This window comes from Trichosurus vulpecula, chromosome 9 (genome assembly GCF_011100635.1).
Source record: "Trichosurus vulpecula isolate mTriVul1 chromosome 9, mTriVul1.pri, whole genome shotgun sequence".
NCBI lineage: Eukaryota > Metazoa > Chordata > Mammalia > Diprotodontia > Phalangeridae > Trichosurus > Trichosurus vulpecula.
The window spans coordinates 59,819,331-59,955,973 of NC_050581.1; the positions used below are offsets into that span (position 1 = coordinate 59,819,331).

Genomic DNA, 136,643 nt, shown 5'->3' on the forward strand with positions numbered 1-136,643 from the left:
ATGCGGAAGCTATTCCAATAGTCCAATCAAAAGGTAAGGAAGGAGGTGTGGAGGTGGAAGGTATGGAAGTAGAAGGAAAACAAAGGTTTGAATATCATCAATCTAAGAGAGGAGGGAGAGAAAATGAAAAAGGACTTGCTGACTGATGAGACATGAGAACCCTGGTACATGGCAAAGTAGACAGACATGCCATTACTAGAAATAAAGAATTCAGGAAGAAGAGCTGGTTTGTTGAATTTGCAATGCTGGCAAATTATTCAGGTAGTGATATCCAAAAGGCAGCTAAAAATGCGGGGCTAGAGCTCAAGATAAAATATAAGGTAGAATGTTGGCTTCAGAGTCAGAAAGACCTGTGTTCAGGTACTCCCTTTAATCCATTCTGGCTCTGTGATCCTGGGCAAGGTTAACTCTTTAAGACTAGAGATTCCAAAACAGTTGCTGAGCTGTACTAGTAAAGGGAATTTCCTAGCTAGGAGTCCCCTGTACCAATGAAATCACAGAACCAAACTAAGGGGGGGCTAAAAGCATGGAACTAGAGATAGAGATTTGATAGTCATCTGGAAAGAGATGATAGTGGAAGCTACTGAAGAGGATTAGACTGCCAAGAAAAGCATATGGAAATAAAAAGAGGGCGAGGGACAAAACCTTGGGAAATGCCTACATTTAGTAGATGGGAAAAGGAAAAGAGACAGATGAGGAGTAATAGTAGGCATAGCCAAACAACTAAAGCAGGGTCAAAAGCAAGGAGTTTCAAGTAAGGGGTGGTTGACAGAGTTAAACACTACAAAGAGATTATAGAGGATGAAGGGTGAGAAAAGGTCCCTCAATCTGGAAATTGGATAATCACTTTCAAGAAAGCATTTTTTAGATGAGAAATGGAGTGGAAACAAGATTGGAAGGGGTTAAAAAAGTGACTGAGTAGTAAGAAAAAAATAAAGGCACTACATGTTAGGAAACTTTATCACCCTTAAAGAGAGGTACATACCAGAGAGGTAGGAAAAATTCATCCCATAGACATTCACAGAATTTTGGAGCTGGAAAGAATCTTAAAGACATTTCATTTTAGTTCAATCCATTAATTTTACAGATAAGAAACTGTCAGCCAAGTGAGGAGAAATGACTTGCCTGCAGTTAGGAAGTTCATACAAGTACAATTCAGGTTTTCTAGCTCCTAGGTCAGTGATCTTTGCAGTATAAAAACACTACCTCACAAAAGGAAAGAAAGTGAGAAAGGCTAAGAACCTGAAGGTTATGGGGAGATGTGATTCAATGGTTTATAAAACTACACATAAAGTTGTTCCAAATAGGGAAGGATGAAGAATGGATGTCATATAGCAGAAGTGGGGATGATTAACTAAAGTAGGTTATGGAAATAGAAAAGCCCAGTATAAAAGAACACTAAATTTTTAACATGACTGTGAACAACTAGGATGAAGAAGAGTTTAAAAGAGTTAAAAGGGAGAGATGAGCCAGAAACAGTTGTGGGCTAGAGAATCACAAAGGAGGAGGAGTGGTGCTTGTTGGCAAGGAAAAGAGTAGAACTGAGGAAAGAAAGAATTTATAGTAGAGGAAGTCAGTGTGAAGTTTTCCTCTAAAGGTGCCCAACAGAGCAGAACAGGAATGAAGGCAATGGATAAAGGGAATGAGACACAGTTACTAATATAGGCTAAGGCTGACCAAAACAGCAAGATACAAAAACAACAGGCCCAGAATAAAATAGAGTACTGGAACTAAATGTAAACTGGTCAGAATGTTCTTGTTTTTAGCCAAAGGCTATTCTAAGATTTAGTGAGCAAAAAGCAATAATTACAACCTGAGCTTTTAAATACATTAACACCAAAATGGAACAAAATCTAAGTGGAAAATAAGCATTTTAGAGTCATCAGAGGAATTAACCATCATGGTACTAATTTTCTAATATAGATTTTGCTGATTTTTTTTGAAGCAGAGATCTAATAGGCACATGTGTCAGTATCAAAAGAGAATAATGTTATTCAAGATTATTCAAGCTATACAAAATTTAAAAAAAATTGAAGGAAAGGGTCTAGACCCATGGACCCGTGATTTCAACAGTACAGGTAGCTCTCAGCAAAGAAATTTCCTTCCTCAGCAATTATTGTTCTACAACTTCTAGTCTTATAAGTTGTCAAGGACACTGAGAGGGGGGATGACTTGCTCAAATCACACAGTAGGAAGGACTTGAACTCAAGGCATCCTAACTCCAAGGCTGGTCTTCTATCTGCTATATAACTCTTAAGAGAGGCAATTTCTCATTTTATTTTCCCCCCATTTTCTTCTTTAAAACTCTAGATATTTTGTTCCCCAAATAAATGTTTATGGTTATTCTGTCTGGTTCAGCAAAGTAATCAATTCCCTTAGTAGTTTAATTAGGATGGCAATAATTCACAAAATAATTTAGGTAGTATTGTCATTTTTATTATAGTTGGCACAGCCCAAACAAGAACAATGAATCACTCCAACTATTTAAGTCTTACTTTATGTAAATCTGGAGTGTGTACTGGTATGTTAAGTCCTACATATATTGATGTATTTCATATTTTTGAATAAAATTTCTATTTTTACCTACTGATCTTTATCAGTAATGTATAGAAAAGTTAATTGCTCTTGTAAGTTTATTCTTTATCTTGATACTTAACCTCTTGTTTTAAATGAATTTTTAATTGAATTTTGAGGGTTTTTTAAAAATAAAATAGTTTATCTGGGAAAAAAAAAAGGAAAAAAGGTCTCAAAATTGCCAAGAAGTCACCATCATCATCGCAAAATACATGGAAGCCCTGGACTTTTTCCAAAAGCTTTATAAGAAATTAAAAATGGAATTATATTAAAATTAGTGGCAATATTCTGAATTGTTTGCAAGAAACTTCTGCCATGTTTCCATATGGAGTAGGGGGGGAAAAAAAACTCCTGGCTCAGGAAAATCTACAGATACAAGTTAAGTTAAAAGTAATGATGTTAAGTAGAAGGAAACTATAGGTATCCCTCCCAGTCCCAAATCCTCTGATAATTATGATAACAGCAAAAGAAATCATAAGAATCACAAAATAAGGGAAGCACACCAAAGAATAAGAAAATAAAAAGTGCTAAGTTCCTGTTCAGATAATTTAAAATGAGATACCAAGAACACAGAAAAGAGCTAAATCAGTGAGAGAAAATAAGACTAAATCAAAGACAAAAATTAAAAAAAAAAAAAAGTCCACACTGCTTTCCAATTAGTCCCCATGTTTGTTGGTCAAATTAGCTGGAAAGCATTTTTTTTGTTTTCATTTAATTCTTATAACAGAGTACATTTCACTTTTAATATTTAACAAAGTAATTTTTATAATTTGCTAAACGTACAATATATGGGCAATTAGGTGGCACAATGGATAGAATACCAGGCCTGGAGTCAGGAAAATTCATCTTCCTGAGTTTAAATCTGGCCTCAGATACTTACTAGCTATGTGACCCTGGGCAAGTCATTTCACCCTATTTGCCTCAGTTAAGTGAGACAACAAAATGGCAAACCACCCCATTATTTCTGCCAAGAAAACCCCAAATGTGCCCCAGAGTCAGACAAGTATACAATATGCAAACTGAGTTAAATCAAAGTTACCGAATTAACAGATACACTGGAATATAGATATATGCCTAAACAACTCACTCGAAAAGGATAATTCAGCAACATCTACTGAACGTCTACTATGTGTCAAACACTAGGGATACAAAAACAAAAATGAAAAGTCACTGAAAACAATGGTTGACAAGCATGGGGAACGTATCTCTAAACAGTAACTATGTATCATCATGATACTCATGATACTCATTTGCTCGAAGACCTATAGTGGCTATTCACTGTAAAAGAGATCATGTCAATCAAAACTTCTCATCTTACTAATGAAAGCTTTCCCTAACTTGACCCTATCTCTGTCAAGCCAAACTTGTTGTTTAGTCATTTCAGGGCGTCTGACTCTTCATGACCTCATTTAGGGTTTTTTTGGCAAAGGCACTAGAGCAGTTCGCCATTTCCTTCTCCAGCTCATTTTACAGATGAGGAAACTGAGACAAACAGGGTTAAGTGACTTATCCAAGGTCATATAACTAGTAAGTATCTGAGACCAAATGTGAACTTAGGTCTTCCTGACCCCAGGTCTCTATCTACTGTGCTACCTAGCTGCCCCTGATCCAAGCTTAACACTTACTATTCCTCAATACATAATCCCTTCCAAAGGAGTCAGTCACCACAATCGCCCCTGTATACACATGCTACCATACACATTGATAAGAGTGGCTCCTTCCACCTGAAACATCCAACCCCAATGGTATCTAAATACAATCAATCCTTCAAGGCCCAACTCAGTTCCCACCTCACCTATAATGTCATAACCATATACTTCAGCCCACTTTTATCCGTAAGAGTCTTTGAAATCATGAAACTTTTTTTTTATCATATCCACTATCTCATATGGATACAGGCAATCCCAAGTTGACAAATGGGTTATAAGTGCATCAAAAAGAAGAATTCCATTTGAAATAACTGTGGACAATATAAAATACCTTGGAGTCTATCTGCGCAGACAAACCCAGGAACTATACGAACACAATTACAAAATACTTTTTACACAAATAAAATCAGATCTAAACAACTGGGAAAATATCAATTGCTCGTTGGTAGGCTGAGCCAATATAATAAAAATGATAATTCTACTTAATTTACTTATTCAGTGCCATACCAATCAAACCACCAAAAAGTTATTTAAAGAACTACAAAAAATAATAAAATTCATCTGGAAGAACAAGAATATCAAGGAAATCAATGAAAAAAAAATGTGAAGGGTGGCTTAGCTGTACCAGATTTCAAACTATATCATAACATGGTAATCATCAAAATAATCTGGTGGTGGCTAAGAAACAGAGTGGTGGATCAAAGGAAAAGATAAGGTACATAAGACGCAGTAGCAAGTGACCATAGTAATCTAGTATTTGATGAAGCCATAAACCCAAGTTTGGGGACAAGAACTTACTATCTGACAAAAACAGCTGGGAAAACTGGAAAACAGTATGACAGAATCTAGGTATAGACCAATATCTTACATCATGTACCAAGATAAAGTCAAAATGGGTACATGTTTTATACATAAAGGGTGACACCATAAGCCAGGGGTGGGGAACCTTCAGCCCCAAAGCCACATGTGGCCCTTTAAGTCCTCAAGCTCGGCCCTTTACATCCAAACTTCACAGAACAAATCCTCTTAATAAAAGGATTTGTTCTGTAAAACTTGGACTCAGTCAAAAAGCCATACCCAAGGACCTAGGAAAGGCACATGTGGTCTTGAGGCTGCAGGTTTCCCCACCCCTGCCATAAGCAAATTAGGATAGCACAGACTAGTTAACCTGTCAGATCTATGAAAAACAGAAGCATTTATAACCAAACACGAGAAAGAGAGCATTACGGGATCTAAAATGGATAATTTTAATTACATTAAATTTAAAAAGGTTTGCACAAACAAAACTAATGAAACCAAGATTAGAAGGAAAGCAGAAAGGTGGGGAAAAAAATCTTTACAAGTATCTCTCATAAAGGACTCACTTCTCAAATGTCATTTCTCAAATTTCTGTGTCAAATTTGTAAGAACACAAGTCATTCCCCAAATGATAAATGGTCAAAGAATATAAAGAGGCAGTTTTCAGACAAAGAAATCAAAGTTAGCTATAATCATATAAAAAAATGCTCTAAACCACTATTAGAGAAATGCACATTAAAACAACTCCAAGGTAACACCTCACACCCATCAGAAAATATGACAGAAAAGGAAAATGATAAACGTTGAAGGGGATGTCAAGAAATCGTGACACAAATGCACTGTGTTATGAACTGATCCAACTATTCTGGAGAACAATTTAGAATTATGCCCAAAAGACTATAAAACTGTGCATACACTTTTGGTCCAGCAGTACCACTACTAGGTCTATATCCCAAAGAGATTATTAAAAAGGGGAAAGGACCTATTTGTACAAAAATATTTATAGTGCCTCTTTATGGTGGCAAAGTATTGGAAATTGAGGGAATGTCCATCAGCCGGGGAATGGCTGAACAAGCCGTGGTATATGATTGTGCTGTGCTATAAAAATTGACAAGCAGAATTTCTGAAAAACCTGGAAGGACTTACATGAACTGATGCAAAGCGAAGTGAGCAGATCCAGAACATTATATACAGTAACAGCAATACTGATGATCAACAGTGACTGACCTAGCTATTCTCAGCAATACAATGATCCAAGACAATTCCAAAGGACTCATGATGAAAAATGCTATCCACCTCCAGAGAAGGAACTGATGGAGTCTGAATGCAGAGTAAAGCACACTATTTCTCATTTTATCTCTTTCAGGAGGTATTGTTTTTGTTTTTTGGTCTATTTTTTTCTCTCACAACATGACTAATGTGGAAATGTTTTGTATTACTGCACATGAATAGCCTATACCAAATTGCTTACCATCTCAGGAAGGGGGGAGGCAAGGGAGGGAGAAAGAGGCTTTGGAACTCCAAACTCTCAAAAAATGTTTAAAAATATTTTTTTACATGTAACTGGGGGGAAATAAAATATTATTCAAAAAAATAGGTGTTTAGAAATGTTATTTTTCATAGTGGTTGTGTTCCCAACACTAGCCCACAAATTTAACCCATTAAGTACAACATTGTGCTTACAATATTGCAAAACCAAATCACCACACGCGACAACCTTTCTATGATGAAGAATGTTGAAATCTTCAGCTTGAGACACTAAAAACACAAAGATCTATTGCCAAAAAAACAAAAAAGGCCCCTAGAACGCACTGCACAGCTTTTCCACCTATTCCCAAGCAAGCATACCACCTTTCTGAGATGTTTTAACAGGTTTTTGCTTTGGCGTCTGCAAAAAGGAAAACTGGGGAGAGATCTTTGCATTCAACAAAAGACTAAATGCAGAATGTTATAATCAGAGCTTACCACTCACGATCCTACACTAAACCTTGGGTGAAATGAAACACAAGATGAAAGGGGGGAGGGGGGATGCTCAAGTAAAGGCAACTAAGAAGGCTGGGCATTACCCCATCTCCTTGGCCAGCCATTCCCAAGTGGTCATTCACAGGAGGCAAAGCACATTAACAGACTAGGTGCACAGAGGGCAGGGGCTATTATCTTGTGGTAGGTATTTAATAAATGCTAGTTGACTATCAACCCAGTGAGATCATAAGCTCCTTGAGATCATGAGCAGTGATGGAAAGGGGTGGGGAAAAGAGGCAGGCAACAGAGTTTTTAAAAATTAAAAGGGCACGGGCTTTTATAAACTAGGGCAACGGGTTCTACCCTTGGGCCATTCACACTAGCTCAGCCGCGTGCCTCAGCTTACTCACCTCTAAAATGGAGTAATAGCAACCTGCTCACCCCACCCCGCCCAGCCAAAGCGTAGATGTCAAGAGATTTCAAACACAGCTCGGCAGACTGGCAGGAACTGCGCAAAAACAAAGCGGCTAGTCTTGCACTCCCTTTGGGGTCCCCTCGGTGTCCGTGACCCTGAGCATAAAGAATGCATTTGAAAAACGCCTAATTAATTTCTAATTATCTGGGGCATGGAAATGAATTTTAATTGCACTGGGGGTGGGGGGCTGGGAGCTCGCCTGGGAATCTCCCCGCGGGCTCCCTCGACAGCCCCTTCTCTACCTGGCCTCCCTCTGCTGGGCTCCCCGCCTACCCGGCAGACCGGCCGTGCAGCAGGCCGGGGGTCCGGGGGTGACTCACCCGGAGGGCCAGCCTGCAGGCCGGGGGGCCGGAATGTGCTCACTTCCTCAGCAGCCCCGCACCTGCCCTGGATTCCTGGAGCACCGCCCGGCCCGGCCCGGCCTCCGGCGGATGTTTTCCTTGTCCCCGCGGGGCCGGCGCGCGCCAACCGCCAGCTCACCTCCACCCCCCAGGACCGAGGACAAGCACCGCGTGCGCCAACCGCCAGCTCACACCCCCACCCCTCCCTCCCGCACCGCGGATACAAGCGCTCGCCAACACCCCCACCTCCCCTGCCGAGCCCGGGCCCTCAGCGCTCGCCCACAGTCCCTACCGCCCCCCGCAACCCTCTTCGGGTACAAGGCGAAGTATTCCTGGCCACCGTTCCGCCACCTTCCCCCTAATTGTATACCCCAAAGACGCCACACTGCCCTTCCCCCGCTAGGCACACGCACAGCCAGCCCCAAACTCTACCTCCCTATCCCAAGCCACAACCTGGAACACAACACACGCGCGGTCTGTTAGAAGACCCCCATCACCACCACCCCAATTAGGGTGGACCGCCTAATGTCTCTTAGAATGCTGATGCCCAGCCCTGGGGCAATAACTACCCCACAATCCCTGCTCCTACCCCCCACATACCAACAAAACGGTCGATCCCACACCACCTGAAGCCAAGGTCCAACAGCTAACGCCCGATTTAATGGGCCAGCAAGAACCCAGACCTCCAGGTTCCTCCTAGACAAATCAGTTCCACTCCTCCAAGACTCTCCCCACTTCCCCAGACTGCAAACCACCAGCTCGGGGGGTGGGCGACTAGCCAGTCTCCAAGCTCCACAGACCTCCAGACTACTAGTTCAGTTAGTGACCAATGGGGTTGCTGATGCCCAAAGGCTAGATTCACTCACTGTCTTGGAGGCAAACTGCCCCAAGCAGACCTTTGCAGGTTGGTACCCAGCATCCTGACACAATTCAGGGGGTGAATTTCTTTTTACTTTCTTCCTTACTAATCCAGGGAAGGGTAAGGACCCAGATGCAGGGTACCTTCTTTCCTGGAGATCACTTGGAATGTGGGAAGAGGGCAGGCTGATGTGGGGCAGGGGGAGGGAGAGGGAAAGGCTTTCAAATCAGAGGTTTGGTACAAGGGTTCTTTAAAATTCATTCTCAAACCCATGCTCAGTAACTAGGGACAAGAGCTTAGGTCCAGGAGAGCTAGAGGATTTGTTGGAGGGGAAAGGGCAAATGGAGATTTATGAAATTTTAACCATGTTTGGGGAGATTAGAGATGAGTGAAATGCCCTCCAATTTTGGCAGCGGCATTTGAAAAGAATGGACACCACTTGGGGGTGAGGGAACAAGAATTTAGGAGTCAATAAGACACTTGACCCAGGACTGTTGAGAACAGGAAAACAGGGAATCAAAGAGTTCAAATCAAAGTTTAGTGACAAGGATTAAGAAGAGTGGTCCTCCCTCAGTCTTGCAGTTCGGGGCTGCTTACATGGAGTAGGGATTTAGACTACACCAACCTTTCCTTTAAGAGTCAAGGGGGAAACAGGGACCAGAGCCAACCAGCTCCAGAATATAAATTTAATGGTGGTAGCACAGAATCATGTCAATGCTGGGACCTTACAGAACCATCTGCCCTCCTTCCACAATCTTAGGAACTGAGGTCCACAGGGGCCTATGTTCACACAGCTAGCAACAAGGCTGAGAGTCAAAGTCAGATCTTCTGCCTCCAAATTCAGTCCTCTTGACCTTACACAATAGTGCCTCCACTACTTTAAGGAATCCTATGATGGCACATGGACGAAGAAAGGGATGACACAGTAGGGATACAAGATAGAGGGAAGGAGTATTATGAAACCCCTTCTGTTCTAAAGGTAAGAACTGTGGACCTCCAGCATAAGCAGTGCCCATTACATATGGTCCAACCAACATACAAGACTCTAGCAACAGTCTTTTTGGTGACTACCTATCCTCTTGTACCTTCTATAAGGCACATGCAAAACAGCGTAACGAACATCTCCAGGCTTTGCTTCCCTTTTTCCTAAGACCTTCCATTTCTACCCCAGCCTAGGAGGTATGAAGAGGGCTTGTTCTTTCCATGCTCAACCAAATACATTTGTCCATACTAGCTTAGTACAACTCCCACTAACGCTTGGAAGGAAGGCTTGCTTATGGATGGAGAGTGACATCTTTGGAATATCTGGATGAGAGAAATTCGCCTCTAGGATGTTACAGATATTCCCTACCTCAGAGGGAAAACCTCAAACTCATCTCAGGACAAAAGAGAGCCTTTGCCTGTGTGTGAAGATTCCACCTGTGAAGGGAAAGTCTATCTCTAACAGACTTGGGGAGGACTTCATAAAGGGGGGAAGAGAAGTGAGAGCGATACGTAAAAAAGATGAAAGCGCTACCTAAAGGTGGTAGCCCCATCTCTGGAGCAATCTCAATTATGGGGGGACCTCTCTGCCCTCCAGGTGGCAAAAGCAATGTTAGTTCCCTTTCCTGGAGCCTCTGGCCGTCGCGCCCCACTGCAGCTCCTTGGTTTGGCTTTGACACAGAACTAACCGTCCCCAGGAAATGCCTCCCTCCGGTCCAGGCAGGAATCCCAATATCCTACACCCTCCCACTTTGGAGGAAGGAGGGAAAAGAAAAGAGGAAAAAATGCTCCCTCCCCTCTAGGTCAGGGAAAAGATCTGGGGACCACCTAGCAGTCCACCACCCCTCCCACTTCTCTTTACTGGGGAAGTGCCCAGTCCAGTGCCCCTTCCATGTCCACCAACCCCCACCCCTCCCAAGCTGTGCTGGGACATGAATCAGCTCTCACAGCTTGTTAAAGCTGGACCTCTTGTTTTCATGCCCTCACCCCAGGAAACACCAAGTTACAGCTTTTCCAGCTCTCCTCAGCAGGGGGCCAGGGTCCTCACTTTATAAACATCCCCATGCCTGCAAGAGCAGAGGGCATAGAATGGTGCGAGACAAGAGCCCAGGGGAGACAGACTAAGAGGGGAGACAGAGGAGACAAGACAGAGGTTGTGAGTGAAAGTAAAGCAGAGTCTGTGAAAGTTAGCCCTGCAGGAATGGCACTGAGGCAGTGGGCTGGGAGGACCAGGGGGACCCCAAGAAGCTGGGGAACCATCTGTTTGGTGATTTCACTCCTCTTGCAACTGCCAGGAGCTCACAGCAAATGCTACTTCCAAGCTCAAGGTAAAGATGATGGAAGAGGGGAGAGCAGGGAAACAAGAAACTGGGGGCCTGAGGGGAGATGATCTGAGCCCGATCCTTAGCACAAGTATACTTCTTATTTATAGAAGGATGCTCCTTTCTCCCTTCTTTCCCACCCCTCTCCTGCCCCCCCCCCAATTAAAAATTACAGAATAGCATAATTCTCCCACCCCAAACCAAAGCTCTTCTCATAAAGCATGCCAACCTGCTAACTTTCCTCGTTCCTCCTCAGCTCCCTGTCACTATGAGGGGAAATATTTTACCCTGGGTGAATCCTGGCTCCGAAGCGACTGTTTCCACTGCACCTGCCTACACCCTGTTGGTGTAGGCTGCTGTGATACGTAAGTAATGTTGGGTTGCTATGATGTGCCTGACTGGGAATGGGAAAGGAGGGGTTGGGAGAAGGGAAATGACTAGGGATGACATAGAATTAATGAGATGTGACCAAAGGGATCAAGGTGTGGAGAAAAGGAAGATTATGTTGTATTGGGACGGAAAGAGGAGGTAAGTATAGAATAGGAGAATGTTCAGGGTAAAGTCAAGTCATATTCTTGCTTTAAACCAAGGGCTTCTGGAATAGAATGGCTTGACTGGAGGCAGGGCTGGTAGGAAGAGGAGCACCTGAGTGTGTAATTTCCTTACCTATGATGTTCATCTAGGTCCCAGCATCCCATCGACTTCCCAGCGGGGTGTGAGGTACGACGGGAGGAAGGGACCTGCCACATCTCCCTGGTGCAAAAATCTGACCCTCACCTGCCCTGCAGGGGAGGCCCTCCTGACCTTGAATGGGGCTCAGCCAATACCCCTGACTCTGGGGCCCCAGGACCACGTCCCAGTTAGGTTCTACTGACCATCCACTTTGCTGCCTGCCTGCCCACTGCGGCTGCTGCCACCTCCAGGGAAACCACTAGCAGCTGTGAATTTATTCTAAATAAATAAGTTAATGGACAGCCAAATGCCTGGCATGCAGTCCCTTCTCAGACTCGCGCAGCCCCAGAAAGGAAGGAGAGGGCCACATAGGAGTCTGTCTTTCATGCTGTGTCCAAGCACAACAGTGGCACAGTGGGTTACTGGAGTCAGATCAGATAGTGACACTGCTGGCACTGGGGCCTGGAGCAGCGTAGGAGACCAGAGTGGGGCTCGTGGGCAGCACCTTGATGGGGAGGTCCCAGCTGAAGGTGTCCACAGGTACTTGTTCAGGTCCTGTCCAGACCACAGGCTCAGGCTGCTCCATGGGAGGGAGCAGTGCCAAGCCAGGTTCCCGAGATGTCACAAACTCAAAATGTAGCCGCCACTTCAAGGACACTGGAAAAGAAAAGAAAGGGTGAAGGGTCAGAATGGGGGGGAGAAAGCAGCAAGATAAGAGGGAAGATAAAAAAGGGGAGAGTAGTGAATGTGATAAGAAATATGGGGAATAGTTATCAGGATTGGGAACCAGAGTTGGGGGTTGAGGGTCATGGACACGTCTATAAATGTTTAGACTAGAGATCCTCAGACCAGATCAAGCAGTAGGTGGCAAGCAGCTAACAATCTAAAGCTGGGGGGGGGGGGGGGCAGTATCAGGTAGCTTGGAGTTAAGTGTGTTGGGAAGCAGAAGTTAACATTATCACAGAGGAAGGAAGTCTGGGGATTTGCTGGGGTTTGGGAGGTGGTTCTAAAGGGTGGGGAAGAGGGGAGTTAATGTATTTGGAATGAAGGTCAGTCCTGCCCACCCATGCACAAAGTGTAGTCCCAGTGGTTGGGCGCAGCACCGGGGGAAGACTAATAACAGTAGAGCCTCACCAATGGCCGTGCAGAACCCTGGGGTAGAGCTTAGTGGAATGGGAAGAGAGAAGCTAGTTCTGGTTGTGTGTAGACAGGATTCCTGGTGTCGGGCATGAGTCACATGGGACACAGATGGAGCCCCACTTGCTCCCCGGCGCCGCTGGTACTCAGGCTGGACAGTCTCTTCTGTCTGTAGACTCACTGAGAACTGATGACAGGGAAAGGCATTCACAAGTGGAAATTAGTGGCCACTGCATGGATAGGATATTCCAACTTATAGCCCTCTTTACCCAAACACAGTCTTTATATCACCCCACTGAAGGCCATCCCCACTACCACCTTGGATATGCCAGCTCACCACCCCCAAAAAGGCTTCCTCCAGAGATCTCTTCCCAGCCTCCCTTCCATATAAAATAGGTCAACTCCAAATTGCAACCCCATCCCCCATTCCCCCCATGGTATTCTCTCCCCCTCACCTGCAAACAGGCCACAGTCCCCTCCCCCAGGTTCAGGGTCCCTATTACGTCCTCCCCAAGTCTGTACACGGACTTGAAGATTGCAAAGGTCCCAACTTTCCCGCGACCATCGCTGATATTGTATAGATCTGGGGGTAGGGGGAATGGAGATCTGTGAGCCAGGACTCCCATGCCAGCAAAGGTCCCTTCCTAAGGATCCAGTAGGGATTGGATTAGAATGGCAACAGACTAGGAGGAAGAGGGCTCAAATAGGATGGGTGGTATAGGATGAGGGCCGGGAGGAGTTCCTAGGCCCTAGGATGACTTAAGGGCAGCCCTCCTCGCAAACTGGTCTGAGTATACATGTGGGGGTGAATCTGAGAGTTTTTTTTCTGAGGAAGGTATCCTTAAACAAGTTGAAGCAAAAGGCAGCCCTCCTCACAAACTGGTCTATGAGTATTCACATGGAGGTACCTCTGAAGGGAGGCTTTTGTGGGGAGAAATATCCTTACACAAACTTCGACGGGATGTAGCAGCCATGAGGAACTCTCCTGCCAACTCTGCTAGTCGTGAGTCCTTTCTACCTACTTCTTCTTCTTCCAGGAATGGGCTGGAGGGAGCCACAGCCTCATCCTGGGGGAACAGGGCATCTTGGAAGCCTGGGGAGAGAATTTGGGATAAAGTATGTAAGGGAATGGGCCAGGGAATGGGGTATACTGGAAGAGTTAACAAAGGCTGTAGGTTGAGAAGTACCAGGGGATTGGAAACAGAGTAGGGAAATGTGGGTCTCCAGAACAGAGGGATAATCAGAGGAATAGAAGAAATAGTGAAACTAGAAAGAACAGAGTAGTGAGCAGGTAGTATCTGGAAACATATAAAGTTCCAACATGGGAAGAGATCATAGAAATATGAGACTCAACCTATTCCTCAGGGCCCCAATCCTTACCATCCTATAGCAACTTCAGTGGAAATGGGAAGCTCCCCCAAAGTCCTTCTTCTGTACCCCAAGGACTAATGTCTCCTCTATCATTCCCCTTCTTTCCAATGGCCCTGCCACTTACCAGTCAACACGAGCACCCTTAGTGGGACCCTAAGCAAAGTGATGGGGCAATTGACCCGCTGGCAGCCAATGGTCAGCTTGTACACATACTTGACAGATTGACCCCGAAAAGACGGCGGCCCTTCCACAGGAAGCACTTCACTGTAGGAATCTAGGTGGGGGAAAAGTCAGGAGTAAGAAAATGTATGCCTAATCCTGTCAGGCTAGGGGGAGGCACATAGAGGGTATTTAAAAAAAGAAAACCACCCTACTCACAGGATTTGGACTCTCCAGGGTCTAACCTCAAGTCACAGAACAGAATCTTTGGAGGAGTAGATAGGATGCATTGACCCCGCTCACCTGGAGAGAGGAGACGAGTAAAACTGGATGAGACTGAAAGACACAAAGTCAGGGACAGAGGAAGCTATGAAAGTAGTGGGGAGGGGATACCAAGTAGTGATGACAGAATCTGTATTTAGGATGCCATGCAATTCCCAGGTGATCCTTTCCTCAGGCTATGAGAGGGGCACACAATCCAATAATCTTATTCTCATCCTGTCTGATGAGGATCATCAGTGACCCCTCCCATATTACAGTCACAGTCATATACACAACTATGACAGGACATGTTATCTCACCTCCATATGACTCTGACACCACCCTAGATGAGAAGGGCAAAGAGACTGACACTTCCTGCTACTCTCCCCAACCCTGTGACAGGGATAGCACCTCAACACCGCCACCGGCATCACCCAACCCCTATATAGCAATACCAACTTCCTCAGATAATAAGGATCTAGTCAAGGCAGATTCCATGCCCTGAGAAAGAAAAGATAAGTGTCCCTAACCTCGGTGCGGCAAGAACACAGTCTGGCTCTCAGGCTGGACATCTGGTTGGTTGGAGTCTGGGGGGGGCAGTGCCACACGGCTCTCACTGGCATGGAACTGGCAATGTATTTGGGCACTGGCCCAGGCCAACGCTTCACTGTTGGTGAAGGGACAAGTGTTACAGAAGGCGGGTCCTTGACCCCACAAAATTTGTGATGCCCATTCCCCTCCCCTCCCCCTACTCTGGTCAAGAAACCTTGAGCTCCTGAGCTCTGTCTCAAAGTCAGATAAACAACTGTTCCTGACAAACGCAGATCGAAAAGAACTTCCAGAAGGCAAATGTTCAATAGTCTTAGAAGGCAAGGTCACAGGAGAGGGTATCCTGTGTCAGGCATACCACCCCTACAAGGATTTGAGTGTAACAATCAAAAGGTCAGCCCATCAATCGACAAACATTTGCTAAGTCTCTATATACCAGGAATGGTGCAAGGTGCTGGTGCTCAGGGGTCAAAGACAAAAATGAAGGTGCCCCTGCCCTCAAGGGCTTATACTCCATCGAGTGAGAAACAACACGTACATATATAAGTATTTGTGAGATTTATACAAAATAAACACATTCACAAAATTGGAGACTGAGGGAAAGAACAGTTATAGAAACCGACCACCCCGAGGGCAGACAGGGGCTCCCTCCCTCAGTCACACCACAGAACCCTGCTCTGCTCCTTGCCATTTCACAGCGAGTACCTGGATGCAGAGGTGGCCGTGGGAGACAGCGGGTTTGTGACAGTCACCACGCACTCCAGCGCTTCCCCGGCCAGAAACACGGGGCCCCGACTCAGCTCCGCTACCAGCTCAATCATGGTAGCACCGGGAGCAGCTCTACCTAGGAACAGCGGAGATCAAACGTCAGCGCTGAACTTGTGGGGCAAAGGCTGGGTGAGGGGGCGTGTGGGGGGAGGGGTGGAATAAGTTAACAAGCATTCAAGCGCCTACTCCGTGCCCAGAGCTGGGGCTACAAAGAAAGGCAACCACCGGCCCCGCTCTCTCACGCGAACAGCTCCGCAGACAATGCACGTGCGGGGCGGCCCGGCGGCAGGACTCGGGTCTGGAAAGGAGGTGAGGAGGCCGCCGGCCCAGTGGGGTAGGGAGGTGGGAGACCAGCAGCGGGGGTACCCGGGGAACGTGGCGCCAATGCTCCGAGGTTGAGGCACCCGATCGCCCCCGGGAGAGATGCGAGGAAAGCGGAGGACGAGCCGGTACCTCCCGGCCCCGCCCCTCCCGTCCCACTCCAGGTCTCCCTCAGCAGCAGCTTCCTCGGATTTACTGCTACTGGCCCAGGGCCCCGCCCCGAGGTCCCGCGGTGCCCCCTCCGAACCCCGAGCTACCTGGGCCGGCCAGAGCCTCCACTTCCTCGTCCCTTCGGCTCGGCGTGGCGTAGCGTGACGTAACGTGACGCGGCGTACGTGGCGGCGCCGGCCCGGGAGGCGGGACTTCCCTTCTGATACCGTGGAAGAGCCGCTTCCGGCCTAAGAGCCGGTGGGGGACGGGATCCGGGATCTGGGATCCGGGACTGCTGGTCCCCCGGGACCGGAAGCAGGGCCGCTTCGGGGCTGGGACCTGGCGCCTCCGTCCGGTCCGCCCGCGGGGCGGGGGCGGGGCCCTTGAGGCCGATAAAGGGCTCCTCCCCTCTTTCCTGCCGCTGTCCTGTATCATCTCTGGATCCATGACCAGGAGGTCTACGTCCAGCCGTTCCCACCCAGGACTCAACGAAGTGCATCAGTGCCTGTCCTCTGTGGCCCTGGCTCGGTTCATCTCTGCCCAGATCCACCTCCCAGAAGGACTGGAGGAGCCCGAGGGCAGCGCAGCAGGAGACGCGGTCCCGGTCCCCGCCGAGCCCAGGAACTTGACACGACGGTGCCCGGGTCAGAACTTTGCTAACGTCGGACCAGGAGCTCGAGACCGCAGGACCAAGAACCATGGAGGGGGACTTGGGGATCGGGACCCCCGAGGCTAGAGGAATCGAGGGCCACCTAGGGGCCCTCGGGACAGAAGAGTGTGGCTCCCCAAACACGGGGAGCCCCAGCTACGGCAGCACGGAGGACGTTCCAGACTGCGGGAACCCAGAGGACACGGGGGAGAGGAACGATCCAGACAATGGAATCCCAGAAGACCCCGGGCAGCTGATGGCCGCCTATGAGGGCACAGCCGTGGGCCACCAGGTACCTCGGTTTGGCTGGCGCATCTGCTTGGCTCATGAATTTCTTGAGAAGAGGAAACCCTTCCATGCCAACAACGTCTCCTTCAGCAACGTGGTGAAGCACCTGGGCATGGGCGTCCGGTAAGTGTTCCCTTGGTTCCGACTCCACAAAGCTCACGGTCCAGACGTATTTCTCCTTCCATTTGCCCTGTTGTTGGAGCTGGGGCGCAATGGAAGAAATGGGGTCTTGCAGCGAGTGCGTGTCATACCTTGATCACTTAACCTCTAGGAAACTCAGGGCTCTGCATTGCTCAGAACTAAGGCTACTCAACCCTGCTGTCCTGGCACCTTGTTCCGTATGCTTTCACTCTAGATGGCTGGTCACCCAGGGCAAGGGGAGGAAAAGTAGGGACCAACTTTATGACTGTTGCGAAGCAGCATCCAAGGTACCACGAGTTAGATTCCCACTAGACTGTAAACATCTCCCGAATTTCCTCCTGTCCCATTATCCAAGCCTCCCTTAAATGCTCACCCTGACACCTTCTGGATTTGGGGAGAATAGTCAGGCTGGGAGGCAGTCTGCATTGGCTCCAAGAATCATAGATTTAAAGCTGAAAGGAACTTTAGAAGTATTTGTCCACCTGCTTCGGTGGATATTGTGTGGTTTAATAGTTGTATTTAATAATCAGTAATAATCATAGTTTTGAGATGCCCACAGAAGAAAAAAGGCAGATGGTAACACAGAGTACCAGAGACATTAACGTAGCTTTCCATTTATCCTAGAACCTGTCCAAGGTTCATTTTGGGTCCCTGGTTCTCTCCCTTCTATCTCCCCCTCCCCCGCCCCCAGATTGAAAGTCAAAAGATAATGCTGCTTTACATACAAGCTTGAGCAAAGTGAGAGGACATGAACCTCAAAATAAGGAACAAACAGGTGGATGCAGGATAGGCAGAGGAACATGACCCTGGAAACACAATTGTAGAAAAGGATAGGAAAAGAAACACAGAGCTGATTATATCTAAAGTTTGGAAAAGATAGAGTGATATAAAGAAATTACAGTCAAAGGTTACTACCACCCTGAAGACCATAAAGCAGGGATTAGGGCTCAAGGCCACTTGTGGCAGTCTAGGTCCTTAGGTGTGGCCCTTTGACTGAGTCCAAACTTCACAGAACAAATCCCCTTAATAAAAGGATTTGTTCTGTAAAGCTTGGAGTCCATCAAAAGGCCGAACCCATGGACCCAGAGCGCCACATGTGGCCTTGAGGCCACAGGTTCCTCATTCCTGCCCTAAAGTCTGCATGGGTTCAGGTCCTCTGCCACTCCCCCATAAGTTACTGAGCAAGGTCAAGTCACCACCTTGTGTAGAGAGAAAAAGTGACAGAGTTCCCTTTGGTTAGCCACAGGTATGTGTTAGAGAAGGCTACTCCATACTTTTTGTGGGCACCAGACTGCTCTGGTTTTTACCCTGAATGGTTTGAGCCTGAGAGTCCATCTTGGAGGTCTTGGGGAAGTGTAGGAGGAGATCATATGTGCATGGCTAAGTCTTCCCTTGAATTCAGAGGAGCCTGAGCACAGGCTGAGTCATCCTGGATCCAGGCTGGGGCCTCAGTTTCCCCATGCCAGGGTGGGGTGGGAGCTGTGACACAGGGAACTGGAATGAGTTTGGGAGTTGGGGTACCTCAGTAAGGAAAATGTAGGGTGGGGCAAAGAGGGAAGCCCAAAGGATGACACTATTATGATGTGATTGGAATTACAAAGAAAGCCAAACAAGCCAGAGAATGACTAGACTACTCTTAAAATGAAGGGAAAGAGAAGAGCCCAAGAAAGGGGGTTATCAGGGAGGAAGGGGTGTGGGGAAGGAGAAGAGTATCTTGTTTGAGAAACAGCAAGGAGGCCAATGTCACAGGACCAAAGAGTATTTGGGTAAGGGAGTAGTGCTGAGTTCTAAGAAGACTGCAGAGGCAGGGAGGGCTAGGTTATAAAAGGCTTTGCAGGCTAAACAGGATTTTATTTAATCCTGGTCAGACCTGTACTTTAGATAAATCCAAGCAGAGGATGAATTAGAGTGGGAAGACACTTGTGGCAGGCAGACAACCAGGAGACTATTACATTAGTCTACGTGTGGAGATGAGGGGCCTGCACCAGAATGGTGGAGATACCAGAGGAGAGGAGGAGGTGAATTACAGAAATGTTGCAAAGGTGAAACCAATAGGCCTTGGCCACAGATTGGATAAAGGGGCAGAGAGAGAGGTATAGGAGATGTCTACGGAACATCCAGTTCAAGATGTCTAAAAAATAGTTGGAAGTGTGAGGCTGGAGCTCAACAGAGAAGTTAGGACTGAATGAATAGATTTATGAGTCATCAGCATAGAGATGATCATTCAATCCGTGGGACATGATATTGTATAAAAGAAGAAGAGAAGAGGGTACAGGACAGAGCCCAACAGGGATACTGACAGGTTAGTGGTTGTGGCCTGGATGAAGATCCAGCAAAAGAGACTGAGAAAGAGTCAGATAGGTAGGAGAAGAAATAGTACAAAGTTAGGCAGTCAAAGTAGAGAGAAGAGGGTCGTGGGCAATGTGAAAGGTTGCAGAGGGGTCGAGAAGGATGAGGACTGAGAAAAGGCCATTGGATTTGGCAGTTAGGAAATCACTAATAATTTTGGAGAGGACAATTTCAGTTGAATGATGAGATCAGAAGCCAGACCATAAAGAGTTAAGAAGAGAATAAGAGGAAAAGAAGTGGAGGCATTTATTGTAGATGGCCTTCTCAAGGAGTTGAGCCACAAACATTAGAAGAAATATAGGATGATAGGTAGTAGCAGAGATGAGTGTTTCTAGAAAGCGTTTTTTGACAATGAAAGGGAAACATGAGCACATTTGTAGGGAAGCAGTCAGTAGATGGGGAGAGATTAAAGATGAGTGAGAGAGTGGGGACAAAAGAGGGGGCACTCTGCTGGAGGAGACAAGATGGAATGGGATCATTTGTGCAAGTTGAGGACTTTGCCTTGGAAAGAAGGGTCACCTCTTCATGTGAAATGGGTGAAGGAGGAGATAGTGTCACCTGAGTAATATGAGATGAGGAGAAGAGGAGAAAAGGGAATTCTCAGCAAATGGACTTAATTTTTTCATTAAAATATGAGACAAGGTTCTCAGCTGAAAGAGTAGGGGGGAGGCAGAGCCATGGCAGGTTTGAGGAGGGATGAAAAGGTTTGGAAGAGCTGCTATTACTTAACGTCAGAGAGGCACCAGCTGAGTTTGTGTAATATATATTTGCCATCAGCACTGCCCCAGCTGGGTAGAAATTTGTTTCTTATCTTTCCCTTAAGTCATACTCTCCTGCCTTATCTTTCAACCCACCTTCCCCCAAGTCCTTGCCAAACTCTATCCACAAATTTCTTATGCCTTCTCTCTTTTCTTCTTAATTCTGTTTTCCTCTTTCTCACCTTCCCGTGGAGTGTACTGTTTATCCCACTTCTTTCACCCCATGTCTGCCCCTGCATCTCTCTTCTGTTTCTCAGCCCATCATTCATTAATTTATTCCACCTAATTTTTTTAAGTACTCACTTGTGCCATGCCCTGTGGAAGATCTTTTAAGGAATACCAAAGTGGTCTAGGACTACTCTGCCCTCTCAAGAATTTAAATATAGTTGGCATAAGAGGATGAAATCTATATCATTATTGTTCAGATGTTTCAGTACAGTAGTCAATTACCAAAATTAATGTTATAAAAAAACTTCAAAAGGCAACAGCAGTAGTGATAGGCTAGAATGGGGAAGCCTTAATGAACTAGATGAGATTTGAGCTAATCCGTCAATCAACAAACATTTATTGTGTACTTAATACTTGCAAGGTGTTTTTCTTCACTTTTGGGAAATAACAAAGATTTAATGCATAGTTCCTGGCCCAAATAGCTTACTGTCTTATTTGAGAGACCAGATATCCATTACTCTCCCTTCACTACTAAACTTACTGAAAAAGTTGTTTACGCCAGCTGCCTCCACTTTTTCACTACCCAGGGCCTCTCAACCCCTTGCAACCAGGCTTCCACCACCATCACTTTACTGAAATTGCTCTCCCACGTCATTAAGGATTCCCTAATCACCAAATTCAGTTTCAGTTTTTTCAGTCTTCATTTTTCTTGACCTCTATAGTTTTTGACATTGACCCCCTTTTCCTGCTGGATATTCCCGCATCTCCCATATTTGGAGAGATGACACACTCTTGGTTCTCATCACCACTAATTCTTTGTCCTTGTTACTGGCTCTTCACGTACTTCCCAGTCTTTTGGTGCTTTCCAAAGAATTTGACTGTGGTTCCCTTTCAGTGAGTGAACATTTTTCAAGCCTACTATGTGCCAGGGGAATGCAAATAAAGACTAGAAGGTAGTCTCTGTTCTCAAGGAGCTCCCTGCCTGATTCTCTCTACACTTCCCACCTTAGCAATCTCATTCATTGGCAGAGCTTCACTCACTACCTTTATACAGACCGCTCCCATATTTGTACCTCCGTTCCTGAACTTCCTTTTGAGCTCCAGACTTGCATCTTCATCTGCCCACAAGACATCTTCATCTGGATGTATCAGGAGCCTCTCAGAAGTCAATTGGCATATTGAAAAAAGACTTAGATTTGGAGTCAGAGGACCTGATGTCAAACTCCAGTTCTGCTACTGGCTCGCTGTGTTTTGTTGAACATTTGGTTAAACCCTCAGAGCTTCATTTTCTTTCCCTGTGCAATAAGGGAGTTGTGTTAGATATTCTTTAAGGTCTTTTCTGTCCAAATCTTACAAAACTTACATTCAGAAATCAGGCTCATTATCTTCTTTGAACGTCTTCTTCCTTCTTCACTAGTTCCATACATGGTATCACTGTTCACCAACTATCTCCTGTTCATAACCTTGAGGATATCTTTGACTCTTCCCTCTCCCTCGTGTCCTATCAGTCCCAGTGATTCCACTTCCTGAACATCTCTCAAATCCGCCTTTTCCCCTCTGTCTCTATAGTTATCGCTCTAGTACAGGTCCTCATAAGATCCTGGACTACTGAAGTAGCTTCCTAACAGGTCTTCTCACTGACATTCCCTGCTCCCTCCAATCCATTCTTCACAGCATTGTACTAATATCCTTTCATATGTGTCGGTTTTGTCGTGTTGTTCTTGCTAATCCTCTAAAGCTCAGCCCAAGTACCAGTCTTTCAGGAAGTCTTTTCTCATCTGAAAAACAATGATCTTTCCCTCAGACGTCACAAAACATTTCATTTTATAATTCCTATCAGAGAAAAAAAAAGTTTTTTCACATTGCACTTATATCTGTGTACTAGACTTTATTTTTGGTTTATTTCTTGGAAAGACTGTATTTCTAAAGTTTTCACTCCTGGTGTTTTCTTCACACTGTAGGCATTAACTTGCTATTTGTTCTGTTGTATGAACACAAAATAAAAAGTATACTTAATTTGTCAGCCTTGAAGTACCAGATTTGAATTAAGTGGAGAAGAATGGTAAAACTATTTCAGAAAAAGCCAACATCACGAGCAAAAATATGGGTATGGACACAAACATTATGTAGATGTGACAAGAATCCAAGGCTGGCTGGAGTGACGGTTTATGTAGCAATAATTGTCATTGATAGAGTGTTTTACAGCGCACAGATGGATGGTACAGCCATCATTATCCATATTTTATAGATAAGGAAATGAAAACTCAGGAGATTTACTTAGGGTTCCACAGATAGCAAGTGCCAAAGTCCAGACTCTAACCCAGGTCTTTTGAATCTAAAACCCGCGTTGTTGATTTTGAAGCACTGGTGGGTCATATAGTTATTATTTCCATAATTACCTTGCCTGGTAAACCAGGTTTCCTCTTGACTTCTTTATTTCTATAAATGGCACCTTCATGTGTCCTCCCAATCCCTCAGGCTGCCTCAAATAAGGAAGTAACAAGAGATAAACCTAGGAGGATGGAATGGCACCAGATTGTGGAGAACCTTGAGTACCAAGCTGAGGAGTTTGGGTTCTGGCCTACTGTAGGTGCTGGGCAGCCATTAAAGGTGTTTTTGTTCAAGAAGTAAGATGAAGAAACTGCGGTTTTAAGATTAATACTGCAAGAGTGTACAGGTTAGAGTAAGAAGGAGAGATTAGCGGTAGTGAAGTGAAGTGGAAAGAGTGCTAGATTTGAAATAAGAGGACCTGAATTCAAATCTTGGCTCCGCCACTTATTGCGTGACTTCAGGCAAATCACTCTGTCTGGACCGCATTTTCTCCATCTGTAAAATGAAAAGGTCAGACTGGGTAACTTCTGAGTTCTTTTGCTCATAAATGATGAGAAACTGGTGGCAGTGAAAAGAAAGGGATGACACGAAGGACATTTCATGGGGAAAATGTGACAAGATCACTAAGGAATAGAGAAGAGTCTCCCCTCCCCTCAAAGATGTCCCTAGAGTTAACTTGGTTGACTGAAAGAGTGCATTTGTTGTTGATAGAAATAAGGAAGGTTGGCAAATTGACTTAGAAGGGAAGAAGATGAGTTTGGCTTGGGCCATCTTAAGTTTGAGGTGCTATCAGGACATATAGAAGGCATTTGGAAATAGGGAACTTGAAGTGGAGCTGCTACTACCTCTCTTACCTGTCAGTGTCATTTCTGCCCTTAGGTATATTAAATGGTGGTACCAGAAGACACAGGTGGAGAAGAAGATTCCATTCATAGACATGATCAATTCCGTTCCCCTGAGACAAATCTATGGTGAGCACTCCTCAGGGGAGAAAAGGCAAAGACCTCATTCATTTCACTTTCAAAGAAAAAGTCCAACCTCCTCGGGTGGGAAATTGGAAAGGAGAAAAGAGGTCACTTCCCCATCTTTTTTTTTTAATTTTATCATTTTTATTTAATATTTTAGTTTTCAACAATGATTTCCACAAGATTTTGAGATATAAATTTTCTCCCCATTTCTACCCTCCCCCCATCCCAAGATGGTATATATTCTGATTGCCTTGTTCCCCAGTAAGCCTTCCTTCTGTCACCCCACTCCCCCCTCCATCCCCTTTCCCCTTATTTTCTTGTAAGGCAAGATAGATTTCTGTGCCCCATTCCCTATATATCTTGTTCCCAGCTGCATGCAAAAACAACTTTTTTTTTTTGAGCATCTGCTTTTAAAAATTTGAGTTCCAAATTCTCTCCCTTCTTCCCTTCCTACCCACCCTCCCTCACTTCCCCATCTTTTAAAAACAAACAAACAAAATACTCCTTCCTTATAGTCCAGTGAACAAGATGTAACTTTATGTTCTCTCATCTATAACTTGTCACCTCACTACCACTATTTTCCCTTCTCCCCACCCTCCCCTTCCGCCCTTCAAGCATTGGTCTCTGACCCCTGGCTCTGTCTCTAGGTTGTCCACTGGGTGGTATTGGAGGTGGTACCATCACCCGTGGCTGGAGGGGCCAGTTCTGTCGATGGCAGCTCAACCCTGGGATATACCACCACCGAACAGTAATGGCTGACCAGGTAAGGAGAGTGGGGAGGATGAAGGATGTCAAAGAAAATAATTTAATTCATTAAGTGCCTGCTTATGCTTCCTTGTGAACCCCAGACTAGAAAGAGCAAACAAGGACATGTGACTTAGTCCCTGAAGAGGAATAGCCCAAGTAGGAGAGGATCGGCATCCTTATCTGTCCTTGTCTTTACCCTGGTATTTTGGTTGCAGTCTCTGTTAGCAGAAGGAGTTTGAAATCACAAATCCTTGAACTATTAAATGCAAGAATATACTTAGAAGCCTAGAAAAGGGGCCCTAGGGTTAAGACAGTGAGTATTTTAGCTCTAAAAAAGGCATTTCCCAAGGCCTATCAAGCTATCGTTGTTCTGCTGTCCTGGACACCTCAATCCTGGGACCATTCATTTTCCTAACCCGAACAAACCCTTTTCTCTTTAGTTCTGTAAAAACAAAGTTAGAATGTTTAAGAACTCTAACTGGGAAACTCAAGGAAAATAAAAATAAATGATGAAAGCATAGACACAAACGAGCTCATAGAGTGCAGATTTCTGATTCCACGTTTAACATCTAGTTCAAGATTGGCTTGGCTGGCACAGATTTTACAGGATAAACCACGCTCCTTTTTCTTATGTCAGCTCTTTGGAGTAGGTGCCAGAGAATGGGTGACTCCAGCTTTTAGCCTGAGGTAGATTGACATCGTCACCACTGCCAAATCTAGTGTGATTTTAAGCCTCCCCAGAACCTGCTTTCTGTATTATTTTCAGGTATGAACCCCCACCTTATCTCCTTTTCCCTGGAATTGTCCTGCTGTCCTGGACCCTGGATAACCAAACTACCTCTTTATTTGGCCCCCAAAATTTCCCACTTGAATTTCAGGCCATTCTCCACTAATCTTGCTGCCTTTGTTCTTTTTGCTAATCACTGGTTTCCAGCCCTCATATAAAATGGACCAGATGATCTCCAGTTCAAAACTTTATGATCCTAACATCTTCAGGGTGGAGAACCTGTGGCCTCAAGGACACATGTGGCTCTCTAGGTCCTCAAGTACAGCCCTTTGACCAAATCCAAACTTGACAGAACAAATCCCCTTAATAAAAGGATTTGTTCTGTAAGACTTGGATTCAGTCAAAAGGCCGTACCCAAGGACCTAGAAGGCCACATGTGGCCTCAAGGCCGCAGGTTCCCCATCCCTGATTCACCTCTAACCTGTTTTTCTCTGTCCTGTTTGGTTTGCCTGAAGCATATTTAACCAGTTCTCTAGGTTGATTCTACCCTGTAATGAAGTTCAAATTCTTAACCTATTGGTCTAAATGCTACACCCACTAGCACTATGTCACTATGTCGCCTCAGTGACAGGGACTGTCTTTTCTTTGGCATCTCTGTACATCACATGAAACTTCTATCTTTTCCCTTTTCAGTACTTAACTTCCCTGTTGACTTTTTCATGTTTCTGGTCTGAGGGATGCCTTAAGTTCTTAGCTCATTCATAGAGCAAAGAAGACTGTTAGGTCCTAAACCAATAAATAAGGGTGTCAGGTTTTCATTTCTGTCTTCCAGAGGTTTTCTTTAATGACATCAATCAGGTTCCCCCAGGCTAGTGACTTTGCAGATCCCAGTCACAATAGTGTCGCAACATTAAATTACCTAACACATATAATAATGATGATAGATATAACTTCTACCAAAGAAGGTTAATTTCTTCATAGCCTTTGCCTTCAAAGAGCTTATGGTCTTTTGAGAGAGACAGGACTTAAATACACATGAAAAGTCTTCAAGTTTTTGAGGTAGCCAGGTAGCATAGCAGTGGGCCTGGTGTCAGGAAGACCTAAGTTCAAATCTAGCATCAGACACTAGCTTCACAATTCTGGGCATGTCACTTAACCTTTGTCTATCTCAGTTTCCTCACTTGTAAAAATGGGGGTAATAATACCATCTACTTCCCAGGTTGGTTGTGACAATCAAATGAGATATTTGTAAAATACTCAGCACAGTGCATGGCAATTAGAAGGTGCTATGCTTGTTCTCTTCCCTCTTCCTTTTGAGACTATGGTTTAAGTGCCAAAAATAAGTGGTAGTCATAGTGTGCCTTATAATGAAACAGTGGGCAGAAAGACCAACATGAGCGTGAGGAACAAGGAGAAGGCCTTGTAGAGAACATGAGGATACAGAGAATTGTCTCCAGGTATACGATGTTCTCTATAGAGATTATCTCACTCAGTCCTCACAACAAACCCGAGAGGTAGTTAATGTAGTAGTAGTTTCCCTGTTTTACAGATACGGAAGCAGAGATATGAGTTAAGAGACTAGCTCATGGTAGCACAGAACCCAAACTCAAACCAAGGTTCTCTGAATCTCTGGTTAAATAACATTCCAGCAATGGGATAGGGGAAGAAGAGTGGGAATAAAGTCAAACAGACTTTGAAGCTAAATGAAAGTTGCAGGGGACCTATGGGGCAGAAGATCTGTTCCCTATTCTGGGAAGTATTTGTCCCATCCACCATGTCTATATGAATTCGGAGGATGTGGTAAGGGAAGAAAAGCATTTCCTCATCTCAGGTCTCCCACCTGGTTTTCAACATCCCTCCAGAAAAGGCAACAATATTCTGTCCTGCCTCCTACTCAAAGCTGAGAAACACCATTCCATTGAGCACCAGGTTCCTCTCTTCCAGGAAAGAGGAGAAAGGCCATTTGATCAGTTTTCCAGCCATGTCTTCTATTTTGGGGGAAGGGGAATAGCATCATTCTTTCAGCTTCAAGACCTATCCCCTGCCCTGAATTGCCTGAAACCCTATGAACAATGAAAAGTACCTAAACTCTCTCAGTGATTAACTCCCTCCTGGTCATACCCTCTCCATCCTAGTGATTCTGACCCTCAAGTAATAATCATTCAGACCTCTTCCCTGGTTACCCACTGCCAATCCCTCATTCCCATTTTCACCAGATCCCCCTCCATGTCCCACCCCAAAACTATCTACCTCTTCCACTATGCCCTCTGGAATGCCTGCTCCATAGGCAACAGACTTGCTTTCATCTTACATCTTTTCCTGCTCCTTCCATCTTTTGTTCTTTGCTCCGCTCCCTCCTGATGATACAGCCTCCCTGGCCCTATTTCCAGCACTGGCTGCACTTTCACTCATTACCCCCAGTTCACTGGTCAAGGTGGGAGAATTGGAATACTCCTGGTTCCCCATTGTCACTTCCAGGTTCTTCCTCTGTCACTGTCATGCAGTAACTTCTTCTCATCCTTTAAGGTTCACTTAATCCATATCTACCACCCTGGAAGTTGTGGCTCAACTCCTTGAGAAGGCCATCTACCACAGAAGCCTCTACTTCCTTACCTCTCACACCCTTCAGTCTGGCTTCTGAGACTTCATTAAGCTGATACTGTTTTCTCCAAAGTTACTAACCATCTTTTAATTGCCAGATCTAATGGCCTTTTTTCAATCCTTGTCCTTCTTGACCTCTCTATATCCTTCAACACTGCCAATCACACTCTTCTATCTAGGTTTTTGGGACACTTGTCTCTCCTGGTTTCCTGACTAGCTATCTGACTTCTCTTTCTCAATCTCCTTTGCTGGGTCTTCATCCAGATCATCCCCACTAACTACAGTTGTCCCCCAAGGGTCTGTCCTTTTCTCTTCTCCCTCTATATTATTTCATGCAAGTCATGTCATCATTTCACTGATGTCATGGTCTTCTTTGAGAACGAAGGACAAACACAACAACAACAACCTAGAGATCTCATCATCTCCCATGGATTTGATCATCATCTCTATGTTTATGATCCTCATATCTACTCATCCAGCCCTGCCCTCTACTAACACACAGTTCCTCTTCTCCAGCTGCCTATTGGACATCTGGAGCTGGATGTCCTGTAGATATCTTAACTCAACATGTCCAAATCCAAACTCCCTGTGTTGTTGACAAGCGTGGGCATTCCCTGGAGAGTATGATCCAAGTGGAACTTGGCCTATAACATTGTGCCATATCATACTTGACAATTGTTAACATGTAGACTTGTTTTGCATGATCCCAGAGGGTGAAATTATAAGGAGAAAAGAAACTGCAGAGAGTGATTTCAGCTCAATCCAAGGAAAACCTTCCAAACAATTAGAACTGATTGAAAAGTAAAGTGGGCTTCCTCTGGAGACAGCAGTGGGTTTGCTACCTCTGAAGAGAGCATTGATTTTTGGAATCGAAAGGCCTGGGTTTAAAACCTAGATGTGAACTTGGGCAGGACACATCACCTTTGAGCTTCAGCTTTCTCTAAAATGAGGTGGTGGTTGGACCAGATGATTTCTAAGGTCCTTTCCAGCTCCTTAAATCTATGCTCTTAGGTCTTCCAACTGAAACTAGATGACCACTTCTCATAAAATCATAGAATCTCAGATTTGGAAAGGACCTCAGAGGACATTTAAGCCAACCCATAGCCAGGAAAAGGAGATGATTCTTATTTAAGTATGGATTGGATTAAATCCCTTCCAATTCTGAAATTGAGTTATTCTGAAAATGAATGGGACTCAAATAAGTGGAAGGTAGAACACTCTAGCTTAGGGCAAAAGCATGGCATTAAGAAAGAGCATACCTAGTATGCTTGGGGGACAATGAGACCATCCTGGCTGCAGTAGGTGGTTTATGTAGAGAAATAGCTGGAGATAAGACTGTAAAGGTAGCATAGGACTGGGTTGTGAAGGCCAAGACTAAGGAGTACTGACTTGATCCAGCAGACACTGGGAAGCCATTGAAGGCTTTCGAGTAAGTAGGATGACAAAAGGAGGGCTTTACAAAGAGTCATCAGGAGGCTGTTTGACGAAGTCCAAGACAGCAATCATGGTAGTTTTGTCCCACTGTGGTAGCATTAGGAATAAGAAGGAAAAAAAATATGTAAAGGAGACTTGAAGAGACGTACCAGACAAACCTGTGATTCAGAGTCAGAGAATTTGGGTGTAAAACACAGCCTAATACTTCATAGCTATTGACCTTAAGCAATCACTTGAGATCCCTGAGCTTCTATTTCCTCATGTTTAATGTAATTTAGATTTAAGAGATATTGAATTTGAAGTGTTGACAGGCTAACCAAACTCCATCTTCCTTTTTTAGTTCACCGTATGCTTGCGGCGGAAAGGACAGACTGTGTACCAGCAAGTACTATCCCTAGAGCGTCCCAATGTCCTGCGAAGCTGGAATTGGGGTCTCTGTGGATTCTTTGCTTTTTATCATGCACTCTACCCCCGAGCCTGGACTGTCTACCAGCTGCCCGGGCAGCAAGTCACACTGACCTGTCGCCAGATCACACCCATCCTCCCCCATGACTACCAGGTAAGACTAATCCCTGATCTCAGATTGATAATAATCAGGTAACACACACTTCCATAGATATTCTTTTTGTTGGTCTTGCTCCCTAGGCTTGAATCACCCCTTATTCCTCTAAGACAATATCTTTGATGAAGGGAAAAGGTTTAGAAGATAGAAGGGTCTGTGTTGGGATAGACAACCTGACTCTACTTTCTCATTGCCTTCTCCCTTCTCCCACCCAGGACAGCAGCCTCCCTGTGGGGGTATTCGTGTGGGATGTGGAGAACACTGGTGATGAGGATTTGGAAGTATCCATCATGTTCTCAATGAGGAATGGCCTGGGAGGTGGACATGATGGCCCAGGAGGGCTATGGAACGAGCCCTTCTGCTTAGAACGTGATGGGGAAACTGTTCAGGGATTGCTGCTACACCATCCAAACCCCCCAAACCCATACACAATGGCCTTGGCTGCCCGACTCAGAGTGAGTATCAAGTAGACAAAGTGTGGGCTTTGAACGAATGGGTGAATGACAAATATTTATTAAGCACTTGTTACATATGTGCCAAGCATTATACTAAGTGTTGAAGAGTCAAAAATAAAACAGGATAGTTCCTGCCTTCAAAGGAATTTACATTCTAGTAAAGTAGAGATAGCACATATAAGGGAGTAGTGGCCAGAGAAATTACAGGGATGATGAGTGGGGCTATAGAGGAATCTATCAATGTGATCCTTCCAAAAGCAATGGTAGTATTGATTTGATTCCTCTTCCCAGAGCAAGAGATAGAAAACTGTCAAGGAGGTGGGCAAGGTGAATGGTTGGATGAGATGTGAAACATAGTCCAGGGTTTGGGCCTGGCCAGATAGAGGGGACCATGTGCATTTGTGCTGGCTAACTCACCAGTTGGAATAGCACAACCTCAGGGCAGTGTCCTCACCATGGTGTTCACTATAACCCCTGTATTCTCATTCTTCCAGCTTGCTGGGAGTGGGTAGCAGGAAGCTATAGTGTGGCCTGCAAGGGGCAGTTTAGACTTGGTGTTAGCCACCTTTACTTATGGTGCCATCCTGACAGGCAAACACCACAGTGACTCATATCACAGCCTTTGACCCTGATGGCACTGGACAGCAGGTGTGGCAGGACTTGCTCCTGGATGGACAGTTGGACTCCCCATCTGGTGAGGTGGGGAGAAGGGGGAGTGAGAGGGGTGAGGGGTTCTAACTGGAATGGTTAAACTTGTCCCCAGCTTTGATAGTCTGATAAGTGAAGAATCTAATAGTGATTGCCTCCCACCCTGGTAAGAAGGTTACAATGAAGGGTAACTAGATATATTCATGGAGGTTGGGAGGGTCTAGTGGGGGGGGGGGGCCAGGAACCTACTTTATTTCCATGTCCATCTCCTAGAGTGCCCCAAACTCTCCATTAAGAGGTTCCTAGATAGTCCTGGGCTGAGTAGGAAGATCAGGTCCCCAAGGCTAGGGGCTTTCCTTTGTTGACTATTCCTATGTCATCCCTAGGCCCCAGCCCCCCAACCCAAAAGGGACAGGGCATAGGTGGAGCTGTGTGTGCAGGGGCCCATTTGCCCCACAGAGGCAGATGCCAGCTGGAATTTGCATTAGCCTGGGACATGCCCAAGGTTCTGTTTGGAGCTAGGGGCCAAGCCCACTACAGGTAAAGGAAGGAAGTGGGTGCGTGGGTGCAGAAAGAGTGGGGGGAGGGTAGTGTGTCGGGGTGTGGTGGTAAGACTCAGAGCTTTGGGGGAGACGCAGGGAGGCTGGACAAAGTATGGAGAAGTTGTTTCATGTGGCTCAAAGATTCTTTGTCATCATCTTCTATCCTTTTTGCAGGAGATACACTAGGTTCTTTGGCCAAGAAGGAAATGCAGCTCCAGCCCTCTGTCATTATGCACTCACCCAGTACAGATCCTGGGAGGAGAGAATTGCAGCATGGCAAAACCCTGTGCTGGAGGACAGGTATGGGGAGATGGCTTCCAAGTCATGGCCAGTCTTTCCAGCCCTAGACCCTTTCCCCATTTTACTGGGTCAGCCTGCAGGGTCCTCTGGATGGTATGGTCATGCCCTCCTCTGCTCACAGACAGAACAGCTCTTGGTCTTCTTGTCCCTCAGCCTATGGGATCCCCCAGACTATCCACTTTCCAGGATGTTCACTCCAGGGCATAGACAGAGAAGGTTCAAAATGAAATTCACTATAGTCATAACCACAGGAAAGTTGTTTTTGGGTTCCCACAAATCGTGGGTTGGGCCCTGCCTTGTCTTCATTTACTCTGGCTTACAGATGATAAGGCCTTCTTTCTCCACTCGTGTGGCTGTTTTTCCATCCTGCTCCCTGGAGTGCTTGAGGTCTAGTTTATGGAAATGCTACTTTAGAGCCCTCACTGCTGCCCTGGATTCTCTTCTCTGTTGCTTCTCCATACCCTCTAGAGCATGGGGTCTTAACCTGTGGTCCATGGACTTATTTTTGCAATATTTTAATTATTGTATATTTTTATAATTGGTTTCTTTTGTAATCATATGTATTTTATTTTATTTTATGTATATCTATATATAGAGATATTATTATTCCAAGAAGGGGTCTGTAGGCTTCACCAGACTACCAAAGTTGCCTGAAATACTGAAAAGGTTAAGAAGCCTTGTCCTAGATCTTAGCTGCCTATTGTCCTGTCCTGGGCCCTGTTTTCTTCTCCTTCTCTTCCAATTCCAAGGCTGTATGGCTGTATAGTTACATCACGGCGGGAAGGAGGGGATGGGCTGGGGTGCTGGGAGCAGGGTGGTGCACAGGTTCTCCCTGATTGCCTGGCCTCTAGAGAATGAAAGTACTTTGGAAATCTGAGATGCAAATATCCTGACAACAGGAAATCTCTTCTTTCTGTCATCTGGGCTACCAACTAACTGGTTTAACTATACATCGGGTCTTAATGTCCATATATTCTTCGGTCCTTGCTGGTCAACTGTATCATGTTATTTCACTAATTATTAAGGCTAGTCTTCAGCGAAACTTGGCTACCACGGTGTTGGTTCTGTGCCAATCTCTAGGGGCTCATCTCTTTCCTCAGACAGCTCCACCCATTTCCCATAGGTATGACTAGAATACCCATTTCTCTAGTCTTTAAGGCTAAACTTTTCACTGTTCTAGACATATTTACACTTTCAGAAAAAAAAATTTTAATATGTTCAGTGGAAATTATATAAATAATTCTCCCCTGCCTCTGCTCCCTAGGTCCCTGCCTGCCTGGTACAAGTCTGCACTTTTCAATGAATTATACTTCCTGGCTGATGGGGGTACTGTGTGGCTGGAAGTTACAGAAGAAACAACCACAGAGGAGTCCGGTGGGATGCTGAACCAGCTTCAGCCTACCCTGCAGGAATATGGACGCTTTGCCTACCTTGAGGGTATGGGAGAGCACATGGGGGGACATGGACGAAACATGGGAATCTTAACATAAGGGGGCAGTGTTTGGTGGGAGCTAAGGGTTCAGAGCAGTACTAGGAGTATTTGGAGATGTGGTCACCCAGGGACATTCAGAGACTCTTCCTCCCAGGACAGGAGTACCACATGTACAACACATATGATGTCCACTTCTATGCCTCCTTTGCTCTCATCATGTTGTGGCCCAAACTCGAGCTCAGCCTCCAATATGACATGGGTAAGAGTTCCCCAACCATGACTCCCCCTTAAAAAAAATATTGACACACCTCAGCCCCTACTCCCTTATACCCCACCAGAGGGTCCTGTCCTACAGCTCAGATGTCTACAGTCTCCCTTTACAAATCTCTAAGGTCCGTCACAACCACTAAAGTCCATTTTCCCTTAGCTGTAGCTACTCTGAGTGAAGACTTGACACGGCGGAAGTATCTGATGAGTGGCGTGGTGGCTCCTGTGAAGAAGAAAAATGTGATTCCCCATGATGTGGGGGAACCAGGTATTTGGATTCCCAGCCCTAATATGGAAATCCCTCCCCATTTCTTTTTACTTTCACTTGACTTTATAAGCTCCTTATAAACTCCGTGGGTTTAATTATGAATCCCACATCTGGTTGTCCAGCCTTCATCTCTCTCCTGAGCTCCAGGCCCACACCATCAATTACCTATTGGGCACATCAAACTGATTTCACATAGACAGCTCAAAATCAGCACCTGCAAACAAGAATTCAGCCCTTTCAGTTAAAATCCACCCTACTTCCAGATGTCCTCATTTCTGTCAAGGGCATCATCATTCTTCAGGTCTTCCAAGGTGCTCGATTTTGGTGTTGTCCTCAATTCATCACTCTCCCTCACCCCAGATCTCACCATTGCTACCTCCACATGTCTCTTATTCATCCCCTTCCTAATACTTACACAATTATCATCTTATTTCAGGCCCTTCTTGCTTTTCACTTGGACTCTTGAAGTAGTCTTCAGGTTGATTGCCCTGCCTAAAGTCTTTCCCCACTCCAGTCCATCCTCCTTTCAGCTACCAAAGTGATTTTCCTTAAACACAGGTCACATCTGACCTCATCATTCCCCTCTTCAGTAAACCCCATTGGCTCTCTTTTTCCTCCAGGATCAAATATAAACTCCTGTTTGACTTTTAAAACCCTTCAAAACTGGCCCAAATCTATCTTCCTAGCCTCATTATGTCACCATCTACCTTCTAGCCAAACTGACCTTCTTATGGTTCCTCCCACACAACATCATCTCTCCCAACTCCAAGCATTGCCAACTCCCTGCCAGGAATGAAAATGCACTCCTCACTTCTGCTTCATTTCTTCCTTCAAGATTTAGCTCAGACACCACCTTCTGCATGAAGTCTTTCCAGATTCCCACACCCCGCCCCCCAACAACTGCTCATGTCTTCCCTCCCTAAATAACCTTATAATTCTCTAAATCTTTACATATGCACCTGTCTCTTAGAGTAGAATAAAAGCCCTTAAGAGCAGACTCCTATGCTTTTGTCTTTGAATCTCCAGTGCCATGTACATAGTAGGCATTTCATAAATGCTCGTTGGTTGATTCATTGCACATATCTCATGTCCTAACACCAGATGATGAGCCATGGCTTCGTATCAACGCTTACCTAATTCATGACACAGCTGATTGGAAGGATCTGAACCTGAAGTTTGTGCTGCAGATTTATCGGGACTTTTACCTAACAGGCGATGAGAGCTTCCTGAGGGACATGTGGCCTGTGTGCCAGGTAAGGTCCCATATGCCATATCAGGGTTGGGCATGGCTCATGTACTAGGAGAAGTACAGGCATGGAATGCAGTTCCATGCACCTTGGCATTGGGGCGAAGGAGAAAATGTGGGGCCTGTTGTGAACTCAGATCTTTATGTGCTGATACCCTGGAATACTCCACTACAGGCTGTAATGGAATCTGAGATGAAGTTTGACAAGGACCAAGATGGCCTAATTGAGAACGGGGGCTATGCAGACCAGACTTACGATGGCTGGATCACCACAGGACCCAGGTATACCTAGAAATGAAGAATTGCCCCGGTGTGGGTGGGGTACCATTCTGCCCTCCAACCCTACCTTCCTGGTCAAGAATAGTAGAGAGGGGTGTTATTCTGATCTCTGACCCCATGTCCTGAGTCTATATGATGATGGGATGGAGATGGTATCATCCTGACCCTATGTTCCTGGCCAGTGCCTACTGTGGGGGCCTTTGGCTGGCAGCTGTGGCTATGATGGTCCAAATGGCTGCCACGTGTGGAACTCAAGATGTCCAAGAGAAGTTCTCATCCATCCTGAACCGAGGTCGGGAGGCTTACGAGAGGCTTCTTTGGAATGGTGAGGCAGGCTTCAGGGGAGGGGCAGCATATGCTGGGGGAGATGGGCTCTGGAATGGATGTGGGTATATATTAGGTTAAGGGGGTAAGAAAAGTGAAATCAGAAGCTTTACCATGCCTTCTTTCTCTACCCAAATAGGCCGCTACTATAACTATGATAGCAGCTCCCAGCCACAATCCCGCATTATCATGTCTGATCAGTGTGCCGGTCAGTGGTTCCTGAGAGCATGTGGACTAGGAAAGGGGGATACTGAGGTAAGAGGGGAAGATGTGAAAGCAATCTGGGATGTGGGTCAGGGTGCTGGTTGGAGGAAGTGACCCCACCTCTTTCTGGGCAGGTGTTCCCTACCCCCCATGTGGTTCGAGCTCTCCAGACAATCTTTGAAGTAAACGTCCAGGGCTTTGCAGGCGGAGCCATGGGGGCCGTGAATGGCATGCAGCCAGACGGTGTCCCTGACAGATCCAGTGTTCAGTCTGACGAGGTCTGGGTAGGTGTGGTCTACGGGCTGGCTGCTACCATGATCCAAGAGGTAATCAGTTTCCTTCTTTTCTTCCATCTTCCAGGCATCTTCGAGAAAGCAGGGGCTTCATTCCCTCCCTTAATTCTTTCTTTGTACTTTATTTTTCCCAATAGGGCCTGATCCAAGAGGGTTTCCTTACAGCTGAAGGCTGCTACCGTACAGTGTGGGAACGATTGGGGATGGCATTCCAGACACCTGAGGCATATTGCCAGCATCAAGTGTTCCGATCCCTTGCCTATATGAGACCACTCAGCATCTGGGCCATGCAGCTGGCATTACAGCAGCATGGCAGAGCCTCTGGGCAGGGCATGGGACTGACTGGACAGACAGGTGGAGAGAGTATGGGAGTAACTGCTGGACAGAAATTTGCACCAGCTGCGGGACTTCTTACCAAGTCAAAAGCCAGAGCAGACCTGGGACAGAAGGGACTCTAGATACTATTTAGAGGAGGAGGAAGCTGGAGACACTGTTGTGCACCTTCCCCTTCCCATCTGCAACCCTGAGCCATCAGGACAATCACCTACTACCCACTTCCCCCAGCAGAGCCATGGGGGTGGGAGACACAAGCACCACAATCACTTATTTATTTTCCCTCTTTCCACTTTATTTGCTGCATGGAATGCTAACAAAAGTTGAGCTATTCCCCTCCCCACCCCTGTGCCCTGAGCCAGACCCCCTCACCCAAGACTGGGTGGGGGAGTGGACATAGCTACACAAATAATAAAAGACCCAAGAAACCAGTAAGAGTGCAATATGAATTCACAGGTCTGGGAGGGCCAGCCTCAGATACATCATCTTTATTCCTATCTACAACCTGGGGCTTCCAAGGTATAAGGAGATAGTATGTATATTTACCAAACCATTTAACTTTTGTATATTGTGTTTCACTGATACTCTGGGCATTTTCTACCCCCAACTCAGTCTGTCCAACATCTTAACTCCTGCCCCTGCATCACATCTCATTGGAGTGACGTCCTTGAAGAATAATAGCAGGTGTAGTAGGGGCCCAGCCTTGCTTCTCTGTGGCCTCTGAAGACAGAATAGTAGAATGTGTTGGGTCTGCTGGCTTCAGAATCTGTTCATCACTTGTTCCAGCAAGAGGATCAAAGGAGGAATTATCTGGGGCCAGAGAGGTTACATCGGCTGATAGATTTAAGGTGACTTCCGATTTCTCCTCTGTCGGCGAAGCAGGAGACTCCAGAAGAGAGTTGTTATTGCTGGGAAGGGTCCGGATCTGACGGGACAGTGCTATGGAAAGACAACCACAAAGAGTAATGAGTGCAAGGGGCAGCCGATGAACCTTAATCCAAACCAACAGGACCATATAGCCAGGGCTCCCCACCTCCCCTGCTTCCCCCAGTGACTTTTCCTTGGCCCCACTTACTGAGACCTGCTGGCTGGCGGCCCCGTATCTCAGAGGGATACATGGCAGGAAAGAGGAGGAGGCAGAAGGAGAAGAGCAGTACCTAGGGATTTGGGGAAGATTTGGCGATAAGTATCCTTAGTGTTGTCCCCTCTCTCCCACCCACTCTTAGGGCTGCAGTCAAGGTCGGGGGAAGCAGGGTCAGAGTGCCTTATTCCTTACCACAATGCAGGTGCTATTGCTGGTGGGTTTGGTTGTCATCTCAGCTACCAAAGCCTGGAACTTCTTTAGCTGATCCAAAAGGGACCTGAAAGAACAGAGAAGATGAGATTTACTCACACCCGCAAGAAAAATGAAATTGGGGTGAGGGATGTGAGGATCACATTGAAGCAGTGGTCCAAGAAGGCACCAACTGTTCTGTGGTTACTTACACATTCTGCTTCTCCAAGAGCTGGACTTTCTTCTGTAACTCCAGGTTCTGGGCTGTGCAAGCCAAGACCCTGGAACAACCACGGAATAGCATGTCCCCAGTCATCTTCCCCCTTTTAACATGACATCCCCTCTGCATCCACCCTCTTCCTGCAGCAATCTCCTTTCCCCAGCCCCTGACATACCTACTTTCTAGCCCTCCCACATACACTTTCTTCTTCCTTCTACTTTCTTGAGCTGACTGTTTGTTCCGAATCTTCCTCCGAACATGTTTCAAGGCTCGCTCCTCTGCCTGGGTTGGGAGAATGGACAAAGGAGGAGGGAAGCCATCAGTAATAGAATTTTGGACTGGAAAAGTAATTTAGATATGACCTAGTTCAACTCAACCAGTGTAGGAATCCCTTCTAAATGTCCCTAATAGAGTCATCTAAGCCTCTGCTCTAGCACTTTGTCTAGTGTTTAAAAAAAAAAAACTACCTCAAGACTCAACTGTCATTGAACCAAGAATCTAACAAAATGAAAAATTCTGCCTCCCTTCAGTTTCTACCCATTGATCTCACTTGTGGCTTTGGGACTACATGGGATAAGAAGAATTGTTCTATGTGAAATATCTTAAAATAATCAAATCTCACTCCAGACTAAACCCCTTTAAATGTTCTCATATGACATGGTTTCCCTGTCACTCACCATATTGATTTTGTATTCATTCATGTCTTTAAAATACAGTGTCCAGAACTGAACATAATATTCCATCGAGCCTATGGAGGGTTTACATCAGGGTGGGGCCACATGTCGCCTTCTGGGTCCTCAGGTACAGCCTTCTGAAGGAGTCGAAGTTTTACAGAACAAATCCTTTTATTAAGGGGATTTGTTTTGTGAAGTTTGGATTCAGTCAAAGGGCTGCACTTGAGGACATAGGGGGCTTCATGTGGCCTCAAGGCCGCAAGTTCCTCTCCCCTGATTTACATCATGTAAAGCCCCTACCTGAAGCACAGATTTTCTCTGCCACACTCCTAATAAACAAGTCATCCAACCTTTGTCTGAAGACTTCCAGTGACTCTCAAGGTAGCTCATTCCACTTTTGGACAATATACCATTAGAAAGTTCTTAACTTGTATCAAAATCTGATAAAGGTCATCTATTGGTTTAATTCTACTGCCTGGGACCAAAGATAAAAAGAATCCTTCCAGTCATGACTGTCCGAATGTGTGAAGATGAGCTGTTACCCATCTGTATACACACCAGCTTCTCAATGTCCTTCCTAAACTATGGTTCTTAGATCTGAAGATAATGTCTTCCAGATGTGCCCTGACCAGGGCAAGAGGACATTGGGACTAATAACACAACTTTGGACCACTAGCTCTTTTTTTTCTGACATGCCACACTTTTGACTTACATTGAGCTTGCTAAAACACCCAGGTCCTTGTCACATAAATTACCATTTTATGTCTCTCCCATCCTAGACTCATGAAGTTGATTTTTTTAACCTAAGACTTCACTTATTTCTATCAAATTTCATCATCTTAAACTAGGCCTATTGTTCCAGCCTGCTGAAACTAGGTTATTGATCTAGAGACTGGACCCCTGCTAATAATATTAGCTATCCCTCCCTTCATCAACTGAAAATTTTGTCAAGATGTCATCTGTGCCTCCACAATATTGAACAAAACAGGGCCAAGGACCAGCACTCCACTAGAGATTTCCCTCCATGTTGAGTTCATTCCAAATTCACCTATCTGTATTATCATGTCTGGTCCTATCTCCCTACCTTATCTAAAAAACTACTATGTACAATGCTGAAATCTAGATCTAATGTGTCCAAATCGTTACCCTAGTCTACCCATCAAAGGAAATGAGTCTAGTCTGGCATGATATTCTTAATGAACCCATAATGACTCATACTAACCATGGGACTTTTCCATCTGACTAGCAGCTGACACCTTCCCTATGTGTTGTCTTCTCTATTCAAAAGGTGAATTCCTTGAGAGCAGGAGCTGTCTTCTATTTGTATCTCCAGCACTTCTTTAATCATTCATTCATTCATACATACTGATCATCACTTTCAGATTCAGTTTAACAGCAAATACTACAGTAGGCCTACTCACCAACAAGCATTTATAAAGTATTTACTCTGCTCTAGGCACTGTGCTCCCTTTTGGGGGATACTATACTTCCATTAACACTGCCCAGAATTTCTTAGCTTTTTTTTAGAAACCACATCCCAGTGCTGCTTCATATTGAGTTTGCAATCAGCCAAAACCACCAAATCTTTTTCACACCAATTGTTAAGTAACATCACCCCCTTCCCTATATTTGTGCAACTGTTCTCTTGAACTTACTTGCAGTTACCAACTCTAAGTTTAACCACATTAGCTTGGGCACGTTGTTTCTATTTGCTGAGGTATTTTAAAATGTGATTCCGATAACCAGAATATTAGCTATCCCTCCCAGGTTTGTTGCCCATAAATTTGAGAAGGATGCCTTTTATGCCCACCATCAAATGGTATCAAGCATGATACCATGCCCCCTTGGCCATGACGGAGTCTCACCTTAGTAAGGGGGAGCGTCTCAGGAAGGGTCAACCCTTCTTTCTGTAGCAGCCTTTTCTCTTCATCTGTCAATATCAACTGAGGAAACTGGTGCTAGAGAAAACAGGAAAAGGATATGTAAGGAGGAACAGACCTAGAAGTATGTAAAGTGGGAGGAAGACATCTGTGGCTTGAGAAAAGAAAGTGCGGTTGATAAAGTATCCTGCAGTTATCTGAGATGATCATCTCCCTCTGATCATTAACGTTTGCCCCTCCTCCAGATACCTTAAGTGTCATGTCTTCCATCTGCAAGGAGACCCTTGATTCTTGAGTCACATCTGCGAGACCCCCATCATCTGCAGGAGGAAGATAATCTGAATCGAGAACTCTTGGGTCTTTTCCACATCCCTCCCTCAGAATCCTCTCACTGCCTTCCCAGTCACTACCTACCCTCCTTCATAACTCCCCTTTCCCAGCTTACCCCTGTGTCTCCTGGCCCTAAACTTACCCAGGTCAATGTAGACATCATCTTGGGAGGAAGCCTGTACATCCCAGCTCAGGGAGTAGGTGTGATCAGTGTGAGTGAAGCTGCAGCCAGAAGGACTTGGGAGGGATGGTGAGGTGGGGGGTCCCAGCAGAGACCTCAGGAATTCTTCCGCTTCCCACTCATTCAGCACCTACACCAGCCACTTAGTTCAGAACCACTTCTTGTTCCTCTTCTCCCAGCTACCAGTCCCAACTCTTCTTCAGACTCCTCTCAATTCATAGCACCACCCCCAACCCAACCACCAAGACTGAGCCTGGCCCAGCCCCTACTCACCTCAGGAGGCAGCGTCCCATCATCCTGCGGGACCTCCTGCCCTTCCCCAAGTATTCCCCACAGATCTCCCCCTTCCTCCTTCAGGAAATCTAGCAGGTCTTCGTCCCCCGGGTCCAGGGCAGCCTCCATGGTGGACATCTAGAAGAAGGGGGAGGGATCACCATCCCCTTCCTGGTCCTCATTCCCCCTTCCCAAAGGTGAGGAGGTGAGAGGGAGAAGAGGGGCAGCTGTCTGTGTCAGTCAACAAACATTCACAATAAGCACGTAGTATACGCAGGCCACTGTGCCAAGCACGGGGAATACAGAGAAGAGCAAAAGCTAGTCCCTGCCGTGGAGGAGCTCGATCTATTCCCTCTCGCCCCCCATCACAGAACCCCAGGGGGAGGCCTTAGGAGCACAAGACCAGGGCCAGCCCAACCCCAGCCTCCCGGCCCCCCAAAGCCGAGAGCACAGGCACGCCCTCCATACTACCCCGGAAGGCTGTAATTGTCACTTCTCCGCCTTCGCGGCCCCCACACCAACTTCTGCCAGGTTTCCAAGCCCACCCCTCGTCTGCCACCTTCCACCTCTACGCGGCTGGCCAAATTTGGGGTTCCACCCTCACCCTGGCAGTCTCTCTCCAGTCTGCGAAGCCTCTCCCAAACCCGACCCAGATCCAACCTTCCAACACCGCAAGAATGACGTCATCCGGAGCGCCGCGGCATGCTGGGAAATGTAGTTCCACACCTCCGTCCGGATGTAGCGCGGCACCCAGACTGCTTGTCAGTATCGCCAAGCCCTGTAACCCTTGCTAGGCTTTCCGTTGCTTAAGTCGATCGGTGTCCCCTCTGTGCACACGCAATGCATTTTCTTTTGTTCGTTGAGGTTTTACTGATGCCTTTCATTTCCTGATAGCCTCCCTCCCCGACTGAACACGGGAAAAAAAAACAAAACCCCAACGTAGAAACCTGACTGCGTGTGCAACGTTCCACACCCGTAGTCCCACACCTCTCTACCAATAGAAAGTGTTCCGTAGTCTGTTCTCTTGAAGCCAAAACTGGTCGTTACGCTTAATCGGAATTCACCTGCTTTTCGGTGTTGTTTTCGTTTGTTATTTACGTATGGGGTAGCGACAACTTACTCATTTTACTATCACCACCCAAGCATGGTCTTTGCAGAATGCTAAGTGCCTGTCTCTGTCTCTCCATCACACACACAAACACACGCCATCCGTGACTTCTTGATGCTGTCCCTCCGTCCGTACGCGTCTCCAACTTTCAGGAGTCCACTCGAATGGAGGGAGCGACCAGCTGGACCAAGCATCATAGAACAACATCTCCTCTGCTACCCGCAGGGGCCCCGGCCTCGGGAGGAGGGCGGAAGGGAGAACTCCTGAGTCTGGCGGAGACACACGACTCACACATGACACATGCGATGCAGACACAGCTGATCTATATAAACGCAGCCGCCCCGGGAGGGCAGGCGGGAGGAGCGCGGGAAGAGAAGTCTCGGGGAAACAGGTGGGTCCGCTTTTGTCTCCTGGACCCAGCGGGTCCTGCGGGGTGGGGAAGGGGACAGAGGCGGAGCACCCTCCCGAGGCCGGGAGGTTAGTCCAAAATACCGGAGACGGGCTACACCGACCACCGAGCAGCGGGCTTGGTGAATTTTCTCTCCCTCGGGCGGGGCTCCTGGCCCCACCCCCACGCTACACTAGCCTGGCTTAAAAGGGAGAGGATGCCGAGTGCGCCGCAGGTCCGCTAGGCTGCGCGCAGTAACGGAGCCGCGGGCCCACGCCCCGCGCATGCGCCTCAGCGCTACCCTCCCGCTGCTGGGGAAGTAGCCCCGATCCCCAGGCGGCTCCCAGGCATAGAGAGCGGGGGCCAGAGCAGCTTCCTGCAGCAGCCAGGGCCGTAGAGGGGCGGGCCCAGGGCGCCGCCCACGGGTGGGGGGGGGAGACGCGCTCCGGGGACGGAAGTGGCGGAGCGTTCGTCAGTCGGCGGGAGGGCGAGGCCGGACCCCGGACCCGGGAACCCGGAGAGCGAACGAGTGAGTGACCTGGAGGGCGGGCCGGCGAGCGGGAGGTCCCCGGGCGGCCCAGGTAGGGCTGAGGCGGCGCAGAGCGCGGGGCGGGACCAGGAAGGACGGGACGGCGGCGGGAAGGGGCAGGGCCGGACGGGGGGGAGGGGAGGGGACTGGATCCGGGGGAGGGGGCCAGGCCCGCGGCGGGAGGGGGGTGCGGGGGCGAAAGGGGGGGAATAAGAGGGGAAAGGCAAGGGGTAAGCAGCGGGCACAGCCTCGGGCCGGGGGCTGGAGCCGGCTGCAGCGAGGGGAGTCGGGGTGGGCGCAGACGCTGGCTCCCTCCTTGGCCTGAGAGGTCAGTGTCCGGGTGTGTCCATCCTGCTTGCCCAGCTGCTTGGTGGGTGGAGCTGTGGTACCCAGGATGCTGGGGGGCGACGGGGAGGGGGGCCCTGGTTAGGGGTTAAGAACGCAAGGATGAGTGGGACTAGGCTGTGGGGCAGCGGGGCACGGCCGACTGAGACGAGGCTGTAAAGTTAGGGGACAGCAATGGGTGGGACGAGACTGGGATTAAGGGGACAGGAGTAGGTGAGGCTAGGCTATGGAGTTAGGTAAGGATGAGTGGGGCTAGGCGAGGAGCTTAGGCAGGCTGAGATGATGGATGGAATTAGGCTTTGTAGGCAGGATGGGGTTAAGTGGGCAGGCATGGTGGGACTTGGATATGGGGTCAGATTAGCAGGAGCGTGGAGTCTGGATGGGGTGCCGTTAGGTGGACAGGGATGGGAGGGGCCAGGCTGGTGTGGGTGTGGCGTTTGCTGGGTAAATTCGGAGATTTTAGGATCAGGTGTGCCACAGGTTTTGGGGAAAGTTAGAGTTAATTAGGGTTGGAATTTGAAGCCGGATTATTTTTATGAGAACCAAATAGATGTCAGCACCTACCTCCCAAAATAAAATGAGATATTTGTAAAGTGCTGTATACGTGCTAGCGATGATTGGTCACCAAGTTTAAGCACTTCTTATTTGCTGGACACTGTGAAAAGCACTAACGACACAAAGAAAGGCAAAAAACACGGCCCCTTCCATAAAGGAGCTCCATATATAATTCGGGAGACAGCATGCAGACATCTGTGTACATGCAAAATAATGCAGAAGTAGATGGAAGATACTGTCACAGTAATGGCACTTAGCATTAAGAGGGAAAGGCTTCTTCTTGCAGGTGAGATTTTAGCTGAGGCTTGAAGGATATCAGGGAAGCCTGGATAAAGTTTAGGATTATGACAAATAGGCAAGCTTTCCACTTGGGATTTTTGTTTTTTAGATCACTGTTAAAATACAGAGGGCAAGTTATGCATTGATATTAGGGATAACATCAGGGTTCACAGGTTGAATAAAGAGGCAGCATTAGCTTGTGGGTCAGTGTTGGGGACTGCAGGATCATAGATTTAGAATTGGAAAGAGCCAGTCAGGAATCAAATTAAGAGTCAAGGGTAGCATTTGAGGTTGGGGTCAGCATTAGAAATGGGTTTATCTTCCAAGAATCAGATTAGGCTTCAGGGGTTAGGAATAGCATTGGGTTTTATTAGAGGTCAATCAGTCAACGAGCATTTATTAAGTGCTTACTATGTGCCAGGCATTGTGCTAAGCAACCGAAAATACAAAGAAATGCAAAAAGAAAATCTAGTTCCTGCCTTCAAGGAGCTCACATTCTAAGGAGAAGCTACGTGTAAATAAGTACATAAAGAAGGTATATAGAGTCAGTGGCAGGACATCTGAGAGAAGAGAGCCCTAGCAGCCAGGGGAATCTGGAAAGGCCTGCTCTAGAAAGTGGGATTTGAGCTGAGTTTTAAAGAAAACAAAGGAAACCTAAGAGTTGGAGGTAAGCAGACAGAGCATTACAGCCTTGGGGAACAGCCAGTGAAAGGGCAAGGAAATAGGGGACAGGGGGTCCTCTTAAAGGAGAGTTCACACGGAAGAGTAAAGTCTAAAGGCTGAAAAGGTAAAAACTTGAAATGCCAAATAGAGGAGTTTATATTTGGTCAGGCATCCAAAGATCAGGATCATCGTTAGGATGCAAGGATGGGGTAGAGGTTAAGGATCATTGTTAGTAGTCAGTGATTGGTTCAGGAATCATTGGTAGGCCATTAGGAATGATATCTACTAAATAATGATTTTCCACTTAGTGTCAGTGTTTGAAGTCATTAATATTCAGGAAATGAGAGCTAAAGGTCAGTGATTTTTTTCAGAGTTAGCATTAGGGTTCAGGAATTGGGTTGAATATTTTGATTAGTCATAGGTTAGCATTAGATTTAAATGGTTAGGAATCAGAAAGAGGGTTAGCTGTTTGGACTAGGGTAGAATTAAGTGTCAAAGGTCAATTTTAGGATTAAGGGCCAGGGTAGAAGTGAGTCAGTAATCAAATCAAGATCAGTACTGAAGGTCTGGGATTAAATTCTGAACTCAGGCTTAGCATTTGCATAAGGTTGGGATCAAGGTCAGTTGGAAGGCTCATGGGTTAATGGGGCTCAAGATTTGTGGACTACAACAGTGCCTCGATCATGAGCTGAACTTAATTCCCCTAATTTAGACCATTCCTCCTCATTTCCTTTGTAGTTATCAGAACATCCCAATCCCCTTTGAGTGGAGATCTATTGCTCCGGACTGTCACTTCTAGTTTCTAGTTTAGTGTCCGCACTACCAGGGTTTCAGATTCTGGCAAAAGGTCATTCCATACCCAAAGACTCTCTGATGGTTTCAGTGCTTTGCAGGTAGTATGAGGGATAGAATGGGAAGTATTTAGTGGCGTGGAAAGGGCAAGGACTCATTGCCTTCTTCTTCAGAAAAATATTACCAGTTTGTCTATGGGGTGGAAGTAGGTTGGTCAGCCCTGAGGTAATAAAAAGTGAGGTAGGTTTGAGGAGAATGGCTTTGTGCCCAGAAAGCTCAACCCCATTTTCCCTCATTCCTTAGTCACTTAGTTCCCATCCCCCTCCCTTGGGGCTGACTAGGCAAGAGGGTGGGAGATTATGACTTCCTGCTTTTCACATCCTCCTTGACTATCACACCCCCCCCCCCCACTTATGTATGTGTGTCTATTTTTTTTTGTTTATTTTTTTTTAAAACAAAAATTCCCACCAACTTAACTTCCCCTTGGGTCCCTTACCATCTGCTTAGTCCCTCAACCCTGAACATGCTCTGAACTCCCCTACTCTTTCAATTTGGCATCTCCCCAGTTCTTTGCTTCTTCCAGTTCCCTGGTCCAGTCACAAATCTTCCTCCTCCCTCCCCAACAAGAAAAGGGGAAATGAGGCCTGAGGAGGAAGCTGGTCTCTGCTGATCACATCCCCAGCCTGGCCACTGACCACACCCAGGTCTTACCCTGAGCTTGGCCCAGCCACTGACCCCACCCTGATCTCACTCCTAGCTTGGCCAAGGAGTTGACTTATACCCTGATATCATTTCTATCCTTGGCAAGCAACCTACTGACTGTACTCTGATGCGACTCCAAGGCCAATCCAGCCACTTACTACATTATACTCTCCAGTATCACCCCAACCTCTGGCCTCAGATTATACCCAGCTTGGCTTTTTTCTAACTCCTTAAGAAATCGAGCTGGGTAGTCCAAAGTCTCTTGGGTCCTCAACTTTGTGAGGAGAAGAGGGGGGAGGGGAAAGCTAAGTATTTATATGTAGGAGGAGGTTGGTGTGTTTACAGGGAGAAGCTTTAGCCTCTCACTCAAGTTCTGTTTGTCCAACTGTCTGTCGGGTGTATCTATCCAGCTGCCCCCAGTCTGAGTTCAAAGCTGAACTCATCTTTCCTACCAGGTCAGCATCTCCCCCCTCAACTTTGCTGAATTTTCTAAAGGGTAGCACTATTTTTGTAGTCACTTGGACTCAAAAACTTAGGGTTATCATTGACCCTTCCCTTGCCTCTCCCCCATCAAATCATCTTGATCCTACCTCCTTACAGTATTTCTCATTAGTCCTTTCCTTCCCATTCCAACTACCATTACCCTAGGTCAGAGTAATCTCCCACCTGGTTTCCCTTCCTCCAACATCTCCTTCTCTGCAATCCATCCTGTATACCATCTTCAGAGCAGTCTTCTAAGTCATCGAATTAATTAGATCATTCCACTACTTAAAAACCCTTATTGGTTCCCTGTTACCTGTAATGTAAAGTCCATATTCATTGTTGCATTCAAGTCCATCGCTAATCTAGCCCTGGATTTTTCCTTACAATTTCCCTATGTATATCTTTAAACCATCCTCATATGTGGTCACTTCTCTCTATACATTTCCTTATTATCATTAACCTCCCACTATTCTTTTATGGGTACTTTCAATTCCAGCCTTTGCTCCTGTCAGTCTCTACCTTATATGTACCCTTATTGAAAGGAATAAACAAGATGTACATTATAGATTTGCAGTTTCGTGTTCATGTTATACTTTGTTATAGAAATGCTTGCTTTATTCTATAAATTAAAAATAAAATTTAAAAAAGAAATTCCAACCACTTTAAATGTTATCTTCTCCATAACACTTTCTCTGGCTGCCCCCAACCAGATATGATCTCTCTCTCTCCTCTGAACCTTCCCAGAACTTACTTTATATTACTCTCGTATCAATTGTAGTATCCTATCTGGTGTTAGAATTATTTATGTACTTATCTCATCCCCCCCCCACTAGAGTTGAAGCTCCTTGAGGTCAAGGACCCTACTTTGTTCACCTTTGTATATCTTTGTAGGTAGATGATAGATAGATAGATAGATACTATGTGTGTGTATATATATATATATGTATATAAACTGTGTATATATATATATATGCATATATACTGTGTATACATGTGTATATATTGTATATATATACATATGTATATATACTATGTATATATATGTATATATACTGCATATCTTGCCCAGCCACTGAAGCAGTATATACAAAGTATATATACAAAGTATAGCCCAATACCTTATACATAGTAGATACTTGCCTGAATGGGGGTAGGAGCAGTGTGTAGAAGGTGGGGGTGGGGGGGAGGGAGTGCTATATGGAAAAATATATTGGTAAAGGGCTGTATATTCGGTGAAAATTAGGTATATGGGAAAGGGGCTCTATATAGGAGAGAAGGGTATTGTACACACACGGGAAAAGGTCAGGGCATGTATAAAGGGAGTGGAAGAAGTGTGGAAGAGAGCTAGATTGATTTGGCCTAGTCCTCCTCTGTTGCCCAGTCCAGTCCTAAATGAGCCTCCCACAGCCTGAGGCCGGATGTGTCAGCATCTAACCCACAGGGCTCCCCCTCCTCCCCGTGGTTAAGACTCAGAGGCCAAATTTGGTAACAGACACTAAGCATAACTCCCCCAGTCCTGTCTACACTTTCTGACTTAGTCTTCATCTATCTCTGCCTTTCTCTGTCTCCCATGTCTCTGACTTTCACATATACATATGATCTCCTCTCTCTTTCCCTCAGTCTCTCTTTCTGTTTTTATCTCCCTCTCTCTTACCCTCTTTTTCTCCCTGTCTCCCTGTCTTTAACTGCTCTGCCTGTACATTGTGTACCCCACTTCCCCCCACCTCCCCTCAAGCACACACACATTCCATTCCTTGCTGGGTTGTGACACCTCCCCTTCCCCCCCCCCCATTGCCCAACTCCTCTGGAATGTGACTCTGGAATGTCTTGAGGGAGGGGGGTTCCCTAGAGGGGGGAGGGGAGAGAACGGGGTGGTGCTAGATGGGGAAGGATGATGGGAAGTAGCTTTCTAGGCATAATAATCTCTAAGAGACCCTCCTCAGGGGTTGCATTCCCCTTCCCTCTTCCCATCATAGGATCATAATGAAGAGTTGAAAGAGACTTCAGAGGCTGTTCAGTCCAACCTCATTTTGCACATGAGGAAACATAGGCTGCCCAAAGAGGTTAAGTGACATGTTCAAGGTCACACGGATAATAATTGTCAGAAGTGGGATTGGAACTCAAGCCCTCTGACTCTAGTCATTGCCTCCTTTTATCATATTCAGTAGGGAGAGAGGGGAGCATGACTCAGTTCTCTTATCAGGGTCTCACCAGAGGTTTCAGTGGTTTCCTGCCCAAATGATGGGGAGTCTGTGTGTCCGGAGGAAATTGGGGCGTGAGGGTTCACATTTTCAGGCCAGGATGAGGAGTTCTTCCCAGTCCTGCTCTGAATTTTGCCAGCTGCCTGCTTCTCTGAATTGCTCCGGTGTGGTCAGTATCCCTACCATCAGGTTGGTCTAAATGCAGGGAATGGTACCCAGTGACGAAGGTAGGAGGAGAAAAGGAACTGTAGACAAGATGAAGGGATCTCAGTGAGAAGGTAGGGAGGGCACAGGTCAGGGCTACAGATCTCTCCTCAGGGACCTCTGGCCTCTTTATGCCCCAGAAACCACTGGTCAGTCTGGCTCCTACAATAGCCCAAAGCTCAGGTCTTCCCCATCACTTGTTGTCCCTCTAGAATTCTCCCCTTTCCCCCATGATTATATGTCCCAAAATTGCCCTACTACCCATCCTCTCAGACCGTCTCCTCCAGATCATTGCCAGCACTCCATCCCTTCCCAGCTCCCTACCCCCAAATCTTCCTACTGCCATCCTCCAGTTTCTTGCCCAGCCACCTACCTGCAAACTGGTTTACTTTGGGGAGGGGTCACAGCAGTAGGAAATTGGTATTTTTACTTCAGCCTGTGGTCCTACACTGCCTTTAGCTGTGAGATAACCAATCGCTGCACAGAATTTGGTGATGTCACTGGCTGCCAGGAAGATTCTTTCATACGAAAAAGAGCCCTGTGCTACTTGCCATTTGCAGCCCCTGACCTACTTGGGCCAAATGGCTGAAAAAGGAAAAAAGGTCAAGGAAGAGGGGATACAGAGGAAAGGAATGAAAAAAAATCAGTCCTCATGGAAATTTTGGAGGAACCAAGTTAGGTAGAAGAGGATCAGATTATAACAGCAGGTAGCTTCAAAGTGAACTATAGGAAAGGACTTAAACATCAGAAAAACCAAACATCATATTTGGCTCCCCAAGAGTCTATAGAGCTGCTCATCCTGAGATCTTTGAGACAAGAAAATCATTAGAAGATTGGATTAGGAATTTGGGAGGGATAGAAGTGCTGACAGTGTGCTGAGGAGGGAAACGTGAGGGTACCAGAGGCAGGTGACAGGTAGGATCAGGGCATGTCGTCATCCGTCTTGGGTGACTTAACATAAATCTTAACATAAATCTCTGAAGCCAACAGACTGAACTAGACAGCTTCTTAACTTTCTTACTGCTCCATAGCTCCAAGGAAGGGAGGAAAGAAGGAGAAATACTAAAGGAGGAAAGAGAAACAAAAGGCAGGGTATGGAGAACAAAAGCTAAAGAGAGAAAGAAATGGGAGGGGGGAAAATAGAAAAAAAATAGCTGAAAAGCCTCTAGATGTTGGGGCTAACCCCTCAAAACACTGAGCAACAGACACCAGGCTACCTTCTCTTTCTGAGGTGTTTTAGAGCTAGAGACAGCTCATTTTAAGGTATTCTTCTTTAGAGTTTGGGTTATTTGCAGGTTTTTGTCTTAGAGAAAACAGCCTCCCTGCCTTGCCCTATCACCATCTCTCTACCTCCCAACTCTTATGTTCTGAGAGAACTGCCCCAGTCCCTCGCCCATTGAGCTGACCTCCCATTACCACCCAGCAGGTGTAGCCAGAAAGAAGAGAAGCCGCCAACATGGTTGCACTGTCACTGAAAATCAGCATTGGGAATGTCGTGAAGACAATGCAGTTTGAGCCATCTACGATGGTGTATGATGCTTGCAGAATCATCAGAGAGCGAATTCCAGAAGCCCTGGCTGGGCCTCGTGAGTCTCTAGGCACCGAATGGGGGAAAGCAGGGACATTGGGCTAAATTCTGGGACAACTTTACACAGCTCCCCTCCTAATAATACCTGACTAGTCCCTTTCCAGTTGGCTCCCCTGTAGGATCCCTTAAGCAGGAAGAGATTGGACCCTCCTTCCCCTGACTATACTATTGCTCTATCCGTGATACTGCATTGTGATGTCTACTGAGGGCAGGGAACAAACCACAGCCTACCACCATAAGGGTCTGTAGTGTACCATGGAACCTTCTGGGCTGTAGGAGCAACTTGGGCATAGGGATGAAGGGTGGGGAATTCTAGGTAAGTCTGGCTTGGATTGACAAATGCTCTCTTCCAGCCAATGACTTTGGGCTGTTTCTGTCGGATGATGACCCCAAAAAGGGTATCTGGCTAGAGGCTGGAAAGGCCCTGGATTACTACATGCTTCGAAATGGAGTGAGTATTTCTGACCTCCAAGCCCTTTTCTTTGAAACCCTACAAACCCTGTCTTCATTTCCCCTTCTGACCACTGCAAACCTGACCAGAGCCAGGCTTTGACTATTTTCTTATGTGGTGAGCACAACTGTCTTTGAACTCTGTCTTGATCTGTGATCACTTATTGCCTCTTTGGTTCCCTTTGTACAAACTGATTCTCACATTTTGTATACTGAAACAACCAAAAAGTTGTCTCCTCCTTGCCCCCCAACACCCCATCCACCAGCCTCTCTGGTCCCACCTAGGATACTATGGAGTATAGAAAGAAGCAACGACCCCTGAAGATCAGAATGCTGGATGGAGCTGTGAAAACCATCATGGTGGATGATTCTAAGACGGTCACCGACATGCTCATGACTATCTGTGCCCGCATCGGTAAGAGGGGACAGAAGTTAAGTTAGTGCAGCCAGCCACCTGCCACCCCTGCAGCCACCCCTCACCCCTCTGAATACACCCCTGCCCAGGTATCACCAACCATGAGGAATACTCCCTGGTTCGGGAGCTCCTGGAAGAGAAAAAAGAGGAGGTGACAGGAACACTGCGGAAGGATAAGACACTGTTGCGGGATGAGAAGAAAATGGAGAAGCTGAAGCAGAAGCTACATACAGATGATGAGTGTGAGCAGTAAGGGAGGGGTACCTGGAGGGGTCGGGGAAGGAAAGGTGAGGGAGGGGCTCCTGGTGCAGTGGGGGAGGGGCAGCTGGAGAAGTAGGGAAAGGCGGCTGGAGCAATAAAGGGTTAAAGCAGCTTAGAGGTAGGTAGGAGAGGGACAGCTGGATTAATAGGGGAGGGTCTACACTCAGGGGCCACCCTGTCAGTGAAGGCTGCAATGGTTATCATAGGTCTCACTACTGAAAAGGGGGTATCTTTTTGCTCCAGTGAACTGGCTGGACCATGGGCGGACACTGAGGGAACAAGGTGTGGAAGAGCATGAAACATTGCTCCTTCGAAGAAAGTTTTTCTACTCAGACCAAAATGTGGACTCCAGGGACCCTGTACAGCTGAATCTCCTCTATGTTCAGGTTTGAAAATGGGGGCACAGCTGGTAGGAAAGGGGGATGCAAAGACAGCAATGGGGCAGGAAAGCATGTCAGTGCCCTCTAGGCTAGTAGTTCTGGTCCCAACAGATTCTTCTTGAATCCCAATTTGAACGTCCTATTGTATTCTTCAGGCACGAGATGACATCTTGAATGGCTCCCACCCTGTCTCCTTTGACAAAGCCTGTGAGTTTGCTGGCTTCCAGTGCCAAATTCAGTTTGGACCTCACAATGAGCAAAAGCATAAGCCTGGCTTCCTTGAGTAAGTGACCTGTACTCCCTGTTCTGATGTTAGGTCCCCCCTCCCCACCGTGAATGATTCTCAATCATAGTTTGGCCTCCCTTTTAGACTCTTTCTTCTCCCCCTTGGGCTCAAGGATGGGCCTTCTTGCTCTCTTCTTAGCTGCTTCCAAATACAGTTTCTTTGGGGGATCCCTAAAGAAGAGAACTAGAACCTCCCAGCCTTTGCCTTCCCTCTGGCCTTTCAAGGTAATATGACTATGATAACTATAAAGAATCAATCAGCAGCATTGATAAGGGCCTCTTCTATGCCAGGCACTCAGGCACTGGGGTGGGCACCAGGGATAAAAAGACAAGTACTCCCTGCCCTCAGCACACTCACATTCAAGCAAGAGAGACAATATGCACATGCATTGGCATGCGCAAAACGGATACAAGGTCATGGGGTGTGAGAGAGGCAGCACAAGGGAAGATCTCATGCAGAAGGTGGCTTGTGAGCCGAATCTTGAAGGAAGCCAAGGAAACCAAGAGGCAGAGGGAAGGAGGGAATGAATTCTAGACATAACAGCCCAAGGACAATGTTAGGGAGGTAGTCGATGCTATGTATGAGGTTCAGTATGAAGACAGCTAAGCCAGAGAAGATAAGGAGAGGACTAATATATAATAATAAGTCTGGAAAGGTAGACTGAGGCTAGGTTGTGAATACATTTTAAATACAAGACAGAGAAGTTGTTATATTTGATCCCGTAGGTATTAGGGAACCACTAGAGTTTACAGTAGTTATAGGGTGACATGGTCAGACTTGTGCTTTAGGAAAATCACTTTGGCTGTAGGGAAGACAGATTAGAATGCAGAAAGATTTGACAAAAAAATGTACAATTAGGATGCTGTTGCAATAGTCTAAGCAGCAGGTGATGAGAGTGAAGAGAAGGGGATTATGGGAGAGATGTTACAAAGATGGAAATGACAATATTTGGTAGCTAATTAAATATGTGCGGTAAGGGGAAAGTGAAGCATCGAGGTTGCAACCCTAGGGACTGGAAGGATAATGATACCTTCGATAGAAAAGGTAAGTTCAGAAGGGAAGGGAGTTTGGGGAAAAATATGAGTTCTCTTTTGAAAATGTTGGGTTTAAAGTATGTATAGGACATATAGTTTGAAATGTCTGATAGGCATTTAACGATGTCCTGGTGCTCAAGACTAGAGGCACAGATCTGAGAGTCATCTGTCTAGAGAGAGTTCACCACATGGGAGCTGATAAGAGAACCAAAGAAACTGTAGGACAGGGGCTTGGAAGACAACCACAGCTAGGGATCATAACGTGGATAGTGATCCAGTAAAGGAAACTGAGGCATGGTCTGACATGTCAGAGGAGAGCCAAGAGAGGACAGTGCCATGAAAACCTGGAGACTAGTGTTTGGGACAAGAGGAGTAGGCAGTGTCGGGTACTGCAGAGAGGTCAAAGAGGATGAGAACTGAGAAAAGGCCATCGTGTTTGGCAATTAGGAGATCATTGGCAACTTTAGAGAGAAGAATTTCAGGTGATAAATGAGGTCAGAAGGCAGATTGCAGAGGATTTAGAGGATATTGTGAGGATTTTTTAAGAAGGGTGAAGACCTAAGTATGCTTCTAGGCAGCTTGGCGGGAACAGGTAGTTAGGGAGAAATTGAAGATTAGAGAACAGGGATGGTTGTGGACTCAACCTACTGAAAAAGACAGGATCAAGAGAACAGCAGTTATTTCATCAGAGACTGGAATGTAGGAAGAAATATTATATTAAGGACTTGCAAGATGAGAAAGGTGCTCATGGTGAATGGCCTTAGACTTTTTGGCAAAGTAGGAAGCAAGGGTGGGGGCTTGAAGAGAGAAGAGACATTTTGGAACAGCCACTGTGATGAGGAGGAGCAGAGAATCAATTAGGAAAAAAGGAAAGGGTCATCTTGCTACTGTGAGGGCCCAGTTGAAAACAGATGAGGAAAAAAATAACAAGCCCAGAGAAAGTTAAGAAATGTCTTGGTCTCATAATACAGGTTATTCATAACACAAGTGTTTTAATGTATAATAATTGACGGATTTCTTATTTAATCATTGTGGTTGTTCCCTCTACCTGTGCAGATTATAACCTTTTTCACACCTAAGTAGATAGTGTTAATGAATTGCTGTGGCTAAAAAAAATTCATCCCTGGGTGGCCAACACTTTGGCAATGAGGCTTTCTGTAACCTAGCTAGGCTTGTCCTTAGAGCATAAATACACACACAGCTCTCAGCAGGGCTTCTGCTTCCCAGGACCCACCAAAGTTTTCATTCTGCTGACATAGATTTCCAGAAATTTCTGTCATCTCCACTTCATTATGAGACCTCAGAGTGGACTGTAGTGAGGGGTTTACCTGAATATGAATGGAGCTAGACCTGTTCTCTCTCAGTTCCACTGTACTCTGTCCTCTGCTATACTCATGACTCCTATCCAGCCATCCTATGCTTCTTTTATTCTTGGGTCCCCTTCCTAAGGAAGGTGCCATCTTGGGTTCCCTTTCCTCTCCCTCCCTCACACTGGACCCTGAAGTTGGGGAGGTGGTAACAGATGCCCATAATTGCTATCAGTAACAGTAGACCATTTTGGGGGGACAGGGGGCATTGCACAAAGGTTCAAAGCCTTCCATTCAGAAACCAAAGTGATTTTTGTAAAGCATAAGTCCAGCCTTGTCACCGCACTGCACCCCCACTTAATAAATTCCATTGGGCTCTCTATTGCCCTCAGGATCAAATACAAAATCCTGTTTTGTTCTTCATCACCTAGCCCCTTCCTGCCTTTCAGCCTTCTTACACTTTACTCCCCAACACATATGCTTTAATCCAGTGATACTGGCCTCCTGGCTATTCTACAAACAAGGCTCCATCTCTCAGCTCCAGGCGTTCTCTCTGGCTATCCCTTTTGCCTGAAATGGCCCCCCCTCCTTTTTTCTGCTTACTTCCTTTAAGTCTCAACTAAAATCCCATCTTCTACAGGAAGCCTTTCCCGACTCCTCTTAGTGCCTTTCCTCTTCTGATTATTTTCTGTTTTTCCTAAATATTACTTCTTTGTACATATTGGTTTGCTTGTTGAATTCCCCATTAGATTGTAACCTCCCTGAGGGGCCAGGACTGCCTTTTGCCTTTTTTTCTAATCCCAACGCTTGATACAGTGCCTGGCACATAGTAGGTGCTTTATAAATGTTTATTGACTGACTCTTATTTAGCTATATTTCAAAAGAACCCCAAGCTCAGTCTGTCTTGTTTGTTCAAAAAGAAAGGCTCTCTTAAAGTGTGTTCCTCACACGCACAGATAGATCCCAGTCCAAAGGCTTATTCCCCCATCCCTGCCCCTCTTTCTGACCGACCTACCCCCACCTTTTCTATTGTAGCCTGAAAGATTTCTTGCCCAAGGAATATGTGAAGCAGAAAGGAGAGCGCAAGATATTCCAGGTAAGGGGGGAGGACTCTGAGCAGGGGCCTAGTCTGCCCCCCACCCTCCACTGAACTCACCTCTGGGCCCCATTGCTTTAGGAGGCAGCAGACCTAAACTTCTACTTCCAACTCCACCATGGGATCTTAGGTACTTAACTTGTCTGTGTCTCAATTTCCCATCTATAAAATGAGGTTAATAATACTTGCCCTCCATGAGGTTGCTGAAAGATCAAAAGAGATAATGTAAGTGAAAGCATTTTGAAGAGTGTAAAGCACTGTGCCAATGGAAGGTTGTGGTATAATTAATACCTCATGACACGACCCATTCAGGCCTTCTTTCTGTCCCCTCAGGTTTACTGTTTTCCTCTTACCTGTTACCCCTACATAACCCTTTCACCCACTCCCTAACCACACCCCCACACACATATTCTGTCCATCACCACATAACACACCCAGGCTCCCTGACCATTCCCTTCTGGACCATCAACCTGTATGTCTCCATTACACCTCTCTCACTCCCTGGCTTCATACCATTGTCTTCACTCCCTCTAATCCTCATCCTGGCTCTCCGTGGTCCATCAATCCCTTCCCACGTCCCTAAAACATCCTTCCCTCCTATTTCATTCCTCCCCGTGAACCTTCCAACTCTCCCCTATGCCATCACCCCTCATTTCCCCATGCCCCTAGGCCCACAAGAATTGCGGGCAGATGAGCGAGATTGAAGCGAAGGTGCGTTACGTGAAGCTCGCCCGCTCCCTCAAGACGTATGGTGTTTCCTTCTTCCTGGTCAAGGTCAGTTCTGAACACCCATTTCCATTGCCTGACCACCTTCCCTCTCTTGCTCACCCTCCTCATCCTCGGGAAGCTCCCAGTCATTCACTTGCCTCTCTGCTCCCCATAGAGCCTCTCCCTTGTACTCCGCCCAGCCTTTGTTCTCTGCCCATCCTCTGAATTCCCTTACGGCTCTGCATCTCACCTCTTGCTTGCCTTTCTGACTCTTGACAGGAGAAGATGAAGGGTAAGAATAAGCTGGTTCCTCGGCTCCTGGGCATCACAAAAGAATGCGTGATGCGAGTGGATGAGAAAACCAAGGAAGTGATCCAGGAGTGGAATCTTACAAACATCAAGCGCTGGGCTGCCTCTCCAAAGAGCTTCACTCTGGTGAGGGGCCGTTCAAGAGTAGAGGAAATCTATGGGGACCCACAAAAGAAAGCCCCAGGGTGACTGGGAATGGAGGGAGTACCAACAAGAAGGTAGCCAAATTGGGTCTGTCCCTATCTCAGGTGGATTACTGTTCTAAAGCACAACCCCAGAAAGGAGAGAAGAGATTTAGGGGTCAGGGGTTGGTTGAGTTCAGCCTTTGCCACTTCAGCAAGAGGCAGGACAGTTAGACTAAAAGGCAGCATTCCCCACACGAGAATGGTGTGCACATCCTATCTAGATTTAAGGATTGGAAGCGCCCCCCACCCTGTCTTCTCCTACTTTATGTACACCTAGGGCCTCTCCTGAACACCCACATTCTGCCCCCAGGACTTTGGAGATTACCAGGATGGCTACTACTCAGTGCAGACGACAGAAGGAGAGCAGATTGCTCAACTCATTGCTGGTTATATTGACATTATCCTTAAAAAGGTGAGGACCTCCCACCCTTACTTCCACAAACCTGAATCTTCCACCTTCTTCTAGGAGGCAAGAAGCCCAAGATCTTGGGGAACCAGACTAGTTGGGGCTAGAAAAGATGATCTCTGCTTCCCTTCCCCTCCCCCTTCTTTAATTGACCTCTCTTGCCTGGGGCTGCTTTCTCCCTGCAGAAGAAGAGCAAGGATCACTTTGGTCTAGAAGGCGATGAAGAATCTACCATGCTGGAGGACTCAGTGTCTCCCAAGAAGTATGCAATGGGGAGAGGTTTGGCACAGAAACCTTTTAGGGGAGAGCTGTAGGAAGGTTGGTCCCTAGGATCATAGTCATAGTGCTGGAGTCAGAAAGTGGATCACTTGGAAGTGATTTAAGCCAACAGTTTCCTGACCTATGATGCCCTCTACAGCACAGGTACAGGCTGTAGTGAGAAGACTTGTTGGTTGAGGTTAGGGGTGGGAGGGAAATTGTGTATTTTACCTGAGATTATCTCCAACTTGTCTCCCTAAGTTTAAGCCTTTCAGTGATAGTATAACCAAGCGCGAGGGACAGAGGTGAGGCAAACGCTCTGAGAACCCTGTATCACTCAGGGCCCTAGCTCCGGTGATCAGCTGTATAATAGTAGTATAACTTGGAAGGATGAGGAATTTTTTCTGAGTCTCTTAGGTCATACCTCCTGCCTAGATACATTGGCATGTGAGGTGTCAGTCAAAAATTGATTATCTCTTCCTTCACCGACTTTTCAGGTCCACAGTCCTACAGCAGCAGTATAACCGGGTAGGAAGGGTAGAGCATGGCTCCGTGGCCCTGCCCGCTATCATGCGCTCTGGAGCTTCTGGCCCTGAGAACTTCCAGGTGGGCAGCATGCCACCTGCTCAGCAGCAGATCACCAGCGGCCAAATGCACCGTGGCCACATGCCCCCCTTGGTAAGAGCTCCACGTCTCCAGACCTCTGTCCCATATCCCTGTTCTGTGCTCCTTACAACCTTTCTCCCCACCTCTGCCTCACCTCCTTTGCTTTTCTTCCATATCTCTTTCTTCCATCCTTTCTTAGACCTCAGCCCAACAGGCTCTCACTGGTACCATCAACTCCAGCATGCAGGCTGTGCAGGCTGCCCAAGCCACCCTGGACGACTTTGAGACTCTGCCCCCACTTGGCCAGGATGCTGTAAGTGTGGGGAAGGGCCTGGGGACAGAAGGATGGGCATATTCAAATTCCCAGAAGTAGAGCTGCAGGCCAGAGGTGTTTCTTTTCTCTCATTCTCTCGCTCAGGCATCCAAGGCCTGGCGTAAGAACAAGATGGATGAGTCAAAACATGAGATCCATTCTCAAGTGGATGCCATCACAGCCGGCACTGCCTCCGTAGTGAATCTGACTGCAGGTGCGATGAGTGAAGATTTTTAGTCCTGCTTGAATGTATGATAGAGAGGAGCTGGGGATGAAGAAGGACAAATTCTACTGTGTTTGCAGCTTCAGCCCCTCCCTGTGAGTTCGCTGACTGCTCTGTCCTTACATATTCTCCCTTCTGCCCCAGGAGATCCTGCAGAGACTGACTACACAGCTGTGGGCTGTGCAGTGACTACAATCTCCTCCAACTTGACTGAGATGTCCCGTGGCGTGAAGATGCTCGCCGCTCTGCTGGAAGATGAGGGGGGAAGTGGGCGGCCCCTGCTACAGGCAGCCAAAGGCCTGGCAGGGGCTGTGTCAGAACTGCTGCGAAGTGCCCAGCCAGCCAGTGCTGAGGTCAGGGATTGGAAGGCTTGGGTGGCGTAAGGCAGGCCGGGGTTTGGGGTCATATCTGAGTTGTTATTTGGTACGTAGTTAGCCACTTTTGTGGTTAATTAAGGGTTAGAGATTTTGAGGAGAAGAGGAACAGGCTGTTTGGATACGGGGCATAGGGCTGGTTGAGTGTCCATGTGTTAGAATGTGGGTGGCATCTAATCGGTGCTTGGTTCCCTCAGCCTCGTCAGAACCTGCTGCAGGCTGCTGGGAATGTGGGACAGGCCAGTGGAGAACTTCTGCAGCAAATTGGAGAGAGTGACACTGACCCCCACTTCCAGGTAGGTACAGCAAACTCTGAATACCACCCCTAGTCCCTGTCTAGGAGGATATCCCCTATGCCCCTGAATCCCAACCCCTGCTTCTAATGGAATGAGCCCCTAAAACCTGCTTTCTGGCCCCCAGAATCCAGCCCTTAAAATGCAAATGAACGTAGCCCCTATCCTTCCCACCTGTGATCCTCTTGTCCCCATCACTGAGGACAGCTTTAGACCTACACCCTTTAGACCCAACCTACCTCCACATCTATTTCTCCAGCTGACCTTTTTTCCCCAATTTCCCATGCAGATGTTTGCGCCCAGAGGGTCTGGGGTTCGATTCCCCCCTGACCCCCCCACGGTAATGGCCCCCTAGCCTGGGCCTTCTCATCTCTGTTCCTCCTGAGCCGTATACACTCGACTAACACTCTAGCCATCCCCACCCCTCCCCTGCACCCTATTTCCTGGTGGGAGGAGGAGAAAAGGACAAAATAATGGGAGATGAGAGGAACCGGGCAGAGGAATTAGGGAGGAAGAGAGATGGAATAAGGAAGGAGAATGAATCGGGCCTTGTCCCCTCCAATAGACTGGGAAGTGAAAGAAGGGTTAGAGGCGAGAGCAGCTGCCTCCCTCCACCCGTGCACACACACACAGAACACTTCTGTAACCCAGTCACCGTCCGAGTGTATCCGCCTCGTACATCTTTCCCTTCGGTTTGGGGTCTCCGAATGATGGAAGCTTTTGTCTCCTTGGTGTGGGTTCTTTCCTCTTTGGATGGGTTCTGTCCTGCTCAGGGCTCCAGATTTGCTTTAGGGGATGCTCTGGTGGCTGGTGGTTTCCGCATCCTATCTTGTGATCAGGGTCCACAGGGATATCGATCAACTTCTTGGGTGCCTTGGAATCATGGGTCAAGGGGACCAGGTGGGACCGCGCCAATTACTGTTTCCCCTCAGGACATGCTGATGCAGCTGGCCAAGGCAGTGGCCAGTGCTGCAGCTGCCCTGGTCCTCAAGGCCAAGAGTGTTGCCCAACGGACAGAGGACTCAGGGCTACAGACCCAGGTTATTGCTGCAGCTACACAGTGTGCTCTGTCCACCTCTCAACTTGTGGCCTGTACCAAGGTGAGTCCAAAAGGACACTATCAGCCCCAAGATATGGCAGGTAGTAATGCCCACTCTCATACCAAGGACTCAGTCCCCCTTTGCCACTTTCTTTGTGGTCCTTTCAGGTGGTGCCACCATCTCTCTGGGCCCTCCTAACTTCCTGCTGTCACCCTTCCCTCATTCTACATACCACCCCCACCAAGTACATCTTAGCAATTCCACAGTTCACATTCTTTCAACCAGTAGTCCTGATGTCAAATCTGTCTGCAGGTGGTGGCCCCCACAATCAGTTCACCTGTGTGCCAGGAGCAGCTGGTGGAGGCTGGGCGGTTAGTGGCTAAGGCTGTGGAGGGCTGCGTGGCAGCATCCCAAGCAGCCACAGAAGATGGGTCGCTGCTTCGGGGTGTCGGAGCAGCGGCTACTGCTGTAACCCAGGCCTTGAATGAGCTGCTGCAGCATGTAAGAGCCCATGCCACAGGAGGGCGCCCTGCTGGACGCTATGACCAAGCCACGGATACCATCCTCACTGTCACGGAGAACATCTTTAGCTCCATGGGTGATGCCGGTGAGGACACCCCTTGAAAATGTCGCTGCCTCGATCCTAAAATCTTTACTGAGTGAGAGGACCCTTACGACTCCCTTCTCCTTAGAGACACCTCCATAGGACACCAGAAAACTTGTTTGCCCAAGATCCATGCTAAGGATCCTCTCCAGATATTCTCCCTAAGACATGCTCTGGTTTAAGGAACATGCAGAGATCCTTAAGAAAACCACTCAACTTCTCTTTCCCTAGTTATTCCTAACAGGTCCCCTCTGAAGATCTTTAGTTAGATCCCTCTCTCCCTTTACCCCCACCCCATCCCCACAGCGTTCCCATTCAGAAACTCTTCCTCTCTCTGGTGTGAGAGGGACTACCTGCCATTTTTATAAAATGAAGGGATTGGACTAGTTGACCTCTAAGGTCTTTCTCAGCTCTCAATCTATAATCCTATGACTTTTCCTTTGGTATCTACCCTGGGGACTTCCAGATACATTTTCTGCCCTGAGCCAGTTGAGATTCCCTCTTCCTCATGAAATGGATTTCAGGTCTCCCCAACCTGTTACAAGATCCCAAACTTGAGAGGAAAATGGCCCCAGGAATGTCGCTTATGAGAACAAACCTCCTCTCAATTCCTCTCCCCTTTACCTTCTCAGAAAGTCCTTTCTCCCTTTGTCCCCTTGGCTCCAGCCTCCCCATGCTGAACCACATCCCTGACCCTTTCAGGAGAGATGGTTCGACAAGCCCGAATTCTGGCCCAAGCAACCTCTGACCTGGTCAATGCCATCAAAGCTGATGCTGAGGGAGAGAGTGACCTGGAAAATTCACGAAAGCTTCTTAGTGCAGCCAAAATCCTGGCTGATGCCACAGCGAAGATGGTGGAGGCTGCCAAGGTATTGCTTCAGGATTCTAACAGGCAGCTCAGTTGGGCCATTCATTTCCTGTAGGCAGAACCCTTTCCAGGCCAAGAAAATAGAGGACCGAAGAGAGGCAGCCCTTGATCTGAGGTAGGCCTGCTAAGAAAAGACAGCCTCGAGCCAGGGCCCTGGCCCTCAGACCTAGGGAAAACAGGCCTTCTCATACAGAGCACTTCAGTGTTCAGCCCAGAAAGGGAAGGCAGAGATTATTGTCCTCATTTTTCAGGTGAGAAAACAGATGCAGAGAGAGATTAACTCCTGATGTGCCAAAATAGCATGAGGAGCCTAGTGCTTATTCTGCTACAGCACATTTAGAAAGTCTGAATGAAGTAGAAAGTACTCATTTTAAATGTAGGGGAAGAGGGAAACCTAACCTTCCAGGCAGCTCAGGTGGTGCTGCCTGCATTGGGAGAGGGAGTTTCCTCACCTGAGAGATCTCTACACCAATTAAACAAAAATTCTATTCCTGTCTCTGTCCCTAACAAGAGAATGCTCGCTTCGGCACTTAAAGACTCTGGAAGCACTGTTTCTGCTAGTACAGGCCCTAGCCCTTCCATGCATGCGTTACTGTTTAATCTTCGGTCGTGTCCAGTTCTTCGTGACCCTGTGGACTATGTTGTCTGTGGGGTTTTCTTGGCAAAGATACTGGGGTGATTTGTAATTTCCTTCTCCAGGTCATTTTACAGGTGAGGAAACTGAGGCAAACAGGGTTAAGTAACTTGCCCAGGGTCACATAGCTAGTATCTGAGGCCAGATTTGAACTTGGGTCTTCCAGGCCCAGCAGTCTGTCCACTGAGCTACCTGGCTGCCTCCTCCATGCGTACATAGATAGTTTAATGAGTCATGGCCAAAAAGAAACATGGTGGCTTTAGAGGACGCCTTTCCTAGAGAACTATGGGATAGCTAAAATAAAAAAGGAAAGGGAAAGTTTACAAAGGTATCACAAATTCTCACAGGGAAACCTTTGTCCTAAGATGACCTTCCTATGTGAAATGGGAAGGTATTGAGAAAGAGACATTTCCTGAAATATAAATGAATCTCATTTATAAAATCTATTTCAGGCAGCATCAACACCCCAGGACACTTTTAGCACTAGGCTGACTCCCAGTCACACTTTGCTTCTCCTCCCAGGGCTGGCCCATCTGCATTCTTCTCGGCTACCACCTCCCATGGTTCCTGATCTTGCATTTCTTTATTATGCCCATCGTAGAATAAGAACCTGACTCTCAGCTTCTTTCCTACCCCTGTATTTAAGATAGGCACACAGTGCTTTCAAGATTTTCTAGGGGTTTTTACTCCCAGTAACCCAAGACAGGAAAATGGAGGGGGGAACTCGAGTAAGGGAACCCTACGGTTGTTAATGGGAAATGAGTGTGAGGTAAAAAAATAACAAACGAGGGGAAAGTTACTATGAAATTACAAGAAATTTCACTGTTAGAGTGATCCCTGTTATTCATTAGACTGTAAATGGAGCTAAGCCTAACGTCTCTCACATCCTCTCTTGGCTGCCTCACTTGACTGATCTCTTCATCAGTGACATGTCTCATTCATCTCTGAGAGCTACTCACTCAGTACCAATAATCACTGAGACTGGACACACACACACACACACACACACACACACACACCCCGCCATTTTTCACATCCATGACCTTGTATGGAGCAGAGACACAGAACCATATGTGGTGTAATACAAGTCATACAGAATTGAGGGTCAGAACACTGGTTCCAGTGCTGGCTCTTCCGCTAATTCAGTTTCTTCATTTATAAAATAAAACATCTGAATTAGGTCTGAAGTTTTGAAATAGGTGAAACCTATTTCACCTCAGAAACCTCTGAGGGTTCTTCCAGCTCTGCTATTCTAAGATTTTATAAATGAGATTCATTTACATTTCAGGAAATGTCTCTTTCTCAATACCTTTCCATTTCACAGAGGAAGGTCATCTAGGGGCATATCCTGACAAAACTATACCCAGGCATTGCTTGGTTGCCAGTGGGGAACGGGGGTGGGGGGAACTGGGCATTGCAAAGTGGGGCAGACTGATGTACATTTTCACTTTCTGGGAAGTGGGGATTGCATCCTACACACCCCCTCTATTTTTATAGATTCTGTAGAGGAAGCTTTTTATGGAAGACAGCGCAACCCAAACGTGGCAGTGTTAGTTTGTTATAGTTGCTAGGAATTGATGTAGAATTTGTTCAAATTACGTAGAAGCTTAGTCTCCTTGGGTTTCCTGGTTCCTTCTCTTGCCAAAGCAGGCAGGATACCCAAGGCTTCTCTTCAAGGGATGCCAACTAAGGGAATGATAGGTTGAGGTGGAAAGACTTCATGGAGGAGGCAAGTTTTGAAACAGGGTAGGGACATGGATGGTCAGAGAGACATTACTAGCACAGGGTGATGGAGATAATCTCTCCATTTATCCATGAATCTCAGGGGGCAGCTGCCCACCCTGACAGTGAGGAGCAGCAGCAGCGGCTGCGGGAGGCAGCAGAAGGCCTGCGCATGGCAACCAATGCAGCTGCCCAGAATGCCATCAAGAAGAAGCTCGTGCAGCGGCTGGAGGTCAGTGAGAAAGAGAGTCAACTCGGGGTGGGGGGGCCCACAGGGATATAAAAGAGGAAGTGTGGAAATGGAGGGGAGAGGAAGGCTTAGGCACAAGAGATAGGGGAAGAAGAGAGATGGGGGGGATGGTGAGCAGAAGAAAAAGAACTGGGACAAAGGAGTCTGCAGAGAGGAAATTGTGGGGTGCTTGGAGAGACCAAGCAGGGGTCCAGAAGCAGGGGAGGGAGACATCGTGGGATCGGTGGATCAGAACCAAGCCTGATGGGATGGGACTAGTCCTGACTGCTTTCTCCCCATAGCACGCAGCCAAACAGGCTGCAGCCTCAGCTACCCAGACCATTGCAGCCGCTCAGCATGCAGCTTCTGCTCCCAAGGCCCCCGCAGGCCCCCAGCCTCTGCTAGTGCAGAGTTGCAAGGTGAGACCACAACAAGCCATGGGGAGTAGGAAGTATACAAAGGAACTGAGGGTGGTCTCCCCATACCCCATGTGTAATGAGGGGACTAGGGTACTCTCCTGACCCTGCCCCATTTGGTGAGGAATAGGATTGTTGAAATTCTCCTGTGCCCCCCAGGCTGTGGCAGAGCAAATCCCACTGCTGGTACAGGGTGTCCGAGGAAGCCAAGCCCAGCCTGACAGCCCCAGTGCCCAACTTGCCCTCATTGCTGCCAGCCAGAGCTTCCTACAGGTATGGAATCCTCTCTCCCTGTTGTGCCATGCCAAGTATTATCCCTTTCCTCTTGCCCTTTCAGACCCCTTTTAAGACTGGTCTCCCTGGGACCAAAACATCTGTAGGACCTCCTCTCATATACTTCCTTCAAAAACCTGTGACTCTCCTTTAAGGCAAATCAAAGCTTTTTCTGTCCATGTGTTTGCCCATTATGTAATACTGTCCCTCTACCCCAGAGAAGGATGGCATCCTCACTCTAAGCCCTCTCCTCCATGAGGATGTCCTCACTGCCTCCCCTACCCCTCAGGAGGATAGGATCTTCAGTCCCATTGTGTCATCCCTGTTTCTCTTCCAATAGCCTGGAGGAAAGATGGTATCAGCAGCGAAGGCTTCAGTCCCCACGATTCAGGACCAAGCATCGGCCATGCAGCTGAGTCAGTGTGCCAAGACACTTGGCACTGCCCTGGCTGAGCTTCGCACTGCTGCCCAGAAGGTGTGATGGGGCTGGGACGTTGTGCATGCTGAAGGATGGAAGAGAGGAGACTCGGTGATGTTGAGAAGATAGAGGGTCCAAAGTAGAGAAATCTGGGAACTCAGAGGCCTCAGTGAGGGGGGAGGAGCTGAGAGAATACACTAGAAGGAGAGGCGACAGAGCAGGATTCTTAAGCTTCAGTGGGATCTTCCTCAATGCCTGACAGTCTATCCCCCACAGTAGCTCTCCCACCCCCTTCACCCAGAGCCCCTCCTTTATAGGCTCAGGAGGCGTGTGGTCCCCTGGAAATGGATTCTGCATTGAGCCTAGTACAGAGCCTGGAGCGTGACCTGCAAGAAATAAAGGCAGCAGCTCGAGACGGCAAACTCAAACCCCTGCCTGGGGAGACGGTGAGGACTAGTACATCATAAACTAAATTGTACTCCAAGCCCCAGATTCTCAGCTTGTACCCCCAATTGCCCCTCAAATCTTTCAGATCATATTTCCAACTCTTTTGACCTTTCCCCACCCCCCAGGTGACCCCAGTTCCTCTTGGAGGAATTGCCTTGGAGACCATAGAGGCCCCCTGAGTCTTTTCAATCTCTCTCTTCCAGATGGAGAAATGTGCACAGGACCTGGGGAACAGCACCAAGGCTGTGAGCTCCTCCATTGCCCAGCTGCTGGGGGAGGTGGCCCAGGGCAATGAGAACTACGCAGGTATGTGCACAGATGTGATCAAGGAAGTACTGATGGGAGAGAAAATAAAAGCCTCATGGGTGTGTGAGAGCGGGTCAGCAAGGAGCACAGGGAGAAACGGGAGTCCCGGCATGAGAGTGGGTCAGTGAGGAACACGGGGAGAAGTAGAAGTGGAGGTCCTAGCACAGATCCGGGGGTCCTCTCCCTCCAGGCATAGCAGCACGAGATGTGGCAGGAGGACTCCGCGCACTGGCCCAAGCAGCAAGAGGTGTGGCAGCCCTGACTTCAGAACCTGCAGTCCAGGCAGCAGTGCTTGACACAGCCAGTGATGTCCTGGATAAGGCCAGCAGCCTGATAGATGAGGCCAAGAAGGCAGCTGGCCGGCCTGGGGACCCTGAGAGCCAGCAGCGATTAGCCCAGGTCAGGTGCAGGGAGAGGGCAGGGAAGGAGGAGAGGGCAGCCATCCCCATAGGTCACTGGCCAACTCTTTCTCTAGGCACAGATACACTAGCCTGTCATTTTGAGAATAGAAGCACCTTCAGCCCCTGCATCCCCCGTGACTCAACTCACAGACAGATGGACCAGTGGACAGTTCCTCAAATCTGTTTAGTGAGGAGCAGCTGGTCCCTGTGCCTAATGACTCCTGTTTGTCAACATCATTGGTCTTTGTCAGACTTTGGTCAGAGCCTGGCTGAAGGCGATAGAGTGATGCTTTCAAGGTCATCCAGTCTAGTTCTCTACCAAGCTTAGGCCGTTCTTTTCCATACCATGTGATTAGTCTAACTAAAGTTTATCTTGCTATAGATCCCCTCACCTGCTCTACCATCAGGAAAGGTGGAACTATTAACTACCCTTCTCCTGTGTAGAGTGGAGGAGTCCCTGGGGTATTACCATAATATTAACCATCTCTTCTCCTTCAGGTGGCAAAGGCAGTGACCCAGGCTCTGAATCGCTGCGTCAGCTGCCTACCAGGCCAGCGTGATGTGGACAATGCCCTGAGAGCCGTTGGAGATGCCAGCAAGCGCCTGCTGAGTGACTCGGTGAGGAGGGAAATTGTGTGGGAGAGCAGGGACGTTGACAGACCCCAAGCCTCCGGCACACTAAGGCTCCTTTACCTCTCCCTTCTGCCCCCATTTCATGTCTCCCCAGATTTCCCCAACTCCAATAAAATGCAAACATCCTCTTGCCCACCATTTCTACCTTCATTTTCCTCAAGTCCACTCTCTTTAGACTTCCCCAGTTCATCTTCCTTCTACCCAAACTACCCCTTTGACATGCTTTGTGTCCCCCTCCAGCTTCCGCCAAGCACTGGGACGTTTCAAGAGGCTCAAAGTCGATTGAATGAAGCAGCTGCCGGACTGAACCAAGCAGCGACAGAGTTGGTACAGGCCTCCCGGGGTACCCCCCAGGATCTGGCTCGAGCCTCTGGCCGCTTTGGACAGGACTTTAACACCTTCTTGGAGGCAGGCGTGGAGATGGCTGGACAGGCTCCGGTATGGAAAAGAGAGGATACAAGGATTGGCATCACAGTTTCTTGTGAGATGCAGAGAATACCTGGTTGAGCATAGGTTGTGGGGGGGATGTCTGAATAGAAGAAGCACCCATGGGAGACAGATTGCTCCTCCCCTAGTCTTACATATCTATGCCTTCACTTTTCCAAGAAGCTCAAACCCCCTATCATCTTGCACACTCATTTCCCCCTAAGGAAAAGGATAGAACCAGAAGACACGTGACACTCCCCCTTCTTTTTCAATCCTTGGACAGAGCCAAGAGGACCAGGCCCAAGTGGTGTCCAACCTGAAGGGCATTTCCATGTCATCAAGCAAACTACTACTGGCAGCCAAGGCCTTATCCACAGACCCCGCGGCCCCTAACCTTAAGAGTCAGCTGGCAGCGGCTGCCCGGTGAGGAAGAGTGGGGGGGGGAGGGGATAGACACGACACTGGAGTATGTATGGTGCATCAGAAAAGTCTAGATCTAGCTAAAGTCTGATGGAAGGACAAGACAGGTCTTGAAAGGAGACCCAGCCTTATCCCTTGGCATGGGGGAAAAGAAGTCTTGGCTCATACAGTATAAAAAGTAAAAGGCATGAATCAGGTTGGAGGTGAGGGAGGAATCCCTGGGTTGGGGAGGTACAGGAATGACCCTCAGGTGGCGGTGAGGGAGGAATCCCTGGGCTGGAGAGGTACAGGAATGACCATCAGGTGGAGGTGAGGGAGGAATCTCTGGGCTGGGAGATACAGGAATGACCTCTCTATTCCATTGTCCCCATCCAAGGGCTGTCACTGATAGCATCAACCAACTCATCACCATGTGTACCCAGCAGGCACCAGGCCAGAAGGAGTGTGACAACGCCCTTCGGGAGCTGGAGGCAAGGACTCTGCCAGTGGGGGTGGGAGGAAAGGGTGCTTTTTGGGATTCAGGGAGTTGAGGATATTCATGGGTTAAGGTGGAAATGAGGTGGGGGACAAGTCACAGAAGTTAAGGCTTTCACCTGCCTCTATTTCTCTTCCTACCCCTCTCCAGACTGTACGAGAGCTCCTGGAAAACCCAGCCCAGCCCATTAATGACATGTCCTACTTTGGCTGCCTAGATAGTGTCATGGAGAACTCTAAGGTATGTGGGAAGGGACCCAGAAGAAGGAATGGACCAGGAGTTAGGACCTACCTAGTCTGCGCTCTAAAGGTTGGATCTGATATATGTTCCCTAGGTCTTGGGTGAGGCCATGACTGGAATTTCTCAAAATGCCAAGAACAGCAACCTGCCTGAGTTTGGAGAGGCCATCCGCACAGCCTCCAAAGCCCTCTGTGGCTTCACAGAGGCAGCTGCTCAGGTAAGCTCCCCTGCCCTGGCCACATGGGCTCCCGGAGCCTGGCTGAGCTCCCTTCTGCCCAGCCTGCTACCCTGAATCTCCCCCCGCCCCAGTCCCAGAGCCTGAAGGCCTGATAAAACTCTAGCAGTCTGGCACACTCCCCAGCCATCATGGGGAAGGGTGGAGTTGGCAAGGTCACCCCAGAGAAGGTCTGTATCCACCTCAAAGTACTAGTACCTCCTTGGGTCAGGTCTATATGGACCACTCAACTCCTAGCTGCTAAGATAACCTGGAGTTCATACTCACAGACCATCTCCGCTATCAAAATGAAACTCTTCAATGAAGTTACATCAGTAAGAGTTTACAATGTAAACCATCTTCGGTTATCATTTGCACAGCAAATTTAAATGGATATAATATAGACTATTTGAAAAGAAATACAAGCACATCGGTGCAGTGAATTCTCAATTATATTTCCACTCTTACCGGTCACTGCTTGGCCTTAATGTCCCCAACAAGGGTTCACTCGTCCTTCCTGCTTCTGGAATCTCAGAGCTGCTATCAAAGTCCCTTTGAAGAGAATACCAAAGACTCCTCATTCACTAAGGCTGTCCCTTTACATTTTACTCCATCCCTCCCCCCTCATCCTTTTCTTTGCCTTTCTACCCCCAGGCTGCATACCTGGTTGGCATCTCAGACCCCAATAGCCAAGCAGGACAGCAAGGGCTAGTGGAGCCCACCCAGTTTGCCAGAGCCAACCAGGCAATTCAGATGGCTTGTCAGAGTCTCGGAGAGCCAGGCTGTACCCAGGCCCAGGTAACTTGGGGAGGAGGCTGGTGGTTGGCAGACAGGAAGGGGTAGATGGGCTTTAAGGACCATAGGCCATACAAAGAGGAAGGCAGCACAGGGCAAGCAGAGGAAGGCATATGGTACAAGGGAGGAAGAAGAGTTAGTGAAGAGACGACAGCCTCTGCCCCCTTCCAATCCTAATGCCTCTCGATTTGTGTCCCTTTTTGTTGTCCATCCTATCTTCCCCCATAACAGAGAAGGCATATTTAGGTTCCTATTTCCGATGGCTTATCTGTCCTCTAATAAAGAAGACCCAGGTTCCAATCCTGCCCTCCTAACTGTCTGTGAGACCTTGGGCAAGTCACCTTAGTTCTGAAAGCTCAGTTATCACCTCTGTAAACTGAAGGGGATGGACTCAGTTATTTCAGCTTTGAATTCTGCGATCCTATGGTTCATTCTGCCTTCTCCATGGGTTTCTGTGTCCCCAGGTGCTCTCTGCAGCCACCATTGTGGCTAAACACACCTCTGCACTGTGTAACAGCTGCCGTCTGGCCTCTTCCCGCACAGCCAACCCTACAGCCAAGCGACAGTTTGTCCAGTCAGCCAAGGAGGTGGCCAACAGCACTGCCAACCTTGTCAAGACCATCAAGGTTTTCATGGCCATATTCCCTCCCTCTCCTCCTCCCTTGGTCCTCACCCAGTCTCCTTTCTCTACTTCTACTTCCTATAAACCCAGAGTGCCTGTGCTGTTTTTCCTAACTTCCCCTCTCGAAGACCCACCTGTCTCAAGAGTCTAAGATCAGGGAAATCATAGACTTTGTACACCTTGTTGCTAATTCCCCAAATTCTGCCTTCCCAAAACCCTCAGGCACTGGATGGGGCTTTCACAGAGGAAAATCGGGCCCAGTGCCGAGCAGCCACAGCCCCACTGCTGGAGGCTGTGGACAACCTGACTGCCTTTGCAGCCAACCCTGAGTTCTCTAGCATTCCTGCACAAATCAGCCCTGAGGTAAGGGGGGAAGAAGCTGGAAGGGGTGGGGGTAGAGATGAGGGCCTGGGCAGGTGGCCCCCCAGCGTTCACTCCCTCTTTGCCTGAGCAGAGTGCTCCTCACCCTTCCATGGGACAGCTCTCTAACCACCTGCTCCTTCCTCCCAGGGTCGAGCTGCCATGGAGCCCATAGTGGTCTCGGCTAAAACCATGTTAGAGAGTGCAGGAGGACTGATTCAGACAGCCCGGGCCCTAGCAGTCAATCCCCGAGACCCCCCTCGCTGGTCAGTACTGGCTGGACACTCTCGTACAGTCTCAGACTCCATTAAGAAGCTCATTACCAGTATGAGGTAGGATCACAGAGGGGGAAGTAGAGACGCCTCATTGGGGCCCCAAAGAACATTGTGGCCTGTTGGGTGGATGTGGAGAAGAGGAGGGGAATGACTCGAGAGGACATGGCCTTCCCAGGGACAAGGCTCCAGGTCAGCGGGAGTGTGAGGCAGCCATTGCAGCCTTGAATAGCTGTCTTCGTGATCTGGACCAGGCCTCCCTTGCTGCTGTCAGCCAGCAACTTGCGCCTCGAGAGGGCATCTCCCAAGAGGTAAGATGGAGACTGTAGAGCAGGCCATGGGCTGGGGTGTCGAGAAGCAGCATGGCACTCATAGGAGAGAAGGTTGGGAGGCTGGGGGAAGTGGCAGAATGAGGGGCTGAGTCCAGTTTAGCAGGGGGAGTAGGCAGGAGAGGCCAGTAGAGACCTAGGGGTTCAGGGACAAGACCTTCCAAGAAACAAGTCTTGTGTCTCCTTCCCTGGCTCAGCCCTCAGTTCTCTCCATCCTTCACCCTTAGATGCCAGGATTATTTCTCTGTCCTGGGTCAGTAGTAAGTGCTAATGCTGCTGGGCCCTTCCTTTCTAGGCCCTGCACACTCAGATGCTGACTGCAGTACAAGAGATCTCTCACCTCATCGAGCCGCTGGCCAGTGCTGCCCGGGCCGAGGCCTCCCAGCTGGGTCACAAGGTACCTGGGGAGGGGGAGTCAAGGGAAGGCTCCTGGGATCTTCCCTGTCCAGGCTGACCCCTCACCCCACCCTCCCTCAGGTGTCCCAGATGGCCCAGTACTTTGAACCACTCACCCTGGCTGCTGTGGGTGCTGCCTCCAAGACGCTGAGCCACCCCCAGCAGATGGCACTGTTAGACCAGACCAAGACGCTGGCAGAGTCTGCCCTCCAGCTGCTCTACACAGCCAAAGAGGCAGGGGGCAACCCAAAGGTATGGGGAGGAGTGGGGCAGGGAGGGGAACCTCGAAGTAGAGGAAGGACTCTTCTTACTGCTGCCCCCTCTGTTTTTCTCCTTTCTGATCCCCAAACAGCAAGCAGCCCACACTCAGGAGGCTCTGGAAGAGGCCGTACAAATGGTAACAGAAGCTGTGGAAGACCTGACAGCCACACTTAATGAGGCAGCCAGTGCAGCCGGCGTGGTGGGAGGCATGGTGGATTCTATCACACAGGCGATCAACCAGGTGCCTACATTAGTGGGGTGTAGAGCATCCGTGCTGGGCCGGGCTAGTTTATTGGCTCAGCCAAAGGCAAGCTCTGAACTCTCCTTTCTCTATCCCTCCCCTATCCCAGCTTGATGAGGGACCTATGGGAGAGCCAGACGGTTCCTTTGTGGACTACCAGACGACCATGGTACGGACAGCCAAAGCTATTGCGGTCAATGTACAGGAAATGGTGAGTGCTGGAGACAGTATGGGGTGAGCCCAGGGAAGGGGTGGGGAGGAATGTGTCACTATAAACTCCTCTGCCCTCTCCAGGTGACCAAGTCCAGTACCAGCCCAGAGGAACTCGGCCCTCTGGCCAACCAGCTGACCAGCGATTACGGCCGCCTGGCCCTACAAGCCAAACCTGCCGCTATGGCTGCTGAAAATGAGGAGGTAACGGCTAACAGCTGGGACCTGAGTGACGTTCCCTCCCCTCTGTGACCACAGCCTATGAAATCCTGTCAGGTTACCTCCTGTGTGATAACTCCCCCATGTTGCTCCTGTACTACCCCCACCCCACCCCTAGCCCAGAGTGGCAGACTAGGGCTCCCTCCATGCCTTCTTGGCTACCACCCAAGGACTTGAGTCTCCCTTCTGAAGCATAGTCCCACCCCTTTTCTGGGGACTAAATATTTCCAGGTCAGTCAGCATCAGGGCAACAAGAAATTCTTTTTGCTACAAGTAAGGAATGGTCAGCGCGCGCGCGCACACACACACACACACACTCTCTCTGTCTCTCACTCTTTCACACACTCTTTGGGTCATCAGTCACTGAGGCAAACTGGAGTTCTAGCCTGGAACCCATGTCACTTAGATTTCCTGATTCTGAGTCCCTGTGCCAACATTTACAGTTTTCCATGCCTTCTGAGCCCAGGGCATTCTCTCAGAGTTTCACTTTCTCCTGCTTGCTTCCAGTTCCAATCTTACTAAGCCGCCTCTAGAAGCCTCTGAGCACCGGTGCAAGGTCTTTCCCTCTCGTTGGCTTTCTTGGTCTCATGCCTGTTGCACCAACCAGATCCTGGTGGCTGCACGTTCCCTCTTTCACCCGCTATGGCCTTCCCAGATGCCATCTCTTTTTCTCAGTATGATGCAGATGGAAGAGTTCTGGGCTTAGGAGACACGGGTTGGAATCCCACCTCTGACACTCAGTGGCCGTGTGACACTGGCAGCTGGGTGGTGCCGTGGTTAGAGCGCCAACCCTGGAATCAGAACCTGAGTTCAGATATGGCTTCAGAAACTTACTAGCTGTGTGACCCTGGGCAAGTCACTTAATTCTGACTCAGTTTCCTCATCTGTAAAATGAGCTGGAGAAAGAAATGGCAAACTGCTCTAGTATCTTTGCCAAGAGAACCCCAGACGGGGTCAGGAATAGTCAGACACAGCTGAACAACAAGAATGTGCAAATCGTAACCTCTCCTAGCTGCGCTTACTCTGTGAAATGAGAGGAGTAACTTTTTCACTCCCCACCTCAGAGGATTATTGTGAGGAAGGCTCTTGGTAAGCATTTAAAAGACTGCGTAAATGGGAGTGATTACCGTCCCCTAACGTTCGGTTCCTCTGTCTCATCATTCCCATCTTCTTCCTCGTCTGCTATCCGCATTTAATATTGAACTCTGCATTCGTATGTATGCCTTTGAGCATAGGACATTTTCCCACGTGAGGATTTTCTGTCTGCAAGGTTACGTATCCAGGAAGATGTAGGTCATGAGTTGCTGGGGTTTGTTTGTTTTTCAAAACCTCAAATGTAGCATCTGAGCCCCCATATGCCCTGTGTGTTAGCTGTTGGGACTGTTCTGTGACTCCACCAAGTACCTATATGTTTTCCTGTGCCCCTTTTTACTTCCATATGGATTCCTCAGTATCTTAGATGACATGCCCAATGACTTCATAACCTCCACGAGACACCCGTGCATTCCCTGTATGTCTCCTCTGTGCTCACAGATTGGTGCCCACATCAAGCACCGTGTGCAGGAGCTGGGCCATGGCTGTGCAGCCCTGGTCACAAAGGCAGGTGCCCTGCAGTGTAGCCCCAGTGATGCCTACACCAGGAAAGAACTGATGGAGTGTGCCCGGCGTGTCTCTGAGAAGGTAACCTCCCCAAGGACTGTGTTCACTTCCGTACACCTCACAGCTGTGTGATAGCTCCCCCATGCTAAGCACGCTGCCCGTCAGAAACCAGATGACAACATCCTCTCTCTTCCCCAACGCCTCCAGGTCTCCCATGTTCTGGCTGCACTCCAAGCTGGAAACCGTGGCACCCAAGCTTGCATCACGGCGGCCAGTGCAGTGTCTGGCATCATTGCTGACCTCGACACCACCATCATGTTTGCCACAGCAGGAACACTCAACCGTGAGGGTGCTGAGACCTTTGCTGATCACCGGTGAGGAGAACCTGGCAGTAGAGAGGAGGGCTGAGGTGGTTTGGAAGATGGACCGAGAAGGAGCCAGTGGGTTTTGTACTAGGAAAGAGAAACTATTTCAAAGGAACCAAGAGAAGAGGAGGGATGAGAGGGGGCATAGGGACAGGGCAGACTAAAGAAGGCAGAGTAAGCACCACAGGAAGCACTGAGTGGGACTCACCATGATTTTCCAATCAGGGAGGGCATCCTGAAGACTGCAAAGGCATTGGTGGAGGACACGAAGGTCTTGGTACAGAATGCAGCTGCAAGCCAGGAGAAGCTGGCCCAAGCTGCCCAGTCCTCTGTGGGCACTATTACCCGCTTGGCTGATGTGGTCAAGCTAGGCGCAGCCAGCCTGGGTGCTGAGGACCCTGAGACCCAGGTATCTACCCAGTCCTATCCCTATCCCTGACCAAACTGCCCCCTTATCACCTTGAGCTACAGCCTCTCATTCCACACACAGGTGGTCCTGATCAATGCAGTTAAGGACGTGGCCAAAGCTCTGGGTGATCTCATCAGTGCCACCAAGGCTGCAGCAGGCAAAGTGGGAGATGACCCTGCGGTGTGGCAGCTGAAGAACTCTGCCAAGGTAGGTTAGGGAGAGAGCAGTGGGGCAAGGAAGGGGGAAGGAAGGGCAGGGCCCTCACTCCTCCCATGTCTGGCTTCCCTAGGTGATGGTAACCAATGTGACATCCCTGCTCAAGACTGTGAAAGCTGTGGAGGACGAGGCCACCAAAGGCACCCGGGCTCTGGAAGCTACAACAGAACACATTCGGCAGGAGCTGGCGGTGAGAGGCCTGGGGAGTGGGGTCCAGGCTTGTGAAATAAACCTGCAGCTCCCGTGGTCACCCAGAAATGCATGTCCAGACCTATGCACACACCTACCATCAAATTGAGCGCTACACTCACTCCTTAAACTTTCTGTCTCTATTACTCCACTCTCCCAAATGACTTCTGACACCAAGCCCAGGGCTTTTCTCAGCTCTCACATCTCTCATCATCCATAGTCCATGACACTGTTGACCCTCCTGCTTAAAGCCTTCTCCTTTGGCTTCCATGACACAGAAGGGTCCTATTTAGCCTCTTCCTTCTCTGACCATTTTTTTTTTGTCTCTGTGGCCGGCTCCTCTTCCTACCCCCAAGGGCATTCCCCAAGTTCTGTTCTGGGTCATCCGTGGTTTTAATATGTATGTGTACATATTAGATGTGTGTGTGCGTATACGAATATTTCTATATACATGTGTGTATACACATACATGCTTATGTACATATGTATATGTGTGTGTACACACACACACTCTCTCTCTCTTTCCCTCTCCCCCTCCTTCCTCCCCTCCTTCTTTCTCTCTTCCTCCCCACCCCCCCTTCCTTTTCTCCCTCACCCTCTCTCCCCATATATAGTCATTTGCCAGGTTCTGTTGGTTCTTCTTTCAACTCCTTTCAAATCCATCCCCATATTTCCATTTATTTCTACCTCTGGCATCCTAGCCCTTTCAAGCCAGCATTGCTCTCTGGTCTGGACCTTTCTGTCAGCCCCCAACTGGCTTTCTTGACTCCAATCCCCCTCTCCCCAACCCTCCTGCCCACAGCTGCTAAATGAATCTTCCTAATTACTCATATGACTTCTCTGCTCAGAAATCTTCACTGATTCCCCACTGCTTATCAGATCAAGTCTAGCTGCTTCATCCTTCTTTTCAAGACCCAGAATGTGGCCCAAATCGGCCTCTACTCCCCTACACAGACCCTAGGCCCCAGCCAAGCGGAACAGCATGCTCAGCATTGTCTGAGGGTTCTCCTTCTCCTGTGCCTTTGTGCATGCCATTTCCTCCCCCTGAAATGCCCTTCTTCTCTGTGAAAAGGCCAGCTATTGCTCCAGGCCCACACAGTACCCAGAGTACCGATTGCTGGGGATACAAGAAAGGTAAAAATAATCCCTGCTCTCAAGCAGCTTACATTCTAATGGGGAAGCAACACGTAAATAACTAGGTACATACCGACAGAGAGAGTAATGGAAGGAAATCTCAAAGAGGAAAGGCACTAACAGCTGGGGAGACCAGGAAAGTCCTCCCGAAGCATATAGTATTTAAACGAATGTCTTATAGCCGATAGAGCAGGTGTAAACTGTGAGACTTTTCTTCCTATTACTATTAACCTGCCCACCCCCAAACTCTCCACCTCCTCAGACCCCACCTGTCCTCTTTGGATATTCTCTCATGGCACTTCATAGTAAATCTCCTTTAAATACCTAAAAACGTGGAGAGGGTGTAATATATTATTAGGAATTCTTCTCTCCCTTAATTGACTTTAACTTCCTTGTGACTGGGGACCATTCATCATTGTATCTTGGGTCTGAACAAAATGTAAGCACCTGTTTCATTCTTTGTATTTGCATGCCGGTGCCTGGCATAGTGCCTGGCAACAAAGCACTTAATAAGTACCAGTGAATTGATTAATGCCTACTTAATGTTAGTGAATGAATCAGTGAATCCACATGCCCAGCACCAGGAATTACCATAGAGGCCCCAACCCATTGATTTTTCATTCCAATCCAATGACAAGAAGAGGATGCCTTTGGAGGACCCGGGTTCAGTCCTGGTGCTGCTGCTTGACTCTGACTTGGGAGAAATTGGTTTCTCATCCTTGGTTTACTTCTCTGGGCTCCATTAACATCAGAGTCTCCTTGAGCTCTAGGACGTGGGATTTGAATATCTGAATGCTGCTGCATCGATGGCTTTTCATGACTTCATCCTCTCTGCAGGTTTTCTGTTCCCCAGAGCCCCCTGCCAAGACCTCTACCCCAGAGGATTTTATACGAATGACCAAAGGTATCACCATGGCTACTGCCAAGGCTGTTGCTGCCGGCAACTCATGTCGCCAAGAAGATGTCATCGCCACAGCCAACCTGAGCCGCCGAGCCATCGCCGACATGCTGAGGGCCTGCAAGGTGTGCTGGTGGGAGAAAGCTAATGGAGATGGCAGGTGCCTGGCTGGGGAATGGATGGAGTGGCTGTAGGATGTTCCTGATGCTGACAAGTTTTTCTCTGGGTAAACAGGAGGCTGCCTATCACCCTGAAGTGGCCCCTGAAGTACGACTCCGGGCTTTACACTATGGCCGGGAGTGTGCCAATGGCTACCTTGAGCTGCTGGACCATGTGCTACTGGTGAGGGCTTCTGCCTACCCCCCTGCACCTCCCCTCCACTGCCTTCTCCCTCCCATCTTCCCGTTCCCAGCTCCAGTCACTTGTGTGAATCTACCCGAGCACCCATCCTACAAAAATTCCTGGTGGCTTCCAAAACAGCTCTCCCAGCCCAAGGTTCTTCACCTCTGTCACTTTCTCTTACTCATTTGCTTCTGTCTCCATCCCTCCCCCAACACATAGACTTTTCTTCTTCCTCTTTCACTGTTGTCACTCATTTCTTCTCTCTTCATCTTCTTGATCTCTCTCAGCCGGTGAGTGCCTCTTAACCTCACTGCCTGGATGATATGTGAGGGCATGATGGTTAGAGGGTTTGCCGTGACGTGTCTTGAAAGGAGCATGATGTGTGTGTGTGTGTGTGTGGTCAGGGGGTGGGGTAAAGTTTTCTGGGGGATGAATAATGAGGGACAGGTGTGAGGGGGAGCTCTTGTGTATATCATGAGGGTCTGAAGTTCCTGGGGGGGAAGAGTTGGTTGGGCAGGACTAATCATTTGATTCCTGTGTAACCACCACCATAGACCCTGCAGAAACCGAGCCCAGAACTGAAACAGCAATTAACAGGACATTCTAAGCGTGTGGCCGGCTCTGTCACTGAGCTCATCCAAGCAGCCGAGGCCATGAAGGGTGAGGAAGGACACCAGGGTCGGGGTGGGAAGCAGCCCTACAGCCTATGCCACCCTCTTCCAGGGCTCATTGAGCCATTCAGATCCAGAAAGAAGTATGGTTTTTCTACCAAGCCCAGTCACACGGCTCAGTGGTCTGGGTTCACTCCCTCCAATGTCAATGACCACTTGCTTTGCCCCACCCCCAGGAACAGAATGGGTAGATCCTGAGGACCCCACAGTCATTGCCGAAAATGAGCTCCTGGGAGCTGCAGCAGCCATTGAGGCAGCAGCCAAGAAGCTGGAACAGCTGAAGCCCCGGGCCAAGCCCAAGGTCAGCCTCTGCCCTGTGCCCCCCATGCCTTTGCCTCCACTACCATACACTGGCCCATCTCAGGCCCATCCCTACCCTAATATACTCCTTTCAAGCCTGTTTATCTCCTGTCACATACACTCCAATCTTGTATCCCACTGCAGGAAGCAGATGAATCCCTGAACTTTGAGGAGCAGATCCTAGAAGCAGCTAAGTCCATTGCGGCTGCAACCAGTGCCCTGGTGAAGGCGGCATCTGCTGCCCAGAGGGAATTGGTGGCTCAGGGGAAGGTAAGGACTCATGCAAGGCCACAGTGTGGGTGGATACATTAGTTTTCCATACCCTCTTGTCTGACCTGGACAGAGTCGGGTTCCAGACACCCTTTCATCTCTCCCCACAGGTGGGTGCTATCCCAGCCAATGCATTGGATGATGGGCAGTGGTCTCAGGGCCTCATTTCTGCTGTGAGTACCCAAGATGCATGAGGCTTGGGGGCGGGGGGGGGGGGGGCAGTTATATTCTAAGATGGGGTGCTGGAGATCAGTGGGCAGAGCTGGATCTTACTCCTGTTCTTCCACTCATTCCAGGCCCGGATGGTGGCCGCTGCAACCAACAATCTGTGTGAGGCAGCCAATGCAGCTGTGCAGGGTCATGCCAGTCAGGAGAAGCTCATCTCATCTGCCAAGCAGGTGGCTGCCTCCACAGCCCAGCTGCTCGTGGCCTGCAAAGTCAAGGCTGATCAGGATTCAGAGGCCATGAAGCGACTGCAGGTGAGAGCCACTGAAGCCCTCCCCCATATCTCCTGGAGCACAAGGCAGCTGCTTGGCTTGCACTGCCCTGGACTGTCACCCAAAGACCACTTTTCCTGTGTTTGGGTCTCCTCTACCCCACCTCTCCATATCTAGGATACCCCACTGCCCTTAGACCACCCCATCTCTGATACATCCTCATCTCAATCTGCCCTCCTCCCAGGCGGCTGGTAATGCAGTGAAGCGAGCCTCAGACAATCTGGTGAAGGCAGCACAGAAGGCTGCAGCCTTTGAAGACCAAGAGAACGAGACAGTTGTGGTGAAGGAAAGGATGGTTGGAGGCATTGCCCAGGTGAGAGCTCCCTCCAGGCCTTTTTCCTCTGCGAACAAGGTGGGGGGGGGGGGGGAGGAGGAGTGGTTCATTCCCAAAGCGAGCCCCCTTCCCTACACTGAGCCAGCTCTTCCTCCTCCTTCCCCCAGATAATTGCAGCCCAAGAGGAGATGCTTCGGAAGGAGCGAGAGCTGGAAGAAGCTCGGAAAAAGCTGGCCCAGATCCGACAGCAGCAGTACAAGTTCCTGCCTTCAGAGCTACGGGATGAGGGACAACATTGAGAGCAGGAACTTCTATTTAATGCAGACCTAGGCCAGAGACTGTACCAACCAACTGCCTGCGGCCCAAAGCCTCTTGCGCCGAGAGGAATCCATCCCCAGCGCTCCCAAAGTGCCTGCCACCCCTGGGGCTGGGCCTTGCCCGGCACCTATGCACTTCCCCTTGCCCCTTCCCTGTCCAAGTGCCTTCATGCCCTAGGGCTCAGCCTTCAGCACAGCCCTGGGGTCCCCTAAGTGCCCATCCCTTCTCAGAGTATTAACGCTCGCTCTAAGAGTATTAACGCTGCTGCACCTCGCACCGCAAGGGGCTGCACCAGCCCCAGCCTCACCCTCAGTGGCTCTCAGCCAGTCCCCACTAGCCTTGGCTCCGCTCACCTTTTTTGATACTGTCCTCTACCCTAGCCATGTGTGGGGGCTGCAAGGGTCACCACCCTCCCACCCGCCCAAAAACAGGTCACCCCCCAATAAAGGTGGTTCCGCCGCCAACTCCTACCTGGTTCTCTGAAATCAGTGCCCTCCACCCAAGGAGGCTGGAGTTTGAGAGGAGAGGGCTACTTTGCTAGTGCTGCCTGCCACCACAGCCATGGATTAATTGTGGAGGGGAGGGACTAAGGAACCATACGTGTTGACTGGACCAGAAGAGCTGCCTCCAAACCTGTCTCACTGACACACATACCATACCCATAAACACGTCTGTCCATACACGTGCACTCACCAGCCTGGGTGATGGAGGCTTTAGACCTGAGATTGGCAGACCTTTCTATCACCCAATCACCACCATAGCCATGCCCCATATCGCCCATCCCCTCATTTGCCCTGTTGCATGCTCCCAGGAGCATGCATCTGTATCCCTGCCCTCTCATACCATTATCAACCCCCCCCCACCTCAGCCCTGCCTGTCATCCTGGACCCTCCAAAAAGTCATCAGTTTCTTAGAACTGAGAAATGGGATGATAGAGGGTAAAAAAATGGAGCTAAAGGAACTAAGTTTGACTCCCAGCTCTTCTACTAACCATGCCGCCATGACATAGAGAAAGAAGTGCTGAATTTGAGTCAGCCTTGGATTCATATCCCTGCTCTGACACTAAACTAGCTGGGTGACCCCTGGGCAAGTCCTTGCTGAAACTTCCTTGCCTGTAACACAGGGGGCATGGACTAAATCTAAGTGGGCTCTAAGGTCTCTTGAGGGCCTAGATCTAGGATTCTGTTACTCCCTCTCAGCCTCAGTTTCTTCATTTGTAAAATCAGGTTGGATTCTGTTTTTTTTCTTTTGGGTAGGGCAATTGGGGTTAAGTGACTTGCCCAAGGTGACACAGCTAGTATGTGTCAAGTGTCTAAGGCCGAATTTGAACTCTGGTTCTCCTGACTCCAGGGCCACTGCTCTACTCACTGCACCACCTAGCCACCCCTCTGATCAGGTTGGATTCTGAAAGGAACATGAGGCCCATTCAGCTCTGTCATCCCAACAAAAGTCTGGCCCCAGCCCCATATTTCTCTTCAACCCTAGTTTGGGAAGTTAGCCCCCACTAAACCAAAGCAAAGGGAAGGTGCCATCTTACTTGAATACCTCCTGGGACCGTTAATGTCTTTCTCTGGGTCCCTACACTGTATGGCTGTTTGATCTTATTCTCACAGCACCAGCCCTAGGCCTAGGGACCAGCAGCTGGGCTTAAGGCCCCTGGTTTCTCCTTCCTTACCATTCTGCTGCCCCATTTTCCACTGAGTACTAAACGTCTACCCAAGCGGGCTTCATCTGCCGCTGGTCTCCCAAACCTCTATTAAAACGATCCCCTTCACATGCCAGTCTCCCCAGTGGTCAGCGTTAGCTGTGTACAAGTTTCTTCAGTATAAAAAAGATGTATGAGTCCTGGGTATCGCACCCATGGATCTTACAGTCTAGTGGTTGAGAGTTAAGTATGAAAAACACTGAGGCTGAAAACAGGAAGTAAAACATTCGAGGTTTTCAGAGCTCTTGCTAGAGGGGGTAGGATTTAGATAAGAGGCCATCTCCGCCTTCAGAAACCTTACTCTCTAATAGAGGAATTAAGGTACAAGCGGCCAACTATAATGCAAACCATATGATAAAATAGGTGAGAGTTGCCAAACTGTGGAATGGATATCCCTGGCTTGGGGGATCATGGGAATCTTTATGAAGGAAATGACAATCTGAGTTGCATTTTAAAGGGATGGTGGGCATTAAGCAGGTAGAGGGGGAGGGTGCCCCAAACACGGTAGTGAGCAAAGATGGAGGCAGAAGCATGTCAGAGTAGGCCGATTTGGTGAAAGCATGGAGACTTGGTAGTGTGGCATCAGATTGTGGAACACCTTGAATACCGGGCAGATGAGTTGGAACTATACTCGGCTGTTGTTCAGTCCTTTTTCAGTCATGTCTGTCTCTTCGTGACCCCATTTGGGGTTTTCTTGACAGATACTGGAGAGGTTTGCCGCTTCCTTCTCCAACTGATTTTATAGGTGAGGCCAACAGGATTAAGTGTCTCGCCCAGTATCCGAAGCCAGATTTGAACTCAGGAGGATGTCTTCCTGACTCTAGGCTTGCCACTTCACCACCTAACCACTCCTAAGAGTGCCTCAGGGGTCTCTCTCTTTGGCCCTATGCTTTTTAAAAATTAGTGACAATGATAGATGGGCATCTTTATCAGATTTTCTGGTGATACTGGGAGGGATCACTAACAAATCAGATGGAAGAGTCAAGATCCAAAAAGATTATGACATGCCAGAATAATGAGCTGGATCAAACAAGATGAGGAAGGCGGAGCTAGACAATAGTTCCTCTGAAAAATATTGGGGGTGGGAGGGAAGGGGAATGGGGAAGAATGTTGGTTAAGTGCCAACTTGATATAAGGAGGCTGCCGAAAAAGCCAATCCAAGCTGCATTAAGAGACATAGCATCCAGACCCAAGGAGGTATAGTTCTGCACTCTTCCCTGGTTGTCCCACATCTATATTACCCAGTTGAGTTCTGGATGTGATATAGCCGTTGTGGAAAATGTTCAAGAGTGAGTGATCTGGGTGGTGACAATGCTCTAACAGGTCAACTGAAGGGCCTCCAACAGAAGCCTAACATCCCCTTGTCAGAAATACTGCATAGGAAGTTCTGGGTCAAGTACAACGTTGGAGTCTATGATCTCTGAGGTTCCTGCCAACTCTTAAATTTTGATCTCAAGACTTGAACAGAGGAATGTCATGATTGGGTGTTGCATATCAGAAAAATTCTAGCTTTGGAATGAAAAATTGAGTGAGAGGAAGAGACCTTTCAGGAAGCCATATAGAAGTCCAGGCAGGGGATAATAAGCACCTACACTGAGGTGATCATGGGAATAGAGAAGAAAGAACAGATGCTAGAGATGTTGCAGAAGAGACGTGGAGGGGAAACGGTAACTGGATAGGAGGTAAGAATGGGAAAAATTGAAAATAAGCTCAAAGCTCCAAAAATGGGAGATGAGGTAAATGGTAGTGTCACAAGCAGAGACAGTAAAATCAGAAGTCTGGGAGAGAGGGGAAGGGAACAGCAGGCACTGCACTAAGTGCTTTACAAATAGGATTTCATCTGATCCTCACAGGAACCCTGGGAGAAAGGCATTGTTATTATCCCTATTTTATAGTTAAGCAAACTGAGGCAAAGGTTTGGGGTTAAGTGACTTGCCCAAGGTTACACAACTACTAAGTGTTTGAATCCATATTTAAACTCAGGTGTTTCTGACTACATGTTCGGGACTCTATCCACTACGCCATCTAGCCTTCTAGAAAACAAGCTCAATTTCAGACATGTTGAGTGGTATTGAGACACTCAGGTGGAAGTGCCTTACGGACAATTGGAGATTTAGGGAAGTAGTTCAGAAATAGGGACCAGAATGGATAGATTTGTGTGTCATTTGCAAAAAAACAAAAACAGTAGTCGAAGTCTTAGAACTAGACAAGATTTCCAAGGGAGACTATAGATTAAAAATAAGGGTAAGAACAATATATCTGACAAATATTTGGTAAATACAAAAATCCAGAGCAGGAGAAGTTAGAGGAATAGGGAAAAAATAAAGAGAATGTGGTATATCAAAAGTCAAGAAGGCAAGATTATCCGGTAACGGTAGGTAATATTATAAGCTCTAGAGAGATCGAGGATGAGTATTGAAAAATAGCCTTTGAATTTGGAGATTAGGCGGTCATTTTACTATGAGAGGTACAGTTTTCTAGGGGCTCAGAGAGGGGGTAAAGCACATCTGGTTGGAAATAAGAAAAGGTTTCATAGAGGAGATGGCATTTGAGAGGGACCTTACAAGACTGAAGAGTTTTGATGAGAGGGAAAACAGCCATTCCAGATGGGGACGGAGTAAGGCAGAGGTAGAAAGGAGGTAACAGTCAGCCTGACCAGAGCTGAGGGTACATTACTGATACCAGATAGAAGGCTCTTGAATGGCAGACTAAGGGGGGTTTATTTAATTAGGTTCAATAATAGAATATTTGATTTTTCTTAAGCAAAAGAATGACATGATCTGAGTAGTTCTTTAGAAAAATGGGTCTGGTGACCAGGTGTAGAATGGACTGAAGTTAGGAAGCAACTGCAGTAATTCTGGCAAAAGGTAATAAGGACTTGAATTAAGTTGGTGACAAAGGGACTGAAGGTGGAAGGGATGCTATGAGAGGTACTTGGAAGAAGACAAAAGAACTTTGAAAAAAACTTGCCAACTGAATAAATGGTAAGGGGCAAGAGAGAGGAAACAGTGAAAGAAATGACCTCGGTTTTCATCGTGAATGCGAGGAAGATGAATGGTGTTATTAGCATAAATGGGAAAGCCTGGAGGAAGAGGAGCTACTTGGACATTTTGGGGGGAAAGGAAAATCCTAAATTCCTTTTGGAATATACTGAATTTACAGCACAAAAGGAAATGGATAGCAGGCGAGTGGAAATGCTAGTCGAGAACTTGAGGACACAACTAGAGATATCTACATAGAGGTGGGGGATCATCCACATAGAGGTGAGGGCTGAAAGCATGGAAGTGGATGAGATCATCAGGTAAGATCCTATAGAGAGAAAAGAGAAGTTGAGCCAAGGTAAAAAGTTGAAGGACCCTCTATGCTCAGGAAACTGGAAAAGAAAAGAGGAACCAGTGAATTGCAGAAACTGTCAAAGTTAGAGAATTTCAAGAAAGAGGGTGGCCAAGAGGAAGGGATGCTGCAGAAAGGTCGAGAACAATGAAAACTAAGAAAGTTCCTTGGAGATGGTTGCTTGGAAGGTCTCTGTCGACCTTTGGGGCAAGAAATGAGTGAAGAGGGTAAGACTAAAAATTGAAAAAAAAAACCCAATCAATAAACATTTATTAAGCACCTACAATGTGTCAGGCACTGCAGTACTCACTGGAGAAAGGGAAATCTTGAGTAAGGACCTCCAGAAGATTAAAGGGAATGGGACCAAAAGCACAGGTGAAAAGGTTAGGAAAGGAGGAGGGATAAGATAAAAAGGAGAAAAGCCCGAGGGAGTTTAAGTAGGGAAAGAGGTCAGGTCATTTGTTCAGAGTGAGTTGGATAGGGTTGGGGTTAGAAGGAAGATTAAGGATCATGAGAATCATAGAACTGGAAGGGGCCATAGGAGTCATCTACTCCAACTCCTTCATTTTACAGTTGAGAAAATTAAGGCCCAAGGAGGTTAATTTGACTTGCCCAAGGCTACATAGGTAGAAAGCATCAGTGGACAAAACACTAGAATCTGAGTCAGAAAGAACAGGGTCCAAATCCTTCCTCAGACACCTACTAGCTGTGACTAGCAAGTCACTTAATCTCTCTGAACCTCAGTTTCCTCATCTGTAAAAAGATAGGTTCAGGCTAGGTGGTAAGTCCCTCCCAGCATCTAAATCTATGAACTTATGAATCCAGGTGTTCTGGGTTCATAGAGCCAATATTCTGGGGCTGGAAAGGGAAATCACAAGAGGCGAAGAGTCACATGTGATAGCTTGAGTGTATTGGTTCATTCCTGCCCAGGGTTTTCTTCATAGCAGAGTATGGATATATATAGAATAAAATAGAATATATAATGTATATGTGTGTGTGTGTGTATATATATACTGACGAGATAGATAGATACATACATGCTGACTGGAGATATGTGTGTATGTAGGTATATGTATATGTGTGTATGTATAATATATATACATATTGACTGGAAGTATGCATATCTCTCCAGTCAGCATGATTTAACACTACTCAGAGGCCTAGGAATAGAGAAAGTGGACAGCCAAATGCATGCCTCTTCCTTCACACCTATTCTCAATGGGGACTTCTACTCCTAATCCCCGCGACTCCTTAGCTGGGTACTCCTTGTTCTCCATTGCCATTCCAAGAAATTGACTTTACCACAGTCACTCAAAAACATTTCATTTCTCAAAGGCTGAATCATCTACTTCCAGAACATCTTCTAGGATGACTTCTCCACCATGTTTTATAAGCTTCCTGTCCTCTCCGTTACCTCGTAAGGAATTATTTGGTACTAATTGTTTTGTATTATACTACGTGAGCAGCAATACTAGAAACTTCACTCCCTTGGCATTACTCCTAGCAGTAGTCAGACACTTTCTGGGGATTCAAGTCTATGAATTAAAAAACCCAGTTGGAGTATGGTGCCTCTAGAGCAGGCGCTACGCTATTAAAAATTAGGGGCAAGAACAGACTTCAGACGAGGTCATATGAGATCAGACTGAAAATCACTGACTGCATCTTTGGAATCTGACATCTCCAAGCTTCTGAACATTGTTTCTTTGGGACTTCCCCACCTCATGTCCTCAGCAGAACTTTTTAACCTCATCTATACCTGTGGAATTCTGCTCATTCTGCAAGGTTGAAATAAAATGTTACCTCTTTCATGAAGCGATCTTTGGCCTCCCCACCCCCAACTCCAAACCCAACCAGATCCCTTTGCCCTCCTAATCCCCACTGCCTTCTGGTATAGTTCTTTTCTGTGATGCCCTATCTCCCCATTAGACCATAAGTTCCTTAAGGGTAGACCAGGTCTTGCCTTTCCCCCAATATGGCGCCAAAGGCAAAGAAGGAAGCCGTTGTCCCCTCCAAGAGAGGAGCCAAGTCCAAGGCCTTGAAGGCCAAGAAGGCAGATGTTGACGGGTGTCCGTAGCCACAAAAACAAGAGCAGAGCATTCTGCACCTTCCGGTGACCCAAGACACTAAGACTTCAAAGGCAGCCCAAATACCCTCGGAAAAGTGCCCCTAAGAGGAACAAGCTTGATCACTATGCCATCATTAAGTTCCCCTTGACCACTGAGTCTGCTATGAAAAAGATTGAGGACAACAACACCCTAGTCTTCATTGTGGACGTCAAAGCCAATAAGCATCAGATCAAGCAGGTGGTAAAGGAGCTGTATGGCATCGATGTGGCCAAGGTCAACACACCAATCTGGCCTGATGGAGAGAAGAAGGCCTGTGTCCAACTTGCTCCAGACTATGATGCTTTAGATGTTGCCAACAAAATTGGAATCATCTAAACTGTGGCCGGCTCTCCCATTTCACCGACGATAAAAATTTTCCTAGTACAAAAAAAAAAAGTAGACTAGGTTTTGTTCATCTATGAAAAGAGGAAGGAAATAAGTCTTTATATCACACCTACTATGTACCAGGTACTGTGCTAAGTGCTTTTAAAGAAATATTATCTCATTTGATCCTCAAACAATAATCTTGGGAGGAAGGTGTATTCATTTTACAAGTGAGGAAATGGACGCAGATGGAATTTCAGTGACTTGCCCAGGATCACACAGTTAGTAAGGATCTGAGGCTAGATTTGAACTCAAGTCTTCCTGACTCCAGGCCCAGCGCCTCTGTGCCACCAGCTACCTCTAGGAGAGACATCTAAGTGGCCCCCAGTACATAGCACATAGTAGGTGTGGAATAAATAACTATTGAATAATTTAAAGAGGTGAGTTAGAGGTAGAGGGAAAACCAGTGTGATCTTTGCAGACTAAGGACCTGAGTAATCTTCGGAGGGGGTGACCCAGGCCCAGAGAAGAAGGGGAGGCAGCAACAAGGAGCATGAGGAATAGGTTTATTGGGGTGTAGGGTTAAGTATCTCACTTAGCCCCTGGCCCCCAATCAGAAATAACCCACCTAGACCCTCTCTTCAGTTTCTTCAACAGCTTGAAGCATCTTTTAAGAACAAGGCACCAAGTTAGGCACTTTCTATTGAAAGATAATGTAAGATACAGTCAGGTAATTCCCTGACTTGGCATTGAGAAGAGCTGGATTTAAATCGTAATTTAGATATTTACTAGCTATTTAACGAAAATCTCATTTAGCCTTTCTGGGTTTAAAATTTCTAATCTATATAATGAAGAGGCTGGAATAGATGGTGTTTAAGGCCCCTTCCAGTTCTAAATCTCGGATCTTTTATAAAGGATTTCTGCCATTAAAGGGTCTAATGGGGAAGGCAAGGGAGTATGATTTGCATACAAGTAATGACATAAGGTTAAACGTTATAGACCTATTAGAATTATAGACATGTCAGAAGAAATTTGAAGGAGAGATCTCAAGGGAGGGATCGATTTAAACTGGGTGGGAGGCAGAGAAAGTAGGCTGGAGAATGTGACGAAGATGTTGGGGAGGGTTGGAAAATGGAGTCTATTCTAAGCATGGGGGCTGTCTTAACAAAGGCAGAGACAGAAGGCAGGATATAAGAGATCTTGGTTTGTTCTGCTCAACAGCAGTTCTTTCCTAAGCAGACCAGTCCCAGTGACTGTAATTAAGAAATCAGGGTCAAGCATCTACTTCCCAGAGGATGGGCCACCCCAGCCCTTAGTCCTGTGTCTCCCAACTGCTCCCCACCCCCATACACAAGCTATATGCTCACGCCATGAACCTACACACAGACTCTTAGCATCTCACTAACCATGGAATCTTAGGTTTGCCACATCCTACCCCTCCACCCCCATGACAGAATGGGATGTGGGCTGGCTGATGTCTCTCTCCCTCTTGGGCATTTCGGCTTCCTTCTACCGAGGTAGTAGAATTCAGCAGTGGGGAAAGACCTAGACCTTGTAACTTCAGCATATGTCCCCTCCCGTGGATCCCCATCGTCAGGTCGCCAGCTCCAAACCCTAAATGTCTTCTCACTCCCAGAGCCTTGCTTAGTTCTCTTGAACCCCGCCATCCCCTCTTTTGTCATCATCCTTGGGATTAAGACTAAAAATACATAAAAGCGGCTTTTCTTCTAGCCCCTGCCCCCACTTCTGGAACTCTAGACCACTATTAGTTCCCCGTGGGCCCCCACCGAAGCCCTTGTCCCTGAAGGGTCTCTCTTCGTGGCAAGATCAACTGACCAACCCCACCCTGGACTCCAGTCCAGGCTAGCTCCTGGAGATGCATCCCCTCTTTTCGAAGGGTTGCTCCCAGATCTCCCCTTTTCGCTAGAGAAAGAGCAGAGATTGGGGCGGGGGGGGGGGGCATAGAGGAGACTCCCTGATACTAGCACCTCCCCCGTTCCTCCCTAGCCTGGCTCCGCCTCTCCGCGGAAAATGAACCCAAAAAAGGGCCGAAAAGAAATTTCAGAGCAAAGTTGGCCTGCGAAGCTGGAGAGGCGGAGAGAATGGGAGGGAGGGAAGGAGGGGGGGAGTAAGCCGAAGAGAGTGGGACGGAGGAAAGGAAGGGACGATGAAGAGGGGTGGGGGGGCGGGCCTGGGACCAGATGAGTGAGAGCGATCCCCTCCTAAGACAGTGTCTAGGGACAGAGACCCAAGGTGGGGCTCCGGCTGTCTGGCAATCTCCGAGTCGGAACTGGGGTGAAGGGCTCCAGCAGCCCGAGGCATCGTGGAAAAAATGCGGGGCACGTGGGGGAAGGGGCGTGTTCCAGTGCCAGAGGGAGGAGGGGAGGAAAAGTGAGGGAAGGGGGAAGGGAAAGGAATAGAGGGAGGGGAGGACTACTGTGGTCCCGAGTGTGAGCCGTTAATTGGGAGGTCCGGGAAAGCCGGACTGTCGCGGAGAAGGATCCATCGCGAGTGTCTTGCCAGCAGCCTGGGGTCTGGGCGGGAAGGGCACCGGTTCTCAGGCTAGGATCACACTCCCCAGCTGGACGCCTCCAGTGTCCAGATTGCCCGGCCGGATTTCTGGCAGCCCTTCGCAGCTCCATTCCGCGCCAGCCTCATTAACCCCCAATGTTTGCCTCGCGCCCCTCTTCGCCTCAGTTTCGCCCTAAGGTCCTTGGCAGAGACATTCCCGCCCCATCCCAAAAAAGCGAGGTGGGCCAAGGGAAGTAACCGAGGTTTTCGGTTTCAGCTCTAAGTAGCTGCCCTCCTGCTCCTTGCTCTTCTCTCGTTTTCACCAGAATACCAAACTCAAGGGGGAAACTGAGGCACGTGGAGTGCGGAGGCTAGGAATAAGAGCTGCTCGTTCCTGACAGCTTCCCAGGAGACATTCTATCCGGGGTGGATTTAGCGATAATATCTAAATTAAGGGTAGCGACTGCTGCAAGCCGAGGGCGGGGGTAGGGGGATGGGGGGCAGGGAGTGACTGCCCCCCGCCAGCTGCGCTGAGCTCACGCCCCGAAATAGCCCCAGGGGCCTCAGGCGGCAGCTGCCCAGTGTCACTCAGCCCGGACCCCTGACCCTTGGTGCTTTTTCCCTCAAGACCCCAGGGCCCCCTGCCCATATTCGGAGCATACTGTGCTGTTCCTGGGGGCTTCTCCCCGACTCCACTTCTCCCCATCCCTAGCCTCCTCGAGGGTCAGGGTCACAGCTCCAGACCGCAAACCTACAGCCCAGGTCACTCATAATGGGCGGGGCCAGGGAAGAACTAAGGGTGGGGGCAGTTGTGTCAGAGAAGTTTGGGGTGATCCGGAGGGGCAGCTGTGAAGGTAGGGGCCTCAGAGGTAAAGTCCCTACCGCCTGCGTCCTCCTCCCCTCTACACGCACACCTCATTTTCTGCCCCTCCCCCTTCTGCCCAGATCTTGCTTCTGCCCCTACAAGGTTCGGGCGGCTCGTGGAGGAGGGTCCCGGGTCCCCGGCTCCGCCCGGTCCCTCCCCGCCTTTTAGGCGGTGGCTCTGGGCTGGGACGTCTCAGTGCCTCTCGGTCCGTACAGCCAGTCGTCTGCCCGGCCGTTCCGACCCAGGTCCGCACTCTGCCCATTTGCCCTAGCTCGGCCCCTCCAGCCCACTCCCAACCGCAGCCATGGACGCCATCAAGAAGAAGATGCAGATGCTCAAACTTGATAAGGAGAATGCCATCGACCGAGCGGAGCAAGCAGAAGCCGACAAGAAACAAGCCGAAGACCGCTGCAAGCAGGTGGGGCCCCGAAACTCTGGACTGTGAGCCCCAAACCTATAGCACCTCATCCTGTCCAGCTCCCAATCCCCTCCCCAAATACTCCATCCTAGGCTCTCTCTGCCCCCTTCTTCAGACCTAACCCTCACCAAATCACCCCTGGAACTCATCCCTCCATATCCAGGATGTTTGAAGTGGGCCCCCAATCCTTCCACTCACACTGTCCAAATTGCCTTCCAGTTTTCTCAGGATCCCATCTGGAGATCCCAGGTACCCAGATACCCACCCACCACACACACACACACACACACACACACCCTCTTCGTTTTTCAATTCTGATCCTCATTATCATCCCTAAGCCCCAAATGACTCCCCAAATCTTCATTTCACCCCCTTCACAGTGGCATTATCTTTGAAGTAGGATAAATACGCCAGGCTTGCTGACTTACCTGAAACAATTCACTCATTTTCCTGCCCTGCCTCCAAGATCTCCATTCCTTCATTCCCATACCTCTCTCTATTCCCTGTCATATCTTACCCACACAACCCAAGACCTTCTCCTACTGTACCATATATACACACCCCAAGGCCTAAAAACCTTCTTTCTTGTCCATATCCTAATCTCTGCATCATGCTATCATATAGATCCTTCATGAGGCTTTTACCCTTACTCTCCAACATCACTCACCATTCTGCCAAGTCTAGTGACCTTCTTGACTTTGCTTTCCTCATTTGTAAATTGGGGGATTTGGGTTAGATCAGAGATGGGGAACCTGTAGCCTTGAGGCCACATGGTGGCCCTCTAGGTCCTCAAGTGTGGCCCTTTGACTGAATCCAAACTTCACAGAACAAACAGTACTTGAGGATCTAGAGGGCCACATGTGGCCTTGAGGCTGCCCGTTCCCCATCCCTGGATTAGATCTTATCTAGGATCTCTCACCTTTCAGGATTCTAAACGTCCCTCACCTCCGTAGGACACTCTACATCCCCTCAACTGACAACACCCCCCCTTCTCAAACTCACTCTTTCCTATGCCCTGATCCTGCTGCCCCAACCCAACCTGATGGAGATGTGTCTATCCCCAGCTGGAGGAAGAGCAGCAGGGACTCCAGAAGAAGCTCAAGGGGACAGAGGATGAGGTGGAAAAGTACTCTGAGGCTGTGAAAGATGCCCAGGAGAAACTGGAGCAGGCTGAGAAAAAAGCCACCGACGTGAGTATGTGTGTGAAGCGAGTAAAGAGCCGGGGCCACAGGTCAGTCGGTCCAGGGAAGAAGAGTATTCAGGGCTCTCCCAAGCTCTCCCCAAGATCCACAGTCTGCTTTGGATTGTTTGCATTAGAGTAAGGGAGCAATCGGACAGATTATCTAAAATTATAGGTAAACCACTGCCACAGATAGCCTCCAGTGCATAATGGAGAATATGACTGAATATGGAAGGAAGACAGGAACATGGAGCGGATCAGGGTAGAGGGCAGGGAAAGAGGAGTTTAAGCAGATAGGAACAAACCCAGAGACAGGGACTGGAAGGAAGGGGGAGGTGTACCAGGGATCAAAGGATCGAGTTCTGGGTCAAGTTACATGAGTGAGTGACAGCCCCTGAGGGGCCACTAGAAATTCCCCAGCCTTGACCCCTGGCTCTGGCTGCCTGCTGCCAGGGGCAGTGACATTGATCTAGGGTTCGGTCCCTGCCCTTCAGTGGGCTCATGCTCCCTTCCTCATTTACCCTCATTAAGTTGTCAGCTCCGTGGCCTTGCCAGGGTCCAGGGCAACAGGACACAGGACCCATGGGTGTCCGGGTAGCCAACTTGGCCAGCCCTGCCCCGGGCCCCACTCCACCAATATCTGCCTAACAGAGACCTCCCAACACAGTATAATGGATAGGGCACTGGACTATGAGTTAAAAGACTGAAACAAACTTGCAGTGTGACCTTAGGTAAGGCAATTACCTTCCCCAAGCCTTGGTTTTTCTAGTGGATGAAAACAATAACTTCTGCCCTGCCTTACTTCTGGGCAGTCGTGAGATCAGATGAGATAATGTCCATTAAAATACTTGTATACATTGGCGTACGTGTCTTGTAGCTATATTTGGAATCACGAGAGACTTGGGTTCGGATCTTTCTTCTGGCATTTGATTAGCATGGAGACCATAGAGAAGTCACTCAACTTCTCTGAACCTCAGTTTTCTGACATGAAAAATGGGGAATACAGTGGCTAGGTCATTAAAGAACCCAATGAGACATTGTACATTGTAAACCTTAAAGCACTCTATTAGTGTCAACTACTATTATTAACACAAGAGCCAGAGATTGCTAACCCTATTATTGGTATTGCTATTATTAACATTTTAAATTTATTGCTAATTGTTCTTTATACCCTGAAATCCCTCAGTATTCCATTCCCTGTGCCCTTCCCCGTCTTCTCAAACCCCTCCCCCAGCCTACGCCCTTGGTTCCATATCAAGCTTGGACCACTAGGGAAGGAACTGACCCGCAGCTGCTGGGTGGGGGGATGGGGGGAGACGACCCCTCAGCCATCTGACACCCTATAAATAACCCTGGACCCTGTACTGGAGGCTGGCCTGGAAACCTAAGGAGCTGGGGTGAGGGGGGGGTGGGGCCGGGGGAGGACATAGTGGGAGCTGGAAGGAACAGATTGGAACAGGCTAATGGAATCAAGATTACCCCCATGCATTTTAGGGGTAGATGGTGGTCTGAGGACCCCCTGGCTTCCCAGAGTCTCCTTCCAAGGAAGTATCTGCTTCCAGAGAGTCCCTTCCCAGAGAATCATATCCTTGTCTCCAATTTCTCCTAATTGCGCCCTCCCTCAAGTGAAATGTGAGGTCCATAGAGGCAGGGGGTCTTGAGAGACTTGGGAGAAGAGACAGAAGAGAGGAGACCATTCAGGTTTCACAGGATGGAGGATATAAGGGCTGCTTCCAGATCTCCCCTTTTCACACGAGCAGGGGCAGGGGGAGGGCTGGTTGGTACTGGAGTCATAGGTGGGGATAAACTGGGGATTATAAAGCAAGAAAAACAATCAAAGCTGATTTGTACACTTCGAAAGTAAAAACCAATGAGGGCCTTGGCTGTTAACCAGAGGGAGAAAGGCCAAATCCTGGCCATTCTCAGTAATTACAGGAGAAGGCGAAACCTAAATATCACATGGACTTGGATGGATGATATTGCCTGAGAGCCAGCCTGTCCTTCCTGCCAAGTGGTCACCTCTTGGTACCTCTTCCTTCTTTTGAGCCTTTCTGTCTTTCCTGTCCTGTCCTAGCCTAGTCCTTTCTCTCTCTCTCTGTCTCTGTTTCTCTCCCTCTCTGACTCTGTCTGCTTCTGTTTTTACTCAGTATTTCACTGCCCATTCCTGTTTCTCTCAGTGACTGTGTCTCTCTCAATACTTTAATATCTCTTTGTCTCTTTCTCAGCATCTCTTTGTCTCAGTGTCTCTCTTTTTGGTGCTATCCCAATATCTCTGTGTTTCTGTCTCTGCCTCAGTGTTACTGTCTTAATATCTTGGTGGCTCCTGGCCCTTTGACAAAGGGTCTAAGTTCCAGTCCCACCTCTGACTCTTTACAAGCTCTGTGATGATGGCAATTCTAAATCTGTTTCCTCTGCTGTAAAAGAGAGATAAAAGCCACTACCTACCTCATCGTGTTGTGAGGAAATCCCTTTGTAGTCCTTAAGCTCTATACAAATGTGGGTTATTCTCAGTGTCTCTCTGTCTCAGGATTGCTTTGTCATTCTCTTTCACAATATCACAAGGTCTCTGCCACAATCTGAGAGTTTGTGCCTACTTCAGTTCAGTGCCTACTTCATCTTTCTCCATCTCACTCTCTTAGTATTCCTCCTTCTGTCTCTGAGTCTTCAGATTCTGTGGGTTTCTACACTGGGGCTGAAATATTCTGGTGGCTATAACTTACTTACAGAAGAGAATTTATCTGGCACCGGTGATATTATGTAAAAATGGGAAGTCCCCACTCTGCCCTGAGCTCTGGGGCCTGAAAGGCTTCCTGGATGGAGGGAGGGCTCACTCAGCCTCTTCTCCTGAGGCAAGAAGAACTGGGGAGGCATCAGTCACAGAGGCTGGGCAGGGTAGGGTCTCTGGGTGTTCACCCCCATCACAAAATGTATTCTTTATGGTCTGCCTAGCCTAGGGGTCTTGGAGTTCAGAGTCAGAGGTTTCTGGGGCCCAGGGTAAGTCACCCTGGGGCTCTGTGTCAGATTTCAGTGCCAAGGGCCCCATCCCTACCCCACTCCAGCAATCCTGTGTCTATAAAGAATACCCAAGCTATAGTACCCAAGTGATGGAGAGGAAACAGGAAATAGGTATGAAGACAGTAGCTAAATGTTCCCTTGGTCTGATCTGGGGATCAGACCCCACTGTTGCCTGTTCCCAGTAGCATAAGGGAGGTCTGTGTCCCAGATTGAGGAATGGAAATCTGGGTTCTTTCTGGCCAGATCCACAAGTGTACTTGGCCAAGACCTTGGGGGAGGGGATGAACTGAGATCCTCTGACCCCAAGTGGCCGTAGGCAAGGTGTCCCTAACCTGTAACCTCTTACCTACTCTAGGCTGAAGCAGATGTGGCCTCCCTGAATCGGCGTATCCAGCTGGTAGAGGAAGAGTTGGACAGGGCCCAGGAACGTCTGGCCACAGCTCTTCAGAAGTTGGAGGAAGCAGAGAAAGCAGCGGATGAGAGTGAGAGGTCAGTGGCCCGTTGGCTTTTCAGGGGAGGGTGCCCCCCGACCTGTGGAAAAGCCAAGGGCCTTTTCCAACACCGGTCCCTTCTTTTTCGCTCCTCCTCTACTCAGAGGAATGAAGGTCATTGAGAACAGGGCCATGAAGGACGAGGAGAAAATGGAGCTTCAGGAGATGCAGCTCAAGGAAGCCAAACACATTGCAGAGGATTCTGACAGAAAATATGAGGAGGTAAAGGCTTCCTGATGCTCCCTGGCACCCCAGTGCTAGCCCCAGAATTCCTAGTCCCCACCAGTCCTTCCTCTACTCGGACCCCACCCCCACCCCAGTCCTTCTAAACTGTCCCAATATCCCCATGACACCTCCGAATATAACCTGGGTCCCCCACCTGCCCCTCAGGTGGCCCGGAAGCTGGTGATCCTGGAAGGGGAGCTGGAGCGCTCAGAGGAGAGAGCAGAAGTGGCTGAGAGGTGAGGAGGGTGCCGGGAGAGAGATGAGGAGGAGATGGATGTCAGAAGTAAGGACACTCATGGGGGATGAGGTAGGGGGAGGGGCCCACCTCTGAGGACAAAAGGTGGTGAGGGGCTCCAGGAGTGATGGAACAAGGATCCAGGATTGGGGTGGGGGGTCCTGGGACTCCCTGTCACAGGCTTGGGAGCCCTCAGTGATAGGCCCTATCCTGTCCCCTCCCCATACACTCACCTGCTTCCCTGCCCCCCACCATGGCCCCCCCAGCCGGGCCCGGCAGCTGGAGGAAGAGCTCCGAACCATGGACCAGGCCCTCAAGTCCCTGATAGCCTCGGAGGAGGAGGTAGCGGCCTGTGGGGTTGGCTGGGCAGTCCCCCTGGTCTCTCTCTGCATCTTTGCACTGTGCCACCGCTCATCACTCCTGGCCCTCGGGCTGCACTGCCACCCGCTTGGGGGAATCAGGATGGATTGGGTGCTTGAGTTAGGGTTGCTATGACGGATCTGTCTGCTCTCCTGCTCTCAGAGTCTTTTCTCTTTTTCTCTTTTTTCCCCACAATCTCCCCTCCGATCCTGTCATCCTGAATCCCTTTCTCACCATCTTGTCTTCTTTCCCTGTTTTTCTTCCCTCCACCCTGCCTCCCATCACTCTCCTTTGTGTTGCCCCCACATCTGTCTCCCCACTGTCTCCTCCGCTCCTTCACATCCTCACTCCTGTACAGTAAATGTGGGGACCTAGAGGAGGAACTGAAAATTGTTACCAACAACCTGAAATCCCTGGAGGCCCAAGCGGACAAGGTTAGAGGGGGCTGGAGAGGGGTCAAGGTTGCGGGCAGTGAGAATGGGTCGATTGAGGATGAGGCGGTGAAGACTAGAAGGAAGTGAGGAGGTGGTGACAGGGTGAGGACAGGAGAGATTAAAAATAGGGGAGGGGAGGTGACAGCATAAAGATGAGGACTGGAGATGGGGGGATAGGGACAACGGAGTCACAGCCTGCCTCTGTAGAAAGAGTTGAGCCCAGGGAGAAGGGGATGGATAAATCGAGCCAGATAGGAGCCACTGAAGAAGGTATACTGTGTGCATCCTGGAGTGATGGTAAAGGGATGAGAGAAATAACCTGTGGAGGGTCAATGGAAGAATGAGAGGCCTCTCTGGAGACAGAACAAACACTGAGCATTTTTATGTTATCCCAAAGTATTCCACCAAAGAAGACAAATATGAAGAGGAGATTAAACTGTTGGGAGATAAACTGAAGGAGGTGAGAGCTCCCCCTTTCCCTCCCCCCAACCTCCCCCTACTCACCTCCTCAAACCCATGGTACCATCCTTAGCCCCCTGCGTGCAATAATAGACCCCCTGGAGCACAGCCTGGGGCTGAGGCAGAAGAAAAGAGAAGGGCCCCCTCAGAATGTCTGACTCTTCTCCCCCCACTTCTCTTCCCCACCAAGGCTGAGACCCGTGCAGAGTTTGCTGAGAGGTCTGTGGCCAAGCTGGAGAAAACCATCGATGATCTGGAAGGTAAAGGGAACCCCCCCCCCAAGAACCCTGTGTTCAAACCCCATTTCTCCTTTAGATCCTAATTCACTAGAACCCTTTCTAGCTTGGGTAAGATGACCAGAGATTGTACTGCCCTGGCTTATCCTGCAAGAATCCAGGGTCACCCTTACACCATGATGAGGTATTGATTGGGGTAGAGATACACAAGATAAAGCCCCTTTATCAGAAATAAAACTCTTGGAGGAAGGACTAATTCCCAATGCTCGTACTTCAACTCTAAGAAAAAACTACTGCTTAGAACAAGACTTAAAGAAACACAAGTGTTCAGGTACCTGCTGGCACCTGCCTTAGCTTAGATACCCAATGTTATCATCAATTGTTTAGACAAACCTTCACTTTCCTTTTTATTTTAAGTCCTTCGACTTTCAAAAAACCTGCCTCCTTGGCCTCAGGACAAGCTTTGGCCTTTATGACTCGGGCGCTTTCTTTTTTATAGCGGCTGGCTCTGGCTTTACAAGTTAACAAGTGATTACTGATTAATTACCCTAAGCTAGGTGGAAAGAGATCACTCGAGTCCAAAGGCTTTAGTTGGAAACCTAACTCTGCCATAAACTCGCTGTGTGACCTTGAACAATCACTTTACCTCTCTGAGACTGTTTCCCTGTGTGTAAAAACAAGGGGTTTGAACTAATCCCTGGAAGCTCCCTTCCAGCTATAACAACACATGAATTTCAAAATCCTATTTCTGATTCAAAGGCTGTTCTCCCCTGTTGTGTAGCCTGCCAGCTCTCCAGTTCCTTGGAAGCAGGAAAAAAAAAAGCCACTCCCTAATTCAGAACTGAAACTAAAACTTAGTGAATATGAATAGCTACCACCGAGGCATCACGGTGGGGTGACAAGGGCGCTGGAGCTGGAGTCAGAGGCTTCCTGATTGTATGACCTTGGCCAAGTCTCCCTCAGAGGCTCCTCCCCTCTAAAATGAGGGGGATTTCATTCCATGGCCTCTGAGGCACCTTTGGACTCTAGATCTGACCCTGTTATAGTGTTCCTTTGTTGGAAGGTGGGGTGAGGGGCTTCAACTTTCCTCTCTCATGGACCCCTTTGGCAGTCTGCTGAAGCCTATGGATCTCTTCTCAGAATAATGCTTTTAAAGGCATAACATAAAATATATATAGGACCTCAAATTGAAATATAGTTATCAACTTTTTTTTTTAATAATTCATGGACCCAAGTAAAGAACTCCCCCTCCTGTTTTGTTGGGATAGTCCTCTTTGTCTACTGGGCTCCTAGCCCACCTGCTTCAGAGAGAGAAGACAGCCCCTACACTGTGATGCCCCTGGGTTTCTGCTCAATAATGTTGGCATTTGGCAAGAGTCAAATGGCTTCTCAAGGAGTTTTGACCTTTTCTTCTTCTGGAAACTTTTAAATATAAATTAAATAATGCAGAACATGCAATTTTTTTAAACATCTAGAACCCAAGTTTCTTCTCCCAGGTACCTGCCCCCACCCACAAATTCCCTGTTGTAATCCTGGTCCTAAAGCCCATTGGTATGGGACTCTCCAATGAGGCAGTGATCTCTACCGTTAAGAAGGGAGTAGCATGCCAACGGGCTTTGAGATTGGGGTAACACTTTGAAAAAACCCACACACAGAAGCTACCTGAGTGGAGCAGAAGCCCCTTAGGGGAGAGGTGAAGGGAGGAAGACCAATTTAGGTGCAGAGGTGGAGAACTGGGAGGGTGGGGATGGGGAGGGAGGAGTTCTAGACTAGAACCCTAATTTTCCAGACTATTTTCTGGCCTGTCCATTGCTCTCTGGCTCTGACTTTCATTTTTTTCTCTTTCCTTTCCTCACTTTCTTCCTGTCCTCCTCCTTTCCTGCATATCTTCCCACCCCTTTCCTATCTCACCTTCTTTATCCCTCCACCAACACCCTACCCCACCCTGACCCTGACACCCTCCCATACACCCCAGATGAGGTCTATGCCCAGAAGATGAAGTACAAGGCCATCAGTGAAGAGCTGGACAACGCCCTCAATGACATCACCTCCCTCTAAGACCCGAGCCCCAAATCCCTGGACCTGGCCCTCTCTCTACTTTATCCCTCTTTTCTCATCTTCTTTCCATTCTCATGGGGAGGTGGAGCAGGAGGAGTCAAAGCTGCTGACCTTGCACAAAAAGCCAGGCTGGGGCTGGGGGGAGTCTGGCCAGAACCACCAATGCCCCCACTCCCACCCCACCTGCCATTCACTGTCCATCCATCTATCTATGTCTGCTATTTAATAAACTTTCGACTTGGGCTGCACTACGTTTCTCTCCCCACCACCTCTGGCATGGATCACTGAGCACTCCCTGTGACCCCTACTGACCCTTGGTATGCGCTCCATACCAAGCACCCCTCTAATCTTGTATCCCTATGATCTAAATTGATTAAAGACTCTCTCACTGAGCATCCCTGTGAATCCTACAGAGCACCACTGTGTTCCCTACTAACCCCTGTACCTACCACAGAACAGCGGTCACCTTCCATTGTAGCTGTCACTCTTTAACCATGACTTGCACATATATCACTGATACCCTAATACCCGTAGGATCTCACCAAGCACTTTCATGACTCATGCCAGTGTCACCCCAACTCTACTGCTGAGCACGCTTGTGCACTCACACTTACCCAATGGACACAGTCATAACCTCACCTGGGGCCCAAGGCAATGAATAAAGTGCAGGGTGGGGAGAGGGGTGCTATCCAGGGAAGGATGGGTGAAGCAGTCTCTCAAATGCTAAAGGGACAAGCTTTTCCTCATTCTAAAGATCTATTTCTTGCCTTTGAGCCTGTCCCTGCCTCTGTCTTCTTAAATTGATTCAGTTTCCTCTTTCAGGAACTTAAGTACATAAAACACTTGGCAACTCTCTTCTCCAACCCTTCCATAGAGGGTGGGGTGGCATTGGTATCTCAGGTGACTAACTAAATTGTCTGTGTCTCTGTTCCTGTTTCACTTTCCTGTCTCCATCATCCCATCTCCCGTCTTTTACATCCATCTGTGTGTCTTTTCCTTCCTCGTCTCCACCATATCACCTTTGTGTTTCCACTTCCTGCCGCCATGTGTCACACATGTTTCCTTCTCCTTACCTCCCCGGCATCTGTTGCTATATGTTCTGTTACCTCCTGTATTTGTCTTCCATGTCCTCCTCCTGCATTCGTGTCTGATCCATGTATCCCATGCCCTCATCCCATCACTACCATGTTCCCCTCATACTCCTTTGTGTCTCTCCCTATGTGTCTGCCATTCTTTTCCCCCACCCCCCTTCACAGAGACCTTGGCCAGTGCCAAGGAGGAGAACGTAGAGATTCACCAGACACTGGACCAGACGCTGCTGGAACTCAACAACCTGTGAGGCCCCAGCCCAGCCCAGGTGGACCTGGCTGCCCCCAGCCTTACCCTCTCTTCCCTCATTCCCTCCCTCCCTGCTCAGGGCCCCCTTCCCTGCACTTCAGACCCATTAAAACCACCAATTCAACAAGCATGAGTTATTTCTTGATAGGGGTGGAGGGGAAGGTTGTCAGAAAGAGTTCTGGAACTTGGAACAAAGATACCTGAATGGATTTCCTAGTAACACTTGCGTCAAGTCCTTCTGGGATTCTCTTTCCCTTCCCCTCTACTTATTACAAATCTGGGAGGGGCCCCCATTCAGGAGGAAGGGAAGATTCCAAGGGAACTCAGGCTCCCCTGGAGGTTTGCCTTGCCCAGACATGGGCACATGAGGGCAGAATATCATTGTGTAACCTGACTGCTTCACACACCCAGATGATCTTGGTCACTGGCTATCTGTGCCTTTCACTGGAAGTTGTGGGATAAGAGGACCTGGAACCTTTGTCCAAGAAGGAAACTCCCAATCTCTGGGAGAGCCAACCAGATAAAGCCAATAGAATGTTCAGGTTGCATTCTCAACAATCAGCCCCCATGAGAGTAGTTACACTGTGGATCCTGGTCTACAGCCACATTCGGTCTCTGATCTTCCTGGGACTTCTCTCTTACCCTAGACATCGAACACCAGGGAGGGTAGGGGACAGAGAGGACCACATTCCACTGAGGGATTTGAGGCCAGTCATAGGCAGGAAACAAAACTGAAAAGCAAGATTTGAAATGGCAAGAAACTAAACAGATTTGTACCAAATCAGGTGAAAAGGAGAAAAAATATACACCATCCATGATTCTTTCACGAAGCGAGGTCCATCATCAACCCCTTGCCCCCACCAAGCATACCTGGTTCAGTTCCTGGTATCTTCCTGAATTAATTACTATCACTTCTGTTTGGTTTTTTTTGGTGGTGTGGTCTACTTAGTCTCCTCCAGAAATCAAGACCATGTCTCTCCTCCTCCCTACCCAACAAGCCCCAGAAATCCTAGAGGGTTGGGGCTATATCTCCTTTTCACAATAGTAGCTCCCTAAGGCAGGACTAGGTCAATGGAACCATAGAAACAAAGAACCCCAGAGTTGAAAGGAACCTTGCTGGTCATCCAGCAGCGGGTATTGCAGAGAGAGGAACCTATTCAGGTGGACATCTAAAAAGTGGATCATAGCATTTATCACCTAGAAGAGTTCGGTTTGAACCCCACCTCCAACACTTACTATCTAGGTGACCCCAGATGAATCACTGAGACTTCTCTCAGCCTCAGTTCCCTTTTCCATAAAACAAAGATGATAACAGATCAAATGAGAATAATATACGTAAACCACTTTGTAAGCTCGAAGTCAATATGTAAATGTAAGCTATTACTTACTCTTGTTAGCCCAGTTCTCTGTTTGTTAGGAAAATTTCTTCCAGTAGAATCTCCCTCCCCTGTGTCTGTCTCCCCAGAGACACCATAGCAGCTACTTAATGACTATGAATCAACCCCATCCTCCCCTTCTCCAAAGTTGGATGATAACGTGAGACTTTGGGACATTTTGTTAGAAGTGTTTATTTAAAAAAATATAGGGGGATTGCTGGGGAAGAGCTCATCCCCATCCCCAGTTCTTTGGGACTCTGGGATCAATCTCTCAATCTTCAGCCCTGGCTAGGTGGCTGTCTCCGTAATCTCTGTAGGGTGGTAGATGATATTCTCTTTGGCAACACTCCTTGGCCTAGGAAACAGAGTCAGGGTCAGGGTCAAATGCTAATCACAAGGCAATATAATCAATGCTCATTTTCAGGGAATTTGCATGCTCTCTTGAAATGGCCCAAAGGGTTCTGGGATCAGCTGAGTCAAGATGGTGAAGGCCCTGAGGTCTGGGGATGGTGCATAAAGAGAGGAAGCTTTGGAGTTGTCCAGAATGTATATGCAGGATGAAGATTAAACAATGTGTGTGGTAAATGAATGGAGTAACAGGAAAGAGGGCAGGAGGTCAGAGGTGCTGAATGAAATAAGGAAAGAGGAAGCAGGTTTCAGGGGAAAAAGAATGTTCACAGGAGCTGTGTAATGATGGGCACTTTTTCTCTCTTGGGTGCTCAGTTTCCTCATTTGTAAACCAAGAGAGTTGTCCTACTCGACCTTAAAATTCCTTCTGGGAGCAGCTAAGTGGCGCAGTGAGTACGGCACCGGCCCTGGAGGCAGGAAGACCTGAGTTCAAATCAGACCTCAGACACTTGACGCATGTACTAGCTGTGTGACCTCGGGCAAGTCATTTAACCCTGATCGTCCTGCCTTCCCCCCTCCAAAAAAAAACCAACACAAAAATTCCTTCTGACTCAAAAATGATGTCATTTTTACCTCTTTTGATGTTTCACGTATAGAAGGAAGGCCACACTTGTGACAGCAAAGAGAAGTCCAAAGACCAGGGCCAGGACGTCACCTGTAGGAAAGAAATGTTGGGAGTGGGAATGATGGATACAAGAGAGAAAGAGGCTGCTTAGGTGAAAAAAGAATGTCATTGGCAGATTAGGTCTTTTCTATGTAAAGCAAATTAATCCTATTTATAGCCTTTGGTGCAACTAACAACCCAATTCATGTCCTATGGTCACCTATGAAGAGTTATCTATAGAGTGTACAAAAATTCCCTAAAAGGGCAGAATTTTCAACTGTGTGTGGATAAATGGAGCAAGAATGGTCATACATTGGATCTATGTGCATGGAGGCAGGAAATGGTGATGGAGGGGTAGGATCAAGGGGAAGGAAAAGCAAGGTTAACACCTACCAGTGAAATACAGTGGAAAGAGCCCTGCCTTGGGAGTCAGAGGACCTAGGCTCAAGTTCTACCCTTGAAGCTTACAACCTATCAGACCTTGGACAAACTATTTAAGCCCTATGGGCCTCAGTTTCCTCATCTGTGAAATGGATTAGATGATTTCTGAGGTCCCTCAAAGCTCCAAACTGGCACCAGGTGATCCATGGAGATCCTAACCTTTCCCATGAAATCTGGAGAAATTCAACTTTTCCTCTTTTATTTAAACTGCTCTTTGTTATCCCTGCCTATTCCCAATCACCTACTCCAGCAGAAAACACACACACACACACATACACACACATCCTTATCAGAGTATATGTACTCTAGAGGTCACTAGACTAGGGATAAATTGGGGGCTAGGTATAGGATTCTTAATTAAGTCCACAATAGTGATAGCAGAGGAAGGTAAAAAGATAAAATGGACCATTTTCTTGGCCAATGTCGCCTCCACAGCCAACCAAGAAGGCCCCAGAGGAAGTCACCTGGGGATCCTTGAAGGTTAGGGGAAAGAAAGGTTGTTTTCTGTCAAAAACTTACCAACACTCAGGCAGGAGCTCTTATGCACTGAATAGGGAGGAAAAGGGAGATGGGAAAGTCAGAGCCTGAAGCTAAGATTCTGGGATATAGGAATCCACGGAATACAGAATAAGGCTGTACCTGGCTCAGCAGCTGGGGCCCTAGAGTTTGGCGGCGCGCTGCTGGCAAAGGTGGAAGTAGGGAAGGAGGCCTCAATCATTCGCCCATTCAGAGGCTGGGTTAACCGGAAGTTTCGTTGGAGCCGGGAACCCATAGGGCCCCGAAGGGATCCAGACAGAATCTGGAGCTGGTGGTGACAGGGAAAGGGTAGGAGGAAAAGGATGGGGTGATTTTGGTCAAGAGTTATAGGTCATGGGGTAGGTCACAGCAGAGGGCTCAAACATAGGAACTGAGGGGAGATGATTAGTCTTACTCTCCACCACTAAGTCCAGAGACCCTCAATGGTACTCAGTGCATCATGAGCCTAACACCACTGCTCCCTATGCCCATATACCTGCCTTATCTCCCCACCACACCTCCCCATCTCCTCTTCACCTCTCCCATTAACGCCCCCCACATATATCCCAATGTTTCTCCTTAGACCTGATGTACCCTTTTCCTTTTCTCCTACCTACATGTCCCCCGTCATGGGCTCTGGTCTCCCCACCACCTCCCACCCCCAGGTCCATGCTTCCCTACAGACCCACCTGCTCAGCACTCAGAAACACGGTCTGGTTGAACACTGTCCAGATGACCCCCTGGGAGCAGGGGGGTGTAGTCAGAGACCCTTTATAGCGGAAATATCGGTGGAGGTTTTGAGGCAGGAGCGCAGACACATCTAGCCCCGGGACCCAGGTCTCTGAATCTGTCCCAAAGGAAGGAGCAGTCACCCACAGGAGATCATTGTGGGAAGTTTGGCCCTCCCTCCATTTTCTCAAGTCTTACTTGAGTCTGTCTCTGTCTTTGTCTCTCTGTCTCTCAGTCCCGTGTAGCCTCAGAACCTCATCCTACACCAGACATTCCTCCTCTAAGTATAAGAATACTAATTTAGTGCTGTGAGGTTTGCAAAATGCTTTCCATGTATGAATGATCTCATCTGATCCTCACAAATGAGCTACTATAGATAATGCTATCCCCATTCTACAGTAGAGAAACTGAAGGCTCAGAGAATCTAATTGACTTGCCCATCATCACACAGGTAGTAAGTGGCAGAGGGGGGACTTGAACTCAGATCTTTCCAGAATCCAGGTCCAGCACTCTTTACTCCATGCCACCCACCAGAATTGTTTCTTGATTAATCCCTTCAGTTCTGATCACTTCTTTACTGTGGATCATTTTAGCATTTAAAGATACAAGAAACCCCTACTAATCTGCAACTAGGAACACAAAGGGTGTCTCAGTAATAAAATTAGATATTTTAAGATTTATGCAATAAAGCTCATGTACAGGAGAGCCACCCACACAGAAACCCTCTGTATGAACCTATTTACTCTTATTTTACACACAATCCCAACAAACTTGGTTATCTGATTGCTTCTAAGTAGCAGCAAGTTAGAAATGGAGATGGCGGTCCTCTAAGCAGCCAAGCAGACAGCAGTGAAAGCTGGTACCCAGGCAGCACGGAGCTATCAGAGGCAGACAGAATCATTCTAAAAAAGCACATCCAACCAGACTTGATCCCCTTCAGTCCAGGGGCGCTGCTGCTTTGCTTCTCCCAGGTCCCTAAATTAAGCAGGAGCAGTCAACCCTATCTCTATCTCAACAGGCCCTCAAGGCATTCGAGCACAGTACAATTAGTCTTCCTAAGGATGACCAAGGAAGGGATAATGACAGGGGAGAAAAAAAGCTGACTTTATAGTCAGAAAGACCCTGGGCTCAAGTCCTCTGCCTCCAACATATACTGGCTGTGTGTAGGGACGAATCACTGAATCCCTCAGTGCCCCCAAGCAACTTTGTAAGACTAAAAAGCAGGTGCTGGTCTGTCCTAGAAAAGGGAGTTCCCTACTCTAATAAAAATCACGGGTCTAGTCTAAAATAAATGTTGACCGAGTCATCAAGATAAGGATATATTCTGTTTGTACCGTCTGTTTAGGAGGGCCAGGAAGCATGTAATACGTATTAGAAAGCTATCCACCCAAGATGGATAATTTTTTAATTGTGGTGCTTAAGGAAGTTAAACCCTAAACTACCCAGAAAACTTAAACCTTATTCTGGGATTTCACTGTTTATTTGGTTTGTATAAAGTCCTTGGGTATCACAGATTTAGAGCGAGGAATAAAGACAATTTAGTGGAACCCCTTAATTTTACAGATGAGGAAACTGAGGCAGAAAGGTAGTGAATGCCCATGGTCACATAGATAGTAAAGATCAGAGAGAGGATTTGAACCCAGATCTTTCTGATTCCACAATACTCCACGCCCTATATCATGCTGCTTCTTTGTATTTACTAGTAGGCTTCACTCTCCTGTCTTCCTTAACATTAGCCTAATGAAACCACCAGTAATTAATATTAGAGTAATGAAACTACCACTAAATTATGTAGTTTCTAAACTGTTACCTGAGCCCCTTTAGGGAAGGGACCACATCTCTCCTCTCAGACAAGGGGCTCTCTAATGACTGTTCTATGAAGACAGGAGGGAGGAAATGGACAAAGGCAAAAAACTAACCTTCCTCATCGATTGTCCCAAGACGTGACAGTAGCTGTTCATAGGCATCATTCTCCTCTGGGCCCTCCTTAGGGGGAGACACACATTCGGACACAAGACTAGGATCCAGGAGGGAGACTGGGGATGGGGGAGGGGTGGGGACTGCTGGAAGAGGGGCCCCAGTAGAACTTCCATCCACTACCCTTCTTCCACCTCCCCAGGCTGGAAGTGGACTGAGGTTGGAGGGAAGGGTAAAGAGCACTTACAGACCAGGTCCTGGGGTTCCAAGAGAATGGGAAAAGATTGGAGCATTCTAGAGAGTGCAAAAATTGGAAATCCCAGGCCAAGGGTTGTGGATTTTGGGATCAAGGGAACAAGGGTCTCCGAAGAGGGAAGACTGAGGGTGAGAGTTCTAGGGGCAAAGGGCCTGAATTGTCCCTAGAGATCACGCATCCTGTGTCACAGAATGCATAGATCCAGGATTTCTGGGTAATAGGGTACAGAGATTGCAGGCTCCAGGGTCGAGGTCCTACAGACACAGGATTCCCGGGGCCAGTACCTGAAGGAAGGCAGCCAGCACAGCTAGGCCCCCAGGCTGCCCCAAGGCTTCTCTGAACGTGTCAAATCGGGTGTTGAGATGAACTACATGAATCTAGAATGAGAACTGACATTTGACCCCAAACCCCCAAACTCAACCTCCCACGGTCTGCCGCCGCTACCCCCAACCGCTGACTTCAACCTACTTACTGCTCACCTCAGCTGGAAACCGGTGACCACCGACGGTGTGCTCTGAGCCAGGCACCCCCGGTGCCCCCCAGTGTAGATGTAGCTGCAGGGCCCGGTACTCTGTCCCCTCGCCCAATGTCATCCACAGTCCCGGGGGCAGTATTAGCTGCACTGGGGAAGAGGGAGGAGGAAACATTGGAAAAAGGAGCCTCTGGGACTCCCCGAGATCTCATCTCCCGACTCCAGGTGCATGCCTTGCGCGTGGCCACGCACCGGTACCCAGGGACAAGGTGGCAACAGCACCTCCCCCTCCCTCCTGCAGAACCCCACCCTTAGCCACGGCTCCTCCCCTTCAGCTCCGCCCTCCTGGCGTAGCCGCCTGTTTGGTCTCACCTGTGTGGCCGTTGTTCTGCAGCTTTAGAGACTGATCCGAGGAGAGGGAGTAGCCGTGGAGCTGGGGAGGCACCAGGTCACGCCTGAAATGAGTGGATTCCGGCCGGATGTCCACTGGCGATTGAAGGTGTCCCCCGCAGGCTCGGGAGACCCGGGGCCAGAGGGGGCCGCCTGGGAACGGGGTCAAGAGGCGCCCGGATGGGTAGGTGGAGATCAGGGAGAGGTCCGGGATAGGGACAGTGAGGGTCGGTGAAAAGGGGGTGGGGCATGAGGGCGGGGCCAGAAAGAGCGATAGGGTCTAGAGGTTTAGGGGGCCAAAGGTCGAGGTGATTGGCTCAAGTTGGGAGGAGGGAGGTCATGTTATCTGGCTCAGGTACTGGATGCTGGAGGGGCTTAAGAGAGAAGAGAGAGAAGACAGGCGATATGAGAAAGAACAGGATAAAGGAGAGAACCGCGAGAAAAGGGGAGAGAGGAAGAGATGAGGGGTGAAAAGGAGAGAAGGAACCAAGGGGAGGCAGAAAGGGAGAGAAAAGGCAGGCAGGAGGTGCTGGGGGCTCAGGGTTGCTACCAGGCTGGAATGAGGGAAGGGGTGATGATCAGTTTAAGACCCCAGGACCCATGGGGTCTCGGGAATGACAGAAGGTGGCGATCTTGGAGGGGGGAAGGGGGTGTGTTAGAAGAGTAAGTGACATCTCACCTCCATAGCCCCAGTGTTGATGGTCATCACCTACAAAAACGGGAATGAGGACATTGGTTCCCCCAAGGCCAACAACCAATGCTCAATACCGATGAATCAATGTGCCTCGTCCTCACCTCCTTTCCCAACTCTGCTTTCCACATCCACTCACTCCCATTTCTGTTCATGTTCTGTTCTGTTCTCTTCTTGCGGGGCTGCGGGACTGAGCCCTGGGCTTGGAGTTAGGCACGCCTGTTTTCTAACCCTGCCTCTTGAGGGTTACTAGCTCTGGGACCCTTAGCCTTTCTGAGCCTCATCTTCCTCATGACTAAGGCGATAATGCTCATTATGCCAGGATTGTTGAGAGCTTCGGTTGGAGATTGGTTCTATGATTTTATTTGTAGGGAGTTCCAGCATGAGGAAACTAAAGGGTTTTGCAAGCCTTAAAGTATTATGTAAATATCCTCTTCCTATGACTTGGACATTTAAGTACTGATCTCAATTTTTCCGCTAACCGTGTGACCTTAGTCAATCCATTTCAATGCTCATTCTTCTTTCTCTTTCTTCACCTTCTCCCTTTCTTTCTTTCCTTTCAAAATCAATCAACGGGCATTTTTATCAACTGCTATTTGCCAGGCACCATGCTGGATTTGCCTTCTTTCTCTTTTTCTTTTCTCTTGTCCCCTTTCTTCTTTCTTTTTTTTTTTTTTGCAGGGGGGAAGGCAGGGCAATTGGGATTAAGTGACTTGCCCAAGGTCACACAGCTAGTAAGTGTGTCAAGTGTCTGAGGCCAGATTTGAACTCAGGTCCTCCTGACTCTGGGACCCATGCTCTACTCACTGCACCACCTAGCTGCCCCCCTTTTTCTTTGTCACCACCTCCCTCCTTTCTCTTCTTTCTTTCCTAACTCCCCTTTCTCTGTTCCCTTCTTCCCCTTTCTCCTCTTCCCGTCTTATTCCTAGTTCTCTGTTCCTCTTCTTGTCTCTCCCTTGTTTCGTTCTTTCTCTTTTCCCTATCTCTGACCCTGAGTTCCCTGGCTATCTAGTGAAACTAGGCCTCCAAGGATACCCCCCAACACACATATTTCTCTACAACTCCGTACTACCCCCACTTTGCAATTCCCCTTTATGCTGTTCTTGCCCTCTAGAATATAAGCTCTTTAATGAAAGGCATTCAGGGATAGCCAGGTGGTACAGTGAGTAGAGCACCAGCCCTGGAGTCAGGAGGACCTGAGTTCAAATGTGGCGTCAGACACTTGACACTTACTAGCTGTGTGACCTTGGGCAAGTCACTTAACTCCAGTTGCCCTGCCTCCACCCTGTCAAAAAATAAAAATAATGATAGGAATTCTGTTGTTGGCTTGTATTTGTATCACCAGCTCTTAGCACAGAGCCAGGCACATAGTAAGCATTAAATTAAGTCTCTCTCTCTCTCTCTCTCTCTCTCTCTCTCTCTCTCTCTCTCCCCTTTTCTTTCCCTCTCCCCTTTTTTCTCCTTATCTCTTCTTTCTCTTTCCTCACCTATTCTCTGTCTTCTTCTTTCTTTCCCTCTTTTTTTTTTGAGGCAATCAGGGTTAAATGACTTGCCCAGGGTCACAAAGCTAGTAAGTGTCTGAGGCCACATTTGAACTCAGGTCCTCCTGACTCTAGGGCCAGTGCTCTATCAACTGTGCCACCTAGCTGTCCATGCTTCTTTTCTTTTCTCACCTCCTCACTTCCCCCTAATCTCTCCTCTTTACCCCGCTTCATATCCCTCACTTAATCTTTTCCTTAGTTTTTGTTCCTTTTCCCTTCCTTTCTCATTTCTTCTCCTTCTTCTGTCTCACTCCATCTGCTCCCCTCCAACCCTTCCCAGTCCAAGCTTTCCCATTTTCTTTCTTCCTTCTTTCTCTCCCTCCTTTCTTCTCTTTCCCTTCCTTTCTTTTCTTCCTTTTTTCTTCTCTTTCTTCCTTCCTTCCTTCCTCCTTTCCCCCTCCCCTTTCTCTCTCCCTGATGAATTTAGAGAGAAAAAGTTATTGTGGTATACCATTTCTTGCTCTAGATAAAACTGCAAAGCCCCAAGCCCCTTCCCCTCATCCTCTCCTTCCCTCCCCCACTTCTCTTTGTGCCATTCCCCTACCCCAACATAAAGCAATCTCTACTCTTGTCACTCCCATTCTTTCCTCTCTTCCTCACCTTGTGCAGGGTGAGAGGAAGGATTAAATACTCAGACCCCGGGTTTAGCTTTTGGGGGAGCGGGTGAGACAAGGGAGTGGTTCTGAGGCAGAAAGAGACAAAGAAAAACTAACCTTTCTTTTCTGGGATGTTCTTGTGGGTACCAAGATTATCTTCAGGGACTGGAGAATCCTCCACAATGGGTGGATCCTCCTTTCTGGGCGGATCCTCTTCCCTGAGTGGGACCTCCTCCCTGGGTGTATCCTCTTCCTTGGATGGCTCACCCGGTCCAGGTGAATCTTCCTCACTGGAAAGCTCCTCTTCTCCAGGTGGCTTCTCCTCTTGGTGTATATCCGCTGCCCCAGGGGGATCTCCTTCCTCTTCAGATGAATCCCTCTCACTTCCCAACATGCTGTAAGGGTGGGAGGGGACCAGAAACAGGAGGAGCAACAGCAGAGAGATGGGGGCCCTGGCTGGGAACAAGAGGGAAAACCAGCCTGGGAAAGGGGGAGCCATGCTGCTTGCAGACTGGGAGCTGAATACCCTGGTGGTGGTGCCTACGGTCTGTACGTGCTAGCAGAGGCAGAGCTGTGTGGGGAGGGGCAGGGGAGCAGGCTGACTCACAGAGAGAGCCCTTTTATAGTGATGGAACCAAAGTCTTCCTGGCCTGGCCCACTGCCCCATATGCAAGGGGGGTTGGCAGGGCAGGTGTGTGCTTAGGCAGAGTTTATCAATGTTCTAGGCTGGGCTCAGCACAAGGCACTGGTGTGCACGGGACATTCTCCTTCCTGGTACCAAAACTGCCTGCCTGACTTAACTCTTCCCTCAGCAAATGGAGCACAAAGGGAGCAGAAGGAGAGGGGGAGGGTCCCAGCAAGAAAGAGCCCAGAGATCTTTTTGTTTCTCAAGCCACAGGGTCTGGAGGTGATAGGGTGGGAATGGGGGTGGGGTCTGATTGATCCAACTGTGAGGTGTGGGAGGGGCAGAGGCTGGACAGGGAGCCTGAGTTGTGGTACATATGCAGGAATGTGTCTTTGAATGTGAGGAATCTCTGTATATTTGTCTCAATACCTGTCTGTATCTCACCACGTGTGTGTGTGTATCTGGGGGGAGGGGGGGTGACTGCTATTTCCCTGTATGTGTCTGTGTGTGTGTAAGACTCTGCATCTGAGTCTGTCTCACTGAATGCTGGCATCAATTCTGATGTCTTTGCAGCTGGGGGTAAATCCATCTTTCTTATCTCTGACTTTGTCTTCCTGTGGCTTTGTGTCTTGGTTTGTCCCCTCCTTCTCACTTTACAGGGGAGGAAACTGAGCCCCAGAGAAGCCAATCCCACAAACACAGCTAGCTAGTATTTGGACCTTTTCGATCCTGGGTCTTTCTGTCTTTTGGATCACTTTGTCTGTTTGTATTCCTGTTTTGCCCTTTGTCCCTTGGTCTTAATATCTAGGGTTTTGCACTTTGTCCCTTGGTCTTAATATCTAGGGTTTTGCTCTTTGTCCCTTGGTCTTAATATCTAGGGCTGGGTGGGACCTTAAAGATCATTTAATTCAAATCCCTAATTTTACAGATGAGGAAATTAAACCCCATAGAGTTTAAGGTCACATAAGTAGGAAGTGGCAGAGGCGTGATTCATACCCAAATCTTCCGACTCCATTATTTGTTCAACCTCATTGCCTAATGTCTGAGGCAATGGTACAATATAGTAGGGAGAACCTTTGAACTCTGAAACAAAAGAATTGGGTTCGAGTCCTAACTTCAGCCTTTACTGGCTTTGTGACCTTGGGCAAGAAAGAACCTTCCTTTCCGCTTCTGTCTTCTATGGCCTGTCTCATTAATCCTGAATATGGCTTACTGTTGCCTATTCATTCATACTCTCTCCCTTTCCCCTCCACCTGACTTCCCTCTTCCTCCCTCTTGCTCTCTTTCATCCCTCCCTCACAATAGTGGAGAATAGTTCTTTTCTGTCTCTCTCAACATTTCTAGCTCTGTGTCTCTCCAGTCTCTGAAACACCAACGACGCTGATGATGATGATGATAATACCACCCAGCATTTATATCCTGCCTCAACATCTCTAAAGTACTTTATGTGTGTCATTTAACTAGATCCTCACAATAACTTCATGAGTCAGGTGCTGTTATTATTATCACCTGTATTTTACAGAGAAGGAAAACCTTAGGCTGAGAGAGAGGTTAAGGGGCTTGCCCAGAGTCACACAGTGAGTGAGTGAGGCTGGATTTGAATTCAAGTTTTCCTGATACCAAGGTAGTACCCCATACCAGTATACCACCTAAGTAAAGATGTCAACTTTGACCCCAAGCCAGTGCTCACTATTGGAAACTCAGAATGTGTTCTCTGAGTGGGCAACAGGTTAGACTGGATGTATTCAGCCCGTATTGACTAATCACTCCCCCTCCACCCATCCTACTTGTGGTGAGTGAAATGACCTAGGAAATAAAGGTTCAATCTTCTGAACATATCAATTTATTAAGCAATACGTGACAATTGTCCAACAAACCCAGCCCAGACCTCCTCAGCTTAGTCTTGGACCCCGACTATAGAGGGAGACATTAAAAACATTAAAAACAATTAATTAAATAAGACCAACGAATTAAAAGGAAACAATACATTGGGTAATCTGATTTCTAGTTAAATGAAAGACTAGGGACTTTCCAAGTCAGTAGGGGGAGAGCGAACAGGCACAGTTCTCTGAATTCAGAAAAAAGAGATGTCCCACTCCTCAAAAGTGTCTGTAAGAATCAAAGGAACATGGAAAAATAAGTGATTTGTCAGTATGGGGCCAGTTTTCAGATAAAACTTACGGGCTGCTTGAGATGTACAATGGTGAGATAACTTCTTGCATCAGTCTCTGAATCTGACTGAGTTTCTGGTCATCATAACCTAGGTCTCTAAGCAGCAGGTAGAGGTAGTCCAGCTTCCCAGCCATGTGGGGCTAGGTTAAAAAATGCAATAAGGTTTTTTTTCCCAATTCCTACAATTGAATAATATTTTCTCACATGACAAATTTGGATTAGATCCATAATTGAATAGCTCCAGAACTGAGTCATAAGATGGAGTCAGTGTGCTTCACTCAATTCCCACATCTAACCATTTGCTGTCCTAATCCCCTCAATTAGCTCAATTTCCCCATACCTCACCCTCATCCTGGACCATGGTACCAATCTGATGACTGGAGCAGAGTGGAATGGGCCTCTTTTCCTAGGACCGTATCTCTCCAATCACTTAGCATCAAGGCTTTTTATCAGGCTGAAGCTAAGACCCAGACACCTAGCAACACGGAGCGTGGTCTCTGTTGTCCCTTGTGGCTGGGCTCCACAGTGTCACACAGAGTCATTGTTTTTCCTTGTCTCTAAGTTATCATATTTAGAGTAGGAAGAGAGCCTGGAAGCCATCTGGTTCAGTTTCTCCATTTTATAGAAGAGGTAATTCACTCATAAGGTACCACCAAGGGGTCCAGACTCAAGTTGTGTCTTCTGATATGTTTAAACAACTCTGGGGTGTGTCTCAGTTAGGGGCCATACCTCTAGTGCCTTGGAACTCCTAGGAATTCCCTTGTGGGTGAGTCAAAGATTACTCAGAACAGTATCTCCAACCACTTGGGGTTTGTGTCTTGAGTAACTCTGAAGCAATGTTTGTAGTTACTCAAGAGCCTTACTTCTAGCCATAGAGGTCATGCCTCCAGTCCTCGGACCTTGGTTTCTGGTCACTGTGGGATCAGGATTCTAGGCCTACAATTTTGTTTTGCTTCTGGAAATTTGTCATCCCTTCTAAAGGCTATGGATAGACTAGATTGTCATGTTTGTCCTTCGTTCTCGAAGAGGACCGTGACATCAGGGAAACGATGACGCGACTTGCAGTTGACTTGGATTTGAGTGAGAGAGGGCTGGGATAGACCAGATATTTCTATTGTGAAGGACTATGGAAAACCTTGTTTCCTTCTAGGTAAACAATGAAAATATATGTTAGGCTGACATCAGTTACCTATTAATTTTCAACCCCATACACCCGAGGTTACTCCAAACCACAGTGTGGTTGCTGAGCCCCACTGATGCAGGTTTATATCCCAGCTTTGTATGCTTTCATTTATTTTTAACATTTCCACTTTTGTTATGAAATTTACAATAATCAATATTCAGCCAACATTCAGAGGCAGCTGGTGTCTCAGTGGTTAGAGCGCTGAGCCTGGAGTCAGGAAGATTTGAGTTCAAATCCAGCCTCAGACACTTTCTGAGTGACGTTGGGCAAGTCACTTAACTTCTGCTTTGCCTCCGTTTCCTCAATTGTAAAATGGGGATAAAAATAGCACCTACCTCCCAGGACTGTTGTGAGGATCAAATTAGATAATATTTGTAAAAAGTGCTTAGTACAGACCCTGGTGCATGTTTAATAAATGCTAATTCCCCTTCTTCCCTCAATAAAGAATAAAAAACTATGCGCCATGTAGTTTGTTTTAAAAGAAGTTAATATTCAATTCAACATACTAGTAATAAAATTGTTTGGTTTATTTCTGCATCCCATTCTGAACATTTTTATTTTCTCTTTGAATTTTGCATCTCTGTGACTTCCCACTAACTCATCCCTCCCCACTGCTCCTAGAAGGTGTGTGTGTGTGTGTGTGTGTGTGTGTGTGTAACAAGTTACAAACAAAACAACTCAACACATTTGTCATATCTGGAAATGGATGTCTCCTTCTGCACTTCTAAGCCATCACCTTTTTGCTAAGAAGCCAGAGGCGAGCTTTGTTATCCCTTGTCTGAAGTCACTGCATTGGTGGGGGTTCTGAAGTCTTCCCAAGCTGCTTGTTTTACTTTATGATGGTCATGGTATGGCTTTGTTTAGCTCCAAACCTTGTATATCCTCATTTCTCACATCTGCTCCGTACCACCTTCAATCATTTTGTCCTCTCTAAAGACTAAAAAACTTCAGCCCTGCTTTAACTTGAGAAGGATCACTTCTTAGGACTTGCTCAGATTGTGTCTGTGTTCCTCCATCACAGCTATGTGGGTTCTTGCATCAGTCTTTGGATCTGACTGAGTTTCTGGTCAGCATAACCTAGATCCTTAGTTAAGGGCCTCTAAGCAGCAGGTAGACATGGTCCCAGCCATATGAGACTAAACTATGCTAAACACTAAAACTATGCCTTGATTCAGCAAGAAATAGTAGAACATGTCTTCAATGTCATTCAGAGATGAGTCTATAGTTATTCAATGGCTTCACCATCTTGTCTCCAGCAACTTCAAAGCTCGCCACCTCTAATCACTTAGGACTTTCCTCTCCAGCCATTTGGGACGGAGTCTCTGTTCACTCTGAACCGAGTGTCCCCCCAAGTAGGAGCTTATTACTGATAGGGGAGATAAGACACCTACACAGTCAACTACCCTATGAGAGGTACTTGTTCAAAGGCTGGAAAGAGATGGAGGGACTGCAAGGATGAGCCTGTTTGATGTCCAGGTTTAGAGAGACTGGTCACCAAAGGGTTGGCCACCCGGTGAGGATGTTTTTGTTGTGTTGTTTAAACATATCATCTCATTAATCTGCTTATGGATGCTTGAAGGGTTTATGGGAGGAGTTGCATGGTCCTATGATCTATATATAAGCTATGGGGACCCTGGCCCCAGGTCAGGCCTGGATTCCAGACTCTGATCCCCTAATCACACTCAGGCTCAGCCCCCATATTACTTCTCTTCACCCTTCCCACCCCATTTCCTATGAAATACCACCTATATTTCAAGAACCAGCTAAAATGACTCTGCCTTCGCCAGGAAGTCTTCTTTGATTCTTTTCCACTCTGTCCCCTGAAATTCATTCAACGAGGACTCCTTAGTATAGGGAATGCATTATGCTAAGCATTGGGAGGGCAATGCTAATGAAAATAAGCTATAATCTCTCCCCTCAAGGAGTTCATATTCTGTTGGGAGGAAACATCACACACACCAATAATTAAATAGAAAACCTATGTGCAGTGACATAGGGAAGGAGAACATTAGGAACAGGAGAAGCCTTATGTAGGAGGTGGTGTTTGAGCCTGAAGGAAACCAGGCATTCTAATTGGTGGAGGAAGAAAGAAGGAAACAAGCATTTATTAAGCACCTACTAAGTGCCAGATACCATGCTAAGCACTTTACAAATATTGTCTCATTTAATCTCCACAACAACCCTGAGAGGTGTTATTTATCTCTGCTTTATAGATGGGGAAGTTAAGGTAGATAGAGGTTAAGTGACTTGATCAGGATCACATAACTAGTAAGTGTCTGAGTCAAGATTTAAACTCATGTCTTTCTAACTTGAGGCCTAATGTTCTTTCCACTGAGCCACCACCTAGGTGAGAAAAGGCTATATTTTAGACTTGGGAAAACAACACTCTAATCAGGGAAAACTTTGCAAAGGAAGCAGCATTTGAGGTGGCTCTAGAAGGATGGGTAGGATGCTGAGAAAGGCTTGTAGGCATAGGAAACAGAAGGAGGCAAAACTCTGAGGCTGGAGCGTAGGACAGCAATTGGGTTGGAATATAGAATACATGATGGGTATTAGTGGGAGATGAGGTTGGAGAAGTAGGTTGCAGACAGATTGTAGAGGGCCTGAATACCGGGCTAGGGAAATCTGGGTTTTATTCAGTAGGCAATAGGGGTTTCTAAGTATGATAGCAACATGAGCAGAAACAAGAATGAAGAAATTAATTTGGCAGTGGTGTGTAGAACAGATTGGAGGGAGAAGAGATCGGAAGGCAGGAGATCTATGAGAAGGCTATAGTCCAGGCAGGAGTTAATGAACTACATTGGAAGAAGAAGAAATGGTCCACAGGGGGAAGGATTCAAGAGAGATGCTGTAGAGAAAGAAGCTACAGGACTTGGGGGTTGATTTGATGTATGGGACCGAGGAGAGAGATGTCCAAGATGATGCCGAGGCTTTAAACCTGGATGACTGAGAGAATGATCATGGCATTGACAGAGGAAGGGGAACTGGAGAGAGGAGCAGATTTGGAGGGGAGGGAGATTAATGATCTTTTCTTCTCAGAGCTTTAAGCTGCACTTTTCTCAAGCACTCCATTTTGTATTCTACAGTAGTTATTTGTGCATGTGTCATATCCTTCTATTAGCTCATGAGGGTAGAGTCTGGGCATTATCTGTCTTTCTATCTCCCCCAGTGCCTGGCACAGTGCTCTGCAAATAGAAGGCATTATGAAAGCAAGCAGATGTTTTTTGTGGAAACTTGAGGGTGAATATCAGGTCAAATTACTTTGTTTGCTGGGTAATGGCTATCTCTTCCTATTCCCTTCCTTATTTGGGAAGAGGGAAGGGAGCTATACCTAGTCATTAAGCACCTCCTTTCTGGAGAGGCCTGTGCTGGGGCTACATAGATAAATATGATACGGATACTACCCTCAAGGAGTATACAATCAAATGGAAGGAAGGACAAGTAGACAAAGAACTATGATACAAAAACTGCAACCTATGATCCAGGGCTCTAGTTCGAATAAACAAGGTTCAATGTCAGGGGTTCACTCCCAAGGAGGTCATTTTCTCTTTTAGCCCATGGCTCCCTCCCAGAGTTATTCTAGGAAAATCTCCCAAGTACAGCTTGTGTCTAGGTATTCACAAATGTGGGCAACAGGATCCTCAGCTTCCATAAAAGTCTTGCTCGAGATAAAAATTCATGTTGGGTATAAGGTGGTGTCAAAAGGAAAAAAAAATTAACACTATACTCTTGAGTTTCAGGTAAAAATCTGTCAGTAACAATTTAATTCAATTTAACATGATTCTAAATCCAAGCATTCTTGCTCGGAGAGAGAAATGTCCAAACTGCCATGATCCCCCACTGTACCTTCAGACATGTTTCTATACTCCAAGATAATCGGAGGTAACATCTATAGGAATATTGAACAAGGAAATAGCTATAATGTATTAAATTATGGTTTTGGATTAAGGGGGAAGGAAATAAGCATTTATTTAGTATATATATTACTGTTGGGTGAAATAAATGCTATTGTGGAAGGATGTGTATATATATATATTTGTGTGTAGGGGCATATGAATATATGTGGTATGTGTATGTGTGTATATGTATATATGTGTATAGATACACGTATATATGCACATCTATACACATATATACGTATATACACACACATATATAAACATACTTCCACAACAGCATTTATTTCACCCAAACAGTAACATATATACATATACAGGTACCTATACACACATACACATATGTACACATGCATATGTGTATAATATATGTACATATTACATGTGTGTGTGTGCGCACACATATAAAATATAATTGCAGGCACTGTGTTAAGCATTTTTACAAATATTATCTCATTTGATCGTCACAACAACCCAGGGAGGAGGGTGCTATTATCCCCATTTTATAGTTAAGGAAACTGAGGCAAACAAAGGTTAAGTGAGTTGCCCAGGGTTATGAAGCTAGTATGTATCTGAGCCGGGATTTGAACTCAGGTTCCTTGACTCAGGTATAGCACTCTATCCGCTAAGACACCTAGCTGCTCTCGGATTCAGTATCAATATTAATATCACCATCCTTTTCTTGCTGAATAATAGAAGACAATATCTATCTGCCAGACCAACTGCCTCAGGGGATGGGGAAGGCAAGGATCTAACCGAGAGAGTCAGGCAGTCATTATTAAGTGACATTTATTAAGTGTCGGGCGCTGTGCCTTTAATATACTAGGAGTGTACTGAAAGGCAAACTGCAATCCCGACTCTCAGGGAGTTCACCGTCTAATGGAGGAGATAAACAAATGACCACGTACAAGCAGGAGGTATACAGCATAAGTCGCAGACAGCACAGAGTGAATAAGGTCTGAGACGAATGGGAAGGTAGGAGGGGGCCAAGTTATGAAGGCTTTTAAAAGCCAAACAAAGGATATTTGATCCAGGAGGTAATAGGAATAGTGGAGTTTATTGAGAGAGGGGTGAAATGGTCAAACCTACACTTTAAGAAAGTCTTCCTAAGGAAGACCAATCTGACAATGAAGCAAGGGATAGAATGAGTGGAGACTTGAGGCGGGGGAACCAATAGCAGGTTATTGCAGTAGTCTAGGTCTGAGGTGATGAGGGTCTATTTACAGTGGGGTGGTGGCAGTGTTAGAGGGGAGGAAAAGGAATATCTAGGAGATGTTACGAAGGTAGAAACAGGACTCGACTAGGCTCTGGGCTGTGAGAGGGAGGCAGAAGTCAAGGATGACACCTAGTTTTCGAGCCTGGGTGACTGAGTGGATGGTGGTACCCCAGACAACAGGGAAGTTAGGAAGAGGGAGGGTGAAATAAGAGGTAAATATAGCTACACTCCTAAAGCTATTCTAAATAGAAGAAAGCCTTCTATATGCTTTCCTGAAGGGAAAAGTTTGCGAGAGAATTAGACGAGAAATATTTATTTCTTAGTATTTTCAGTTGAACTAAAAAGGAGATTTTTAATATGCTTCCACAATGACATTTATTTCACCCAACAGTAAATATAGAAAATGCAGGGAATTCAGAGGAACCACAGACAGATCCCAAAGACATGTAACACTCTCACAGTAGCTCTCTTCAGAGGAGATTCAATTTGGGATTGTCCTTGTGATTCCTTCGGCATCCTGGTGGGTCTCTAGATTTTCCATTCCTGTAGTGCCCCCTGTGGTTTGGACTGCCCCAGAAAGCAAACATACTTTGGAATGGTGGGATAGACAATCCCCTATACTCTTCACTATCTGAATCATTCCTAGGAATAGAAGGTGTGGCAGTTATGACCTCTTGACCCTCAAGTCACTTTTTTAACTCTTCCTGTTTCTCTGGTTGTAGGGGCAATGTGGGCAACCCTCTTCTTTCTCTAGGATACACACTGGCTAGAAAATCCTCTTGATCAGAAGCTCAGATAGTCAAACTTTCAAACTTGGGTTCAAGTACCAAGGCAGTCTCCAAGACTGTATTGATCAAGAAGTGTCTGGATAAAAAGCCTAGATTCTGCCTAGGAAATCTCCCTTGTCTGGCTGAATTCTAAGACTTTTAAAATTGGAGACTTTTCTCAATGCAGATGCCGAAGCTCCCCAATACTCCCTTTTATGGCAAGAGGGCTAGATTTTAGGATAATGCTATACAGGAAAACTCTCTTCTTTAACTAGAAGAAAATATTCCAAGACTCTAGCTTGGGGTTACCCATGAGGCAACTTCCAAGACATCTTCCTGGCTAGAAGACTAGCTTCCAGAATCCAAGAAATACTCTAGAAATCCAGTGATCTAAGACAATCCCAAAGGTCCAATGGTGAAGCATGCTGTCCACCTCCAGAGAAAGAACTGGTATTGTTTGAACACAGACTGAAGCAGACTATTATCACTTTCTTTCATTCTTTTCCTTTTATTAGAGTCTTCCTGTACAAAATGACTAATATGGAAATGTTTTACATGTTTGCACATGTATAACCTATGTCTTATTGCTTACCTCTCAGGGAGGGGGAAGAGAAGAAGGGATAGAATTTGGAACTCAAAACTTAAAAAAACCAAAAAACAAATATCAAAAAATTAACATGTAATTGGGGGGGAAATTACATAAATATATGTGTGTGTATAAAATGATGTAGAAATTCTCCTTCCTCTAGGCCTAGGAGGTTGGCATTTAGTAACATTTCAAGAGCTACTCTGTCCAAATGAGTGGGCTCTCACATCTGCTCCGAGTACTTGGACTGAAACATTCTTTTTTGACATTTTGACATTCTCAAAATCTTTCCCATTGGGCTTTGTGGTTGGGAAAGCTATTGATCAGCACATAGAAGTCTTCTGTATTTCTTTGTCCCAAGCTGTTTATTGGTGGGGGGAAAGAGACCATTTGTATGCCCTGGCTCTCCCCTCAAACACATCTCTGCTCTGTTGCTTCTGGGTCTGGCTTCTTAGCTGGGAAAAGATAAAGAAAGGGGAATGTAGGTCTGTCATTTCATTTTTTAAAAAATTATCATATTTTTCTTGGAAGGTAAAAAGGAGCCAGATTTTTAAAGGCCTTATTTTTCCTTTATATTTGTAGAAGGAATGATCAGAGGAGCAACTCTGATCTGCTAAACTGGGAGACCTCCCCTGAGGGGCAAAGTATGAAGGCCCAGTTCTGTGGGAAGTAGATCAGATAAGGTCTCCTGTGATCACTCTTGTGATCAAAGGCCTCTTGCAGGTGAGGTTTTAGATGGGAAGCCAGAGAATCAGAGAAGTGGAAGTGAGGAAGAGCATTCCAGGCATGGGAGACATCCAGTGAAAAGACATAAAGTTGGGGGAAGGAGGATGTTACATGTGAGGAACAGAAAGTAGACCGGTGTTGCTGGATTTTTGACTACATAAGGGAAGCAAAGCATAAGAAGACTGAAAAAGTAGGAGGGAGCTAAGTTGTGAAAGGCTTTAAAAGCTAAAGAGAGGGTTTTATATTTGATCCTGAGGGAATAGGGAGCCACTGGAGTTTATTGGATAGGGGCTGGCATGGTTGGATCCATACTTTAGAAAAGCTAAAGTGGAGTAGGGAGAGATTGAGGCAGGGCCAAAAACTAGGTTATTGTAGTAGTCCAGGTGAGAGGCCATGAGGACTTGTACCAGGGAGGTGGTTGTATGAGTGGAATGAGGGGACATATATGAGAGATGCTGTAGAAGTAAAAATGAAGAGTTTGGCAACAGATTGTGATATGTGATATGAATTCCAGTTGAGGAAAAGAGAGGTTGTGAGCCTTGGTGACTGGGAATGGTAGTGTTGTAGATAGTAATAGGGAAATTAGGAAGACAGAAGGGTCTGGGAGGAAATATAATGAGTTCTATTTTGGAGAAACAGACACGTTGAGTTTGAGATGTTTACACAACATCTAGTCTCAGTTGGTGATGGGAAACTGGAAGTCAGGGGAGAGGGTAGGACTGGACAAATAGATCTGAGAATCATCTGCATAAAAATGATAATGACGATTCAATGTTAATTGAATCTATGGGATCTGATGAGAGCACCAAATTAAACAGTAGAGGAAGAGAAAAGTGACTAGGGTTTTGGGGAACATCTTGTCCCCCCCACTTTTATCGAGCATGACCTGGATGAAAATCCAACAAAAAGGGATTGAGGAGAAACCTAAAGAGAAGAAAGTGTCAAGAAGAGGGTGATGGACAGCGTTAAAGGTAACAGGTCAAGGAAGATGAAAATTGAGAAAAAAACTCCAATAGATTTGGTAACTAAAAGAACACTGGTAACTTGGAAGAGAGCTTTTTTTCAGCTAAATGATGGGGTGGGAAGCCAGATTGTAGAGAGATGAAAAGAGTGAGAGGAAAGGGAGTCAAGTCAACCAATTTTCTCAAAAAGGTAAACCATGAAAGGGAAGAAAGCTATAGGATGGTAGCTAGAGGGGGTGGGCAAATCAAGTCAAGGGTTTTTGTTTGGTTTTAAGGATGGGGGAGACATGGGCTTGGTTTGTAGGCAGTGGGAAAGTAGACAGTAGACAGTGAGAGATTGAAGATTAGTGAGAAAGAGGGGATGATAGAGTAGGAAGTCTGCTGAAGAAGATGGGATGAAATGGAACAACGTGCTTTGGCAAGGAGAAGGGCCACCTGTTCATGGGAGACATGGGTAAAGGCAGAGATGACGCAGGAAGGTATTTCAATGATGTGAGATGAGGAAAAGGGAGAAGAGGAAATTCATGGACTCGGAAATGGAACACTTGTGGATCATGGCAAAGCCAAGGATATGATTGATTGTGTTTGTGTGTAGCTGAAGTGGAGTGAAGGAGTGTCATTGGTTTTGAGGAGACTGAAGAGCCGGGAAATTAGGGTGTTTGAGGGAGTATTTCTATGCATATCAGAAGTCCTCTAGTATAAGGGCAGAAGTTGGGGTGGAGAGACTGTGAGCTTGGTATTGAACTTACTGAGGAAGGAATGAGGGTGCCTTAGGAGTTGGTAGATAACAGCTATCACCATCTTGACTGGATGATAAATAGAAGTAGCAATGGGGAGCAAGGAGTATTCTGAGTGCCCAACCTTGGCTGGTGATTTGGGGGAGAAATGGGAGAAACGAATCAAGAAAGAAACAATGGAACACGCAAAATTTGAATTGAGCCGTGAAGAAAAAGAGGGACCTTCAACAGATAGAGAGGGACATAGAAGCGGTGGAGAGGATGGGATGGAGAGGATGTCCACTCTAGGCATCAGGGATAGCATAAGCAAAAGCAAATGGACAAGAGAGGTGAGGATAAGAAAGGGGAGCAGAGTAGACTAGTTTGGCTATGTATTAAGAGAAGCACAAGAAAATGCTAGACACGTTGGAACTAGATCATGAATGGCCTTGTTCATCAGAGGGAGATGCTTTTTAAAAATTATTCCTCCTCCTCCAGGACTCCTCATCCTAGCCAGGAGGTGAACCTGGGCTCTGGAAGGTTATACCAGGGGAAAACATGCTCCAACAGGTCCTTCCCAGCTGGAAAGGCTTTGAGGACAAGTCTTTAAAGCAGAATGTAAATCTGCTGCTGAAGGACCAGCCCAGCTAAATTTGGAGAGGTTCCTTGCCTCATGCTTGGGAACCAAGTGGGGAGGATTTTTTTTTAATAACTACATCACCTTACTAAACTTGTAAAATTAAAGCATGGAAAGTTTGTGATCTGAATTAGGAGAAGTAATACCCACAGTGATGAAATCATGAACCCTTAAAATATGTGGGAAAGTATTAGTCAATTATTAGTCATGAGATTAAGTAGGAATGTGGGTAGATTACCCAAAGCCAGCCTGCAATCAATCAGGAAACTTCCAGATAGTGGGCCTGGGGTGGTGGAAAAGACAAACCCTCTCCCCCAAAGAGAGTACCCAGGAGAATCCCAAATCAGTCTGGAGGGGCTCCAGAGCTAGGAAGATGCTATTGTATTTGAGGTTCCTGCCAGAGAGTAGTATATTTGGGCTTCAAGCCTAGAGAGACCCATGGGGTCAAACTGGGCCCAGGAGCATTAGTGAGAAAAAATACCTTATTATTGGGTTCTTAACCTGGGGTCTGTGAATACACACACACGCGCGCACACACACACACACACACAAACTCTACTTCAATATCATTAGTTTCCTTGGCAAAGCTATAGATTTCCTTATATGCATTTAAAAACATAACTCGGAGAAGGAGTCACCAGGCTGCCAGAGGTATCCAGTACCCAAAAAGGGTTAAAATCTTTGATTATATATAGTCTTGCAGAATTGTATGAGCCTCAGTGATTTTAAGTGACTTGGCCTTTGTAGCACAGGTGGAACTGGGTCTGTCTGATTTCAGATACAATATTTTCCCCACTGGGTCACTCAGCCTCACTCAGAGAAAATGTTTATAATAATATATTCATTATTAATAATTATTTAGATTAATCAATATTAATGTATTAATTAATAAATTATAATAAATAGGTATAACGATATTTGCACTGTCTGCCTCACAGGGTTGCTCTGCAAAAGGTGCATTTGTCAACCTTTCAAATGCTCTAGATATCTGAGCTATTTTTAAGAAGGGCATCTTGGCCTACTGGATTTGGAATTTTGTATTTGGAATCAGAAAATCTGGGTTTGCATGCTGGTGTTATTGTTTGATGCTTTCTGAGCCTCACTTCCTCATCTCCAAAACGGCTATCAGAATGGTACTTAATGTTTGTTTGAGTTGAATATTTACATTACTTACCTCTCAGGGTGGTGAGGAAAATGCTCTGTAAGCCTTAAACAGTGATAACAAAAAATGAGTTAATAGCTTGGGAAATTTGAGTATCATCCGTCTACTGCTAGGTGGTTTTCTTCTACACTGAGCCTTGAAGGCAGCACATCATGGCCTACTGGATTTGGAGACAGAAGACCTGGGTTGTTTATTGTTGTTGTTTTGGATCGGGGAAGGCAGGACAATTGGGGTTAAGTGACCTGCCCAAGATCACACAGCTAGTAAGTGTGTCAAGTGTCTGAGGTCTGATTTGAACTCAGGTCCTCCTGACTCCAGGGCCGGTGCTCTACTCACTGCGCCACCTAGCTGCCCCTCAAATAGTTTTTAAAGACAAAAAAAAAGGAGGGAAAAAATCAGTTTAATTAATCAATAGGAAAAGTCTGAAAATAAGCACAACGTACGTCACTTATGGACCTCCCACCTCTGAAAAGATTCAGGGTGGGAGTGTCTTCTCGTCTCTTTTTTTCCAAACACACTTGTGCTTTATAATTTTGCAGAATTCATTTTTTATTTTTTTGCGGTTTGGTGGTATACTCTGGGCTCCGCTTACTTCTGTCTTTGTCAGTTCACACATTCGCGTTCCCTGCCTCTTGTATCTCTTACATTCATCACCTCTCCCAGCACAGTCCTATTCCGTTACCTTCATGTACCGTAACTCGCTTCGCCCGGCTCTTTCCCCATCCGCGGGCATCTAAAAGGACTCGGGTTTGGAATCACCGTCCCACTACCTGTTTCCATCCTCTCTTTGGGCAAATCGCGGCATTCCAGCTTCCACGTCAGTAAGACGAGGAGGTGGGATGAGATTTTCCTCATTGTTCTTCCCGGTTCTAAATCCCGTTATTTTGATCACAAGCATCCTCATCCTCGCTATGTGCGTAGCGAATTGCCTGTGAGCCAAAGAGCTTCCTTGCGGTCTGGCTGGTGTGTGATCGCCCTTTGGGGAGCGGGGAGAGGGAGAGGGGAAAGAGGAAGCGAGGGTGTGGGTTTGAAGAACAGCAGCACGGTGGCAACAACAGGAGGAAGTAGGCAGGTAATGAGCCCGCGGGCGTGGCCGATCGCTGTACCCAGAGAGCAGGCTTAGGTATCGGGAGAGGCACGAGCCTGGGTGCCTTCAGCTAGCGGGGGTTTAGAGAGCAGTAACAGGATAGCCTTGGACCCAGGGCAAAGTCCCTTGGGTCAGCTCCAAGGACGTGCTTAATTAACGGCCCTGGAAACTGAGACCTCCTCGGTCTTTGAGGCAGCTGATAAATGTTGAGTATATTACAACGAGTCAGGAGACCTAGGATTAAAACCCTTCCTGCGCTACTTGCTAGCTGTGTGACTTTGGAGAAATCATTCATCCTCTCTGAACCTCGTGCTCCTCATCACTAGGCTACTTGGTTCCCACCATAAAATGCCAGACTACACTTCTGGTCCTCACCCCCGTCGGAACGAGCCAAGTTCTGGGATGGGGCGGGGAGGCGGGTCCTACACACTCCACCGAGAACAACTCGAGTAAGACAGGGGCGGGGCTGGAGCGCACGCATGCGCACAGCGGGAAAACTCCAGGGGAAGAGGTAGGGAGTGCATCGGCCGCCCGAGGCCTTCTTCGCACATGCGCAGTATCGGCGATGTCTTGGCCTCCGAGGCGGCAGGGGGCGCAGTGCAGAATTCCCTTCCCCGGCCCCGCCTCCTCTGGTGGCGGTTGGAATTTGAATCCTGGCAGGTCCGGGTGCCTGTGGCATTCGGAGTGGAGGGGTGAGCTCGCGACCGACGTGGGCGCGCTCAGGTCTCTTCTTCCCGCTGACCAAGCGCCCCCTCTCTGGGGTGGAGGGAGGGTTGTTACTGTTTCCATCGCGGTCCTGTCCGGCCCAGCCCCGCGCCCCCCCCCCCCGCCCCCATGTCGAGCCCAGGGCCGCGGTGCCCGGTGCGTGAGCAGCGGGCCCGCTGGGAGAGGAAGCGAGGCCGCACAGCGCTGGAGCTGCTGGACACGGAGCAGCGCTACCTGGAGCAGCTGGGGCTGGTGGTGCAGGTGCGCGCGGGCGGGGGCGGGGCGGGGGAGCCCCGGGGAGATCCCGGGCCCGATCTAGGGTTGGGGCAGTGCCCAGGCTGGTCCACCCCCACCCCGCCCCCTTCTCCCTGCCCACCCTGTGCCCTCCCCTTTCCCCTCCCCAGTATTTTTTGTGCATCTTGAGAGCTAAGGGCACCCTGCGACCAGCCCAGCTCCAGGCTGTGTTCGGACCCTGGGAAACCATCCACGCCGCCAGCCAGTGAGTAGGGGCAGAAGGGGCCCTGGTGGGAGGACGTGGGATGGAGGTGTGCCCGGGGAAGCAGAGTCTGTGTTGTCCCCCCGCAGAGAGCTGCTCCTGCACCTGGAGGCTGGAAATTGGGGAGCAGGCCTGGAAAGATTGTGTGACCACCTGGAGCTCTACACTCGCTTCGCTGCCAATGAGGAGCGATCCAGGGCCGCCCTCCAGGTACCCTCACCTTCCCAGAGGCGTTCCCACTCTGGGCCTTTGTCCTTCCTTGTTTTGTTCCAACACATACGGTGAATCTACTGTGTGTGCGACATCTGGCAGAACCTGACAAGGCCCCTGTCCCAGAACATTAATTGTCTGGATAGATTAGTCACGTGCACACCTAACTGTAAGGCTGCATGAACACTGACCTGGGACCCTCTTACTGCTTTTCTTGTATCCCAAACCCCACCTGAACTTAGGAGTGCCTGAGGAAGAAGCCTTTCAGAAAGTTTGTTCGGCTTCAGGAGGGGCGTCCCGAGTTTGGGGGCCTTCGGCTGGTGGACCTGCTTCCCTTACCACTGCAACGCCTCCAACAGTAAGTGACCCTCTGATTCCACCTTGATCCAGCTTATGTTTACTGATCCTTACCCTAGTTCTGAACCTTCTTCAGATCCATACCCTCAACTGGGAATCAGCCCTGACTGAGGTCAGCGTGAGGGGGATGGTGCTGGGCTTAAATCAGAAACACCAAGGTTTGGAATTCTGTCTCAGATACTGCGACTGCGGGCGAGTCACTTAATCTCTCTTGGCCTCAGTTTCCACATCTGTAAAATAGGAATAATACTGGCAGTACATATTGATTGGGCGTGTTGTAAAGATAAAATGAAACAACGTATGTAAAGGTTTTGCAAATCTCAAAGCACTAAATTGAGGTCAGCTACTAAGACTAGGTTCAGCCAAACTCCTTTGGCTGCCAAACCCTGAGCATTGGTATCTTGTGATTTAAATACCCAAATATCTGGTTATGCTGCCCTTTTCATAACCTCTTTTTGTCCCTAGAGAGCATGAACAGAATTTTGACTTCAGTAACCTCAGAGAAGTAAGCGCTGTGGTCCTGTGTAGAATTCTCCCTGCATTCATTCCTTCTCTCCATAGCTTAGTAAATATCTCTGAAATTCCATCTTGGGTACTTGTGGTCTCCTGAAGTTTCAGTCAGGGAAATGGGGAGAGAGTGTTCTCTAGCACTGGATGGAAGGACAAGGTTTAAGCACATACTCTGAGCTCCAGATTCGTGTAGGAAGAGAGAAAGTAAAGGAGGCTTCAAGCCAGAGCTGCAAGAAACCAATCTCTTCTAAGCCAGGAAATGGCAGAAACCAGACTTGTCAATTTGAACAAAGGATGACTGGATAAGTTTGTTTTTCCCGGGCCTAGTTGGGATGGGACAAAAATCCCTAAAGCCTCAGTCTATTTGTGTTTCAGATATGAAAACCTGGTTGTAGCTTTGGCTGAAAATACCAGTCCTGACAGCTCTGACTATCAACAGCTCTCAAGTATGTTTCTTTGCCCTGAGCCAACATCATTAATATATTCCAGACTCCAAAGCTGGCCACACAATTAGAACCCTGACCTTTAGTCTCATTTTTCCTTTTCTCCTTTCCTTAATACCTTACTAATCAAATGGCATGGGGGGGGGGGGGGGTTGTCATTTTAGAGGCTGCTCGGAAGTTGAGTGAGGTCACCCAGAAGGTTAGTGCTATCAGTCGAGAACACGAGAATGGCCGGCAGCTCCATCGTATTCAGACTTTACTCAGTGGCCGTCGGGCTAAAGGTCTGACCAAAGGTCAGAGCCATAACCCCTGCCCCTCTGGTACCTCTGTTCCACACAGGCCTTTAGGATCCTTCTCCCTCAACATCTCAAAATTATTTTGAGAAGTAGCACATTGCCAGTGTCATCCCTGGTCTTTATGAAGGATGCTAACATGCCTCTGTCTCTTTCTCTCTACCACAGGGCGCTGGTTCCTTCGGCAGGGCTGGCTACTAGTGGTCCCCCCTAAAGGGGAGCCAAAGTCTCGAATGTTCTTCCTCTTCTCTGATGCACTTTTGATGGCCAAGCCACGGTCTGTCCTACATATCCTGTATGGAGGGACCTTTGTTTGTCAGGCCCTTTACCCCATGGCCCAATGCCAGCTTCAAAGGATCTTTGGTCACTCAGGGGGACCAGGGGGTGGACTGCTCAGTGTAAGTCATGAAACTGGGGGCGGGGGTTGAGAGACTATTCTCTGGGTTAAGCCCACAGTTCTGTTCCCAGCCCCTAGGTCAGACCCACAGCTACCCCCTCCCCCAAGGTAAATGTTGAATATCCTCTCTTAAAAAAAAAACCCCAAACATATGCATGACACACTTTTGAATTTATTCCGCAGCATTAACATCCATCACTTAAGTCTAGACAATCAACAGAACAATAAATCAAGCCCCAATTTGTAGATGGCACACTTTGGCCAATCTGACAATCCTACAAGACAGAGATGGTGCCCCCCCAAAGTTCCCTGAGTGACTTATTTATACCCTTCTTAGGAATTTCTTTTAAAATTTATAGACACTGTATAGGAACACTGAACTAGGAATGAGGAGACCTGGGCTTCAGTCCCACTTCTACCACAAGCTAGTGTATGAATTTGGGCAAGTCATAGCCACTCTGAACCTCAGTTTCCTCATTTGTAAAATTAGGGGACTGGTCTAGATGATTTCTAAGAATGCTTCCAGCTCAAAGACTAAGACTGCACACCCTATTAGTATTCCTTCCCCTAAGTTTTCTCCGGGGGTTAAGGAATAAGGTCCTGTCCTCCTATCCCTTTCCATAGAGCTCAGACCTTAACTCTATTAGCTTCCACCACCAAGCTCTGTACGTGACAGGCAGTGTGGTTCATTGGATGGAGAGCTAGCCTTTGAACCAGTAAGACATGGGTTCAAGTTCTACCTCTGACCTATACATATATATATATATATATATGACTGGGCAAATCACTTAACTGTAGTACCCTAGACCAAGAGGTGGCAAATGGACTGCTATCTGCTTATTGTACTGCTGTAAGCTAAGGATGGTCTTTACATTTTTAAATAAAAGTTTTAGAAAAGTACAGAAAAACAGACAGTTTAGCCCATGGGTTATAAGTTGCCAACTCCTGCTTTAGAGAACTCTGTAAGGCTGTAAATTGTAGAGAAGGTACAGACCTCTCCTGGAAGTTCCCCTCTGTCAGTACTCTCACCAGTCCAGTCCCTATTCCCATCCTTAACTACATCTGGGTAACCATTCTTTTCCTGGATAGCACCAGCTGTTACTTCAGGACAGGCTACTTAGATGTTCTTTCCCACCCCCCAGCTTTCTTTTCCCTATGAAAAGCTGCTGCTCATGTCCACAGACCAAGAAGCACTATCCCGCTGGTACCACAGTCTGACTGCAGCCATCAGGTAGGCCTCACTTCTCCCCTTGTTCTAAGGATTGAGTTAGCCACCTGCACACTCACTGCATTTCCCCCCACCATTTATGGAGACGGCTCACTTAGTGTTCTTTCTCTACAGCAGCCACACAAGATAGAAGAGCGCCTTATGGCTGTCAGCAGTTAGACATGGGAAGTCTGCCTGCTTTGAAGCTTCAGCATCTCTAGAACACGTGTGACTAGCCACCATCTGGTGGTGAAGAATATGGTGCTGTGTGTATGATATGTATATTTATGTTTGAGCATGTTTGAGCACAAATGTTTGGGATGATCAAGCTGTATACTTACATGGAATAAATTTTATTTTTATTAAAACATCTTGTACTTGAAGAGAGCCTACTTCCTCAAATCTGAGCTTTGGCTCCTTACTGGCTTTTCTAAAACTGATACCATTCCCTAACCCATGAGGCTTTATCTTGCACCCTCTCTTAGTGTGTGACTTGGGTCCCTTCCATCCATTTCCTCCTCCTGAGCCCCCACTCCTTCCCATTTTCCCCAGACTGGCCCCAGGAGACATCTGGAGCCCAGGCCTCAGTTACTCCCTCCTCTGGTTCCTCCCCCCAGCCCCCGGTCTGAAGGTCACTGTCATCATCTTCCTCAGCACTCAGGTCCTCATGGATAGGGGGGCTGTACTCTGTGTGTGGAGGGGAAGGGGGTAGCATGAGTCATCAGATAACAGACACCAAACATCTGATAGTGTACTCCGAGGGCCCCTACCTTGGGAAGCAACAGCGGTGTCCAGCCCCTTGTCCTTTAACAGCTGGCTGATGGTCTGAAGCCTTAGGGTCAGCAGGTCCTGCTGGGCTCCGGCCAGAGCGTCCACACTGCAGAGATGCCCAGTAAGGCCTCCTACCCGCCTTCTTCCGTGCCCAGCGGCCACCCTCATCCCGGCCTGGCCCCACCAGCTCTCACCGCTCAAACAGAGGGTCCAGCTGGTCCAGCAGACCCCCCAGGAGCTGCTCCGTCTTGGCCAGTTCCCGGGCCAGCTGCTCTTCTGCGGAATAAGAGACGACGTTTACCACCCGCCTGGTGTCGATGGGGCCGGTCCCCACCCCCCCGCCCGGCCCGACCTTCACCTCTGCGCAGAAGCTCCTTCTCGGCCGGCTTCTCCTCCGGGGAAGCTTCGGCCTCATCTTGTCCCTAGAACGAGGCAGGGCAGCTCGGTCCCCCACCACTCCGCACCCGGGGGCCCGGGCGGATCTGGCCGCGGGACTCCCCTCCCAGCCCCCTCCCGGCCCCGGCACCTGCAGACACCGGCGCAGCACGAAGGCCAGGACGCCCACGACGTACAAGGCTCCCAGGGGCAGCGGCCCCCACGTCCGACCCGCCGCCCGCGGCTCCTCCAGCGTCCTCCGCAGCCCGTCTCGGGCCGGCTCCCCTGCAGAGCGAGACCACAGTCGGGGTCACGACCGTCTCCTCCCGCGCCCCTCCCCTCCCCTCCTCCAGCCTCCCATTACCTGCGGGGGGGCGCGGCCCGGCGCCGCCCTCGAAGACCCGGAGTGCAGCGGCCAGGAGGAGCAGCGCCAGCGCGGCTGGCAGCAGCGCCGGGCCGCAGGGCCCCGGGGCCGGCATGTCCAGAGGGCAGACGCGCCGGCCCGCAGGGCGGGAGCAGACGCAGCGACGCCGCCCTTGACGACAGACGTACGTGCGCCTCGCTGGCCCTGCCCACAAGCGCGGAGCGAGCTCGGGGAGAGGGCGGCTAGCGCCTTCATTTACATAATGTATTCACCCAACTAGTCTCTGGGTGCATGCCGGGCTGCCCTCTCTCAAATGCTCCGGGGCCCCTGTTTCTTTAGATGACTTTTCCGCGATATGCTACTTTTCTGACTTTTTCTTCAAGTAAAAGTCTCCATTTTGGGGGCGCCTGGGAATTATTCCTGGTCTAACCACATTGTAAAAGTCTGTGAGATTTCTGAGTCTTTATAAACCCCAGGCGGGTGCTGGCTACCGAGGCGCTTGCTGAAGGCCTGTTTCCTAGGCTACAAACGGGGGACACGTTCCTCACCCAACGCCTAGGGGAAAGTCCCCGGACTGGTCGGCAGAGAGTGCCACCCACGCACGTGCGTCTGGTCGATGTAGCAGCTCCCGCATCCCCGCCGAGAAGCGCCTCCGTGGACCGTGGAACCACGGATCCCGTGGAAACGCCGAGCGGAGGGAGCCGCCGCGAGGCCGCCCTTAGTCAAGTGAATAGTCACGCAGGCAGTGCGCCGTCGTGTGCGCTAACACAACGGGGCTCATTCTCAGCGCGCTGTTCCTTTTAACTGGCGATACAACCATGCCTGGTGATGATGGGTCTACCAAAAAGACGGTCTCGGCTGTGAAGAAGTTTACTGTCAAGGGTGGGACAATACGCAAACATTCCGCATGCAAGTAGGGGATAAACAGGAAGTATTTTAAAGAGGGAAGACACCGGAATTAACAGGGCAAACCAGAGAGGTCGGCATGCAGCAGCGTGGGGGCGAGCCCGAGATAATGAGGGGAGCCGAGAGATGTAGGGTTGTTTGTGGAACAGCCAGGAGGCCAGTGTCACAGGACCAGAGCACGTGGCAGGGAGTAAGACGAAAGACTGGAAAGGTGGAAGTTAGGTAATGAGGGCTTAGAATGCCAAACAGCATTTTATCTATTTGCTCCTGGAGGCAACAGCGTGCTACTGGAGTATTGAGTGGGTGGGTGTGAGAGAGAGAGAGAGAGAGAGAGGCGTGATCCGCTTTTTATGAACATCACTGAAGTGGCTGCATGGAGGATGGAGACTTGAGGCCGCCAGATCCGCCGGCAGGCTGATGTCCACGTACGAGGCTATGAAGGCTTGCGCCAGAAGCGTGGCAGGGTCCAAAAAGAGAGGTCGAAAAGGATAAATCTGTAGTCCTTGGCCACAGATTGGACGCGGGGTGTGAGAGGGAGTGAGGAGTCTAGGTCACAAGCCTGAGGGGCCGGGAGGATGGCTTTGCCCTCTGCAGTGACAGGGGCCACAAGAAGGAGGTTTAGGGGGAAAGACAGTGAGTTCTGTTTTGGGTATATTGAGTTTAAGATGTCTCCTTTGTTAAGATCTGAAAAGAAGAGTGAGAATGGAGGTTGGATTTAAGATTCATCAGCATAAAGATGTTAAGTTAAATCCACGGGAGCTGATGAGATCATCGATTGAGGTAGAATAAAGGGAGAAAAAGGCCCTGGACAGAACCCCGAGGTTAGTGGTGTGATCTGGAGGAGGATCCAACAGAGGAGACAGAGTAGGAGGGGTCAGATAGGTAGCAGGAAAGCCAGGAGAGAGTGGTGGCCTGAAAACCTAGAGGGAGTATCAAGGGGAAGACAGTGATCACTGTATCAAAGGCTGTGCAAAGGTCAAGGAGAATAAGGGTTGAGAGAAGGCCTTTGGATTCGGCAACTAAGATCACTGGTAACTTTGGAGAGGGCAGTTTCAGTGGAACGATAAGATTAGGAGCCAGATTGTAACCCACGTGTACAAAAACATTTATAGCAGCTCTTATTGTGGTGGCAAAGAATTAGAAGTCAAGGGAGTGCCCATCAGCTGGGGAGTGGCTGAACAAGTTGTGGTATAGGAATGTAATGGAATACTATTGTTCCCTGAGAAATGGTAAGCAGGTGGATTTCAGAAAAACCTGGAAAGACTCACATGAACTGATGCTGAATGAAGTGAGCAGAACCAGAACGCTGTCCACAGTAAAACGCAACATCCGTGCAATGACCACCTTTGTTAGACTTAGCTCTTCTGAGCCATGCAGTGGTCTAAGACAATTCCAAAACACTCCTGATGGAAAATGCTATCCCCATCCAGAGAAAGAACTATGGAGTCGGAATGTAC

The 136,643-nt window shown here is 47.8% G+C and overlaps 9 protein-coding genes across 21 annotated transcripts; 5 read left to right on the forward strand and 4 right to left on the reverse strand.

Annotated features, from left to right (window-relative positions):
• Positions 1-9,330: 9,330 nt before the first annotated feature.
• RGP1 (RGP1 homolog, RAB6A GEF complex partner 1) lies at positions 9,331-16,504 on the reverse strand. 2 transcript variants are annotated; one of them, XM_036739266.1, is made up of 9 exons: positions 16,457-16,504; positions 15,816-15,954; positions 15,092-15,228; positions 14,520-14,603; positions 14,266-14,415; positions 13,717-13,863; positions 13,226-13,353; positions 12,768-12,957; positions 9,331-12,290 (listed from the first exon to the last, which is right to left on the reverse strand). In XM_036739266.1, exons 2-9 carry the CDS (start codon positions 15,929-15,931, stop codon positions 12,067-12,069), a joined length of 1,176 nt encoding a protein of 391 aa, XP_036595161.1. In that variant the 5' UTR covers positions 15,932-15,954; positions 16,457-16,504; the 3' UTR covers positions 9,331-12,066. The 2 variants fall into 2 exon arrangements, with proteins under 2 accessions (XP_036595161.1, XP_036595162.1); XM_036739267.1 differs by lacking the exon at positions 16,457-16,504 and adding an exon at positions 16,245-16,311 and having other exon boundaries at positions 11,894-12,290.
• LOC118831820 (microseminoprotein, prostate associated) lies at positions 10,572-11,825 on the forward strand. The gene is given in 4 exon segments (XM_036739268.1): positions 10,572-10,596; positions 10,599-10,967; positions 11,218-11,326; positions 11,645-11,825. Coding segments are annotated over 4 exon segments (684 nt in total).
• Positions 16,505-16,542: 38 nt separating the features above from the next.
• On the forward strand, positions 16,543-37,096 carry GBA2 (glucosylceramidase beta 2). Its single transcript, XM_036738185.1, has 17 exons — positions 16,543-17,409; positions 23,913-24,004; positions 24,649-24,764; positions 29,851-30,069; positions 30,288-30,527; positions 31,119-31,221; positions 31,562-31,715; positions 31,892-32,017; positions 33,282-33,454; positions 33,604-33,708; positions 33,877-33,984; positions 35,086-35,237; positions 35,406-35,512; positions 35,692-35,834; positions 35,973-36,088; positions 36,172-36,363; positions 36,468-37,096. Exons 1-17 carry the CDS (start codon positions 17,048-17,050, stop codon positions 36,786-36,788), a joined length of 2,829 nt encoding a protein of 942 aa, XP_036594080.1. The 5' UTR covers positions 16,543-17,047; the 3' UTR covers positions 36,789-37,096.
• A 16-nt stretch (positions 37,097-37,112) lies between these two features.
• Positions 37,113-43,257, reverse strand: CREB3 (cAMP responsive element binding protein 3). Of its 3 annotated transcripts, none has more exons than XM_036738188.1 (10): positions 42,099-43,257; positions 41,495-41,632; positions 41,183-41,351; positions 40,960-41,030; positions 40,696-40,788; positions 38,332-38,438; positions 38,149-38,217; positions 37,940-38,024; positions 37,739-37,820; positions 37,113-37,602 (listed from the first exon to the last, which is right to left on the reverse strand). In XM_036738188.1, the coding sequence occupies exons 2-10, from the start codon at positions 41,630-41,632 to the stop codon at positions 37,307-37,309; spliced, it is 1,110 nt and encodes a 369-aa protein (XP_036594083.1). In that variant the 5' UTR covers positions 42,099-43,257; the 3' UTR covers positions 37,113-37,306. The 3 variants fall into 3 exon arrangements, with proteins under 3 accessions (XP_036594083.1, XP_036594081.1, XP_036594082.1); XM_036738186.1 differs by having other exon boundaries at positions 42,155-43,246; XM_036738187.1 differs by lacking the exon at positions 42,099-43,257 and adding an exon at positions 41,966-42,027.
• Positions 43,258-43,435: 178 nt separating this feature from the next.
• TLN1 (talin 1) lies at positions 43,436-82,066 on the forward strand. Of its 5 annotated transcripts, none has more exons than XM_036737641.1 (58): positions 43,436-43,519; positions 51,170-51,329; positions 51,685-51,782; positions 52,067-52,196; positions 52,286-52,438; positions 52,701-52,843; positions 52,993-53,120; positions 56,500-56,560; positions 57,230-57,334; positions 57,548-57,703; positions 58,073-58,174; positions 58,354-58,430; positions 58,924-59,104; positions 59,232-59,345; positions 59,451-59,559; positions 59,713-59,921; positions 60,140-60,238; positions 60,525-60,575; positions 61,168-61,335; positions 61,588-61,882; positions 62,582-62,748; positions 65,207-65,335; positions 65,635-65,751; positions 65,908-66,021; positions 66,362-66,496; positions 66,757-66,885; positions 67,090-67,192; positions 67,383-67,591; positions 68,092-68,211; positions 68,467-68,664; positions 68,936-69,075; positions 69,449-69,542; positions 69,698-69,787; positions 69,882-70,004; positions 70,656-70,799; positions 71,261-71,422; positions 71,641-71,781; positions 71,929-72,110; positions 72,229-72,361; positions 72,675-72,776; positions 72,857-73,027; positions 73,128-73,277; positions 73,387-73,488; positions 73,572-73,691; positions 75,240-75,386; positions 75,513-75,679; positions 75,896-76,079; positions 76,161-76,286; positions 76,369-76,485; positions 78,456-78,641; positions 78,751-78,858; positions 79,413-79,518; positions 79,706-79,830; positions 79,974-80,099; positions 80,210-80,272; positions 80,396-80,578; positions 80,781-80,909; positions 81,038-82,066. In XM_036737641.1, exons 2-58 carry the CDS (start codon positions 51,200-51,202, stop codon positions 81,167-81,169), a joined length of 7,683 nt encoding a protein of 2,560 aa, XP_036593536.1. In that variant the 5' UTR covers positions 43,436-43,519; positions 51,170-51,199; the 3' UTR covers positions 81,170-82,066. The 5 variants fall into 5 exon arrangements, with proteins under 5 accessions (XP_036593536.1, XP_036593541.1, XP_036593537.1 ...); XM_036737642.1 differs by having other exon boundaries at positions 43,449-43,519; positions 51,167-51,329; positions 81,038-81,658; XM_036737643.1 differs by having other exon boundaries at positions 43,497-43,571; positions 51,167-51,329; positions 81,038-81,658.
• Positions 82,067-92,014: 9,948 nt separating this feature from the next.
• On the forward strand, positions 92,015-102,607 carry TPM2 (tropomyosin 2). 4 transcript variants are annotated; one of them, XM_036738912.1, is made up of 9 exons: positions 92,015-92,449; positions 93,514-93,639; positions 97,000-97,133; positions 97,240-97,357; positions 97,526-97,596; positions 98,314-98,389; positions 98,787-98,849; positions 99,039-99,108; positions 101,060-102,606. In XM_036738912.1, exons 1-9 carry the CDS (start codon positions 92,336-92,338, stop codon positions 101,140-101,142), a joined length of 855 nt encoding a protein of 284 aa, XP_036594807.1. In that variant the 5' UTR covers positions 92,015-92,335; the 3' UTR covers positions 101,143-102,606. The 4 variants fall into 4 exon arrangements, with proteins under 4 accessions (XP_036594807.1, XP_036594808.1, XP_036594805.1 ...); XM_036738913.1 differs by lacking the exon at positions 98,314-98,389 and adding an exon at positions 97,862-97,937 and having other exon boundaries at positions 92,155-92,449; positions 101,060-102,607; XM_036738910.1 differs by lacking the exon at positions 98,314-98,389 and adding an exon at positions 97,862-97,937 and having other exon boundaries at positions 92,155-92,449; positions 102,399-102,607.
• Positions 102,608-104,029: 1,422 nt separating this feature from the next.
• Positions 104,030-112,995, reverse strand: CA9 (carbonic anhydrase 9). 3 transcript variants are annotated; one of them, XM_036738596.1, is made up of 11 exons: positions 112,535-112,995; positions 110,269-110,298; positions 109,572-109,742; positions 109,207-109,349; positions 109,012-109,104; positions 108,474-108,540; positions 106,515-106,672; positions 105,949-106,114; positions 105,829-105,855; positions 104,838-104,919; positions 104,030-104,211 (listed from the first exon to the last, which is right to left on the reverse strand). In XM_036738596.1, the coding sequence occupies exons 1-11, from the start codon at positions 112,914-112,916 to the stop codon at positions 104,145-104,147; spliced, it is 1,386 nt and encodes a 461-aa protein (XP_036594491.1). In that variant the 5' UTR covers positions 112,917-112,995; the 3' UTR covers positions 104,030-104,144. The 3 variants fall into 3 exon arrangements, with proteins under 3 accessions (XP_036594491.1, XP_036594492.1, XP_036594493.1); XM_036738597.1 differs by lacking the exon at positions 105,829-105,855; XM_036738598.1 differs by lacking the exons at positions 105,829-105,855; positions 105,949-106,114.
• Positions 112,996-128,986: 15,991 nt separating this feature from the next.
• On the forward strand, positions 128,987-133,140 carry ARHGEF39 (Rho guanine nucleotide exchange factor 39). The gene is made up of 9 exons (XM_036739105.1): positions 128,987-129,118; positions 129,262-129,356; positions 129,443-129,563; positions 129,806-129,921; positions 130,806-130,876; positions 131,038-131,166; positions 131,335-131,564; positions 132,706-132,794; positions 132,906-133,140. The coding sequence occupies exons 1-9, from the start codon at positions 128,987-128,989 to the stop codon at positions 132,919-132,921; spliced, it is 999 nt and encodes a 332-aa protein (XP_036595000.1). The 3' UTR covers positions 132,922-133,140.
• Positions 131,716-134,421, reverse strand: CCDC107 (coiled-coil domain containing 107). The gene is made up of 6 exons (XM_036739106.1): positions 134,281-134,421; positions 134,068-134,201; positions 133,900-133,963; positions 133,736-133,817; positions 133,541-133,647; positions 131,716-133,457 (listed from the first exon to the last, which is right to left on the reverse strand). The coding sequence occupies exons 1-6, from the start codon at positions 134,393-134,395 to the stop codon at positions 133,252-133,254; spliced, it is 708 nt and encodes a 235-aa protein (XP_036595001.1). The 5' UTR covers positions 134,396-134,421; the 3' UTR covers positions 131,716-133,251.
• Between the last annotated feature and the right edge of the window lie 2,222 nt (positions 134,422-136,643).

Excerpts from the sequence above, each read along its gene's own strand:
- ARHGEF39 (XM_036739105.1), top strand. The coding sequence starts at position 128,987 with ATGTCGAGCCCAGGGCCGCGGTGCCCGGTGCGTGAGCAGCGGGCCCGC. Across the intron at positions 129,564-129,805 it reads GATCCAGGGCCGCCCTCCAG|GAGTGCCTGAGGAAGAAGCC; the intron begins GTACCCTCACCT and ends ACCTGAACTTAG. Across the intron at positions 129,922-130,805 it reads CCACTGCAACGCCTCCAACA|ATATGAAAACCTGGTTGTAG; the intron begins GTAAGTGACCCT and ends TTTGTGTTTCAG.
- CCDC107 (XM_036739106.1), bottom strand. The coding sequence starts at position 134,395 with ATGCCGGCCCCGGGGCCCTGCGGCCCGGCGCTGCTGCCAGCCGCGCTG. Across the intron at positions 134,202-134,280 it reads CGGGCCGCGCCCCCCCGCAG|GGGAGCCGGCCCGAGACGGG; the intron begins GTAATGGGAGGC and ends CTCGCTCTGCAG. Across the intron at positions 133,818-133,899 it reads GAAGGAGCTTCTGCGCAGAG|AAGAGCAGCTGGCCCGGGAA; the intron begins GTGAAGGTCGGG and ends CTTATTCCGCAG.
- RGP1 (XM_036739266.1), bottom strand. The coding sequence starts at position 15,931 with ATGATTGAGCTGGTAGCGGAGCTGAGTCGGGGCCCCGTGTTTCTGGCC. Across the intron at positions 14,604-15,091 it reads TGTGTTCTTGCCGCACCGAG|GTGAGCGGGGTCAATGCATC; the intron begins GTTAGGGACACT and ends TCCTCTCTCCAG. Across the intron at positions 12,291-12,767 it reads AGGGTTCTGCACGGCCATTG|TGTCCTTGAAGTGGCGGCTA; the intron begins GTGAGGCTCTAC and ends TTTCTTTTCCAG.
- CREB3 (XM_036738186.1), bottom strand. The coding sequence starts at position 42,181 with ATGACGTCATTCTTGCGGTGTTGGAAG. Across the intron at positions 38,439-40,695 it reads AGACGCTCCCCCTTACTAAG|GCAGAGGAGCGAGCCTTGAA; the intron begins GTGAGACTCCGT and ends CTCCCAACCCAG. Across the intron at positions 38,218-38,331 it reads GTGGGAGGGCTAGAAAGTAG|GGTCTTGGCTTGCACAGCCC; the intron begins GTATGTCAGGGG and ends TGGTTGTTCCAG.
- TLN1 (XM_036737641.1), top strand. The coding sequence starts at position 51,200 with ATGGTTGCACTGTCACTGAAAATCAGCATTGGGAATGTCGTGAAGACA. Across the intron at positions 56,561-57,229 it reads GAGAGCGCAAGATATTCCAG|GCCCACAAGAATTGCGGGCA; the intron begins GTAAGGGGGGAG and ends CCATGCCCCTAG. Across the intron at positions 60,239-60,524 it reads ACACTGACCCCCACTTCCAG|ATGTTTGCGCCCAGAGGGTC; the intron begins GTAGGTACAGCA and ends TTTCCCATGCAG.
- TPM2 (XM_036738912.1), top strand. The coding sequence starts at position 92,336 with ATGGACGCCATCAAGAAGAAGATGCAGATGCTCAAACTTGATAAGGAG. Across the intron at positions 92,450-93,513 it reads CCGAAGACCGCTGCAAGCAG|CTGGAGGAAGAGCAGCAGGG; the intron begins GTGGGGCCCCGA and ends GTCTATCCCCAG. Across the intron at positions 97,358-97,525 it reads CTGACAGAAAATATGAGGAG|GTGGCCCGGAAGCTGGTGAT; the intron begins GTAAAGGCTTCC and ends CCTGCCCCTCAG.
- GBA2 (XM_036738185.1), top strand. The coding sequence starts at position 17,048 with ATGGAGGGGGACTTGGGGATCGGGACCCCCGAGGCTAGAGGAATCGAG. Across the intron at positions 24,765-29,850 it reads GAACAGTAATGGCTGACCAG|TTCACCGTATGCTTGCGGCG; the intron begins GTAAGGAGAGTG and ends TTCCTTTTTTAG. Across the intron at positions 32,018-33,281 it reads AACCCTGTGCTGGAGGACAG|GTCCCTGCCTGCCTGGTACA; the intron begins GTATGGGGAGAT and ends TCTGCTCCCTAG.
- CA9 (XM_036738596.1), bottom strand. The coding sequence starts at position 112,916 with ATGGCTCCCCCTTTCCCAGGCTGGTTTTCCCTCTTGTTCCCAGCCAGG. Across the intron at positions 109,350-109,571 it reads GCAGAACAACGGCCACACAG|TGCAGCTAATACTGCCCCCG; the intron begins GTGAGACCAAAC and ends CCTCTTCCCCAG. Across the intron at positions 108,541-109,011 it reads TGCTGGCTGCCTTCCTTCAG|GAGGGCCCAGAGGAGAATGA; the intron begins GTACTGGCCCCG and ends TCTCCCCCTAAG.